General features: G+C 38.5%; 4 protein-coding genes and 2 long non-coding RNA genes across 13 annotated transcripts in view; 1 reads left to right on the forward strand and 5 right to left on the reverse strand.

Moving 5' to 3' along the window:
• Positions 1 to 5358: 5358 nt before the first annotated feature.
• Positions 5359 to 11372, reverse strand: LOC119713929 (uncharacterized). Of its 2 annotated transcripts, none has more exons than XR_011806664.1 (3): positions 7131 to 8496; positions 5980 to 6031; positions 5359 to 5490 (listed from the first exon to the last, which is right to left on the reverse strand). It is a non-coding gene; the product is annotated as an uncharacterized lncRNA (long non-coding RNA). The 2 variants fall into 2 exon arrangements; XR_005261066.2 differs by lacking the exons at positions 5980 to 6031; positions 7131 to 8496 and adding exons at positions 8593 to 8727; positions 9098 to 11372 and having other exon boundaries at positions 5360 to 5490.
• Positions 11373 to 16640: 5268 nt separating this feature from the next.
• On the reverse strand, positions 16641 to 43371 carry CIP2A (cellular inhibitor of PP2A). 2 transcript variants are annotated; one of them, XM_027449462.3, is made up of 21 exons: positions 43122 to 43371; positions 41459 to 41606; positions 40015 to 40127; positions 38327 to 38421; positions 37691 to 37787; positions 36594 to 36716; positions 36309 to 36454; positions 35526 to 35601; positions 34182 to 34409; positions 33523 to 33682; positions 32350 to 32491; positions 31506 to 31605; positions 30553 to 30671; positions 25893 to 26085; positions 23985 to 24059; positions 23791 to 23901; positions 23316 to 23512; positions 21707 to 21820; positions 19777 to 19859; positions 19137 to 19276; positions 16641 to 18086 (listed from the first exon to the last, which is right to left on the reverse strand). In XM_027449462.3, the coding sequence occupies exons 1-21, from the start codon at positions 43221 to 43223 to the stop codon at positions 17916 to 17918; spliced, it is 2733 nt and encodes a 910-aa protein (XP_027305263.1). In that variant the 5' UTR covers positions 43224 to 43371; the 3' UTR covers positions 16641 to 17915. The 2 variants fall into 2 exon arrangements, with proteins under 2 accessions (XP_027305263.1, XP_027305264.1); XM_027449463.3 differs by having other exon boundaries at positions 41407 to 41606; positions 43122 to 43330.
• Positions 43372 to 46101: 2730 nt separating this feature from the next.
• SH2D1B (SH2 domain containing 1B) lies at positions 46102 to 69786 on the reverse strand. The gene is made up of 7 exons (XM_072024326.1): positions 69634 to 69786; positions 69463 to 69511; positions 69196 to 69333; positions 58747 to 58971; positions 53291 to 53354; positions 50444 to 50612; positions 46102 to 49866 (listed from the first exon to the last, which is right to left on the reverse strand). Exons 4-7 carry the CDS (start codon positions 58878 to 58880, stop codon positions 49829 to 49831), a joined length of 405 nt encoding a protein of 134 aa, XP_071880427.1. The 5' UTR covers positions 58881 to 58971; positions 69196 to 69333; positions 69463 to 69511; positions 69634 to 69786; the 3' UTR covers positions 46102 to 49828.
• Positions 69787 to 82452: 12666 nt separating this feature from the next.
• On the reverse strand, positions 82453 to 112337 carry LOC113842384 (uncharacterized). 6 transcript variants are annotated; one of them, XR_003494816.3, is made up of 4 exons: positions 87151 to 87281; positions 86540 to 86612; positions 85855 to 85954; positions 82453 to 84565 (listed from the first exon to the last, which is right to left on the reverse strand). It is a non-coding gene; the product is annotated as an uncharacterized lncRNA (long non-coding RNA). The 6 variants fall into 6 exon arrangements; XR_003494815.3 differs by having other exon boundaries at positions 87063 to 87269; XR_005269768.2 differs by lacking the exons at positions 86540 to 86612; positions 87151 to 87281 and adding an exon at positions 112240 to 112337.
• On the forward strand, positions 110715 to 124655 carry TRAT1 (T cell receptor associated transmembrane adaptor 1). The gene is made up of 6 exons (XM_005024107.6): positions 110715 to 110922; positions 115544 to 115657; positions 117297 to 117333; positions 119230 to 119291; positions 119834 to 119892; positions 121101 to 124655. The coding sequence occupies exons 2-6, from the start codon at positions 115552 to 115554 to the stop codon at positions 121359 to 121361; spliced, it is 525 nt and encodes a 174-aa protein (XP_005024164.1). The 5' UTR covers positions 110715 to 110922; positions 115544 to 115551; the 3' UTR covers positions 121362 to 124655.
• Positions 124656 to 125424: 769 nt separating this feature from the next.
• The window catches only part of HJURP (Holliday junction recognition protein), a 21081-nt gene continuing 2326 nt past the window's right edge, over positions 125425 to 144179 (reverse strand). Inside the window, exons 3-13 of the mRNA XM_027449460.3 lie at positions 144034 to 144098; positions 143053 to 143080; positions 138880 to 138935; positions 137453 to 137492; positions 134587 to 134648; positions 133607 to 133705; positions 132781 to 132841; positions 130222 to 131822; positions 129619 to 129682; positions 128355 to 128439; positions 125425 to 126185 (exon numbers count right to left, since the gene is read on the reverse strand). Of these exons, the coding sequence (XP_027305261.3) occupies positions 126059 to 126185; positions 128355 to 128439; positions 129619 to 129682; positions 130222 to 131822; positions 132781 to 132841; positions 133607 to 133705; positions 134587 to 134648; positions 137453 to 137492; positions 138880 to 138935; positions 143053 to 143080; positions 144034 to 144098 (2288 nt within the window). The 3' untranslated portion in view covers positions 125425 to 126058. The remainder of the gene's footprint in view (positions 126186 to 128354; positions 128440 to 129618; positions 129683 to 130221; positions 131823 to 132780; positions 132842 to 133606; positions 133706 to 134586; positions 134649 to 137452; positions 137493 to 138879; positions 138936 to 143052; positions 143081 to 144033; positions 144099 to 144179) is intronic.

Raw genomic sequence — 144179 nt, forward strand, 5'->3', positions numbered from 1 at the left:
TGTTATGCCAGCGTGCCAAGGGAGATAATTTCTAAGCCAGAAAAAAAAAAAAAACAAAGCTCAAGTGCCTTTTGAACCACTGAAATCCATGATCTATTGCTCTCGGTATGCAGACTCCTGCACCAGAATATCTTCTCCTGCATGAGCAGCCTGAAACCACCACCGGTGGTGGCAGAAGCCAAACGCACAAAAACGCAGGAGGTGAGAAGCCAGACTCGGGAGCATTGCCAGGCTTCCCGCAGGGCTCTGCTCCCACCCCTGCCAAGATGAGCAACCTCTGAGAGCTGTCACTGGTGCCTCTGCCCCGCTGACACATGGTCATTATGCTATCTTCAGGGCGTTTGAATAGGTCAGGGCTCTAATGGGGGAGTGCAGCTTCTGGGAGTGAGACTGACAGTGCTTGGAGAGCGGATTACTGGCGCTGATAAATCAACCTTGGGTTGACTTGCACACCCCAAGAAAAGTAAAAGGGTGAAAACAGTAAGGAGCGAGCCTAAGTGAATAAATGGCCTAAGATATCTGGCTGTGGAGAGGTGCGGGGAAAGGGAACAAAGGTTTTTGTCATGTGCTTTCTTATACCTGTCTCTAAAAGCTGGCATTCCTCACCCCGCCACACAAAGTTTTCAGTCTTCACCAACCTCGAGCGTCCCACACTGCCAGTTGGGTCGGAAACTAAGCAACGGCGCATTTGCAGAACTGCTCTGCATCCTTTGCCCAACTTCCACATATCTCAAAAGCCTTTCGAGAGTTCCCCTCCCCACCACTCTGCGTTATCTGTAACCACTGGGGAAAAGCAGAGAGTTAAATGCCTTAATAATGTATGTAAGTAGTTCAGGTTAATCTTTTCAGTACTCATTAACCAAGCATTTATTTGCACAGCACTTCATTAGAATTACCGGAGCCCATTCACCAGATTGTGTGCTTCTGAAGTTTCTAGTCAGAAGTGCTTTAGCCTTGATGAAGGCAGAAAAGAAAAAAAATAATCCATAAACTTCTCTCTAAAGTTTGTATTACGCAACCTGGCTTGGAAGATAGGGTGCAGCCAGCCCGTGACTACGATGTAATCTCTCTGCTCAAACAGTCCGAAAGCACGTCAACATGCAGCATTGCCCTAAAAATACCTGAAGGCCTTCAGACAACATATTCCAGCTCTCAGTGCCAAGCTCCTGTAAGACAACTTGCCTTTGTTTGTCCTTTTCTACATTTCAGCCTCAAGCATTTAAAGCCTGCCTTTTCGAGATTGGCAAAGATAGGCACAGACCTGTTTTTGCTGCTGCAGAGGTTGATTTTTCAGAGGTGAGGGGGAAAGAAAGGGAAATATTCATGCCTTTCCAGATTCAAGCAACTTTTCAATTTTTTGCTTCTGTAACTCTAAGCCTTAGCTTGACTCCTTGTCAAGGATTGTTTGCTATCTTGTGTTTGTTATCTTGTAGCTGTGTTTACCTTATGCCAATTGCAAACTATACCAAAAAAATGCACAGACGGTTTAATCAGAAAAATTATTGCCTTGCAGAGATACTTACTTAACATTGCAAGAGCAGAGAAAACAGACCCTGTGTGATTGACATGACACTAAATAGCTGGGAGCCACTGCAGGAAGCCAACTGTGTGATTTTTCACTATTTACATTCATGTAAGCAGAGACAAGACACTGCCTCTTGCCAAGTACAGCTACGCTGAGCTGATCACCTCAGCCAAGAAACTCAGTCAGCAAAGCTTGAAAAAACAATCCCAGTCCTTAAAAATCTATTTCCAGAGATATTACTTTCTGCCACAAGCTTGAAAAAGCACAAGTCTGTGCTTTTGACGTGGTCTAATGACTTAAAAACTTGATTGACAAGAAGCTTCAACACCTCCCAAAACGGACACGCCATCCTTCTCTCTAGTGGCACTGCTCTGAAGCAACTGGTTGGGGTGTGCATAGAGATGTACATACGTTTATATGCCTGTTTATATGTAAATGTATATATACACAGACGTGTATATGTTTTTATAATATGAAAGCAATTTTGTCTCTCCTCTCAGCTATGGTGTTCCACACTTGCAGCTTAATAGGGGACAAAAGGGACTTTTCCTCTGCAGACCCCGCAGAACTAATCCTAGGAACTGATGCTGTACCACAGCCAACTCTGCCCCTGCCATGCTCCCCCTCCTTTCACTGCACCCAGCTCCCCCAAATAGCTCATTCTTGCTGCCCAGGTTCAGCCCCAGCAAGACAAGGGCTGTTCCTGAAGGAGCACATCACATCTAAAACCAAAGTAATTTCTGAAAAGGCACAGCAGGGCATGACTGGAAAAGGGGAAGAATCGCCAGGCTGCAGCACGCCAGGCTGCTGCAAACTCTTGCTGCTACTTGGGTAAAAGGCAGGGGTGGGAATGCAGAGATGCCAGAAGCAATGAGAGGAGGGGTCAGGAAGGGCTACAGTGAGAAAGAGCTGTGCTGGACCAGCCAGAATAATCCAGAGCATTTGGAGACAGGCTGTGCTATGTGCCCAGACCAAAACCACAGCCAAGATCACAGCCAAGACGGGCCGGGCGTTGCCTTTGCAGAGGACTGCCTCTGCCACAGGAGCCAGCAGCAGCTGGGATTTCCAGCGAGGTTACATGCTTAGCTCCCTTTAGAGTCATAGCAGCTCCCCAGCAGCAGCTAATCATATCGTAACAGAACTGATTTTAAATGCCCTTTTTGTAATTGAAATATGTATTGTGTCTTTATAGAGGAGGGAAGAATGAGGGAGATGAAGAAAGTCAAATTACATGCTTGGAAATTATTGCACAAAGCCAAAATGCACAGTATACATCCACAGTTTTAGGCACTTCAGTCTCACACAATGGTCTAGAAGAAAGAAGAAAAGAAACAACACATCTGGTAGGATGAGGTAAATGAGGGAAAGACAGATTACTGGAAAAAACACAGAGCAAGAATAGGAAATACACCCTGCCTGCATCAGTAGGGGCCTCAGAAACTTCACTTTAAATATCAGTAGCTCAGCAGCCTGGAAACACCAAGCAATTCATTTGACAGGACCACCAGCCTGGTTGAGTAATTTGTTAAATTTTCATCAAAACTCACCCAACAGGAAGCCTCAGGCTTCGATCCAGCACGTCCCACAGAAACGTCTCACCAGCAGCTCAATCTATTCAAACCTATTCACCAAAAGAGCACTTGGGAATAGTCCTGGTTCAAGGGCTGCTGCTGCCCCGTGGGTACACAGGGCTGTACACAAGGTCTCACCTCTCCTAGTGCTGTCCTGCAGGTCGGTCACCTGTGCTGTGCCTCTGCCTAGGGAGACCGTGGGTTCCTAACAATGGTTTCTGCACAACAACAACATAGCATTTTTATTTATATAACATAGGAAGATGTACATTTTTAAAATCATCAGTGACATTTTTCAGAGAAGACAAACTCACAGCAGCAGGCTTAACTGAAAAATTTGACACAGAATTTTTAACAAAAATACAGGTTATTTTGGGGTATGAAAATATGCTATGGAAAAAAAAAAGGAAACTCTGTAAAATAGATTATTCTGCCTCTTGCCTGTCAGGATATATTGATCCTGGTGGAAACTCTGGTCCTTCTTGTCATACTGAAGTTGATGAACAGGTATTTTTCAGAGCAGAAATATCTCTGCTCCCATTGCCACCCAGGTGTGCACCAGAAGAACCTCAGAGTAGGAACTGCAGAACTTGAGGGCAGATGATTTCCATTGTGTTTTTTTTTTTGGTTTTTTTTTTTTCAGCATGGTCACAGGACCTACATTCAGCCATTACTGATGCACCTCCACCCTACAAGACCTGCAATGTGTCTATCCTCATTTAAAAAAAAAAAAAGTCAGTGAAGCAGATATTATTTCTAGGAAAGAGGAACTGATCGAGGCCAAGGTAAGGGCTACGTCCACATATGCAGTGAGGCAGACAATTCATGCTGATTTATTGTCGCAGAGTTACAAGGCTGATTACCTTTCAAAGAAAAGGGACTAAGCAGTCTGGTCATGGCCATGGTGGACCTGGAAAAACCTGGTGGACCAGGAAAAACCACCAGGCAAAATAGTCTGACAGCCTACTCAGACAGTTTCAGCCTCCATGGGGAGACGAGCTTCTAGCCCATCAGGTCATCTCTTTTAATGCTTACTTGGTCTAAAGAGTAGCAATTTTATCCATGTAAAAGCTAATGGCATGTCATTCTTGTCAGATCGGTTTATTTTGAATCTAGGAGAAAATTAAGATGTGCGAGAATCAGATTTTAGATGTTGAAAGCATAAGGAAAGCACTAAGTGGCACTGCTGTTCAAAACAGAACAGGCAAACGTAGTCAAAAGATAACAAACCCATTATATTTCAAGTTACAGCTCTAGAAGAAAATTTGGCTTACTCTACATTGGACACAGATTGGAGTTTCAGCTACTTGCAGCTAGAAACCATAAAACCATCATGAACAGACTTGAGCTACTTACAGCTTTCTATTGCTACATGGGGTGCGCAGCTGGGGTGATGAAAGAAACATGCAAATTGGGTTATGGGTCGAATTTATTTCAAGAAGAGAAGGAATAGAAAGGGAATCAGGAGGCGGATGTATGGATCCTTTCCCATAAATAATAAAACACTCAGAGTCCACCAGTGGGCACCAGCGCTGCCCCGTAGCCACAACATGCAGGCGGGTCTTACTGATTTGATCACAGGATATGCATGTAGGGTTCAAAGAGAGTAATTACTCCCTTAACCAGAAGGGTTGCAGTCCTTTGAACTACAGCTTCAAGATGCTTTTTGGTGAGCATTACGGACTATAAAACAAGTATGGACATGCACTTTCATATGGGTTATAAAAGGGAGGCTGCAAAAGGGCAAATGATAGAAAATCCTCCACTCTCTTCCCGTTCCTCATCTCACAGCCTGTTTGCTAGTAGTAACAACGTGTGACATGTCACACAAGGCTCTGCTGAGCTGAGCTCCAGACGTCTGACACTAAACCACTGATAAAGTCATAACATGTGGAGAAAAAAAAAAGCTGTTCAGGGCCATAACCACGCTTTGGTAGCCAGCAACGTGTGACTTAATCCAGCTGTCTCCATTAAATGTCTCCCACCACTGTTATCACAACCAGAAGCAAAAAGGGCGTTAGCAAGGGGGAGAGATTTATGCACAGTGCTCTTTAATTGAACTGGGTTTGTGTCTGCCTTACACTTTCCAGCTGAGCAACAATGGGATGAGGAGAGAGTGCCTGTGCACCAGGGCACACATGAGGACTGTCAGGCAGCTGTGAGGGTAGCTCCTAACCACACGCATTCAAAGAGGGGACCGAATAATAATCATCCAGCTCTGCTTTAACTATGAATATCATTTATTTTTCCTTAGCTTCACCTCCTTTTTCTCCCTGCCTCAGCTGAGGACAAGATGATCGAGGGGACAGCTCCTGAAATCCCTCCTCTTCTTTTCAGACTCTGTGGAAGTGCACAGCAGAAGGAAAACACCAGGAGAGGTTGTCACTTTTGGCTCTGCATTTACAAAATAAGAAGCAGACACATAGGGGCAAGGAAAAAAAAAAATAAAATGAGTGGATGTTGTTTCATTCTCATTCCTCTTTTATTCATTAATGTCTGCAAAGACCCCTACTTCCTCACCCCCCAAATAAAACCTTCCTTGAAACAGCAGACTGAACACATCACCTCGGATGTTTTTACAACCTGACAAAACGTATTAAGCACTAGCATCCAGTTCATTTTTCTCAAGATTCAGTGCTCATTGTGTCTATTGGAATTTCTTTAGAGGTCTAAAATAAAATAAAAAAAAAAAAAAAAAAAAAAAGAATCCAGCAGCTGCTGAGGTGCTGAGAGAGTGAGAGAGTATATTCCTAGCCTTAAAGGATTAGGGGCTTTCAAAAATAATAGTAAGAAAATTAAAAACAAAAAACAAACCTGAAAATTCTTCATGATGGGAACAGATCATTAATATTAAAATATTATGGGATATTAAAAATAACGTACCATCCTACTGCATTCACAGTATCTCTGATGAGGCAGTCTAAGTAAATCCAGCCTGGGACATACGCATTCAAGTTAGAGAAAAACATGTCTTAGGGGTGGAATTACAATTAGGAATGTGAAGAGGAACACGACAAGAATAATCACTGACCCAAGAAGCTAAGAGATTAGATGAAAAGGAAACCCGACTAAATTAAAGTAAGAAACACGCACAGCTTGGGGTGCTCACATGCAGGGTACTAACACAGGGTCTTAATACTGCTGTATAGCGAGGCCAGACCACGCGTAAGGCATCTGCGTGTTTCTATTCCTACTAGCTTTTATAAGCCAATTCCACCTTTCTGAAGTCATTGAATGAACAATTGCTATCATTCAATCACTTTTATCAGGCTTCAAATTAAAAAAAGGGAGAACTTGTACAGAGAAGTGGTACGAAGATCCTACTCTGAGCTCTGCTAGCACAGAACTTGTGCTGCTCTCTGTGGCTCTGCCTCATTCCCAGCAGCAGCCAAGGTTTCAGCAGCACAGGGGGTGTTTCATGCAGCAATATGCAAGCCACTCAACCATTAAGGCATTAAACTTTTAAAGACAAAAGCAGAGTGGCATGGTTAATCCACCAGTGAAAATGTATGCATGCCTTGTCTCCCCCATAAGATTGGCATTTCAGGCAGTACAGTGCTTGCCTGCAAATTAACCTGCAGAAGCCTGGTAAGACTTTACATTCTCTCTGATGCCACAGTGGACCAATCTAAGATTTTTTAGCTTGTTTGTATGCTATACATAACATTAAGTACAGCCATTACTAAAAGCTTAGCTTAATTATTAGCTGATTCCTTCATATGCATGCAGACATAAAACTTCAATTATTTTTAATTATATGGAAAGTTTCAAGTGTCTGCTTTATTCCATTAAGATCATTCAGGACTCAGTAAAAGCGACAAATGCTTAATTTTTAAATGACAGTTCCTAATTAATTTGAACTCTGACTAATTAAAAGATTTGCAGATTCCAACAATCTAGCCCATTTTCAAAAGGCAAATCTTTAAGCCTGAAGAAAAAAATGCTCTACTTTCCATCGAGATTAAAGATTCAGCCCCTACTTGAAGTGCAAAACCCTCTTCAGCTCCAAGGTACAAACAGCCTCTCGAGGATACCCAAGTCCATCGCTCCCACTCACATAAAAATCTAGGCTCTGGAGACAGGAACGAGAGCTTCAGCCAGAGCCCATGGTGGTGACAGCCTGGGGTAATCCCACTCACCTATCCAGCTTTTATCTTTGTGCAGCACCGTATAAAAGGGGAAAGCAGTGCCCAGCTCTGACAGCTGCTGACAGACAGCCTGCAACATTAAAAAGGAAAATGCATTTGCTAGGTACCCCCACAGAAATGCTAGCTTCAGGGGATAGCTTCAGCAAGAGAAGAAAAGTATTTATATCTGTAGTCAATGAAAACAAGGCTTCTGGCTGTGCTGTGGATCTCTCAGCACCCACAGCTACGCTTACCCTCGCTGATCAATTCTGATGACGTTCAACGAGGTGAAACTCAGTGACAGCCCTACAAGTCAGCATCTGGTGAGAAGCTGGACTCCAAAGCCAATGTGGACAGAAGGTGGTCTTCTTGTATCGTGTATACCAGAGCCCAAATGGCCAACGAGTCCAACCAAGCCAACACCATTACATGTTTCTTCCACCCCATCAGGAACATCAGTAGTGGCACAGATGCAAGGAAGCTGAGGTCACTTTTTTGTGGAACAAAGCAGGGCTTAAGGAGGACCCAGTCCCATACTGTATGAGTTTTGCTGCTTTCATCATGCACTGCTTTTAAATGCCTGAAAACCAGGTTGTTGACTGGTGTGAATAAAGTTGGATTTTCAGCACAGCAGCTTCACACAGCTGCTGGCAACGAGCTTCCTTCATGCACAAACAGAGCTAATATACACAGAGATGGCTGGCTAGATTTCTCCAAGTAGAGTGAGTAATGCATATAGCCATAGTAACCAGCTCCTGCCTCCGAGCTTTCCTTTACTCTGAGGTTGATCTGCGTGTGCATGGATCTGTGGAGAGGAGGTTACATTTCTCCTGGCTGGAGGACCAAGTGCAGGAGACCTGGCTCTGCGATTCTGCCACACGCTGCAGCAATGACACGGAGCGACCTTGCCTATTGGTCTCTAAGTGGTTTTCCAGCACGTCACATGCATCTGTTACCCACTTATCGACCCACTTGAGTCACATAAACCAGCCAATACTCTCTGCTACACGAGGTTATTTACTGCACATCAATGTTGCATTTTTAATATCTCCAAACAAAATTATGGTGTTAGATATGGTGTTAGAAAACCATTTTCAATGAGTTCATGGAGTTTCATGGTAAGACAGGTTTATAGTTAGCTTTTTCACTAGCATTTTGTCTGCCTAAGCCATCTTGCATCTGAGGACATTGAGCATTTAGTGTTTTAATGATACAGGCGTGCCAGAGCCTTTAACACAAGATAAAATCCAGTCTCACTTGCACACATCAGCATTTGGAAGTGTTGGCACCTGAGTTATGAGCTCAGAACCCAGAGCCACTAGCTTTTATTCCTTTGTAAACAGGTAAAAATAAACACATCCTTTCTTACCCTTTATGGGGATGAAAACATTGCAAAGAAGGAGGGATGTGTATACTGTGAAGAGCAGAGTGAGCTGCAAAGATTACCGCAACAGGGCATACAGCAAGCTTCAGCTGGGGAGCTCTTCATTGTACATTGCAGTGCCTATATAGAAAATTAATGAATCAGATCATAGCTTAGACTGCAGAGCTGTGCCTGGAAGAAGGAAAAATCCCACCTTCTTACCTCAGAAAACACTAAGGTTTACAGAGATCTTCATACAGAGCAATAATATGCAGAGTAAGAAAAATCTCAAAGCTATTGTGATTTCCTACTGATACACAGTGCCTTACTGAGTGAAAGGGAAGCTGGCTGTGCATGGATTGTGGAAAGCAACTAATTTCATCCAGCAGTAAAGAAGATCTGACCTGAATTGCTGAGCTTAACTTTACCTTGGGCTATGAACAAGTGCAGAAGATGTTAATTACCACCACAGAGCCAGCGCTTTGTACCCCCACTGAATTCCTTCACTTACCTCTAGGTTGTGAGGCACCCTTGTAACTGGCTAACAAAAAAATATTAGTGGCTCATGTCTGTGGCACGAACGATCGCTGCTTAATATTTCAGTCCAGCAGAGTTCTCTTCCAACAAGCCCTTGTTAGATTTGCCTGTGACTGATGACGTTTAATGAGTCTGGGAGAAATCCAGGAAAATGTTATCACCGAACAACAGACAGAGACTAATGCCAGGCTTCGGCTACCTGCTTTAAAATTTTAATCACACTTCAGCACTACAATGAATGGAAAATACTTACCAAAAAGATTAGCACCATTCCTTCTACCTCTCCTCTAATCACTTTCAACCTTAAGGTCTAGGAAATGGAAGAATATGGGGGAAGCAATGGTAGAGGGGATATTCCAGTTTCTGTAATGCAACCACCTCATGCTTTTGCTCATGGGGCAAAAGATGCTCCTACACCATGCCTATCCAAGGCTGTAGCACAAAACTTATTAAACTTGTATGCATCATGCAGGATAGTAAAGTTCTTACAGAACTTAAGACAGGTATTTTAAATTTTTTCCCTCTTACCTGAGATTTATTGACATAGTATATAATTTTCTTAAAATAGTCAACATGATATTAAGATAAAGGAGATGTAACAAGTATCACCCTCCTATAAACAGGAGTTTCCTGGAGGACTCTGTACCTCTGAACAGCTCTCCCTTGGGCTCAGCCAAAGGTTTTTCACCCTTTAGCATCATTTACATGCCTCCTTGTGTGCACACTTGGTAAGCTAATCAAATCGTATCTGCAGTTTAGGACTAGCTTCCACATTTCCTCCTCCCCAACTCATGAATAAACATGACAGGATCGGGCACTGAGTAGTTAGATTTCTAATCAACAAGGCTTAGGAGCAGGAGGGAAAGGGGGAAGGAAAATCGCCATTTGAGTACTCCAGGCTTCAGAAATAGAACTAAAATTGGAGGCTGCGCAACCTCGCTCTGGTACCTTTGTGCGTAAGCGCTGTGCCTCCAGTGATGTGATTAGATGCTATTTTTCCCCTGGGGGCTCTGCCTCATTCTGCGAATGAGAGAGGCCTGCGTGGGGAGGAAGGCAAAAATCAGGTGGCAAGGGAGACACTGCTGTCTGCATGCCCCTTTTTGCTCGGTTGCTGAAGCTGCCTTCTGTATGAGTCAGAAGTGAGAAAAGATGATTTTAAGATTCAAGTAATTGCTGGCTGCATTAGTATGCCAGGATGCTTCGCCTCAAAGCACCTGGGTGACATATCAGCAAGCAAGGCAGTTACTCCAGCCTTTAGGCAACCATTATACCTGGTTTTATTTTCAATGCGACTAGGTTGAGATGCCCTAGGTTTGCAAAAACTTACTGGTTTGTATGGGAACGCTGAGTAGAAGTGCATGAAAGCATTGTATGCACAAGCTGCTGCCAAAGACATGAAGAACTATGTTTTGAGCTACAGATACTTGTATAGAAACCATACCTGTGCAGGCATGTATGTATTAACTGTTATGGGCCAGGCTGGATGGGGCCTTGGCCAGCCTGATCTGGGGGGTGGTATTCCTTTCTATAGCAGGGGGGTTGGAGATGCATGATCTTTAAGATCCCTTCCAACCTGAGCCATTCTGTGACTAACAAATGGAGGCTTTTGGCATTTCATAAAAGGAATCAGAAACTGGCAGCTTACCTCTATTTGCTTCGTGGTTCTCTGTTGGTAACATGAAGGAAAATGAACACAGATATACTTAATAAATGTCATATAGAAATTAAGATAGAAGGGAGCTACACACTAGATATATCTTCATTTATTAAATAGCTACAGGTCAGCAAAGCTCCTTCACGCATACATAGGTGTTTGGACACAGTCTAAACAGCAGCAGGTGTCTGAGCAGTTAGATCTGCAGCTCACACAGAGAGGCAGGAGCAGTTTTTAATTCTGGCATTGCCCACAGCCCATAGCCTGTTACCTCTCTGTTGGGGACAAGTCACCTCAGAGGGCAGCATGCATCAGCCAGCCCAAAGATGGCACTCCTTAAGCGCACCATGCCTAAAAATAAATGGCACTTCAGCCACGGGCATCAAGCAGGTCAAGGGGTGGCAACAGCCTCGTGTACAGAGGGTGCTGCTCCCCAGGGTAGTAACGGTTCCCCCAGGAAAAATTACTTCTGCTCTTGCTAATGAAAGGCAAAAGAGGAACTTACTTGGCCTCTGCAGAACACAAGCAAGGCAACAGCTCAGTACCTTCAAGAATATCTTGAGGAACTTCACAGCGTCAAAGCAAACCGTTAAACTCATCCTGCAATGAACACAATAGCTCTCAAAGTTCTTACTGCCTTTGAAAGCCGCAAAGAAATTGTCTTAATTCATCTCACCCTGAATACAAGAAAGAAAATTAAAGGCTTCTTTTAAAACCTAGATTCAAATCCAATTGCTAGATATGCGATAAAAATAAACCAGAAGATATTTCGCTAAGCTTTATCCTCAAGAGATAAAAAGAGAAACAATTAAGGCACTTGATATGACACACAAGCAAGCAGAAATGGCTCCTGACTTTGGCACTCAGCCCCCATCAAGATTAAACAAAATATATTGTAACTGAGCAGCTCTAGATTTTATTTTATTTTTTTTTCCTGGGGCTTAACATAAGCCTCTGGATTTTTAAATTACAATAGCCTTTTACTTCCTTCAAAGGTTATAGGACTTCTTGGCTGTACTGTAAAACACTGACTGAAATGCAACACTTGAGTATCAATATAAACAAATACATTCAGATAGATTATTCTGAGGTAAAACTGAGCCAAAACAACAGCTGCTTACTCACAAAATTAGTTTTTAATAACTTAATACAGTGCAAAACCTTAAAACACATTGTTAGCTCAGTTGCTCAGAAGAAAAATGTAACTAATACAGTATTTACTGGTGCACAAAGGCTCCGTTACATATGGGGAAAACGAGGTCTAGCCATCCTTGCTATGTGGGGGATCTCAGCGTTGTGAAGTGTTTGTTTTCCACGCAGAGATAACCTTTTCAGAGATGTACTTTGGCTCAAAGGGAAGGGATCCTACAGAATTCAATCAGCACGTATTAAGTGACAACCCACAGGCTGGAGTTAGAACAAAGGCTCTGTATCATGAGCCATCCACATTAAAGGAGAACTGCAGCCAATTATACTACAGTAGCTTAGCCAAGGAAATCTGGGCTTTATCCACTCCTGTGTTTCTTTAGGACAATATTCTCCCTTCCCCTACACTCTGCTTTCTTATACCAAAAGATTGGCAATGCTGGAAACATCCCACAAAGAAAACAGTTGCACTCACCATCTACCTGGGCTCTGCATCTCACGAGGGGCGTGTAGGCCATCTGCACACTTCTCAAACACCAAAGAGTTCGTTTCTGACACAGAGCTTTAAAAGGAGATGATGTTTTCAAGCCCAGCAAGCATATAAGCAGTGCTTTCAAAATCCATCTAAGCATCAAAAGATGCAATGCCCCCTCTTGAGTTATGTATGCTGTCCTTGGTACAGCACAGCTTTTGTATGTCCTTAAAGAGCCTCAGAGGTCTGTATAAAAGTAATAAAAAAGGTGCTGTGTTCACAACTGAATTACATACTGCCTGAAAGGATACTTCTGATCATTCCCAAATATGAAAGAAAATGGAAGTCATTGCCTGCTTTCCTCAAGGTTATGCAAAACAAAAAACAAACAAAAAAAACCCTCATCTGACAGCCTAAGAGCCTCAGATTCAATTTTTAAGTATGGCAACGTTGGTGTTTGGCACCAGATCAACTGCTTCCAAATGATATTAAAAATTCTTGCTAGACTCCGACCAATGTTGTCCTTGCAGGACGTTTTTCAAGCTAAGCCAGAGCCTGCACTGCAAGACTGAAGTTCTGTGCTCCCTGCTCTGTGCATCTCTATTCGACCTCTTCTGATATTCAGACAAAGTTTTGAGCAGAGATATATTAGTATACTTTCCTATTTACGTTTTCAAGGACATGCTCGGTAATAAAAGATCTATTGTTATGAGCACAGTGAATGCAATGTTAGCTCAAAAAGCAGCAGAGCCCAACAATAATGGATTAGGAAGACAGACAATAAACACATTACTGGTAGCAACACATTATATCAGCGCTCCCAGAATTCCTCAGCTTCCATTTTAGACAAAAGCTAATGCCATAAATGCAAACAAAGCAGAAATAAACAAAACCCACCACCAGAAACAACACAAAAACAACCAACACACCCCAAAACTCACCTTATAGACTCAAACTTGCATTTACAGTTCAATTAGGAAGTCACGCAGGCTTAAAAGGAGGCATGGAGTGCACACAGTACTAATGCGAAGCCTGAAACACATCCGTGGATGCAGCTAGCTGCTCTTACTAATTCCCCTTTAAAAGAATCCCCGATAAGACAAGGTGCTACCAACTGACTACCTGCTCTTCAGCCAAGGCGGCCAATTAATCCAGATTAAAGGGCAATGTGTCAAAATGGACACAAGGCTGCTCCTTAGGAAGGAGAGCTTCACAGATTGCCGGTGTCAGAACCTTAGGCATGGCAGACTTGAGCAGAAGGTGGACATAAAATTAAGGATCCATAGTACCTTGTTATTTCTCTTCAAGAATTAATACCCTCTTTAATTAATGAACACCCTCTTTGATTAAGATACTTTTTTTTCCCCCACTGCAGTCTTCGAGCAATCCACACTTGCCATTCTGGAGATGGAGACACCCTTTGCCCTAGGTGTCAGGCATGGTCAAGGTCTACCAGGATACTTACATGAATAGCTATATGGTTTTCAGCGTGACATAATTCAACCTAATTCCCATTTCTACATACTCCTAGGAAAATATCCAGTTTAGACTGGGATGGGATGAGATACACAAATGTGTTACTGTGATCTAAAGCCAGCAGACTTTCCAGCTTCATCACCCTGCAGGAGGAAAATTGGTGAGAAAGTCGAAAAGGACACGTTTCAGACAGTGAACAAAACTGAGATTTCACAAGTAACCAGACTGAAATGCATGGAGGAGTTTGTTTATATACAAACCAACTTTGTAAGGTTGAAAGCATTTCTTGTGAAACAAGTACTTGCCTAAAAGCACTCGATCTTTGGTTGCTAACTAACTCTTTTACTTAAAAAGGAGCAGAGAACATCTTACATCTTTACAAGAACACTTAAACTAAATCCATAAAACTGTGTGTCTGTTTCAATGGAGTTTGTTCCATTTTTTTTGGGAGAACAAGTATAAGTCAAGTGCATTGTTAAAGAATTCCTGGAAAATTATACGCTCACCTCCAAATCAAGACAACTGCAAGCACAAACAATACATAATTTCTAGCCCACATTTAACATATCTGACACTGATAAATCAGTACCATAAGAAGTAAATTTTAGACTTCTTCACTCTGAATTTTGTATTCTGTTTACACAGCCTTTAAATACATCTTACTACTCACAATCAGAAGTAAACACTGCCTGAACATCTATCAAAGAGCACACCATCTGTTCATTACTTTGCTTATTCTAAACAGGCTTACTTACCACCACAGCTCTTAGGATTAATTCCTAAAGCAATGCTTTGTTTTCAGTTTGTAAAGCTCAGAAGTTGTACTATTTGTGCAGGATATTAAACTACAGGATGAAGTTCAGAAGAAAGGCAGCCAATATTCCACGTGCCTGGGAGGAAGGATTCCCCCATGTTAAGTTGGGCATGATAGCACAACATACCTGTTTTGACCATACCAATAAAACTATGCTGTCTTGGTAATAAGAGTAAGCATAGGGGGAGGACAGTGACAACATAGGAATTGGTTCAGGAAAATCTTTCTTTTCCATCGTATGCGCTGGCAGGGATGACCAACTGCACTTCAGAAGTTTGAGGTCAATGACACTGCCTGTTTTATCCAAAGGTTGGAAAGACTCCACTACTAGAACCGACCAGCACTGAGAAGCTTCCCAGTTTATGTACAAGACAGACTTCCCCAGGTGAGAGCAAGCAGTAGGCACTGTCGCTTGGAATCAGCTCTGAAAGGAGTGGAGATGAAGTATGGGAAAGGGAAAGTCTAGAAAAAAAAGATCAATATCAGGGAAGTAGTAGAGATCAGAGAATCCAGAATTGACACCAAAGATGAAGACAACATGACAAGTCATATCATATGACAAATCATATATTGAAGGGCAAGAGCTCCAAACATTTGACTCATAGCAAAGAGGTACACCAAAAGAGCTAACGAGTACAGCAAACAAACACCACAGATTTTCCCCACCTTTCTCCTACCCCAGCATGATTGAAGTGATGTACAAAGCTACACAGAACCACATAAATGAAAACTTTCTCCAGGATATAGGATAAAAGACATCTACTCTCAGATATAAAGGGTTAGAGTGCCCAATAACGAGACTTGGTGGTGCTCTGAATTAAGACAGCTCAAGTCTCTGTGCTTGTAAAATCGGCAACTGACAACCTGACATAATGCACAGATAATTAAAAATCGACTCTATTGAAGAGCTGTTCATTGTACCGGTTACTCTGCACTAAGTGAAGGAGCCTGTGGGGAAAATAGTCCAATAGCATATTATGTGCAACAAGAATATTAAAAGTGCACAGGGAACTTTATTACAGAACTGCTTTCAATGTTGATATTACCAAAAGGCCTAAAAGCAAACTCCTAGAACATAATTCATGTAGAAGAAGAGTTAAGTGTAAAAAGCTAGAGATTTTCTCTACAGTGAGAGGAGGTATGTATTTCAAATAAACATTTTAAACAGAAATGAATTCATTTTCTATTTCCATTAGCCACTATTACAGATTTACTTCATTGCTGTTTAGAAAAAACACTGCCAAGAAGGAACACAGAACTGTTGTCAGAGGGGCTTGATGGGTCCATGCATTTGTTTGATGTGTATCCCAAAGGAGTTCAGCAACACTTGGCTTAGAACAACATCATACTGACATAGCACATTTTTCCAAGGGGTAAAACCAAGCCCAATCAATATTTATATACCATGCCTAGTACTGTGGATTTTATAATGTAAACTCCGAAGATTCATTTAGCATTTTCCAGGGCCATGAACCTTATTAAAATATAACCTTACTCCGGTGAGTAGCATGACATTTTTGCCTTTGCATTCATTCTGCCATCTGAAAACAAAGTCAAACCAGCATTTATCAGTTTAATTAGTAACATGCTTGACATTTCCTACTTGAATTTCTTCTCTGGCAGAAAGCGAGCAGAAAATGTTTACTTGCCCTTGCACCATGACCAAGAGACTTAAACAGAACTGAATCCATGTCTGCAAACTTATTCTGACACTCAAATTTATTAATTTATTAACTATAAATTTCTACTTCAGTGTAATGAGGCTTTATTTCCCAAATCAGTTTGCAAAACTAACAGAAACCCTCAACTCAGCAATTTTGCTGACACTTTCTGACCTTCTTAAGCAATAACTACATTTTATGCAAACAGGCAGCCAAACTGCATGTATTCTGTACCTAGCTGGCAGTTATCCCTGTAATATCCCACACTTAACAAAATACAAAAGACACAGAAGATAGAGCAATTTGGTTTTTATTCCCCTAGTCTTCACAGAGACCAGAAAAACATCTGTAAATCTTACTTAGGCTTAATTCATAAAATATATATGTTATAGGAACAGGTTAAAAAAGATACAATTCATCTGATGTATAATTGCAACTGAATGTACAAGGCTATACATGAGTAGACATTTATTATACAACTGAAAACCTAAGGAAAGTCAGGTGTTTTAAGATCTAGCCATTACAAATGAGACAGAAATAAAATCAGTAATGCTACAGATAACCCAAAACTCTGGTAGTTGTACCAAAAAATATGTATATTAAGGAAGTAATTCTGCCAACTGCTAAAAGACATGTTATTCATGTCATATGTAAACTAATGAGAGGAAAGTGTTCTGCCACTCAAAAACTTCAGTTCTAGTCTTTTATATTAAAGGATACTTAACAATTACCTAAATATTTATACTATGAACAGTATATGAAATCCCATTGGTGTACAGCAAAAAATGGCAATGTTGACATGAGTTGCATATACAAGATAGGACTGTTAAAAAAGTGGAGATCTTTTTAAAGAATGAATAAAATGATGTGGGCTTAGGAAAGTATTATCTAGTATTTACAAAGTATTTGTAGGTCCATATATTTCATTATGAGCATGCTTTCCTTAATTGATGCTCCTTTTTGAAAAAACACTCTTCTACTCACTCAGATTATCTCCTCAAAATTAGAAACACCTCCACATATTTACTACATGAAGTATTCACAATAATATGCTGATAAATACAGCTTGCAGTGTAATATGTTCTAATTGATATAATTCATTTTATTTCTGTGTTTGTGCCTTATACAGCAGGAAGCATCACTGCACAAAAAACAGATGGTATTCAGAAGAGTTGAAGTGAACAAGATTAAATGATAAAAGTGCTTAACATGTGAAGCGTACTTACCTGACTGCCAATAACAGAATAAACAGACAAAAAATTTTAGTGACTCTCATTTTTCTATACATATTTTGGAAGCTTAGTCACCAACAAGAAGTTGCGTTCAGCTCCCAATACAGATGGACAGATGGATAGTAGTTCTGCCAAGACCACTAGAAGACCTTTTTGGTATACAGCAGTTCAGTATTTTCAAACAAAAGCCTTCACAATTATTTTTTTTGTTCTCAATTGATTGTTAAGCTACTTTAGTTTTAGATGATTTTAAGACAGATAGCATGCTAGCTTCATTTTTTTTATTTTACATATTTATTTATATGTATTTTATACTAAAACCTTAAAAGACAGAGGCCTATAAACTGAGGTTCACTGTTTCTGCACTTAGCTTGCCACCACTTAGACTGTGAATCATTGCAATCATAGTGGAATGTTTGTTCAGTTCTTCCTTCTGTAATTTTACAAGTGCTTCTTTTTCTTCCAAGCGTACTTCCAATTGAGATTTTTGAACTTCCAGAGAAGATGCCTGCAAAAAAAAAAAAAAAAGTTACTATTTCCTCCATTGTTAACTGAAAAAAACATATACAGTATACAGCAAAAGCTAAGTGACCTAGTGGTGAATTTAAGTAAGCAACTAAGAAACACAGTTTTAAAATTATAAGCTCGTTTTAGAAATTCTTTTCTCAGCTATACATTTGGCACACATGAAAAGTTACAGCTACTGTTGCAATTTAAACATTAAATACCAAGTGGAAGAACCCACCCCCACATTACCATTGTTCTTTTTAACCAAGAGAAGTGGAGAAGTGCTCCCGGTTAAACCATCCATGTTTCATTTCAATCCACACACTGGTAAATATTAATTAAGAACAAGAGAAATATTTGCTATATACAGAATATCATCGTCCTAGAGATTAGACTTTGCTTCCAGCACTTAACTGGGAGCCTTACCTATAGGCAAGGATATATCAGCTCTGCTGAGGTTTCTGGGATTTTAATTTATGTATTTAAAAAATATTACCCTGTTAACTTTGTGGTATAGCCAAACCGGTCTCTCTCTCATGTTTTGAGAGAAGACATTGTTTTTAGAGATGAAAAATATATACTTCATTAGAATGTCAAAGACCAAGAAAAACAGATGTATTTTGTTGTATGCATACATACACAGTATCTTAATACAGGGTACAAGAAACAGGAGGGGGGGGGAGCAAAACAAGGAACTCCCCCCTGCATTTTACAGTAGCCCAAACTAGAAACTGAAAGGAGCATTCTATGTTCATTTATTTAATATTGCACCACAGTTTTTCTTCCAAGTATTACATACTCACCCACCTTGCCTTATACAGCCCTATTAAACCCTGACTGTGACTGTTCTCTTGAATTCGATTTCTTTTCTCAGCAATTCAAAACTCAAAAGGTACATAATTAAATCTGAGAGTTTGTTCTTCTCCACCACAGGGACTGGTCTACTTTATTTGGTCACTTTACCAGTCGAATATTGATTATCCAGCTTTATCAGTTATCTAGGTATCTAATACTCCAGTCTCCAGAGTGCAGACTGCAAATAATTCCTTACCTTGATACTCAGCTCTTTCCTTGCTTGTTCTGTTTTACCTAATTCCTTTCTAAGAACATCTACAGTTTCTTCCATGTTGTTTTTTTCTTTCTGTTGAGCTCTCAGTTTTTCTTCCAGAACTTTTATTTTCTGTTGCAAGCCTTAAAAAAAATCAACACATTAAAAGAGGGGTTGTCAGAGAAAACATACTGTATTACCTAGGAAACAAGAATATACGTTTATTTTTAATATTCAACATTGCTGCTAATAAGTGAAATACTGAGTAACGCCACCTATTGCTAAGTTCTAGCAGCTGCTTTCCAGCGTTTGCTGAAGAATTGAACTGAACTGTTGCATTTTGCAGTTCCTACAGAAAATAGGTCTAGTGGACATGCTGTGAAGAGATCCTGTAAGAACATATGATGCTGTGCACAGATTCAGTGAAATTCATATAGTCTGGGAAATCACATTTTTGTATCCTTTCAAAGATATATAGGTATATACATACATTTGTTTAATTCAACAGTTAAATTGCATGTCCCCAGCTACATTTAAGAACTACAAGTTACTAAGAAAAATATAGCTGCTTATCTACAGCACAGAACATCTATTTACACCGGTTAGTTCTTTAGGTTCAGTGATCTTTAGGTAAGTGACTTACTTGCAATTTTGCCATCTTTATCCTGTAGCTGTTGCTGTAATTCTTTTCTGTGATCTTCAGCTTCAACCAACTGTGCAGCAGTCCTAAAATTACAGAGAAATTTTACTTATCAAAGTGATATATATTACCATTTCTTTGTTCTAAGAAGCTAGAATGATTTTTGTCTAACTTCTAACTGCTGTCAGGAGCTTCAAATCAAATCAACCAAATTACGAAGGGTGTTAGCACAAGTTTTCTCTCCTTTTTTTCCCCTCATGAAACCATTATTTCCCTCCTTTGATCAAAGACAGAGTGGAAGCTACTGAAAGCGTTCATTCCAAAAGCCTAGACACCAGAAATTGGTGATCTTGATTACAGCCACAAGGCGTCCAAGGTACCTTGAACAGATGGAACTGAAGATAATAGAACTGAAATTGTCTTTCAGACAGAGTCAGAATTCTCTGACATTAGTGATTGAGATGGGGCTTTTAGCCCTTAGTATGCTCCTGAATTGACAATGTCATTGCTAACACCCATTTCATGCAAGTGTTATCATCTATGCAAACACATCTATGCACAAAGTTTTTCTAATACCATTCTGAACGTCTCCAGACTGTCATGTAACACTCAGCAAAAACTGATTTTCATATGACTTCACAGTAATCCATATATAGGTTATCTGCAGTCCTCACTAGTTAAGACTGAGGGAACTACATGTTATCCTAATATATAGGCGCTCTCATCCATCCGTTACAGCTGTAACCCAAGCACTTCCAACTCCACAAAGTCAATTTCCTTTCACCATTACTAACACACATCATCTCTCATTTGCCTCACCTACATGACACCTATTGTCACTCTTGCTTACTTTATCCGCTTACTATCTGACAATTTCTAAACTGCAGCCTCTGGCAATAAAGGGGGAAGAAGGATATTTCCATAGTCTGCTTTATTTGTGGTAGTTCAAGAATATCTATGCAGTAACCAGTAACTGATCACCACATTAGCCTTTAAAAAAGAGCAGCTTTCTCAGAATACACTCCCAATCATACTGAGCTGCATACTGCACCAGTAAGAGTTAGCGTCCACGTTTATTCAGAAGCAAATAAATCCATCTGTATGAAAAATTTTCCATTTGAATCAGAACTCAAGGCAGTAATCAGAGCAGTCCGAGTCACTGAGAAGGCAAGAGCCTGGAAGGATGAAGTGAACTTCGCAAGTCAAACCAAAAATGGCATTTTATTTCTAAAGTGAATTTAAGGCTTGCCTGTCAGCATATTTTAGGGATACCTTCTGCAAAATTAAGTATTAAATAAAACTTCTCCAATAGAAGCCCTATTCTTTAGTTACATGGGTGAAAGTTACATCAGACCTCTAATCTTAAACCATTAAAAATAGAAGAACTTATAATTTGTCCTCAAGAGAGAAGAAGTGAGTTTTATGGTCAAGGAATAAAGTTCCGCACCAGGGACAGAATACCAAATCAACACTCTTCCTAATATAACTTTTAATTTTGTAGGTTCCCCCCACCGCCCTTAAGGAAGCACTTAAAACCTGAAGTACTTCTGCTGATATAAAATTACAGAGAAATTCTGCAGGCTAAAAGGGAATACGTGGAAACCTTGGGTGATAGTAGCATTCAACAATTCAGCAACCACCAAAAAGAACCCCTATCCCTCCAAAGAAAATCCACCCCCAAATTGGGTTGTTATCATGAGTGCTTTTAAATTACTACTATTGCTGTAGGGTTTCCCTCCTGCCCCCAACGAATATAGTAGAAAAAACTGAAGTCCCTGCTACAGATTTTCATACACATACAACACAACTCTGAAGGATCTTTTACTTCTAGCTCTACTTCTCAGATGTTACTTAAAGCATAGACAATTACAAAATTGAATGCTAAAGCACTACTTCGCTTTACTGTCTACTTAAAGGACTGAATCAAACTTACCTGTCATTCTGCTGCTTGAGTGATTCATTTAGTTTTTTCATTGCTTCAATTTCTTTATTTAGGGAATTGCATGTAATCTGTAGATCTTTATGTTGTCTTTCAGTTGTTTCATACCTACAAATAAATTAGAGGATTATGGTTGAAGAGGATAAATGCTTTTGAAGAGCTTTTACTTTAATAGTTTGTCAAAAAACTTGACATCTGTGCCATCATCCCACACAAGCTGGAAGATACGTATTTTAAAGGACCATACGTGAAAAAACAAGTTTCCCTAATTATTAACGAACCTCTCTCCAGCAGAAAACTCTTAGTGACTGACAAAACACCAGATATCTGTGTTTAGGTATCTGACATACATAAACTGTTATAAATAAGGTTTTTCCAGTCATCTTTGAAGGGACCCTTTGAGACAGTTTATGACCTCCTGCTATACAGCGATACTGAAAAATGAAAATAATGGAGACAGTGCAAAGTGTAATTAATAACAGTTTGAAGCAGATCTCACATTTGAAGCAAATTGCTCTGCTCTCCTACCAAAAAGAAAATTCTCACCCCCTATGGTAGTTATCTCATTATTTTTAAGGAACAGCATTTAAAGTCTACAGATGGTTTAGAAAGTATGTTTTTTACTTTATAAAAACAGTATAACAATCAGTAAGTTATTTTATTCCTACTTTGGGGAATTTATAGCTGTTACATAACAGACTGAAGATGCTTTATTCTACACAGATTAGTCAAATGCACACTCATAAAGGATATAGCTACATACAACTCAAGCAAAAAAGTAGGTACTTCCACACTGGCCACAGATGTTTACTCAAGGAAAGTCATAATTGAGAAATCGTGTACATTTTTCCTCCTTCAATTACTTCCCTTATTGGCGGCGATATACCTTCAAAATTTCTGATATAACTTCTGAGTCTGTTATTAAACAACCAACTTGCTCTCAATTTTATCAGCTTCTTTGCCTTGCTGACACCTAGTGACAAAACTGATGCATGTGAGTTTGTAACACCATGAGTATTTTAAGCCTTTATTCTTCCAAAGCACATTTGTTTTCTTCCATAACTAATTTCTATCCCTATGTACTTTTTCTCTCACGTGTCCTATGTGGTTTTTGGTTTTATTTCAGCCTTAAGAGCCTAAAGGAATAATGTCTGTAAATAATTTGGAACACACAAGGTACTGCCTCTCTCTCTACATTGCTTTAACCTCATTTCAGTTATTTGCTACACAAGTGATCAAAGATGCAAGCTCAAAATAGACAGTATATAAGATCAAAGAAAGAAGCTGAGAGTATGGTGTAACACCGTCACAAATTAAGCATTGTCAGTTTGTTTTAGACGACAATGCCCAAAGTTTCCCACCATTTCCTGAGCTGGGGCCTTCAACAACTACGTTTTCACTTCTCACTCCGTTTAGCATATTAACTTCTTGAATGACATACTGTAACCTGATCTGCGGGCATACAAAGAGAAAAGTACTTTTTACTTAAAACCATGAAGTATCATGTAATGTTGCCCTTCTAACATGCTTAGCTAACCCAGAACAGGGTTTTGTCACATCGATTGACTATGAAGTATTTGCTTAGAAATCCTAAGCATCTTACCTCTGAAGAAGATCAACAGAAGATTTTTTCAGTATTTCATGTTCCTCAGCAACTGTTTGCAGTTTCCTGTTGTGTTGAAAAAGCTGCTCGATATCAGTCTGTGCCTTTTCAGATTCTATCTGCTGAGCTTTCAGCAAAGCATTAAGTTCTTCATTTTTTCGTTCTGCATCCTTCAACATTGCAGCAAGAGTTCTTGCCTTTGAGGAGAAAACCCCACCAAAAAAAATGCAGTTACAAGCAATTCTGTTTTATAAGTCATGTTTTAGTAGGAATATTAAAAGACATTACAGAAACTGGTCCAAAGAAACATCCTGTTTTCTTCTGGATTGTTATCATGAAAATTAATACTGTCCTCATTTGTAAGCATAGGTTAACTAAGCAAGATAAAGTTTCCGCATGTGCAAATACAGTTAAAGCTGCCCAGACAATTATTACTCCACCCCACCCCAAAGTCCCAGAGACTCCTGTTACTCACCTCGGACTCAGCCTGGGCCCTCTGGCATCGGTACTGGGCCATCAGCCGATCAGCCTGAGCCAGAGCCTGAGCTTTTGCTTCCAAAAGGTCTTGCAGCCTAGATTCTTTAGACTGTGCAAAGATGAACATTCATGTATTAACATTCCCTGAATCTACAGACAGCATTTTACCCCTACACATTAGGTTGTACTCACAGCTAACGATGCCAGCTTCTGTTCATAGACATCCATTAGTTCAGATATCCTCATATCAGTGATTGGCTCCTTCATCTGTGGAAATGTTTTGCAATTACTGCTACTGTAAATTTGTATTTACTTCAACAGATAATGTGTCTAAAAGAGCTTGGTAGTTTTGTGAGCTTTCTCTCCTTTTTCTGTTTACTAAGCACATATGGCCCTACAGATCTTAATTGTTCATTAAACTATGTTTGAGTCAAGTAAGAATGTTACTTGACGATTTTAGGATACATTTCTTAGGCAGTTCTGCTACTATACTGCCAATTTTGAACAGGTGTTCATATATGCTGATGCATGACTAAGTGCAAGTTCCTTCTGCTGTTCGTGCAAAAAACAATTACTAAAAAGGTATAATCTCTGCACCATTTTGAACCATTACATACATTTTTTTTGGCATATTAACAACCCCCACATAGCTAGCACCAGTTCCCAGCTTGCTTTCCTGTCCTTAAAACAGGAAACCAGTAGTTCCTTTTCCTGCTTGCAAAGCTGTAGTAATATCTAGAAGGACACAAACTCTAAGAAAAGCTTCTGTAAGCTCCATTTGCTTTCTCTGTACAGCAGTACTATTAAAAGTGTTCAAAATGTTTCCGCACACAGTTGAGCTTCACACAACATACGGAACACACAGAGATGAACTACCAGGTGTTTTAGGCGATTGTGTATACAGATTTTTAACTAATGCACTTTTAAAGGAAAATTCTACTTACTAGAAGGTCTAACAAAAGATTCACTGAATATTAGTAATGTTTTCCCTCCCTCAAAAATCAGAGCTGCACCAACTGTCACATTACTGGAAGCTGCTACACTAGTGCTGTTAGGCACTGCTGCTGCTCTGACTTACATTACTAGATACTCAGCAGCACACTCACAGACCGTCACATGCAGTCCTGAAGAGGATGATCAACAGGAATATCCAGTGGCAGAGTAAGAATGAAACCAATGAAGTGTCACTTGACTTTTTTTTCATACAATATTATTCCAGCAGCTGATTGGTGGCTTGCTGAATTTTATTCTTTTCAGTTGTGACAGAGAGGAGGGTTGCAAAGCTAAGGCTGGAGGCAATGCCACTAATACAGCTGGCGAGCCATTATCAGGCACATTCTGTTCAGTTTTTTGCTGTTTGCATACTGTTCTTTTGAGTCAAAGGAAAACATAGGCAACAATCCTTCACTCAGTCTAAAGTGGCTACAGAACAACTACTACCTTGCATTGAACAGAAAAGAGAAAAAGGAAATACGTTCAGTATATACCCAAAGATGTGCACCATACATGGTGCCTGTTTGAGTGTCTCCTTTACAATGCACGCTGCTGCACAGAAGTAAAAAGCTTCCTTCTGAAGTAATAATGCTGCCTTTCCAAGGAGGCCACAAAAATTCAACTTGAAATGCTCAAGATACAGCTACAGGCAAGAAAATGTAAATGCTTGTGTGCCTGTTTAGACGTACAAGACACGCACCATATTCTTATAAAGCAACATAATCATCTTTATTTCATCACAGGTTACTTCTTATAAAGGGGTAAGGAAACTCCGGGTAAGGCAGCTCCTTGTACGTCTCAGCAAGTCTAGTAATTCACAACTATATCTGAGATCTGTGTCCACCTCTGACAGAGGGAAGAGCATGGGAAACCGAACCAGAAGAATGGATTTAAACAAGCAGCCCAGCTTCTGATACTGCTCAAAGCATCATCATTGAATTTCACTCAGGAACTCAGTAAAAGGAGCAGATTTTTACAAGGTAGGAAAGTAAATTGAGCTCAGCTGATACAAGCACTGTAACCTGACACATGGAGGTTAAGGTTTTTATTTTTCCTTAGTAATTGAAAAAGTCAATTATTTAGGAAAAGTACGCAAATTTTACTAACCTCTAGTCCCGAATGAAGTTTCTGAATTAATTCCTGAATATTTGAAGTCGTGGATTCATCATCACCTTTAGAACAAGACAAAGAACTTCTCGGTGTAACGCTGGTCACGGGTGACTGCATTTGGATTCTTTTTGATGCGTGCTCTGTTTCTTGCTGTCTGTAAGCATTATTTGCAGCAATACTTTCACCGAGTCTGTATAAACATAAATGATATTAATGAAACAAGCTGCTACAAGTACTGCTGCAAGGACTGAAGAAGAAAACAATTTCACAGCCTAATTAACTTTTTTCATTGAAAAGACAGACTACTGGAACAGTTACATTTGCATTATCACCCAACATTAAGATGTGGTTCCAGATATGTGCCCACACTGTCTAGAGATACTGAAAGTAGAAGGAAAAACTTAAAAGCCTATTAAGGTTAACTGTTAGAAACAAGTACAGTACCTCACCAGAAAATGCATGTTGTTCAGCTCTCTTGAGCAAAACAGATCATCTGTGTCTTATTAGCCCAAGAAACAAGTTGAATAATGACATGCAAAACAGCATAACTGTGCCACTGTTTGTCAGTAGGAAGATCGAGAAGGTATTTAGTAAGAATGATTTTGTTTTTATCAGGAATGAAAATAAGATTGAATCATCAAAAGGCAAGAGTGTTAACAGTAAATTTTAGTTTTTCTCCTCTGTGATGGTATTTCACAATATTATATTGAATCACAGAATCACAGAATCTCTAGGTTGGAAGAGACCTCAAGATCATCGAGTCCAACCTCTGACCTAACACTAACAGTCCCCACTAAACCATATCCCTAAGTTCTACATCTAAACGTCTTTTGAAGACTTCCAGGGATGGTGACTCAACCACCTCCCTGGGCAGCCTGTTCCAATGTCTAACAACCCTTTCAGTAAAGAAATTCTTCCTAACATCTAACCTAAAACTCCCCTGGCGCAACTTTAGCCCATTCCCCCTCGTCCTGTCACCAGGCACATGGGAGAACAGGCCAACCCCCATCTCGCTAGAGCCTCCTTTAATATACTTATACAGAGTGATAAGGTCACCCCTGAGCCTCCTTTTCTCTAGGCTGAACAAGCCCAGCTCCTTCAGCCGCTCCTCATAGGACTTGCTCTCCAGGCCCCTCACCAGCTTCGTCGCCCTTCTCTGGACCCGCTCAAGCACCTCGATGTCCTTCTTGTAGCGAGGGGCCCAGAACTGAACACAGTACTCGAGGTGCGGCCTCACCAGAGCCGAGTACAGGGGGACGATCACCTCCCTAGCCCTGCTGGTCACAGTGTTTCTGATACAAGCCAGGATGCCGTTGGCCTTCTTGGCCACCTGAGCACACTGCTGGCTCATATTCAGCCGACTGTCCACCATCACTCCCAGGTCCTTCTCTGCCTGGCAGCTCTCCAGCCATTCCTCTCCCAGCCTGTAGCTCTTCTTGGGGTTATTGCGCCCCAGGTGCAGGACCCGGCACTTGGCCTTGTTAAACTTCATACAGTTGACCTCAGCCCATCGGTGCAGCCTATCCAGATCCTCCTGCAGAGCCTTCCTACCCTCAAGCAGATCGACACACGCACCTAGCTTGGTGTCATCTGCAAACTTACTGAGGGTGCACTCAATGCCCTCATCCAGATCATTGATGAAGATGTTAAAGAGGACCGGCCCCAGCACCGAGCCCTGGGGGACGCCACTAGTGACTGGCCTCCAACTGGACTTGGCTCCATTTACCACAACTCTCTGGGCCCGGCTATCCAGCCAGTTTCTAACCCAACGAAGCGTGCGCCAGTCCAAGCCAAGAGCAGCCAGTTTCTTGAGGAGAATGCTGTGGGAAACGGTGTCAAAAGCCTTGCTGAAGTCAAGGTAGACCACATCCACAGCCTTTCCCTCGTCCACCCAGCGCGTCACTTTGTCGTAGAAGGAGATCAGGTTCGTCAAGCAGGATCTGCCTTCCATAAACCCATGCTGACTGGGCCTGATCGCCTGCTTGCCCTTCAAGTGTCGCATGATGACTCCCAAGAGGATCTGCTCCATGAGCTTCCCTGGTACTGAGGTCAAACTGACCGGCCTGTAGTTCCCCGGGTCTGCCCTCCGGCCCTTCTTGTAGATGGGCGTCACGTTTGCTAGCCGCCAGTCAGCTGGGACCTCCCCCGATAGCCAGGACTGCTGATAAATGATGGATAGGGGCTTGGCCAGCTCCTCTGCCAGTTCTCTCAGTACTCTTGGGTGGATCCCATCCGGCCCCATCGACTTGTGCACATCCAAGTGCCGTAGCAGGTCACCAACCAGTTCTTCGTGGATGGTGAGGGCCACATCCTGCTCCCCGTCCCCTTGCACCAGTTCTGGGTACTGGGTATCCAGAGAGCAACCGGTTTTACCACTAAAGACTGAGGCAAAGAAGGCATTGAGCACCTCCGCCTTTTCCTCATCTCTTGTAACTAAGTTTCCCCCCGCATCCAGTAAAGGATGGAGATTCTCCTTAGTCCTCCTTTTTGTGTTGATGTATTTATAAAAGCGTTTTTTGTTATCTTTAACGGCAGTAGCCAGCTTGAGCTCCAGATGAGCTTTGGCCTTCCTAATTTTGTCCCTGCACAGCCTCGCTACATCCTTATAGTCCTCCCTAGTGGCCTGCCCAATTTTCCAAAGATTATAAACCCTCTTTTTCCTCCTAAGCTCAAGCCACAATTCTCTGTTGAGCCAGGCTGGTCGTCTTCCCCGCTGGCTCATCTTTGGGCACATGGGGATAGACCGTTCCTGTGCCATTAGGATTTGCCTCTTGAATAGCACCCAGCCTTCCTGAACCCCTCTGCCCTTCAGAACCGCCTCCCATGGGACTCCACCAACCAGTGTCCTGAGCAGCCTAAAGTCAGCCCTCCGAAAGTCCAATACAGTGGTTTTACTGGTTCCCTTCCTGGCCCCGCCAAGAATAGAGAACTCCACCATTTCGTGGTCACTCTGCCCAAGCATCATTACATCTGCAGCAGACTCCAGGGTGCTTGGACACCATGAGGACCACAGATCAGAGCCCTGTAACTGCAAGCAGACAGCAGACCCCCTGTTTCTTCTTCTGCTTCCTAGGACTGCATACAGGCACTTCACAGGAGCACCCTGTATTGCTGATTTCCCAGAAAAAGTACAAGGGCTTTTCCCCCCTTGGTATCTTGCTGCAGACAATCGCTTACTTACATGCACATTAAGGTGACCCTGCTTTAGCACTGCTGTTTTTATGGCTGTAAGGTGCCTCCTGTTCACATATACCCACACCCTTTGCCTTCCAACCCAGTATACCACTTCTTCACTTGATTGGCTGTGGTTATCCCTTCCCCTGTTGTTTTTAATTTAAAGCTTTCCTCATCATGTTCGCTAGTCCTTGATCCTTAATCAAGGAAACCACGCCTGTTTGACAGGGGTTACACAAACAATTGTTGACCAACAAGATCTGTCCGCTCCTCCTCAACCCCTTCCACTCTCACCCACAGGAAGAAGCGGAACACCGCCAGTGTTCCCCATACCCTTGTCCATCACCACGGGAGCCATGTAACCATGCTTGATAATATTCAAGTCTCCCCTGCCATAACATTTTTGCCCTTGTGGAAGGCTAGCAGGTGGTAATAGCCTGAGGGCTAGAGAATCCTCTGTATTTTTTCCCCCAAAACTTCCCAAATCTGATCTCCCGGAAAGTAGCAAGCCTCCTTAACTGGTAAGTCAGGTTGCCACGTTTTTAAGCTGTGAGGCCTTGAAGGAGGATCTGGTCTCTCTCTTTTTCATCATTTCTGATGCTAAGTCCGCTAACTTTCTCCTTACGGCTCCTTCACTTGGCACCACAGCTCCTCAGCAACCGCACACCTTCTGCAGGTTAGAAGACCACCTCCTGCTGCCCCATCTTAGGGAGAGGTCCAGGACACTCCCTGCAGCCTGAGCCCATCAGAGCTGCGTACCTGTTCTGAAATTTTATTAGAGTTGCTGCCTCAGCTTTCAAAATTTATTTTGTATCTGTTTTGATGGCATTACAGACCTTCTTCTACTTAGAAAATTACAACCCCTCACCCAGATTGCCCTTCTGAAGGCTATATCTAATTAGATATAGGGATTTTATTGATAAATAGTACTATCATAATCATAAAAACAGCATTTATTTTTTCAGGATGAACAGTTTTAAGCTGTTATCACCATATTTTTATTTAAAAAATGGAGCAACTTCCTGTACATGCCACCTCCGCCATTTTTTTTTTCCTCAGAAAAAAAGCAAAACACACAATGACGCAAGTTACCATGATTAGGCTATTTGATCATCCTTCTTCCTCAAATAAAAAGCAATTCAGACACGGTTCCAAGTTAAACTTCCGTCAGAGCACTCTGACAGAACATCGGCTGCAGTCCAAGTATAAAACTCTAAGCACAGACTTCAGAAAAGTGAACCCTGAGGGATGGAAGTCACTATTAGGCTCTCTAGAATCTAACATTAATTAACTGTCAGCATTTCAACTATTTCCTCTGTCCTCTAAAACCACTTCTGTCTCTTAAGTGCAGATTGAGAGGAAATGACAATTTTTCTAAAGTTACTAGCTCAGATGAACTGAAAGTAATATGTCAAGAAACACAAGCATCACTAAGGCCATAAAAATTTCAAATCCTGCCAGACTACCACAAAAATAAACTTACACAATGGCAGGAAAATCGGGTAAGGGTGCAGCCTCAAACAGTATTCTAAGTCCCATTTGGACTTGTTCTCTGTAGTCTGATGTTAAAGCAAACGTAAGAGGTGCAATCAGGCGTTGATCCTAAAAAAGAAACTACTTGAGTCAGGATATATAAGAGTAAAAAAAAAAAAACAAAAACAAAAAAAACACAAACATAATACCAATGCCCATGAGCACAGAAAATTTTTATCCAAAGCTGCCTTTTTAAGTTCTGCCCTTCTAAATTTCTGAACCCCAAAGTTAATGAAACAGAATGAATTTGAAAAACAGTTCACACGTGCATGTATTTAAAATTTTGTTTTTCCAATTAGAATTGACATAACAGGTAAAGTAATTACTTAATTCCTTCAAGTTTTTAAGTGCTTGATTTCCATCATAAAGGATCATAAGTGTTAAGTTTTATTAGGATTTCCTGATAGCTGTGGGACTACGATTGCTACCTATTAAGTTACACAATTCCCATTCTTCAAAGAAAACCCTCCAAAACAGTATGAAGTGGTTGACTGCCTGGTTTATTTTCCATCTGCAAGTAAGCAGCTAATGTACTATCCAGCCAGACTGTTTTGTCTATGTATATCACAGATGTATTCATTTAATAGTAAATAACCTTGCAAACTACGTGATTACATAGTTGTGATAACTTTTTGGTTTGCTACTTCCAAACTGTAATCCTAATAGTCTTAAAAGGATAATCCTTACCATGTATGATTGAAATAAGAAGTATGAAAGCAAACTGCTCTTATTTAAGAAGAACTAACAGTGAAACAACATTTAAGAACTGTACCCAGGGGACTATTCCCTATCAGTTTTACCACCTCAGAGACAAGCATGCAAAAGCATTTAGAACTGAAACTGCTGCAGTGCTATTAGACTTTTCTTCACACATACACTTTATAAGACATTTTAAATTCATACCTGCAGAATTTTGTAGAAGCTCACTTCCATACTAGCTACTTCTTTCTTCAGTGTGCTCATAAGATCAAGTGTTTTCAAAATAGTATCAGCAGCAAGTTTGCTTTTCAACATACAAATGCAAAAGCAAAGTGGAAAAAAGGCAGGGAGATCTGTCAAACCAGTACTGATAAATTCACAGAGTGAATAAATACATTTACAGAGTGAATAAATACATTCATAAAGATGTTAAACATCTAGCAAGGCATCAATGCCAACACTACAAAAAGTCACTCAAGAAGTCACTCAAGAAATCACTCAAGAAATCAGTTCCATGGACATGCTGTTGATTTTTTCCAGCGTACCAAGGACAGCAGTGAAACTCAAAAAGCACTTTCAACTTGAAAGTGAAATGGGTTTAATCACTGGCCAATTTTATCGGGCATATAACTCAGTTATATTGATATTCAAGTCAGTGACACTGAGTTGAAGGAATGTACATTCTTTTTTAGTACCATCATTGGCTCCCCTGTTTCCCTAGTATTGAGTATTGGGTGATATCACTTCTGGTAAGCTTCACCTCAGATGAGCCTAAATTAATGGATGCTTAAAATCATTGTCCCACATCAATGGAACTCTGGCTTACACACAAAACAGCACCAGAACGTTTAAGCCAGGTTTTATATATTGAGATGACCAATGTTACATTCTATTGCCACAGAAATATTAAATCTGATTTAAAAACAGTACTGACTTACTTTCATTTAAATGGCAATTTCAACTACAGTATATTTTCTGTTGTAACAATATTAAAACTCACACAGGTCTAGCTAAAGTAGATTGCAGGAAAAAAAAATTGTGTGCTTACCACATTTTAGAGTCCACTACCTTTGCCCCAAAACCAGCATCAATTCCGCTGTAGGTAAATTGGTGTTCAATCAGAGACACACATTGGCTGGCAGTCAGTACCTTTGAGGCATGCATTTTCAGTATGTCATCTCTACAGAGCAGTAGATTGAGTTAAGTTTTATTCTTAACATACCTATGCTTAGGTGTTTGCACCATAAGGAAATATTTTTAATAAGACAGTACATCCAAGCATGACATACTCCAAAAATAATTTTTAAGACCAACTATATAAACCACTTAAGTCACACTTAACAGACAATCCAAAAAAACCTCTGCTGTTCAACTAAAAACCAAACATACTTGGAAACAGACAGCTACAGGAAACCACAATAAAATAAGGCAACTTAAAGGAAGAAGATGAACAAAGGGGATTGCACAACCAGTGCCTAACACAAGAACTAGTTAGCTAGGGGAGAACTAGCCAAAAAAACTTCAGACTTCAGCTGAGATGCTGGACTACATCCTGCTGTCACATTCTCCTTACTTCAGGACACCAAGTTCAAAAAGGCAACAAGACAAAAATCAGAAGCAGAAGAATGCAAGCTTCAAGTACTTTAGAGCTGTATACTTGAAGATGACATGATAGATTTGCCTTCTCACCAAATCTGTCCCAAATCCTGTCAGAGACAAGATGTTACACTAGGTGACTAAAAAAGCTGTTCTGAAATTCTAGGAAACCCCTTAAAAAAAAGTTTAAATGATATCATTCTGCATTATTTTTACTCTTATTTCACAAGTCTAAGTTTTTACCATATTTGGCTGGGCACTGCATTAGATTTAGCTAGGCCACAATACTCCAATGATTAAGAAGATGGCCACCCACCTTCTTCCTTACAGTTTCACCAGAAACACTAATCATTTTTGATCTGTAAGGTGCTTCTGTACTGCTGAACAGCCACAACATTTTATTCTGAATCCCTCTACTACAAAATAATCTCGTAACAATTAGAAAGCTACTTAAGATCTTTCAAACTGACAATATTAAGTAAAATTAGTGCAGTTATCGCCATTAAATGCTATCAGTGTGACCCAAAATGGACATTTCTTCTAATACCTTGGAACAGATCATAGTGAAAAAGTCCATAGTGGAAAAGTCATAAATTAACTGCCAATAGGCACATAAAAAGGATATCTATGAGGACATTAATAGCCTTGACCATTCTTTCACACTTTTTCTTCACTAACAGCTCATCCACAATCTGTTCTGGCATCTGAAGATGATCAAGAAGAACAGGCAGCAAAAGATCCACAAAGTGTTCAGCTGAGGCACTGTTCCCACTATTAATAGCATCCTGTAATAAATTTTATGTCAATGTTTAGAACTACAGAGAAAGGAAGACAAGTCTACTCTACTTCTTCCTCCACCAGCTTGTAATCAAGCGTTCCTAGGCTCTTGCTATTTTAGGTTTAAGACTGTTGATCAGTATCACACTGGAGAAGGAAGTTTAACAAATAACAGTGAAAGAGTAGAAACTCTCACTTGTAGAAGTCCTTGAAAACAAGTCTTGTATAGCTTTGTATCTATCTGCCATCTGGCCATATGGCAGGTAGATATGGATAGATAGATATGGAACTGCCATATCTTCCATTTTACTTTCAGAACAGATATATTTTTGAAATACACGTCTTTAAAAGAAAAGCTGAGTGTTAAAGTATGAAGTTTTAGAACAAAAAAAATCAGGTATATTTTTACATGCTACTTTTCAAGTAAAATGTTATTAGATGTTTAAAAATCAAAACAAAAATATAGCTGCTATGAAGCACTTCAAACTCAGTTATCAGCTCTGGTACCTCAAAAATCTCTTTGAATAGCTGCAACGCTAGAACTGAACAGTCTTCAGAACTTTCCAATGGTTGGTTTGACAAGTGTACCAATGCAACAGATGGTTCAAAAGTCTTTGAGCGAGTCACAAATCTGGTATTTCCAGAGACTGGCAAGCCAGATGGTTCCAGTATTGCCTGCCGCAGGGTATGACGCAGTTCAACCACAGAACAGAAGGCGAGCAGCAGCTCTAAGATCTGTATGAAGTGAATGAAAGAGTTCAAACACTTTTAAACCAATTACTCATACAGCAATTGCAATTCCCATAGCACAAATCTGAAGAGATATTTAGGTTCTAATCAACTATTCTCGGCATTTTAAAGTGTTATGAATGATATTTTTCCCTCCATAAAGTCAAGTGAGCAGCAGCAATACAGTCCACTAGACTAAAGAAAACCATTGAGTGGTGAAGGCTTGCAACAGTTGATATTCAGTGTACTGCTTTCCTTTCTTAAACAAGAAAAGAAAAAAAGACAACTGCTGTCTAGTGATCTACCAGCAGTAGAAATGCTTTGGTATGCACTAAATTAAAAAAAACTATGGAAGGGAAAAATATTCTGAGATATTAATGAATGCCCATGTACAAACTCAGACGAAAATGAAAACGCCCCAAAAGGCACTATGTCCACACATTTCTAAGTAATAACCAATAAACAATGAAAGTCACATACATGGAAACATGAGCATTTATTTACTATGATGTGAAATGCACTCTTAGCAAATGTTTTAAGATTTATTTCACAGATATACTTTGCCCAAGCATTTTCATGACATATCGTATTTTAGTCTTTAGCACCAGATAGCCAACGTGTCATTTATTTAAGGTGGTAGTGAGACACAGCTGAATGGAATAGTGAACCCAAGTAATTTGTTCAATTACTGTGCAAGAACATACTCCCTAATTTGAAACTAGTGTCGTGGTTCCCTGACCATCAGTTCTAGATCTGAGTAGTATTAATTCAAGTCTTGGTATGTGAAGTGGGGCACACACTGCATTTCTGGTGCTGTGACCCACATTTCTTATTAGCCAAAGTATGAAAGGTATTTATATTTGCTTTTTGCTTTTTCATCTGTTGCCTGAAAACAGGCACACAAAACCTAACAAACAAAACCCAACAAAAACAACACACCAAGCAAATACAACCTGAGAGGCTTTTGAATGACTTAAACTGATAAACACTAAGTCACTAAAGAGTCTTGAAATCAATTTCTTTAATCAACCCTCATACACAAGGAACCTATTTATGGCTACAGAAATGGAATCAGGTTATGAGTTGTACCCTCTTAACCTTAAGATAAGAGAGCATAAATACCTTCGATGATGAGTTGGGATCCTTTCCGTGAAGGAGTTCTAATACTTGACCAAGGCACGAGGTGAAGTGTTCATACCTATAGCATACATGAGGGGAAAGAGGGTGCAGAAAAAAAGCATTTGAAATTTGAACTTTGAGATTTATACCAAGAAATGAAACGTGATCTATTTCCTTTTTACCCACAAACATTTCAAGTACAGTGATAGCTTTGATGGTGTAATTTTGCTAAAACAGAAGCTCGACTTCAAAAATATTCCAAGAATTAAAAAAAAAATATTTAAAATACACCAAGACTTTCTAGCTATTCTTATTGCTGAAGATTCAGATGGGATTTCAGAACTAAATTCTACTAGCTGAATTTGCAGAAGCAATAGACAAGCACTCTGCACATTTAATCTGTAGTGCACTACAGTAAAATTATTCTAACTTTGTCAATACTATTCTACCTCAAATTAATGTAGACCTGCAAAAAGGCACAATAGCTGTTCATGAAATTGTCCAACCACTGACACTGTTGAGACAAAGAATTACTGAAAAGAAGCATTAAGTAGTTCTTAAGCAACAAGGAAAGGACGTGTTTTGATTTACACTTCTGTGTGAAGCAGGTAACACAAGAATCCTTTAGTTTCAGGCAGCATAGTTATAATCAACTAGTAACACACAAGAAGCATCTACAGATTTTTTCCCAGTGTGTGGTTCAGAAAACAAATGGTATATAGCAAAAGAATTGAACAAAAGCTTATAAAAAATATCTTAAGTACTTTTTATAAAGTCAAACCATACCTAGTAAGATAATCTGCAACTTTGGGGTTTTTCAGAAGATCCATGAGTAGATCAACAGAGTATTTTCTTGTTAGAGTGCCATCTCCATTTACAACAATATTGAATATTAACTGAAAAGTCTGATGGATATTCCGAGCATGAAAGAGCTAAAAGAAAAAGGAAAACTATGTTCGAGAACATACTTAACTTGCTCAGGTCTCTTGCACATTAAAGTTAGATGGAATTAGAACTTGATTTTCCCAGTGTGGCCAATAGATTTATCAGCAACTTCAAAGTATCACTTACTTTTTCTCCTACTTCTTCATTTAAAGTAAGGCTTGATAATATTGAAAGAGCAAACACAACCACAGTCAAACTACTGTGGGCCAGGAAACTTATCAAGGTACGATAAAAACTCTTCACATTATTCTAAAACAAAAAAGAAACAGGTATTATAAGTTTCGTTTTGTTCTGTAAGAGCACCATACTTACAGATTGCTCATATTTTAAAATAAGAAACAAATCATTAATGATACAAAAATGTTAGAATGACAGACTTCCTCCAGGAAATCTATTTTAGCATTCTTCTACTGCACAACTACTGGAGTTGACATCAACGACTAAATTTTCTGTTGAATTTGCATAGGGTAGAACAATAAAAGGAGGGCAAGGATTTCCATCGCTATTTTAAAGACAGATAGACAGATAAAGTCATTTTGCTAAGACTTCAAAGAAGAAAAAAAAACACACTGAAAATTGAACCTCTCTCCTCTTTGATCAATTTGAAAATAGTTCATCCTTCCACCCCCCCTTCCTTTCAAGGTAAGCAGTACAACATTTACTATCACATAAATGAAATTTTATGCCTCTATCAAGAAATAAGTTACATTTGTACAGATTGATAAAGAGACATGGACTGGAACTGTTTGGATACTGATGTGCATTGGAAGATTCAAAGGCCCTGACCTGACATCACTGTATTTTATTTTTTTTTAAGGATTTATCTTTTGAAAATTAAGTCTTTTTTGGCAAACTGCAGTAAGTTTTGCCTGAAATCCAACTACAGTCTTTATATTTTAACATTTAGTTTTTCTACCAAAGATATATAAATTCAATTAGAATACATTCAAGTTTTAAATTCTCTTTGCAGAGAACAGTTGCAATAACTGAATGTGTAATGCAAGCCTGTGCAACAGCAAAGAAAACCCAGCTTCCAGTTGTACTGATTGTTTCTGAAATTGGAGAAAACAACCACCAACACTGGACACAACACTGAACAAAAAGGTCACGATTATTTCTTATGCATGGAAAAACATGCATAATAAATAGAAAGGTAATTCCTCATAGTCAAATAACTCTTGTCCTCAAGCCAGAGAGCCATGCCACAAAACCAAAACACTTACCAAAGATTTTATCTGAGTTTGAATAGATAAGTTGTGACGACAGAGATTCGCCAGAAGTCCTAAACATGGTATCGTTAACTCATCTTCAGTGGATTGACTGGAAAGAGAAGTCCAGAAGTTTAATCAAAGATGTTTTCATTAAAGCATCCTGAATGTAGTTACTTTTTTGAGTAAGATACCATTCGTGCAAGCAAAGCAAAACTAAGATCTGCAGGCAGCTTTTAACTGAGCTAAACAGCGATAACAAGAATTGGAGATGAACATTATCAAAGGTCCTTTATTTCAGGTGTTTTTAATAGTCATTAGACCTGCACAAAATTCATATTTTTCTAAAGCAAGTCTGCTTATAGGAGCAGGCATGAATATTTCCCATGGCTTCTGTGTTTGTTAGCTTCCCCTTCCTGGGGATGGGCTAAGAGGCCAATTAGCATTCAGCCACCCACAACACCACATTTGACAAACTTTAAAAACATGTTTTTTAAGTAAAAATCTCTGGTAACTTCACAGCAAAAACATCACAGCTTACTCTGAAGACCAGAAAGCTAGTACAATACTTCACATCATCTTCAGAAAGTTTACATGTAGAAACCTAGCTAGGGACTTCTCATGAGGAAAGACAAGTGAGTACACACTTACACGTGGTGCATTAGAAATGAAATCAATTCATCGAGGTTGGCACCAGCGCAAAAGACTGGAACATTGTAGGTTAGCCTCTGAAGCAGCTGAATACTCTGAGGAAATAAAAAGCTATTCACATATGTCTTCCTTATAGCATCTCACTGAAGAACATTACAAGTACAAAAGGCTTTTCCTACAGCTGAAACTTAAAGAAGAAATAACCAAACGCTACAAATGAATTCATTTTCCAACTGTAATGTTAACATAATAGTTATACAAGCTGCTGCAAGTACTTGGAATAAAATATCCTACCACACTGACTACTGTGTACTTATTAAAAGCCCAGACAGGTTAGTAAAGTTTTATTTTAACAGAGGAGTTCACTTTTTAGCCCACCAATTCTCCCCTTTTTCCTCATCAGCCATTCTGTCACTGAGAAAGGGGTTCTGTACCAAAAGTTTCACCAAAATCTAAAAGCACTGTGTAACCTCTTGCAGAAAGCATGTTTACAGTAAAACATACCTGCTGTAAAAACCACCAACAGACCTAGTGATACTACTTTGTCATACAACATTCTTCTGGCATATAACTGAGTTAACGTGACATGAATACACTTGGATGTGACAAGAATTGCAGCATGGCTACGGAAAGCAGACGAAATGAAATCTCACCCTGTAGAACACCTAACATAAGAGCTTAAAAATATAACTGTATCTATTTGATGATTACAAAACCTTTTCCATTGACTGATAAGTCACCTGGATCCCCAAGTCATCTTGTACTCCCTAGTATTTTGAGAAATATGCAAAACGTTAGAAAAGTGTTTGTACTTGCCACTTGATTAATTTCCAACAGATCAAGGGCAACATAACTGCTAGTAAATTCGTTTTTCTGTTTTCCCTCTTCTGAAAAGAAAATTGTGATCACAAATAGCCAGCAAGTGTATGCTGAAAGCTCAAAACCACATATGAGAAATCCTGCACATATTTTTATTTATTTATTTATTTTTAAAAGCCCAACATTACTGTTCAGTGCACAGAACGGACAGGTGTAAGCTGGTGTAGTCAGGCAGATATGTCAAGTGTTCACTAAAAATAACTAAAGCAATAATGTCATGATGTCTGCACTTAGCTCCTAAAAATGCGATTCCATTAGTACAGCCCCTTACATTCACTAGTAAACAGCAATGATCAGAGGAAAGGAGGCATACATGCCCTGGAAACCTTCAGTGAGAAACAGGAACCACAGCTTTCCCTTCACTCATTCCCATTTACCTGTCAAAGTACTGATTAGACAAAACAAAATCTAGGTTTTGGTTAGGAACATTAGAATAAATTAACAAGTTTACCTCAGCTGAAAAATAAGCTTCCATTCCCTCATACAGTGATTTCATGCAGTAGAAATTTCCAGTTTCAAAAAGGGTGGTTTTTTTATTTTTATTTTTTGTAAATTAGAGAAGGTGAGAAGCACAAGCAATCTTAAAGAGAACATGCAGAAATTTATGTAGTGCTAAAATCTCGCCATGTTAGACTCACACAGCAAATAAAGTAGGAAAAGCTTATATCAACTTATATGAGGGAAAGCTTATATCAACTTTCCCTCAACACATACTGTAGATGTATGTAACAATTCTTAAAAAGCTCTACCTGAAATAATGTATACTTCACAAAAGTAACTAATCATTATTAAGCATTAGATCCTGTTACCTGTAGTAATACTGGATCGTTAAGATTAGTAGAGCTTCGATGAACCACTCCTGCCAGGACACTGGTCAGATTGTAGGTATCCTGAAGAGCTTCTCTAGTGTCATTGTCTAAAGCTAGAATTCAGGTATTATTAACAAAAACACCCTATGTAACAGCAAAAGCAATCATTGTATTAGCAACTTATCTAAGCATAAGCCCTAGTCTTTGACTATTTTTTCCAAGCAGATTTCACAAAAACAAACAAACAAAAAAAACCAAACAAACAAAAAAACACCAAATCATCACAGCTCCTACACACTTTACTCTCTACCTAAGCTCTGAGCTTACAGTGAATTGAAATGCTATTTTTCTTTAGGATGTTTCAACACTGAAGAAACTGCCTACCTCCAAAGTGTAAGCTCCATCTGAGATTTTATATCCTGCAGTTAAAAAGTTTACAGCTTAGAATCAATGACCTTAGTTTCTTGCTTCATGCAAGGGTGGCAAGTAGACTAAAACTGATACCTTGATAAGGTTATCTAGCAACAGTAGTACAAAAATCCAATTCTGCTTAGGCAGTCCTGGAAAAAACATCGTGAGCAAGGATGACGGGTAAAGCAACAGATCAGCTGGAGGAGGACTGACTCTTAAAATTTTCCAGACTGCACAGGTTGGGAAAAATAATTATGACCCCCAGCAACAATTTTTACAATATTTTACAACATTTTACAATAACCATTAAAAAAAATAAAAAATAAAGACGAGTAAGGGGTCATCCTAAAGGTCTCAGAACACCAAGAACCACCCACACTTAAGGGAAAACTCTAAGCAGAGAGCAAAGGGATAATTTTTCCCTCTATATGTAACCTACATATGTAGGTTATGGTGAACACATAGCTCCCTAGACAGTTAAGTCCCACTTTTTGTGGGAAAAGGGAAAAAAAATCCATCCCTACAAACAGGAGGCTCCAGAACCTGTTTTCTAATCCGGAAACAGGAAGTACCTGGGCTCAGGATATTGTAGAATCCACACTGCTGCCTAGCAAGCACTCCGATAGGAGAACTAAACTGAGACAAGGACAATCATTGTTATAACATTTTTTTCCCTCCTTTCACATCCCCATGGCAGGTTTCTTAACTTAGGAAATATTTTCAAGCTCTCAAATCAATGCCCCTAAAAGAAAATAATTTCTCACGTAGCCCAGTGGGGAAAAAAAAAAAAATCTGACAAGCACGATTATTGTCATTTCACACTAGTGACTTGAACTCTGTTTCTAACAGTGATTTAAAATCTTATTTGGCCTTGTATATACAATTGGGTAGCTCAGCCAAGCACTCCATCGTGATGAAAAATACTTAGAACATAAGGTGTGAAAAATTAAGTTCAACACATGTGCCACAATCAGCACCCACCTTGTCTCTCCTTTCTCAGACACAAAATTAGGAATTCAAATGTAAACTTTACCTAGCTGTGATAGCAAGGTAACCAAAGCCAAGGTTAGAGAAGGGTCTATATTAGCATCCTCAAGGAGTTCTACTAGGCAATTAAGACATTCACTTGGTAGAATCTGGTTTGAAACAAATAATCGTGTAAGCTTCAGTCCTGAGATAACCTGGAGATGAAAAGAGAAAAACAACCTCAATTACTTAACTGCTGCAAAACATTTAATAAAGAAGACAAAGCACAGTGTTACATTAACTACATTTTGCCATGTTTGACAAACTGAGAATGTATCCGCCACTCTAATAAGAACATCCATATTTGAATTTGCTGCACACACACAAAAAAAAAACCTGCGGAAAAAAAAAAAGCTTTTTTTTTTTTTATTATTCCTCTGTACATACCTCCTTTACGCTTTGAAAATACCAAGTTCATATTGCCATCAGTTTTGGGACTTGTTTTGTTTGATTGCCTTTTGACAGCATTCATTGTAATAACACATTCTGGTTAAAATGCAGAAGAATGCTTATTACTTCTGTGCATATTGAAAAGAATTAATGCCAGGTTGTTCCTCATACAGATTTTAGCATAAATAAAAGACAGGATTTATTTACTTTTAAAGAACAATCATACATACTGCTCATTACAAACGTTTATTGATTAGCCTTCAGCTCAACCCAATAACCTACTTTCTGAAGAAGCGGACAAAAATACAAAGGTATTACTCTGCTTGAAGGTAAAAGGTAACAGTGCTATTTTGTGAGTACTCTATGCTTAAGATGAAAAAGAAAACTTGCTTTCAGGAAAGCCGATATAATAGTATGTTGTAAATGATATATTTGCACATCAGTATGGGTAGACATGAGTTATATGTGGATAATGCAGCAATGCAGCATTGATTTTGCACATCCCCTGTGCGCCTCTCTACAGTGGATATGGAGAAGGAAGTTAAGCTGAGTACCAGTTTTTTTGTTTATGTTTTAGTATTAGCAATAAAACCAATGTATTTGGAAAAGATACTTCGCAGTGTAAGCAATTAAGCCAGGGTGTCTCTCTCATCTCACCAAACAAGCCCCTGACAAGGCTGTAGACAGGTCAGGGAAATAAGCAAGACTACCCCTTAGGGACAAACACCTCTGTTCACAAGTTGCATGAAAAAGGCAGAGGTCAGACACAAGAGCAGTCTGTCATTTAGACTGTATTCTTAAGTCACAAAATGATTTTTGTTGGGAAGAATTTAGGCGATCTGGAAAAACATCCCTTATATGCTTAGCATATGTACATATAAGCATACAGCATGCAACTGTAGGAATATACACACAGAAAAAGCATACGATTGTACAAAAAAAAAAAAAAAAAAAAAGGCGAAGTAAGAGCAGAGGAACAGAACTAAACACTGAACCGTTTCTTTTCCCTGGGAACTGGGAACCGGGCCCCGGGCGGGTTTCCCCTTCCCCTTCGGACACCTGGTGCCGCTGCGGGGCCGGGCCGGCCGAGCCCACGGTGGCCGCAGAGCCCAAGGCGATCGCGGCGGAGCGGGGCCAGCCGCTGCCCGGCACCGTGGCGGTGCGAGAGGAGCCGCCCAGCTCCCCGATCCCAAAGGAACCCCAGTGCCTCCCCCTCAGCCCGAGCTGCGCCGCTCCTCCGCCTCTCCCCCCGCGGCCTGCAGCCCCGGCGCCATCCTCACCTCCAGGCTGCGCTGGACGAGCGCCGCGTTGCACGGCGTCTTAGCAGCCTTATACTGCGTGGCTGCCAGCAGCAGCGACTTCATGCAGCCCGAGACATCCATGGCACCCCCCGGCTTCCCCCTCAGGGCAGGGAACGACACAGCCCGTTCGTATTTCCCGCCGCCGCCGCCATTTTGACGGCAGCGCCCACTGAGCGGGAGCGCCCGCCTCCCCCGCGGGGCAGGGCGGGAGGAGCCGCCGCCGCCGCCATTTTGGTGCTGGGGGTGGTAGCGCTGAGGGGAAAGGGGGAGGCTGCTGCGTTGGGGCGAAACTTCTGATCGTGCCTTTTGGAAGCATTCACACGGATTTCTTCCCCGTGTACTAGGAGTGCTGATCATTGGGGGATGTGCATATTAACCACTTCCCCTCGTGCTGTTAACAGAATAATTTATTCTTACAGAATACGGCTGTGTATTGTACACTGTTTTCAGTTTCCTCGGGGCCTTTGCTCCAAACTTTAAGCAGTTGATCTGTCACAGGGTCAGTGCTTCAGCTGCCTGGCACAGAGCCTTATGCATTGGAGGGAAGTTGTGGCTGTATGGGTGTGGATGTACCACTGGATATAGGTGCAGTGTCCAGAGCCTCAGCCACTGTAGCACTCTAATACAGAGCCGGAAGCACTGTGTGGTAGCAGTCTAGCATGTGAAACAGCACTTGCCAGCTAAAAAGTACCACAGACCACTGTTATTCATGGTCAGCTCTTCAGCCATCAGGAGTCACACCGTCAGGGTCATGGCGGGGAAGAAGACCAGCCTGGCTGAACAGAGAATTGTGGCTTGAGCTTAGGAAAAAAAGAGGGTTTATAATCTTTGGAAAAGTGGACAGGCCACTAGGGAGGGCTATAAGGATGTTGCAAGGCTGTGCAGGGACAAAATTAGAAAGGCCAAAGCTCATCTGGAGCTCAATCTGGCTACTGCCGTTAAAGATAACAAAAAACGTTTTTATAAATACATCAACACAAAAAGGAGGACTAAGGAGAATCTCCATCCTTTACTGGATGCGGGGGGAAACCTAGTTACAAGAGATGAGGAAAAGGCGGAGGTGCTGAATGCCTTCTTTGCCTCAGTCTTTAGCAGCAATACCGGTTGTTCTCTGGATACCCAGTACCCTGAGCTGGTGGAAGGGGATGGGGAGCAGGATGTGGCCCTCACCATCCACGAAGAACTGGTTGGTGACCTGCTACGGCACTTGGATGTGCACAAGTCGATGGGGCCGGATGGGATCCACCCAAGGGTACTGAGAGAACTGGCAGAGGAGCTGGCCAAGCCACTATCCATCATTTATCAGCAGTCCTGGCTATCGGGGGAGGTCCCAGCTGACTGGTGGCTAGCAAACGTGACGCCCATCTACAAGAAGGGCCGGAGGGCAGACCCGGGGAACTACAGGCCTGTCAGTTTGACCTCAGTGCCAGGGAAGCTCATGGAGCAGATCCTCTTGGGAGTCATCACGCAGCACTTGCAGGGCAAGCAGGCGATCAGGCCCAGTCAGCATGGGTTTATGAAAGGCAGGTCCTGCCTGACGAACCTGATCTCCTTCTATGACAAAGTGATGCGCTGGGTGGACGAGGGAAAGGCTGTGGATGTGGTCTACCTTGACTTCAGCAAGGCTTTTGACACCGTCTCCCACAGCATTCTCCTCAAGAAACTGGCTGCTCTTGGCTTGGACTGGCGCACGCTTCGTTGGGTTAGAAACTGGCTGGATAGCCGGGCCCAAAGAGTCGTGGTGAATGGAGTCAAGTCCAGTTGGAGGCTGGTCACTAGTGGCGTTCCCCAGGGCTCGGTGCTGGGGCCGGTCCTCTTTAATATCTTCATCAATGATCTGGATGAGGGGATTGAGTGCACCCTCAGTAAGTTTGCAGATGACACCAAGCTAGGTGCGTGTGTCGATCTGCTTGAAGGTAGGAAAGCTCTGCAGGAGGATCTGGATAGGCTGCACCGATGGGCTGAGGTCAGCTGCATGAAGTTTAACAAGGCCAAGTGCTGGGTCCTGCACCTGAGGTGCAATAACCCCAAGCAGAGCTACAGGCTGGGAGATGAGTGGTTGGAGAGCTGCCAGGCAGAGAAGGACCTGGGAGTGATGGTGGACAGTCGGCTGAATATGAGCCAGCAGTGTGCTCAGGTGGCCAAGAAGGCCAACGGCATCCTGGCTTGTATCAGAAATAGTGTGACCAGCAGGGCTAGGGAGGTGATCGTCCCCCTGTACTCGGCTCTGGTGAGGCCGCACCTCGAGTACTGTGTTCAGTTTTGGGCCCCTCGCTACAAGAAGGACATCGAGGTGCTTGAGCGGGTCCACAGAAGGGCGACGAAGCTGGTGAGGGGCCTGGAGAACAAGTCCTCCGAGGAGCGGCTGAGGGAGCTGGGCTTGTTCAGCCTGGAGAAAAGGAGGCTCGGGGCGACCTTATTGCTCTCTACAGATACCTTAAAGGAGGCTGTAGTGAGGTGGGGGTTGGCCTGTTCTCTCACGTGCCTGGTGACAGGACGAGGGGGAATGGGCTTAAGTTGCGCCAGGGGAGTTTTAGGTTAGATGTTAGGAAGAACTTCTTTACTGAAAGGGTTGTTAGGCATTGGAACAGGCTTCCCAGGGAAGTGGTGGAGTCACCATCCCTGGAAGTCTTTAAAAGTCGTTTAGATGTAGAGCTTAGGGTTATGGTTTAGTGGGGACTGTTAGTGTTAGGTCAGAGGTTGTACTCGATGATCTTGAGGTCTTTTCCAACCTGGAAAATTCTGTGATTCTGTGATGAGGCACAGTCCTAGATGTGGTGTCACTTGGCCTTTTCCTAAGGCTGATCATAAATCCAACTAATACAACCCATGGAGGACTCCTGAGAGTCTCATTGCAGAAAAACTGGAGTGTTTATACAGTTGAAGATCAAGATGCGCTAATTTGGATATCAGCATGGCAGCTGCTCAGTCTTGTTATACATGAAGTAACAATTCAATGTGAATTTAGTAATATTTATAAAAGAATATTTATAAAAGGTATAAAAGGCAAGTAAACAGCGCTGGGTGTGCAGGGAGCCTACATTCCACCACCACGCGCACACAAACATCATTCTAAATACACAGAACATGGCTTTTACATACTAAACCCAGGTATGCCTATACGATCAGAAAAGGTAACAAACAATCCTTTAAGTTCTATGACTTACTAAACACGAGTACACCTATACATATGTACAATCAGAAAAGGTAACAATCGTCCATGTTCCATGACTTAACAGTCTCCATTTTCCACTCCTTTTCTTGATTACATACAAGTCTCCATTTTCCATTCCCTTTGAACAATATGTCTCGCTTTAAGTTGTCAAGCAACTCGGTCTTCAGGCCTTAGTATCCCGTCCTTCCCAGATTGAAGAAAAACATAGCCATCTCCTTTTCAAGGCCAAAAGACCTGGGTCAAAAGGCACGTTCCGGTCAACAAGGGGCGTAACAGCAAAAGCCTTCGATGGCTGTAGCAGTAGAGGGGCCCATGGCGATGACGTAGCAGTCGGATCAGTAAAAGAGCCCACAGCTCCCTCACTATCTGGCAAGCCACACATTTGTGATTGTGGCACCACATGGCTCTTTAAGGCCTCAGAGATTGCTCGCCAGGTGCCGAGCAATCCCACTGCAACCTTGTCGGTTTTAGTTGCAGAGTCCCACACCTTGACCTCAGTTTGGTCCCATATTTCAGGTTCATAAACTGTCCAATTGTTATTAAGGAGAATAAGCTGTAAGGTTACCAGGACAGTCTTTGTTCCTAAGGACATATGATTCCCCATAATGTTGTGAGGAATGTGTTAACAATTCGTGTCCATAAAGAACAATTCTGTTTGAATCCTGTCTGCCTCTGGGTCCTGCACTGGCAATTTAATTCTTGAACCACAGATGCAGTGTGTCCCGGTCTCCCCCTCAGTCTAGTCAATTTATCACGTCTTCAGAAAACACTCCCTAAATTTATGAACCTGTTTGCTTTTGTTATTCCGGACTTCAGTTTCTAACAGTTACAGCCTTTTTTCCTGTCTTCTTCGAGATTAACTTAACACTGCTATAGATGTGTCTTGTGAATGGCTGGGGAAGAATGTTTTAATTACTCGTGAAGCATCAAATAAGAAAGCTGTTTGTGTTTGATGTCTGGGAGTTTCAGAACAACTGATAACAACTAGTGACTGTTATGGGATACTATGAGGATCCTTGGTATCTGGTCAGGGGGCCAAGAGATTAAGAGGAAGAAAAAAGAAGCAGAGGGACGGTTGGGAGACAAGAACTGCAGGAAGTGTTCCATAAACTTGGAATGGTGCCAAGCGAGTACAAAGGGGGAGAGGAAGACTACGAGCCTTCAGCATGAAAGACCCCTAGAGACCCCCAGAGGAGACTGATGCACATGCCCCAGTAGGAGGAACTGGACCCCGGAAGCTAATTATAATAATCTATTTTTTTTTAGAAGTAGTAATGAATATGTATTAGTCTAGGTGCATAAAAATCAGCTGCTTGATGTAACTGGTGTGCGTCCTGCTGGAGCGAAGACTCCCGGTGCACCCAGCGCTGTTTGCTTACCTTTATTCCTTTATATTCTTTTAATAAATCCTATTTTTTTATTTAATCCTATTTTGAATCCTGAGCCATTTATAACAATGTGCAGCTGCTTACCAGCGAGGGGCAGTTGTGTTCGCGGCTCTGCTTCTCTCAGCTCGAGCTTCTCTCCAGCTCCAGTGCGCCCATTTCCAGCGACTTTCTGGATGAGCTTCTCTGAGCGGTTTGCTGAGTTTGGCTGAACCTATCTTCATGAGGTGATCAATGTGCCTGTTCCTGTCCTGGTCTCTGTTCTGCTAGCCTGGTCCTTTTCATTCCTTATTTCTGCTTCTTTATCGATGACATAACTTCATCGTGTTGCCTTTTTTTTTTTTTTTTTAATCTTGAGGGCAGGCTCCTCTCTTATACCCTTCTCTCCACAGCAGTTCTTTTCAAAACAACTTTTCGTTGGTCAAACAACATTGAATGTAACAACAGCAGCAAACACCCAGAAACATCCATGCCTTAATGGCTAGAGAACAAGAAACCAGAGACTGCGTGGAGTCTCCTGAATCACCCTTCTTTGTTCCCTTTACATTCCCGATGGCCTCATCGTTAGGAGCCTGATGTTATCATCAACCATGGGGTTTGCCAACCCCCATGGCCACATTCCCAGATCTACCCCTTCTTTATTAATATCAACAATTTTCTTGACATGAATTACCACTCCATATATAACAGTCTGATACATGTGATAACCAAGTACTGGGCAAGTTGTTGAATTCTCCAAGCAGGGAAGACCCACCAGTGTACGTGCTTCGAGAGAGGGAAGGATTTCCCCATCCCGCTAGTACTTTTTTTTTTTTTTTTTAAATGAACAACTGCTTTATTTTCAGTTCCTTTTTGGGGACACATATTAGCACTTCTCATACGAGAATTAGTTTATCTTCTTAGTTTTTGTTTCCTTCATGCAACAAATAACCCCTTTATCCTGGCATCAAAAAAACATTAGTAAGGTCACAATGAAGTCCAAAGCACTGAAAGGTCTAAAAGTCTTTCAACAAACAGTGGTGGAAAAGATGTATAATAAGAAACAAGTCTACTAAAACAAATGCATAAATCATTTGTGAAAGATCTTAAACATACAGAAAATATAAACGTCTTCCGCAGGATTACTGACCGAGGGGGAGGTGGTGCTAGCAAGAGGAAGAATCAGAACATACAGCTGTGACTTTATCTGGTTGTTACAGGCCGCCTTCAGAACAAACACATACATTAAATATTTAAAATGAGGGGTTAAAAAATAAAGCAAGTTCTTACATTAAAAAATAACAAAACCCATACACATAACAGTAATGGCAGCTGTAAATGAAATGTAAGCATTCTCCTGTATGCAGTACCAATTTTTTTCCAATAGGAAAAAAAAAACAACACAGAATATGTGCATAACTGCACAGATGTTGAACTTGCACTCCTCTAATTATAAACCAGAACCGCTCATTAATATGAAAAATATTTCAAATCATTTCCATGTTACTGATTAATTGTGTATGGCATGAATTTATAACAGTCTTCTTGGTTTAATTTAGATTTTTCCAAACTGCAGAATAATACTGGTATTCCTTAACACAGCTAAACTACTACCCACATATCCAACAATGAGGTAACATGAATCACAAACAAAAAAACAGTTTTTAAGCATCATATGATACAAATAGAATTTTTAGCATGTATCATTTTTATCAACATATATAATTTTTGCCATAAACTAGGGCTTCAAGCACATTCATGTATTGTCTTCACATTGCTGGCTTTCTAACAGATGATTAATTTCAGCAGTTGATACCTTGGAGAGTTTGCTAAAAAAAAACCAAACCACAAACAAAAAAACACAAAATGTACAAACACACATGACCCCCTTTCCCCTCATATATATATATATAGGTGTGCATGCGTCAAAAAAATAATTCTCTTAATAATGCACAAAAATATACAGTATTTTATACGGGATCTACTGAGGCAGAATACAGCTGCTCTGACAGTCTCCAAAGGGCACTAATTCCATAGGTGTAGATCCACTGCTGTGAATGTCCAAACATTAGCTCTCCCCAGCTGTCCTGTTTTGCTGTGGTGCTGCCTAGAAAGGTGGCTTTCCAAATCATCAGATCACAGATAATTCAGGGTAAGACATCAACATAGTCACTTTCATCAATTTCTGTAAAGAAGTCAATAAAAATGTTAAAAAAAAAACAAACAAAATTTGTGGTTGCAAACTGCTCTTTTGAAATTCCCCTCTAAGCAGGAAGGCATGTTGCCATGTTGATAGACAGATATCATTAATTCAGTTTGATTTCTGAGTATTCTGTCTGCTATTGCAGGGCCAACTTTTTGAGCTTAGTGTCTTATGGACTGGGTCATCCAGTCCCTAAATCCATGGATTGCCTTTTCTGAATCAGCAAGCTCTGTTATTAAACAGTTGTATCCAGAAGACCTCCTCTTCCTGAGAAAGTCAAGTGCAGTGAATAACTGATAGCCAATAAATCAGTAAATCAGGTCAATAGCACAGGTATTGATCTGATTGGAACTCTCTGGTACCAAGGCTGTGATCCTTGGCACAAGGCTATGTATTTCTTATTTTCAACGTGCTAACTAAATATAAGTTGTGTTTTAACACCTTTCACAAGAAGCCACAAATTAGATGGCTTTTTTTTTTCCCCTCCAATGTCTCCAACATCAGACCTGTCAATGCAGTTATCTTAATAAAAAGACAGAGACTGAACTAAATGTCTCACCATCATAAATATCATCCTTTCCTAACTTGAGCCTCCGGCTTCTTTGTAGGGGCCTTGTTTTCTTGACTGGGTAGCGAAGATTTGTTACTAGTCCTTGATTTGGTTTCTCATAGTTGTATATTAAATCCTTTAATGTTCTGAATACCTTTTCTGGAATACCTTCAGAAGTCTGCAAGGAAAGGAAAATAAAGTTAGTTAGCAAGCCTATTTCACATCAGGTACCTTAAGCAAGAGGAACTGTGCCTAGCTTATCGTTCACCAAGAGACTGTTTTGTAAAGCTGTTTGGTGACAGAATATTGTTATATCACAGAGGTACCTGCGTGGTGGTGTGGTGATGGTGCTGAGCACAACCTCCCTCACCATCCCTGCTTGAGTGCACTTCAGCCTAGGGGAAGCTGTTCAGTGCTGTCTGTCTGGGTTCAGATCACAGGCTTCCCATCCTAGTACAAATAAATTTTACCTCCTTCAGTCCAATACTGAGTGCTTCTAACCAAACGCTGCACAAGTCTGCATGCCTGGCTACATCTCTCTCAGTTCCTCCCTGCTGGAATCCCTGACCGGAGGTAAAGGACCAGCCAGCTACTGAGAACAAAATTCACATAGTTTCACGTTCATATTTAGCTGTTTAAACAAAACATTCAAAGGGATTTCAGTCAACAACAGTCCATGTGCTACTGATTTTCACTTTTTTTCATGAAACAGATGTTGTTTTCTTACATTACAAAAGAACAGATCCAGTTGCTGTCTTCCCAGTCAAATGTTTCACTCCCTGAATCTGCCCTCCAAGACTTGCAAAGGCAGCTAACATGTCTGGGGACTCATATGAATGTTTCAGGCACAAGCTTTTGCTTTTAGGTAGGAGTTTATTATTTGTCTCAGATTTGTCCAAGTTTACAGCCAGCATCAGAGACTCCTGAGGCCTAACATGGATGACACTCTATATGTAGGAGAACAGGGTTCTCACAACTGCCTTTAAACACATGGACTGGATTGCTTCCACAGCACAACCCCTAAGTAATCTATACAGAGACTTCTGCAACGCTGGCAGTTCAAGGATAGTAATGTCAGGGAGTAAGCACGTTCATTATCTCTATCAACGTGAAGATCCCACTCCCTCTACTAGTCATTGAAAGAGAATGGGGCTTTGGATTCACTTCATCACTATCTGGCAGATATACTTTTTTTTTCTTTTTTTTTTTTTTTTTTTTCATCTTCTATCTTTTCTTCAGTTCACTATGGCCTGGATGCCTCCGCCTCTGTGTACTGGTTTTGGCTGGGATGGAGTTATCTTTCTTCATAGCAGCCTGTATAGTGTGTTGTGATTTTGTATGTTGATAACACATTAGAGTTTTGTCTGTTGCTAAGAGCAGTGCTTGCAGAGCATTGACGCTATCTCTTTTTACTACTCTGCTCCCACATCAAATAGGCTGGGGGTGTACAAGAAGCTGGGAGGGGACATGGCCAGAAGAGCTCACTTGAATTGACCAGAGGGGTATCCTGACATTATGCTCAGCATTAAAAGCTTCAGGAAAGCGGGGGTGCTTGTGGTTACAGGATTTGTCTTCCCAAATAATCATTATGTCTGCTGAGACCCTGCTTTTCAGGAAGCAGCTAACCATCTGGCTACTGATGGGAAGTAGTGACTAAATTCCTTCGTTGCTTTGCTTGCACACATGACTTCACTTCGCCTAATAAATTGTCTTTTGTCTTCATCAAAGTTTTCTCACTTCTGCTTTTCTCTTCCCTACCACCAACTTGTGCTGCTGTGGCGAAGCTTAGCTGTTGGTCAGGGTCAACCTACTACACTCCAGAAAGGTCATGGCTGGACCTGGCCTTCCCCATCACCATCAACATATTATTTCAATATATTATTTTAGTAATCCAAAACAGTCTGACTTAAAAAGTAGAAGATCAGAAGTCTTATTTCATATTTGTGACAAAACCCTGTAAGGAAAATTGGGTTTGAAAAAACATAGTGTTTATTATCTGCTGATAGGCAAAACCTAGAAGAGTAGCTGTAATCTATCTCTCTCTATATTATATATATGTTATATATATAAATTTGTCAACAAACCATTCAATTCCACATGGGAAACTGTATTTTTCATACTCAGCCCAAATCACTGATAAGCAAGAGTGACCAGCATACGACAGCTTGGTGTGTCCTTCATGAAGTGAGTTCTGTTGCTTCATTCCAATTAAATGCTACCTAAATGCTGTCAGTCCTGTTGTCTATCCTATTACAAGCAAAAGGTTGAGCCATCTTTTTAAGTGTCCTCTCTACTTGCCTATAAATTGAATCTTCCTTAGTGTAGGGTTCTGATTCACAGAATCCCAGAATCATCTCCAGAATCGCACAGAATTGTAGGTCGGGTGGTGGTTTCACACTGATGGGCAGGTATTTTAAGATCAAAAAGATCATTCTGTTATTCAAAACCCTACAAGATTCTGGCTGCCATGGCAGAGCTTTCAAACAGAAAAAGCTAATTAGGAACAGGAGTAAGTAATGAAAATGAGATTTTTCCTCAGTACTATGAAAAAGAACTAGTCAAATCAGGCAGTAGCTGGTCAACAAAAAACAGATTCACTTAGGTTATTAGGGATTTCTGTGAAGATAATAACTACTTGTAAGCTCATACGTAATAAGTGTAACATTAAAAAGTCAAGAATTGAATAGCATTGAAAAGAAACTTGGAAATATATTCACAGAATCATAGAATATCTGAGTTGGAAGGGACCCACAGGATTGAGTCCAACTCCTGGGTCCCATGCATTTTAATTATTTATTTTTTTTCAGGAAAATTGTCTTTAGTGCAATCTGTACTGATGCAATGAGGGTTACTTACCTGTATTTTATAATACCCCCGCTTTTCCCTGAAGATGCGGTAAGTGTAGATGAGTTCTTCAAAGCTGTGAAAAACATTGTACACATTATGCTTTTCATCAACTGTCAGACTACGGCAAATTGCTTAGACTGCCACAGCTGAACTTGACACTAAGGTTTTGGTTTTGTTGGCTTGTTTTTAAAGTAAACTGCAATGCCATGAAAGACTAAACCCAAAGAGAATGTTTGATGCTAAATACCATCGATTACATATATATGCACTCACTTTTCCATTTCATTCATATATGACAGTCTTCAAAATACTTCAGATTCTCTAAGTCCTGTTTATTCATCTATTAGAGAAAATTAATCATGCATGTTGTTTTCGTATGCCTCAGAAACCCAAATATTACTTTCTCCCACCTTGTCATTTCAGATTCAACCGTCTGTACGTGACAATGCAGAGCTGTTTGATTTTTGGAACAAATGTATCGCTGTCTTTTTTTGCCCTGTGGAGTTATGCCAGGTATGGTAAACATACCTTAGAGTGCTGTGTCCAATCTGCACTCGTTGCACTTTCCCTAGGATAGACTTTGACCAAGCATGGCCAGTTAGCTCATAGACCTCCACATCAGCTAGCTGCCTGAGCTCTCCTCCAGCTTCTTAGGTCCATTTTCTGTGCTGTGTTTTGTACTACTACAGCTCTGTTAGAATGGATCTGGTAAGTCAAAGCAACGAAAATGCTTAAGGTTTACACACCCAGACAGAGCTGGATGTCACTGCTACTTGTTCTTGGGCAGTAAAACACAAAATAGAGCCTAGAACTCCATGCTGAGGTGCTATGCATTTAAAATAAATCTTTGCTTCTGTAGGATGCCCGATTCGGTACTCACCATTAGCAGAATTGCTTCACTGCACTAGAAACCATTTTGTGCAAATGTCAACATGGGAATAAAATGGAGGCAAAGAGCAGACACATGCATCACTGGTAATTGCAGTATCTCTATTAGCAGTGAGGAGAAGGGGGAGCTGTGGCCTTGCTGACTCTCAGACTCCAACGATGTTGGTCTTAGAGTCAGACCGGAAATTTCACCTCAGAAAGACGGTGGTAACACGTACCCCTGCTTCAAAAATGGAGCTACAGCGAAGACACAAATAGCTACAGAGAAAAGTGAGGTGCTGCCTTTCTTTCCCTGAAGTCATACACCAGGGGAAAACAGGCTACCTTCAAACTAATTAGCAACACCACAGGAGAAACCATCACCTTTCAAAAGGCTGATCAGCACCATAAAACATAGCTGAGAGAACTACCAGGTTATGACACAAGACGACAATGTTGTATGGAAAACACACACATTGGCCTAAAACAACACTAGAAGGCTGTCTTGGGAAATGTATCCTATTGAACTGATGGAAGTTGGGAAGTATGGGAGAGGACAAAGAGAAGGAAAACCACATTAATCAAAGTAAGGGTAAAGAATGGTTCTGCAGAAAACTTGCAGTTCACCTTTCACACAAGATCTACTGGTATTCCTCTGAAGAAAGCGGATATAGAAGTCTCCATGGCATACACAGAAGTGTGAAGTTGTAGAATACGTTTCATGTGAACTGCTTTCCCTGTGAGAGCCCTCAAGTAACTGTAGCAGCATAAATTCATACTCTCAATTTCCCCACAGTGACCCCTTGAGCTGTTCATACTTCCATGTATACCAGATGTGATCGTGTACCAGGCTACTTCAACTTCAAATGTGTTTGATTTGACCAGATGTGTACAATACTGGATATTTAACAGGGAGCACATAAAAAAGAGCACACATGATATTTGCGGCTCAACACCGAGCTGAGTCTCTGACCCACAATATTGAAAGCAGACAGAATGGAGGAAGGAACGGAAACCCTATTTTTAACACACATTGAGACTGGAAATATCTGCCAGTAGCAGGTGATATTAGAGACACAAGAGGATGTACAGTAAGACTGACCGAGACTAAGTTAGAAAAGCAAGACAATGGGGAGTCCAGAGTTCAAAAAGTGAGAGAAGGTTTTAAATTTTGAAATATGTTTGGCCCAACTAAGGGTTTCAAAGAACTCATGAACTAAACCTGACGCGTGCCTTTACATGAGAATAGTTTGATACCATAGGCTTCCCATGCTCCCGTCTATCCTCTTCTCCCCATGTGATACCTCCCTAAACTTCACTTTGCAGTTGTATTACAAGTCGAATGTTGAATTCTTGGAGAAATGTTAGTAGGAAATGGCCTCCAGTCACCAACACGCAGAAAATGTCTGCACAAGTTCTACTTCTAGAAAATTATTTGTCCTTTGGATTTCCCATGGTTTTGCTTACTATTTTTTTTTTAATAAAAACACTTTAAAAAAAACAATAAACATAGTTTGAACACTCAGGGTACTGATGGCTTTGGGTATCTTTTATCAACTGAAACAAAAGCTTTATCAAATACAGCAATGGAAGCTGTTCAGAAGATGAACTGCAGATCATGATCAAAAAAGGCAGTAAAGCTGCAGAGAGACGTAAACCACAACACAGCAGCAACAACAAAAAACAATATCTGAAGACAAGTTCTCTTAATTGGCACGTATGTTCAGTGGAAGGATTTCAGCTATAGTTAAATCTATTAATCTGTCCTGAAACGGAGAATCTTAGGGCAAAAACCTAGTTCAGGGTACTTGCATGTAAAAGGCTGGTTACTCTGAAGAAGTTACTATGGATGGTTACACAGTAACTGAAGAAGTTACTATGGACTGGGACCAGTAAAAAACTTCCAGTTAGAATAGATTTACTTTGATTCAAAGCATTGCATCCCAGGGCTACATCTTATTTATTTATTTATTTATTTATTTCCCCTTCTTGAGACACCAGTGGAAATTCATGGGTATCTATCTGGTTTATGATTTTTTTTTTTTTTTTATAATGTTAGCATTCATTCTTTAAACATAATTTGCAAGTAAAAGTAAGGCATAAAGGTGAAGAATAATAACCTAAACTGATTTTTCTGAAACTCATTCTTTACCTGTCAAACATTGGAAGGTTAGTGCCTGTATTTTACTTTGGCTTTGTTGTTATGGCAAAATAAACATGAAATTGCCATTACAATGAAAACTTCTTATTCCAAATCAACTACTAAATGCATTTCAACAGCTGCATATTATATTTCAAATTAACAAATGGCTGGTGTGGGCTCGAGGAAGATCCAGAGGCAGAAGAACAGGATGAGAAGAGTTTGTTTTGGTAGGCTGACATGTTGAACCATGAGAACTGCAGCAGGTGCAATAGGTCCGGACCAAGGGACCTGTGAAAGCTTGGGATGAGAACAGCAGTACACCATGGAGGAAGAGCTGTGTGTTGTGCCTGATTGGAGATGAGATGTTTTTCAGCTGCTACCACCATTCTGACTCTCAGGTCCTCTGTGGGCATGTCATCTTCCCTCAGTCAGTGGGGAGGACCAAAAGTTTTGGTTGTTCTGTGTAGCATGTGAACTGCTATCTATGCCCATTGAGCAGCTAAGTTGAGAACAACCAAATTATTTATTTATTTTTGACACAGGTGAGCATCAGTTTGTTCATCAAACCTGTTAGGTGCTAAGCAGTGCTTTACGATGTAATTCTAACCCAAAGGTTGTTTTGAAACAGCACTGAAAGTTTTAGTGTTGATGCCTCGAATTTCAGAACAAATGCATTCCCCTCGAACAGTTTGTCTCCCTAAGTCAGTCACTGACAGTCTCTCAGTTTCTAAGTCAATCTTCTACCACCCTCCTGATTTGATACCTGTAGACAATCCTTTCATCTCTACGAGCCCAGTATCTGTTATACCATTGCTGCCACTCCTGCAGTTTAACTATTATTTTTGTTAATACACAAACTTAATTCAAATACGCTGCCTTCTTTTGGCATTAAAAATCCCGAGGCTAGCTGGAAGCCACATGCTTTTGTGTATGCTTGCCCAGAACACTGTAGATAGACAAATGCACATCTGCAGACTATCACAAAGTGGATCTGCTTTGCTGTTAGCAAAATAAAAAAAGAACCCCCTCGTCCGTCCGTCCGTCCGTCCCCCCCCCTCCCCCCCAAAAAAAGGAAGAAAATAACAAGAAAAAAGAGAGGGAACACAACTGTGCTAGTGCAGCACTGCACTTAACCTTCATGTCAGCTTGCATCTGCCACGATGTACTCAGTAGGTGTGCACTCTTATTTCAGTAGTTCAAACTCATTACACACACAAGTATATCACCGCTTTCTTATCTACCTCTACTGCATAAAAAGCCATGTCCCAAAAAAGCCATCTCCAAAGCCATCCTCCCAAGTCAGAGACTAATATCATCATTCCTCAACTGTGCTAGGACCTCCATTTGTCTCTTCTGACAGGGTATACATATCCTTTCCCTCTTATGCTCCCTCTGCTCCCATTGTCTCCTTCCACATCACACTGCAGGCAGGTTCCTGCAGTTCCCTCCCCAAGTACTCTGCTCCTCACTTGCCATTTCACTTCTTACTCCACTTCTCTGTCATTTCCCGATCCTTCGTTCTTTTACCCAACAACGCAATACTCCATTTCCCCCACCTTTTTCTCCCTTCTTCTTTTATTTGTTTCAAAAGCAACAAGGTTTTATTTATTGACAAAAAATATGTCCTGACATTTCTGAATTAATTAATTGTGTTGATTTTTCCCCCCCTCCACATCACACTCAAATACATCCCCAAAGAGAGCGTAAATTCTTTTAGGTTCAAACAGAAAAGACTCAGAGTTATTAACTTCTAAATTGTGAGCGCATTAGGAACAAATCAATTATATATGAAAAAATGTAAAATGGGCTTCATGAACGGGAAATGAAAGTACCATTCCCTACAGGAAAAGAAAATCATAAGATTTTAATTGTGGTGAGTTATGGACTAGTGGTAGTAATTTTCTATGTTTGTCTTGTTCATGGGTTTGCCATACGAATTTGAACAAGACATTACAGCTTTCAGTCTCAGCTTGTACTGTTACATCAGATACTGTGTAAGAAACACAAGGCTAAGGTTTCACCAAATAGTCAGAAAGCATGTGAGGAAGGACATGCTTTATATCATACTATGAGACAATTTTCCGAGTCTCGATAGTGCTAAAATGCTATTTACTCATCATTACAGAGGCAGTAACTTTGAATGACTTTCTTCTCACCATGTTTTGGCAGGCTGAGATATTTCCTCTGGGCTTCCTCTATTGTCTGTAGAGAGAGACCAGCATCAGCAGAGGACAATTAATCACTCCTGTGTTGTATGAATTGTCTTTTGCTAATGCCACCCTCTCACCACTCACTACAAAGGAAGCTCAAGTCAACCAGCAATACTTGAGTACATCTACACCAATCCTTTGAATTTGTTAACATTAGGGAAAGAACCAGTAACATTAGAGAACATGAACTCTTGGTTTTGAATCTACTTGAAAACTCTTAAGAAATTTAGTATCAAAGTACTTACAAAACACACAGACACAAGGCTCCTTCCACGCTTTCACTTTCTCGTATTAAATAGCTGCCATTCTTTCCATTCTTGCACAGCAGTTCTTCACAGGCTTTCCTTGTTATCTTTCCATGAAAAAATGGGAACTCCATGGACAAACAGGAACGGGCTTCCTTGTCCTTCAGGCCAATTCCAGGACCAGTCAGAAGACTGGCATTAAAAGAAGACTTACTCCAAATGCAGCTGTTGAGAAACAATTGAAACTGGAAGTTTGAAGTACATAGATGAGTTCATCTGTGTTTCTGCCACCAGTCTGTCTGTAACGCAGTTGAGCATTAGTTACCAACCTAATGCTTGTGACAGCAGGCAGGAAATGGGAAACAGTTTGTCTACACTGGTCACGCAGCCCACATCAGAAGATTAGATTGTTCTGTCATGACACAGAGTTGACATTTGAGTCGTGTATCATGCTCTAAGCAATACAATAGCTAACTACAGTACAATAGCTAAGACACCTTAGCATAGTTATAAAGTCAACATTTACCTTTAAAGTTGCTCAAAGCCTTTCCAGACTCACCTTATAACACAATTGTTGGTTGTTGTTATTTTTATGGTTTAATCAAATTTTCAAGTTTCATTGAAAGATGATCAGCAATATTTGAGATATTAGATTTTTCAAAACAGGCCCTGCCCCCTTCTTAATTTTAAAGTGTAATAACTTTGAAAGGTATAATACCTTTATCAAGAAGTTCCACTGTGCCTATGCCATGATTTAGAAAACATGTCAGGAAGGAGATGGGGGTCAGACAGTGTCTTTAGGCACCCCAGGAAGCTGCTGTCAGATCCACCAGGACAGGATACAGCCACGTGTAGAACTGCTGCTCCCTGACTTAGGAAATGCTGCCCAGCTCCATGGCAGATGCTCTCCCAGGCATTTCATAGTTTCCCTGCTAGAAGGCAAGGACTTGGGGTTGGGGGGACAACCCAGACCTGCAGAAGCAGGAGGTAGGAACTACGCTGGACCGTGTTTCTGAAAGAAAGGAAGTTGAGGGAGGACCTAATGATGTGAGGGAAGATAGATTCAGAAGGTGAGACTGAAAAGAAAACAAGCACTAATTGTGCAGGTAGAGTGAGGCTGGGTTTCCAGGGGAGAGGGATGGAACAGAAAAAGCAGGGGAGACAGAGTCCTCCAAGCTGGGGAGGAGGATCTGGGTCTGCTGCAACACAGCCTGCTGTCGAGGTCAAAACAGAGTCCAGATCCATGAGTGCTGGCAGTGGCAGAGGCCTTCTCAATTTTAAAGCACACCATTTGCATGTTCACCTCCCAGCTCTGTCACCTGAGGACAACTCTGAAGTCATCTCATAAATGTGAAATTTCCATGGGGCAGCAAGGTGTGGATAACTCACTCAGAAGGCCAGCTCTGAACAGGAACAAGAGCAGCTGCTTATCGCTGCCCGGATTGAGGCACTTTCTTTTTCCTCTGCAGTGATAGGAAAACTAATATTCAACAACAGCAAATTTCTCTTTCAGGAGCATAATGACTGTTCTTCACATTTTTATTTATTTATTTATTTATTTTCCCCGTAAAGACTTCATTAGCTAGAAACAGAAGACAGTAAATTCAGTAGATCTTGCAGGTCTGCCTCTAGACAGTTATTTAAATGGAAATGGCAGCTACACATAATACTATGTCTAATATTATACCAGTATAACGTCTAAGGATTATCAGAAAATTAATGTTTGTTTGTTTTTTTTTTTTTTTTTCATTTCTGAAATGAAGAGTCAGAACTGGAAGAAGGCCTTAAGTATGTAAAAGGGGCTGGAGTAACACCAAACTTTAACAGATTTGATAATAAATAACTGAATATAACTAAAGACAGTAACAATTAGCTGTGTTCTTTATCATATGTATCCTCATTCCTTGTTTCAAGGTCTGGGCAGTTACTGAACTCAGGTAGTATCAGAGCAATGGTACTTACACGGGTGAAAATGGCAGACTTTGAGCTTGGTATTCAACTCAAGTGGCATCAGATGTTGACGAACTGTTCCTGTTGTGTCTAAGGAAGCCAACTCCTCTACCTGCTTTTTAAAGAATTACTTCTGATCCGGACACAGAAAAATTAAGGTGAAACCAACAGCTTCTTTTCAAAAGAAAGTGCAATGGGCTCAGAGGCTTCCCCATTCCAAGAAAGGCAGCAATCTCCCCTTATCAAAACAAGTGTTGGCTCCACTTCTTTTTAGAAACACTTCTGTTTTGTTTTTCAGGAGAAAAATATGGCAGTTTCCCATCAGTTACAGATCTGGGTGAGAACATGGGACCATGTATTTCAGTTATGTGCAGCTGTCTAGCCAGCTTTTTTAAGCTTTAAAAAAAAAATTAAAATTTTCAGCCATCACAGTAAGTTTCTGTAAGGAAGCGAACAAATTTGTTGTACCACTGGCCAGGTGTGTAACACCCTTCACGTGTTTGTGAGCACAGTCCCATTTCCAATTTATTTCTTTCAGATGGGGATGGGGCCAATGACGTACTTGATGCAGCAAGATTGGAACTGCCCTCTAGTCAGATCATTGTTTGGAAAACCTCTTTCCTTTTAGGGTTTCCCATTTTATTTATTTATTTATTTTTATTTTTTTATTTTTTAAATTCAAACAATGAAGTAATAATCCGAGACAGAAGTTCTCACTGAAATGTGAAATGAAAACTTCAAACACACAATCTTCCTGTGGTTCAGTGTGCATGTTGCAAGTTTGGTAGAGCTCAGAATTTAAAGAATACATCAAGACAATATGTTTCTGCAGCTCCTTGACAGCATTCAATAGAAGAGGGTTACCCACAGATTGATGTGATCCTTCTACCTTACCCAGCTGTAGTATTCATGTGGAGTTGAAAACAGGAATTTGATTTAAAAGCAAAAACCAGAAAAATACAATAGAAGAAAGTCTGGGAGGATAAGAGAAGAGAGAGGCTGTAAATACCATCTGGTCTATCACTAAACCACAAACATGATTCACGAAACATGACCGGACACAAACCCATTGCTGTCTCTTGCATGCATATGTACGTTGCTCTGGCACTGGTGGGCTAGTCCATGGTGAAAATGCAAAGCACTGACAAAGACAAAACAGGACTTTCAGGTCACAGTTGGGTATAACCGTTGACAGACACTGTATAAATACTTGGAAGGTGGTGGGAGGTGCCCTTATTAGCCACCTCAGAGCTGTGCCACAAGCCTCTACCTCACTGAATTTCCACCATGTAGCTTTGGGTCACATAATGACATACTTCCATGGGCCAAATTTGCCAATAAATTTAGACCAAATGTTTCCTAACAAGTATTTCTGGCTTAACAAATTTAGCGAGTATTTTTGGCTTACACAAGCCTGCATATCCAGACTGCTCTCTCTGCTTAGATTGAGGAGTGGTCAAAAATATGAGCTGATGGTCTTGACTGCAATGAAACCTGAAAATATTTCATGTTATGGGCCAGGGAAGTTCACAGAGAGCACAATATTTGGGCTTCTTCGTAATTGTTCACTGACAGAAATTCTTAGCTGGTGTGACGTCTGAGAAAGTCTCACCTGAAATCTGAAAGGGGTGTTGCCTGCGTGACAGTGAGGAGCAGAGTTTTTCTTGGTGAATTCAGGATAGTAATAATTCAGGATTCATAATAATTTTTGTGCATCCAGACTTGAGCCTGGGCTTCTGATCAGTGCAGGGGAGCTGCTGTAAGCTATAGTAGATAAAGTTGTTCCTGTTTCTCAGCTGCAGCTAGTTCTTGAACTACCTGTGATCACAGTGGTGGTGGAGCTTGAAGCCGTGCTAGCTCATGCTAAGGGCAGTTTGTGGCAACAGTGGCTTTTTGTTTCAGTTGAAAAGTCTGAGAACTGCTCAGTGCTGGGTAATTCGTGACAAGATGCCTGGGAAAGTAATGGAAATGATGCCACAGCACAATCTGCTGAGGAATTCATTGCACAAACTTACCTGGCTCAGAGGGAAGGGAAAGGTGCAAGAACGGCACCATGCACCAGCTGCATCCCTCCAAGCCTGCTATGGGGCTTGCACGATGGAGGCAGTCATGCTGAAATGAATCTCTGGGCATTATGATTCACATTTTAGTAACAATAAACCAGGCTGTGGCTGGTATGAATCTGCTCTTAAGATCATTTTGCTCTACTCCAAAATAGGACTGTGTTGCATTATTTTTTTTTCCGTTGTCCACTGAAGGATGGAAAGTTCCTAGCATGACATTCTACAGTGATTAGCTGGCCTTTTAAATGTTAGAGAAAAAAAATAAATCTTTTTCCAAAGAGAGAGACTGCTTACTCTCAACCTTACATGGAAAATCACTCCATAAATATCTCATATGTCAGAATAATTGTTGTTCTATATTCTCAAATAGATGCAACCACTTCCTTCAGTCTTTCCCCAGAGGTTTTCTAACCCTGCAATAGTTGCGTTTTTCTCTGACACCACTTTGGCCACTACTTCTATAAAATTTGATGCCTCTGGCTGAACAAAGTCTTTTGAGTAGAGGAGCAAGATAGGTAGCTACTATGCCTCGCACAGAACGGCTGGTACTGAAACAAGACCTGCAACGATTTTTGCAGCAGTGCCAAGCCCTAGTTGCCTTTAACTTCAGTTTTCTTTCTGCTGTATTGCTGCCTTCATCCATTTTCAGCTTTTCCTTCTGTTCACGTAAAACCTAAAACTTACTTTTCATAGTAACACCTCATATTAGCATGCACATTTGGCATTTGGGTTCTGCTCCAAATATACAGGCTGCAGCTTTAACACAGCAAAGCTCTTAATAATGGCTCTGGAAAGAGAAGGAAAGCTAAGGGAAAACTAGGTTGCTTGACATGAAGAGTTGTTTTCAGTAAATAATTGTAGGGCACAGGTCGGAGTTAAATTGAAAGCTGTGGTCAAAAGATGCTAAAGGCAAAGTCAGTGTGCTTGAAAACTGCTAAAGTTGTGAATGAGACAGGAAGCTGAAGGATCATTTGTAATTTGACCAGGTAGCAAAAAGCACAACACATGAAAACAGAAAGAAAGATGACTTCTAGCTAAATCTCCTGAAAATTTGACACGTTCTTGGGCTGTGGTAGCAGACAGTTGTGTTACACGGGCTTAACTTTACAACCGAACCAATAAAGGGTTTTATGAGTGCTTAATATTCTATAGTAACAAATTACATTTAATTTTGCAAACTTCACAACTGTTGCAAAATTGGAGACTGATGTAAAAATCACGCTATGTATTGCACCAGAGCAAAAAGCTTTTTGTGATGTCGATATCAAGATTTCCTTCAGATTGAAAGAAGTAGTTATGGTGTAAATTCAGGAAGAAAATTTCTCTTGTGTCTATTACTTATGGTTTGCTGTTACATTTAATTGTGAAATGTTAGAATATTTCCATAAGGCTCCAGAGTTTTTTTTTTCCATTAGCATTCTAATCAAATGTAAACCTAGGAGGAAAAGCCTGATTTATAATCCTCTTAGCAGATTGACTATTTTTCAAAATACAAGTAAATTCCAAACTTCTCTGTGCTAAATTAGAATTAAACAGTCATAGAACCCAATAATTAAAACACTGTACATCTATAAAACACATATATATGTGTAAGCAGGGGGTTTGCTTATAATTCAGTAGCATGATAGAATACAAAAAAAATTATTCCTTTTCAGTGGCAACCCTGTCACCAGGGTTGTCAGAAACCCATATTCAATTATTCCCTGAAGCTACGCTATTTCTGATTTTTGTATTTCAGCTAACATATTTCTTGCAGAAAATGTCAGAAAAAAATGAGAGATGAGCTTTTTCATTACATAAGCGTCTTCAATATTTTTAAATTGAGGAAGTTGGTGACATGAAGTGATCTCTCCAAGAGACCATGATGCCTTCTGAAAGACTTCAGCCAGCCAGAGGGTTTTTGTGGGCTATAGACTCCTACTTGCACCAGAGCATTTCAGTTGCTGAACAGATGCAGAGAAACAATTCGGCCTGACCTGAAACACAGTCCAAGTATTAGATTCCAACAAAATTCCTCTTACAATTTAGTGAAATTATTTGAAATGAAATCACCATTTCCACAAAGAAAAGGATTCTCTTTAAGCTTGTTAAATCCATTCTAAATGGTACAGATTTTCATAAAATGTACACTACTATGGTTATGGAGCCTTCAAGACCTAAGAGGCAGCATCTCCAGATTCATTTTCACAAAAGCTTGTGCCTCCAGCTTGCCAGCCCTTATTCATGTTAATTGTTAAGCACCTAGAAAAATCAGCTCCTTAGGTATAATTGGTTCCAAACCTTGCATAAAACAATTCATGAAATGCAATAAGAACTTAGTTCTTATCACAATGTCTCCACTTAACTGCTTTCCTCTTAAGAAATGTGTAAATAAAACTGTGAGAGATAACAAAACCCACTTACGTTTAATCACATCTCTATACTTCTGCTGCAGAGTACATCCAATATAACTTCACTGTATAAAACTCTTTTGTAGCTTTTGTCTTTAACAATGAGAATCTGACTAGTGTGGTCATCTGCCCTTCACATCTAGAGTAATATCAACAGTGACTTTTTTTTTCCTCAACCAACCAAACAAAAAAATCCTCCTCCCTTCTCTCTTACATTCTCCTAGCAAACATGTTTCCACCCTCCTGTCCAGTTCACTGCACACCTGATGACCATAGCTTGCCACGTTGGAAGAATGGCTTGTCCTCATGCTGTTAGTTTCTCATCTTTGCATAAACTTGAAAACAACACTTTTCCTCATAGTAATTTGGCAAAACATTGTTCAAAGAAAAACAAACTAGGTGACAATGTGCAAATTCCAGAGGGTTTTTCCTAAATTTTCGGAACTATTTTCATGCCAAAGTTCTTTGGTTATTTCTCAGCTACCAAACATGCTTCACATCTTCCTATTCCATTACTGGGCGGCACTACAAAGAGGTGATCTAAAAAGCAAGCTCTCACTGCATACAGTGAAGGGCATGCACAGGACAAAACGATGGTCTGTATCCCAAAAGCTTGCAAGACAAGTTCACATCTCAAGGCAGTTAGCTATGAATCTCCAAACAGATGTTTTGCTTGAGTGTGTCAGCTGGTTTACCTCACTCAAGTGAGAACAACAGTCACAGACAGAAAATGGTGTCAAAAGAGTAGGCTTGGAGGACTGTTTAAATCTAAATTTGGGGAGGATAACAGAAGAACAATATTGCACTCATCAAAAGCAAAGAAAGCATGAAAACTGCTCATCTAGGTTGAACCAAAAGCCATCTATATACCTCACCTTCAACACTGGTCACCAACAGTTATCTATAAAGTGTAAGAAATACTTTTTTTTTTTTTTGTACCAAAGTGATTTATTATTATTATTATTGTGCAGCAAGGTAAAAATTATGGACAGGTGATGGCTAAAATAAGAATGTAATCTGTAAAGATGAGTAGTAAAGGAAATATCCTGGGGTTAGTAGACAGAATAAGCAAAATTTAGGTAACGACTGAACACTGAAGCTTAAAGATGCCCCACTGAAGGTTACATGCAGCTTTCTGACCATTTTGTTGCTTTACATGAGAAAAATTATGAGGGTTGGTTGTAAGGAAGGAAAGAAAGGATGGACTGGTAGCTGGAGATTCCATCCAAAGAATGTGTCAGATGCTTGACTTTTGAAAAAAGGATTTAAACAATAAGTATCCGTCAGCAACTTGTTAACAACTTGTAGACACAGTTTTAACTGCAGCAAAAGGAAGCTGGAGAAAGATTTCAGTCAGAATCTGCTAGGATTCCTCAGGAAAGAAAAAAAAGTTGAAAAAGAGAGAGAAAAGGAACTCCTGAAGGAGAATGCTACAGAAGACTCTTGAGGAGCAAAAAGAAATCTGGGTGATGTGGAGTCACTGCAACTGAAGGAAAAGAATCCTTCAGAATTGTGCTTTAGGGCACTGAAAGGGTTCAGCAGATTTTTGCTCCTGGGCTCTTATAAGCAAGAATAGTTTTAACAGAGCAAACAGCAGGGTAGATGTGATAGAAAAAAAAATGGAGCACAAACTGAGAAGGTAATAGGAATCATAAGTGAGATCATGGGAATAGTCCTTAAAATGGTGGAGTCTAACATGGGAAGAACATCACAGTACTCAAAGGTAATTTACAATCCTATAACAGGTCAGCAGATGAGGTAAACCACAGGTGGAGGCACACTGCCAGAAAAAAAGAAGGGAAGGCAACAAGGAAAAAAGGGTGGGTGAGTGAAACAGAACCCAAATCTTCCTCAAAAACAGAGTAAAAGGTCTTGGAGAATGATATGAAGGGAAATAACACAGAAAGACCATTTAAGCTTCTCTTTAAAAAAAGACCTATGTGCAAGCATTGATCATACAACAAGTAATTCATTAGAGCAGTGTGAACTGCATTTGAATCACTGAAGCAGGCAGAAACATTTTTTCTCATTCCCCCTTGCTCATAGAGTTCTCACTTCTGGATCATTTTGACTCCCTTTGGCAGATAAAGCCTCCTGCTGCTGCTGTTGCTGCTATCAAATTCATATTCAAACCCAAATGCTCCATCTCACAGCATGCAAGCTGTGTGAAACGATTCTCTGACTTTTTGCATCTTTTGGTGGTTTTGCCCTGATGGGCAGCCAAGGTCCACCGCAACCACTCTCTTACTCCCCCGCCTCAAAAGGAGAGGGAGAGAACAAAGTATGCCGGAAAGAAAAAGGCTCACGGCTTGAGGTAAGGATGATTCCATCAAAGCAGAAAGAATGAGGCAAACAAACAAACAAGCAAGCAAAGGCCATGCAGAAGCAAAAAGGGTAGGAAAAGAACAATCATGCTGTACTTCCCATCAATGAGCAACGCTTTCACAAGAACTGATTTTCTCACCCGTGAAGAAAAAACTTGTCATAAGATAACACTTAAAGTATATGCAAAACAACAACAACAACAAATGAATCTGTCCCTGGGAGCTGCTTTCAGTCATGGACCAGCAGGAGCTCTGGCTACTGCTGGATCACAGCCCTGCCTGGTCCCAGCCCATCACCAGCACCAGGGTGAAAGCCCTGAACACGGCTCCAAAAAATTACAGGAAGAGAGCTGGATTTACAGAAAAAAAAAATAAGCTTTTACCAATGGGCTTCCTTGCAAATTTGAAGACAAAGGAGATATCAATTTTTAGTATGGCTTTCAGCAAGCTATCAAACAGACCTGGTTTGCTGTGTGCCCTCTGGGGGAGCCCAATTAGACCCCTCTGCTCCACAGCTCTAGCTCTTTACTACATGCTGGGCATTTTGTGTTAGCTCAGAGTTATTTCCTGACTGCCAAAAAATAAGGAAGGCCTGTCATGCTGATTTGTCACATTGAAGCGATTCAACAAATTGCCCTGTCAAACTTAAAGGAGCTCTGTTGACTTCCTCAAGGTCTCTCATAAAATAACAGCTCACTTGGCTTGTTACAGACAAATATGCTATGGTTACATTTAATATTGGGCAACCAGCAGGTAGACTTCTGCTGTTTGAGTGGCTTTAGAAAGGTACTCAAACATTAAAAACTTTAAAAAAAAATCAAAAAAAATTCCTGTCACAGCCAAAATGTTTTCATTTTTTCAGGAATGAAAACAGATTTCTGGATAACGTTTCAGAATTGCTCCAGTTCTTTGTTTTAAACTATGACTAAATTATGTACAGAAACTAAGAAGGAACCAGCAAGGTAACTGACAGAAAACAACGAAACAAAAAGATCTCCTGCCTGCATTACTCTATTGCAATAAAGCAATACACATCCATCTATCTGGAGAAAGACAGAGGGTGAGCTTTCTGCCATTCTGAGCCTAATCCTACGAAGGGATATGAAGGAATGACATCTGCAATTGAGACCAAGCTCAAGAGACTACCTAATGGCTCTCTTGCCTAAATATTTTTGATGGATTAGGATGTGCTGCCATTTTTTCCCTTTTTTCATGTTCCACTTAGCTAAGTGAAAAGAAAGCGAAGGCTACAGATCCTGGGGAGGCCTCTCTCTTTTTCCTCATGATAGAAAACAGCGAGGCTGGTGGGAGCGTGGCACCTTTTTTGTTTTGATGCTACCCCTGGACAGTGGACTACAGCAGGATGCTTATGTCAGCCCCCAAATTTTCATATATACCTTATTTTAATGGACCCATTCCTTTCTTATTTAAGGCAGAAAAAATATAATTTTTAGTTGTCAAGGAACAGAAACAGAAAACAATAAGGAAGGATTTTGCATACCCACCTCAGCATGGATCTACACTGATTTTTTTTTTTTTAAGAGACATCGCTATGAAGGTGCAGGAGGAGTATATTGGAGCTGTATTCCAATGGTTGCACAGCAACTGCACGAGCAAAAAGTAGTGGTGTGTCCTTTAATAAGGACTTGCTTTGGCCTCCAAATTCTACATGACCCCAACACAGACACTCTATCAGTTGTCTCAGGAAACGTCAGGACTTACTTAATGTGAAGATCACCTGAAAACCCTTGATAAAAATATGCACAGTTGCTCTTCCTGCAGAACAGTACTCCTGGTTGTAGTAGTCATTAAGCTCAGTGTAGCATTCCTCCTTCATCTCCAGTAGACAAAACCCATTCACTAGACAAAAACACAGTGAGATCAGAATGTACTAGCTAAAAGCCCTCATACTCTCATTGCAGGAGCAATAAAAAGCATGGTCTCCCTGTGTCAGGGGAGAAGCATTTTCTTCAACATGTAGAGACATACCTTTGGAAGACTCAAGGGTCCAGCATAGACCTGCCTGCCAGTGACTCTTCTGCAACCCACACAGTATTTATTATTATTACTGAGATACACAGTTTCCGTTTACACTCTATTAAAGAGAAAGTAGAGCTTAAACTTGCGTGGTATACAAACAAGACATGCATCTTCAAGCACCTAGTATTAAGGAAGTGGGATGGGGCCCAGGGAGGCACCATCTCAGTTTTTAAACAGTTTTACTCGGACTAAGAAGGGCTGAGGAAGCAGGACTGCAAGTCCAGTGGAATTGCTGGTCTTCCTTAAATAATTTTTACAACACCCCAAGCCTCCAAATTTTCCTCTTCCTTCTCCTTCAAATCACCAAGGATGTGAAGTGCAAGCACAAATGGCAGCACCTGTGTGTCCTGACTCACCTGTTTAACCCCAAAAAGGATTAAGTGAATGATTGTAACTTCTTCCACAGAGAGAATATACACATAATCCTCCCCCCCCCCCCCCCTTTTTTTGTGTGTGGGTGTGGGTGTTTGTGTGGGTGTGTGTCTGACTGGATTTAACAAACTGGAGCTGTGGAAAATACATGGGGACCTGTTGCCCAGCTCCTGATGGTGATTCTTCACCCTGAGGCCACTTCAATCCCAAGCTTTCCAACACAGCTGCAGGTGGCTGTTTACAAGGGCAGTTCTCAATTTACGCTTCAAGTCTCAGGAAAATACAGACTGGCTTCTTGGATGTTAATTAAATCTCCCGTGTTTAATTAAAAAATTAATATGTATTAATTCTTAACATTTCTCATCCCAGATTGTTTACCTCGATCCTTCTGGTAAGTGCCTTTTACCAAACATTTGTTCCCTGCAGGTTATAGAGTGGGGCAGAAGTAACGCTCTCCAGACACTTGCTCAGCTTGAAAGTGGCACATTGACCAACACCAAGCAGACACAATTCCCAACATAACTAGTACCAGGAAGGCTAGAAAAACAAAACAGTTCCTATCTGTGCCTTAACCTGCCCCTCCTTTCCATAAACAAAGCGGGGGAAAACATATGCTACCACAATTAACTTAGAAGTTCACAGGGATGATCCTACAAGTGCTTGGTGCCTTCTGCAACCGGGCTGAAGTTTTTAACAGCTGCAGTTCAGGCTGCAATTACTTCAGGGGCTGAGCTTGATTGTAAGGTTAGTTTTGCTTAAGCCTGCTTCCCCTCCAGTCCCTAGTCTTCTTTGCATTATATGTACCATCAGGTCTCAAAAAGAAATAAGGGAAGCAATACTAACTGAAACAGCAGCAAAGAAAGTCACTGCTTTAGTGACAAGCAGTATTCTCAGGGAGTAATGTACTGAACCTAAGAACGACAAAGGCCCTCTGTTCCTCTAAAAACTGATCTAATAGCTGGACAAAATTTCTGTGTGGCCTCTAGATGGCACTGTGACTCTAAATAAAGGTTAATCTAAAATGAACAGCCCTCTTAAAAAAGTGTTTGCATTGCCAGTTGGGCAAGAATTCACAGCTGTCAAGTGACTAGCTTCCACTTCTTTATCCATCAGAAGTGTAGTAATAGCTTTATTTATAGAGCTCAATTACTACTTGGGTCACAACACAAGCTTGTGCTTCACAAGATGCCCTCCTGAATTTGTTCACAGCTAATACTGCAAATGTAGCCGGCTGGGTACTGTTGCATGTTCTTTCTTAAGTAAAGAAAACAAGCTAATTAGGGACTCAGTTGATTGCCTTTCAGTCCCTGTAGTCCCAAGGTGTGTTATCAATAGCCAGGCTGCTAGAAACACTTAATGGAAGGGTTAATTGGCTCTTCACAGCTGCTGGGGATTTGTGTGATCAGCATTAGTGAATTCGCTGCTGGCCATCATCTTGCTAAAGGCATGAAAGGACATATTATCCAATGTCTGAAATCAGTAGAAATAGTATTTTTTTTCCATGCTTTTGAGTGGAAAGTAACATTTTGAAAGTGTTAAAATAAAAATCAACTTTCCAGTCTATGTTGCTGTTCAGAATTGCTACTTGCAGAAACACTAGTGTAGGTAATTGCTGAAGCACAAACCAAAAGCAAGTTCAAGATCCCAGGAGTCTTTTGTATCATGTATCAGAGAGACTTGTATTTAGTCACCTGCTGATGAACAATAAGAAAAAACAGTAACAGTTTTTCCTTGGTGGAAAGCAGAGTGACACATTTTATGATGAAAGTTCAGGCTTAACATCTGGGATAATTAGTCTGTGTGTTTGGGCTGCAATGGGATCACAGCTCTAAAAAGAGTAGAATGAGTGAAGAGCACATTTTTCCACAGACAAGCTTTATCTGTTCTACTCTCAGATAGAATTTGGAATTAAAGCCGATCTGAAGTAATCTGATTGATATTTTGCAAAATGAATCCCACCCTTTACTATTCACATCCAGAAAAAATTAAAGCGAAATCACTTCTTGTTTATGGAACAGCAGTTGTGTTTTTTTAGTCCCAGCTCCCCTTCGCCACTATTCCCCCCTTTGCCACTATTCCCCACTTTATGCAAAGACAAGAATAAACTGGTGTTGTATGTGTATGATAAAAATGACACTTCAATAACTCTGCTTCTCATTTGACAACATACATTGTGTTTCCTTGGAAAAATGCAGATTCATTGGTTTTAATGAGCTATACTATACCAATAAGCTATGGCAAATAACTTATCAGTAAGGCCTACCTGCTTCTTGTTCTTATATGCCATTTACTTACAAAGATAATTTCAGCGTTATGTCTACAGTATAACACTCCAGATTCCAGAACAGAAACACACATTTTGGCTTGTTGCTAAATTACAGAAACTGTGCATTACATTACAAAAGCTTGCTCTTTACTAAGATAGTAAGCCTATTTTATCTAGGGAACTGAAATAACATCCAAAGACAATTCACAAACCAGGCTTACAACTCAGTGGAAAATGCTAGAGGTCATTACAAACCCTAAAAGCTGTATAGATAAGGACTTTTTTTTCCTCAAATCTTTAATGCATTCAAGACATCTTAAATGTCTTGAAGCTCAGATTTTAATCACATTTAAAGGGGTCCAAGATTTTGATCCAAATCCATTTATTTAAGGGTCCAGATTTTCTTTTACTTTTATGAGTCTGATAGAAGAAATAATCAACTGAAAACACTGTCTTTCAGTTCAAAGATATCAAAGGATTATTTTATTTTAAGATTTGTGATTTGAGATTTTTCAGAGCTTTGATCTGAGAAGCAATGATGTTTAACTGTCACCCTACTTCCCGTTATATATGTACCATTTCACAGGCATCTAGATTTTAAGTAAGATTTTCTTCTCTTTGGTTAAACAAACTCTGCTTGAGCTTGTTAGTAAGTAATTATTGAAAAACATTAACTTGTTAAATAAGTGGGAACTGATATAAGTATTCTTCATTTAAGAAGATGATAAAAAAAACATTGCAACATAAACAGAGTCCTTAGATATGATTAGACTGTAAATTTCCCAATGAAATAGGGGAAGAAATAATTAGAAAATCTGGGGAACAGTTCAATGGGAACTTGCATCACAGAAGGGTTATTTTGAGCTTGTGGTGGATACGCTCAGCTTTTTCTCAGGATCCTCAGGATTAATTCTGGGTCAGCTTTAACCACGGTCTTTTCCTACAAGTTTTGGTGAGCACACAGACAAGCAGAGGTCCTTCAGGTTGCACCAGCAGTACCAGCTGATGTGCTGCCATCTTAAATGAAATGTGACAAAATGTGTTGCTTGCCTGCAAGCAGCCCACAGGAGCAGTGAGCAGCTGCTGTGTGATGTACGCTTCTCAGCAGATATCACAGGGTCTGGTTCTTGGTGGGGAAACCATCAAATACCTTCTTTGGGATGCTGCTCTGGTATCTTCCTGGTTTTTGACATTACACTTATTTGCACTTTGCCTGCCCTGGAAAAGTTATGTGTGTAGCAAGTTGGCTTTCTACACCAAAAATAGGAGTGTGGGAGCTTGCACAGAGGGCACCAGCTACGATCAGATACACAGCAGAACAGCAATCCTGCCCAGCTGGCCATGGAGAGCTGTTAATGTTTGTCCCAGCCATCTGATTAAGCACTGCCATGCTTCTGAACAAGTGACATGAATATTTTCCTCTCTTTTCTGATCATTCAGATTCAGGTTGTTGAGACTTTTTACAGCTTAACATTTACTATACATTATTTCATTTTACTATTATTATTTTCTAAAAGGAAAACACACATTTTATTTTGTTTCACCAGGACACTTTGTAGTCCCAAGCTTTGCTGAACTTCTGTAATCAAAGGGATTCATTACAAGCCTTGAGCATTTTAACACAGAATTTTCCATGTGGCTTTCCCTAGCTTTCATTTGAATTTAATTTTTTCATTCTTTTTCTCTCATTATGATGTGATGGGGTTAGTTAAGTGCAAGTAGTTACTGAAAGGCAAGTTTTTGAGACCAGCCTGCTTATCATGCCTTTAGAACCTCAGCTATTGTTTTTGGTTTTCTGTCCATGTTTCTCCTTGTTTAAGCAGAAGTGCTGTACCCGTGCAAATTTACAGCCCGGTTACTGTGGTGAGTTCTATTGAATCATTAATGTCTTTTGTTACACATCCTTTAGCAACAGCCTCAGTTGTCCTGATGTCACCCATGCTCTTCTATTTCTTGTTTTGTGCTTCATTTTACAGCAATCTTTTTTTTTTTTTTTTTTTTTTTTTTTTTTTTTTTTTGCAGGTGTTTATGGAACAATCAAGGTTTGCATTTGCTTCTTTACCTTGTTAACATGCTTAACAAGGACTTTTCTTGTACTTATTAATTAAAAACAAATAAATGAAAACCCCTACCAAACACAAAAACACCTGAGCTGTTAGTTTACATCACAGCTTAAAAGGGGATCAAGAATTTGCTTGTGCAAGTCCATCTTTTCCAAACTGGAGCTCTGCTTTCTAGTACCATTTGCAATTGTTGTAATTTCTTTTTTATTGTCTATTAGCTGTCTCAGGACTGTCTGGCATTTTGTTCCTTAAATGGACTTTTGTGTTGCAGCTGTACAGCACGTATGGTTGCATTTGATGTCACATAATCAAACGTTGACCTTTGCTCTCTGGTATTACAAGCATAAGCCTCGGTCTGCTGGCCACATCCAGATCACACGTGACTCACCGAACCTCAGTGTGCACTGTGCTTCACGTACTGGATGGGCATATTCCCGACTGGTTGCAAGCATCCTGCCCACTTCTTGATCCAGAAAGTAGTCATATTCCACATGTAAACCCCACGTAGGGGTTAGGAATGATCCCTTCACCTTCAAGAGGGAATAGACTTGCATGTTTTAGCATGACAGAGATTTAACTAAGAGGACTTATGTGGGATCTCAGTAATCAATTTCCCAAGAAAGAAGCTGTGAGATGGCCATCAAGCGATCAGAGCCTGTCAGAAATTTCTTTTGCAGTTCCATCTTATTGTGGCTCACAGATCTTAGCGTGCCTTTCTAAAAGTTAATAAACAAATGATAAACTTCATTGCCAAGTTGGATGCATGCACAAATTCCTGTCAGCCAGCTCGCCACCCCTTTGTACATTTGGCAAAACTGCCAGTAAGGCATATGCTGTAGCTCCCAAACACTGAAACCCCACAACCCCCACAAGAGAAATATTGTTCCTGTCCTTACCACAGACAAACAGCCAAAAGCAGCACTGACACCTCCTCCCTGACTGCCAGAGAGAGGGGATCCCAGGACAAAAGACTTGTTTTCTCCTTCCCAAAGGCACCCCAGCCTCTGAGAGTGCTTTGGAGGAGGCAGGCATGGCTGGAGAAGCAGGGGGTGTGATGGCCTTCACCCGTACCCCACCCACGGATAACGAAGCTCTGGTGAAAATGGCTCCAGCATGTCCACTGCTCCTGCCTTCTGCCTTCTTCCCAGCCACAGGTGGCTTTTGGGGGTGCACAAGGTCAGCAGTCCTCCACATTCCCACTGAGATTTTACCACCCTCCTTCCTCCTGTTTCTCACGCTTAGCTTGGAGCAACTTGTCTGCTGCAGGAGCATAAAGATGCCATGAGACACAACGAATGCTCACACTGCCACTTAGCTGGTTGCTTTCCTCTTGGAAGAGCTTTTCTCAGTTCCTGGCCTGTGCTTCAGGACTTCTGAGACTTGCAGAAATGCAGGGAATTCCTATCTGATCAAACACTACATCCTGCTCTTACAGACGGAGCCATCAGAACAAGTTTGCTCTGACTGTACGCCGCTACCTACAGCACAGCTTAAGAGGCAGCTGGGCACCGCTTGTTTTCCAGCCCGTTACTTCCATCACAAGCAGAGGAAATATCAACTTCAATTACAGCAGCAAAAAGAAGAAAGGCTTTGTGACTGCTCCAGTTGGCAATCCATAATTTAGTCATTAGATTTCTGCCAGTACAGAAATTCAGCCATAATGTGAGTCATTGCTAAGTGCAGAGAGGGATTCAATTTTCCTTTTATTCCACTGTAAGTCAGGAGGGAATCTGGGAGAATGGTGCAAAGCTGTAATAGGTGAAGGGACTCATGTTCAAAAACATTTGTTCTCAGTAATTTTATGCAATAACAAGGTAATTATTATTTTACAATTAACATATTTCATACTTCTAAGCTTGGTATAGACATCCACAATTGAGTGCCACCTATATGACAGTCAGTCCCACACATTTTATGGAATAGTAATTAATTATAAATCTCTATTTCTGGAGAATATTTACCGTGGAATCAAAGTTTGGAAACTGGGTAATAGCATTGCTTTTCATTGCAGTAAGGACAAAGATCAAAGGCTCCATTTAAAAAAAGTCGTTCAATTTGCAGCGAATCCAGGTATGTTATAGTGCGATATTCAGGGAACAAACCCCCCCCCCCCCCTTTTTTTTTTTTTTTTGTGTGCGTGCAGAGAGAACTTCTGTCTTGAATGTTAAATGAAGTTCTGTAATGAATTAAAAGGTCCACTTTCAAGCAATCATGATATTTTCTTCGAGAAATACAAACACGCATCAAACCAAGGATGCTGGGTAAAAAGCTGGATAGCTATTCTTAAACCACTTTGAGCAAAGTACTTGGTGCTAATTTTATTTTGTAAGTACATAATTCAACAGCACACAATTAAAAATAAGGAGCTAAAACATTTTGGGTCTCTTCCCCAATTTCTCAAGCTAAGTATTATTTCAAATTTGAGTGTCTCTGTGACACTCTCAAGGCCATGGGGGCCTTTCATAATGTCTTTGGCCTTTATGTATGGCCTACCAGCCTTTGAAATACATTCTTTGTACTTGAATTGCCCTACATAGCCTCTGTTACATCACCAAGGTCAGAATAACTCTGACTCTTGAATACTATACTGGTACTACCACCATATACTTTGAGACAAAGGAAGGGTCTTAACTAGTAAGCAACAAACTACTAAAGCTAAATGGGTTTAAGTCAGCTGATAAATTCATCCCTTTCAGGCCTTACCCAAGGCCATCTTGCTATACACTGTGAATACAAAACATTGACTTGAAAAATAGGCACAGCTACTTCATGGAAATTTCTCAGACATGCTTGGGGCACAAAGACACTGCATTCAAAAGATTTCTTCTTTAAATCAGTGTATTAGCGCAACACTGTCTTAACGATCTTGCTCTGCCGGAGTCAGAAGTATGTTCCCCATTTTATATCCTAACCTTTCTACAGTTACCCCGAATGGCTTCATAGGCTGGCTATAGTTGTAAGCTCCAGATTTACAGGGAAGTGCAGATACTTTCTGGTCTGATAAGCACCATTTACTCTTCATGTAGCCTACCAGGCTGCCCATTTTATCAGTATATCTGTAGAAATGAACATGGACCACAAAATGAAATATAATTTCATATAGAGCAAAGAAGAGTAATAGAGCAGAAAACAATTTGTACAGTCACAAAACAGCTAAGGGTTCTCAATATCTTTTCATGTCTTATCCTTGCTTTTTAAAAAACGATGTTCAATTATACTACAAAAAGTAATGCAGGTAAGCATTAGGGCACACATTAAAGAGGACATGCACATCCATGGCTTGAAATTGTCCCGTACTTTTGCTTTTGGAAAATAAACCTAAACCATTGGTCTCGTAAGACCATTCAGGAGAAGACTTAAACTTCTGCTTATATTTCATACATATGCACTGGTTGGAGGAAGAACTCTGTGACACCGAATGTGGTGGGTAGCTCTTCACACATTGTTAGAGAACTCCTAAATTTAGAACTCCTAAAATTTAGCACTTTATTGTGCTATATCTTTCTTCTTAGGCCCCCAGAAGCCACTGAAGCAACTACTGAATACTGAGCTAATTGCTTTAGCTCAGTTCAGCATAGACAAGTCAAACATTTAAATGTTCTAAATAAGCAGGATCATTTGAACACTTGTTCCTTGGCTTTGGGCTTATTCTGACAACAAATATTACAATTATTGGCAAAGCATAGAGTCTCAAAGAGTCTCTCAGAGGTCTCATAAATTCCAAGTAGTCAGCACAGAAATGGGGTGCAGAATTAAAACATCACTCACACTGTTCATGAGGTAAAATACTTACAACTCAATTCTAGATCTTCCCCCCATTCCCCCCACCTCCCCCCCCCCCCCCCCCCCCAAGGAGTACAAGAGGTCAAACAGAGACAACATACAGTATTAACTAAGTTGAAGACAGTACCTCTTACATTTGGTGAACACTTCATTTTTTTTAAAATTATTTTTTATTTTTTGGTCACCGGTCCACTGTAATTCCAAGCATTTCAATTTTCAGACGGAACAGCTTCCAACAAATAAGTGGTCTTGGGGATTAATGAGGTTTAGATGACTTGCACTAGTTCTTCTCTTCTCAACTTGCACTGGTTGCAAAGGGTTGTGTGTGATGCCCTGAACTGGAGGATTTTCCATGTTTAATATGCTAGTATAGGGTGTCTTCCTTAGAAACATGCTGTATTCTTACTGCAGCCATGCCAACCATCACACAGGTACTGCTTACAGGTAACTCTTCTGGATTGCTAAAACCTGGAAACAAATGGAAAAAGTTCTATAGTCTAAGCTCTTGAAGGAAAACAAAACAAGAAACAAGCAAATCATTAGAGCATGGTACTCAGTTATGTACTGGACCATAAAATCTTGTTTCAACAGGAAGGACAGAGTTACTTAGCGAGTTGCAATTGAAACAGAAAGTTTCACAAACAACAAAACCAGAACCTTTATATCACTTATGTTTTTCCTCACACCAAGACGCATCAGCTATACTTCACTGTGGTTTATCACACCCGTGCAAACATTTTAAAAACACAAGTTTTGATCAGCAGATTTTCTTTGCCTGCAGACTATTTTATGGAATCCATCTGAGAGACGGATTTGCTGATGCAGCTAGCTCATTCAATGTCTAAATGAAACATGATCTCCCTCAGGCTAGAGGTTGGTTGAAAATTATTTACCTACAGATGGGTTATATCCGTGGGCTTATTTCATTACTCTGCCGTTGTTCATTACAGTCCTCCCATCTCCTGTTCAATGTGGTATATGTAAACATTAAGAATAATAGGTTGTCTGGAAAGACTTCTTGATTTTTCACAGGATCTATAACATTAAAAAATAGGTATTAAATCTAAACAAGATTTTAAAGAATGGAGAAAGAATGTAATAGCTGATTAAAAAAACTTGCCTAATGTTTTGTCTGAAAAGCATTTCGCCTTTCACTTCCTTTCAAGGAAGAGAACAATTTTAGAATGAAGGAAATAATTTGCTATGAAACGAATGCAAGTCAGGAATAAAAGATCTAGAAATAAGCTTCACTGATTCCCCAACAAAGGCTATCGAATGATTTCTTTAGGAGAAATGTGATTGGTGGTGGCAGGAGAGAATCTATCAACATTTACGTAAAGTGGCTTGATGGTATCTGCATTTGTGTGCGACCTGTTAATCTCAAGAAACTAGGGATTGTCAGTAGGTGGAAGTCTTTCTTTTGAAATGAGCCTTTATCCTAGTGGTGTTTGAGACAGAATTAATGAGTTAGTCACATTGCACTATTCTGCACATACACAATCTTCTTTTTGTTAGTTACATATTTATAGCCCATCAGGAGAACTCATAACATGTAGGCAGGTAGATTTGGTGATTTCTGGAGAGTAAAGCACTGCTTTCCAGTGTGAGCGGGGTGTTTCTTCCTGGAAGACCTGCCGTGTTTTTCACAGTAAGCAGGATCTTGACAGGTGAGGACTGGTATGAATCTCATCTGGCAGAGCGCTGTAATACATCCTTACCTTCAACGATGCAAATACCCTTGCTGAGTTCACTATATACATGCAAGACAAAACATATGCAAAACTAAGTGCCTTGCTGAATCCTAACCAGAATGCACAAAAACTGCAGGATTACCTCAGGCAAGATTATTATTTTTTTTTTCCCCTCTCCATTGTATTCAGTGCTTCTACTGATGTTTATGGGAGTATCATTTTTAGGGTCATTACAGGCTGCAAAGTGTAACCCTTTACTCCAAGAAGTTAAGCAATTTAAAATTTCAACAGATGGTATATTGCATGTTTTGTCACTATGGGATGTATATAGAACCTGTGTTTAAAGAAAGGAGAATTTTACATTTTACAGCAAGGATCCTGGAAATAAAACTGTTTTACATGACCTGGATACTATTCTAACTTTGCTGGGTAGAGGCGAATGTCAGTTTAAAAGAGACAGTGCAGATTAGATTAAGCAAATAGCGTGCTGATGGAATCTAACCCACATAGAGTCATCTCTTCCCTACCACATAACCCTAACAAATCTTAAAAAAGGGAGGGAGATCAGCTAAAGAAGAGTCAATATACTGCAGGACATAATTTACAATTAGAATAAATCTTTGTTCTTTAGGAAGCCAGAGAAGTCTGCCCCAAATGATGACTGGAATTCATATCATAAATGCCATAGCCATCTATGAGAAGGCCCAAATGAGGAGCCAGGAGCCCCTTAGTCTTACTTCAGTCTCTGGGAACACCCCCATCCCTGGAAGCGTTCGAAGCCAGGTTGGATGGGGCTTTAAGCAACCTGGCTGGTGGAAGGTGTGCCTGCTTATGGCAGGGGGATTGGAATTAGATGATCTTTAAGATCCCTTCCAACACAATCTATTCTATGGTTCAGTGAAAGTAATCAAAAGAGTCCTCCTAGAAACCGTTCTAAACCAAATCAAGCAGGTGACTGAGTGAAGCCAACGTGGGTTTACCAAAGGCACATCATGCCTGATTCACCTGATCACCCCTTCTACAACAAAATAACATTTTCTGTTGACTTGGGAAAGTAGTGGATATTTTTATCTGAACTTCAGCAAAGTGCTTGATGTTGTTTCCCACAACCTTCTCCTAGGTGAACAGGCAAGGTACAGGTTGGATAACTGGTCTTGCAAGATGGATAGGCTGGTTATTTCAAGCCCACAATCCTCAAAACATACTCTCATATCTCACTGAACCTATAAAGGTCTGAGGTTTCTCCCACAGCATTTCTTGAAAACAAAAAAGACAAACAAAAAACAACTTGAAAAATCTAAATTCACCCCCATCTTCTCATACACTCGCTGTATTGAGATGTGAGGTATAGGAAGGATGAACTCAGGCTTTGAAGGCATTTGTTAATGGTGGGATGAGCAGACGACTATTCTTTGTTTCAGTTTCTGTCTATAAAATGGAAGTACTGGCTCTTCTCTGTGTCGTAGGAATACATGTAACTATATATGCACTTTAAGATCTGGATACCACAGTGCAAGTAGACCACGCAGAGTCCTTGGTATGTGTAAAACCACAGGAATTGTGAGGTAACCTGCTTCATGCATGTACTGTATCCTGTCCTTTTTACCCAGTTTGAAGAGCAGCTCCTGCCCTGGCTCTGAGCCATCTCCTTCACTTTCAGGAGTGGGACAGGACCCATTTCCAGTTAAGTCATACTTTCATAGCAGTTTATATAAAAGCAACATGTGAAACATAAAACACACGTCTTCTGATCAGCTTGCCTGTATATAGTAGGCAGAGGCTGCTCAAAGTCCGTACCAGCTTATTACTTTTTCTCCTTGATTTAGTAAAATGTGGGATGTATTAGTCTTCAGCTGGTTATGTTTCACTTGCTCTTACCTACACTCCCAAATCATCTTTCTACTTATCATGCATATAAAATAGAGCAAACTGATCTCTTCTGAATTAGAAATAACCTCTCTGTTAGCCTCACTTTTAAAAAAGCTATTATTTTCAACAACAGCTTTTTATGGCCTCAACCAGCCTGATACTGCATTTCAGTCTTCAGGGAATGTGCATATTTTTTCCTGTTGCATAGCTATGAGTCTATGCTTTCTCCATTTCCAGACTTCAGATAAATAAATATAGATATATATTTAATAGGAAACACTGACATTTTCTTCATGATCTTGACCAGACATTCAGGTTTGTAAGAGAGATGTGAAAATTTGGAATCTTTCCATAGTTTCACATACTAAAACAAGACTTCTTAGGGGCTTTGGGGTCTGTTTAATAGTGTTCAGCTGGACTTTTGGTCTGTCTGCCTCTGAGGTAGAAGAAATACTTATTAAAACTGAATTCTGGATAAGAGTGCCTCCTTCAGGTCACTGCAGATGATAGTTTTGCTTGGTGAACCTCCAAGCTATTTCAGAGAATCTTAACAAGCTTCAAGAATTCTGACCACTTTGAAACACATTTTTCATAGTGTTTAACAGCTGCCCTTCCCACTTGTCATTTACTGTTCTCTAGTTCAGGAGAGCATTGTTATTCCGTATCGGACTGATGCAGTGCAGTAGAGGAAGCCAAACACCAGAAATAGTAAATGATTTACAGACTACCAATGGGATGCAGATTCTTTCTTAACACCTAGGAAAATAAATGTTGACTTTTTTTTTTTCTTTTACAAGCTGTTTGCAACACCAGAGAAAATCCATGGCTTATAAGTCACAGAAAATGTTTATCAGCTCTTGGAACATCAAGTATTAGCTGTCTTCAGACACAACACTTCAGTAATTAAAAACTTCATTTACTGGTTCAAAAGGTAACAAGGCATCACAAACAACTTCTATGATATAATTGCATAATGTATCCTTAACTGCTATGACAGGCCATACATTGTGTCAAATCTTTTAAGAACTCCGTTTACACCCTATTCCAATACTGAGAATAAAATACATTCAGATTTAAACCTGAGAGTCCAAGAGCTGGGAATCTTGGGCTAGATCTAAAGCTTTTATACTTCATTTCCTTCCCTGGAAGCAAGGCAATTTCTGTACACTTCAAATACTCACCAAGTACATCGTTTCTAGGGCACTGATTCAGTTCTGTCATAACATCTAAAATTATAGTTACAAGTTACATTCCAGATTTCATGTGAGAGTTTTTAAATTTGTGATGAATGCTTAACTCTATTTCACCAGCTTGTTTTTCAGAAAGAAAGGGAAGCAAAACCTTCTGCAACACTCCTCCTCAGGCACTCACAACAAAGTAGTTTTCAGACATCTATAATAAGGGAGCATGGAAACAAAAAGCAATTGCAAACCAGCTGCTTTCCATAGAAGCCGAAACATTCAGACCCCTAACTTAAAAATCATTTTTCATTCATTGCAGTGATTACTCCAGATACTTCTGCAAAAAGACTTATTTCAGTCCCTTTATTTGGTTTTACATTCTCCCAACACACCCAAATTAGTCACCTCTAAGAGGAGGGACATCAGACACTTTTGTTGTCTCTCAACCTCTGGTGAAGAAATCTTTAGTTAGTTTTGACTAAAAAATATGCAGAAAAGGCACAGTTTTCTTGAATCAAGCAACTAGTAAGTATAGGACAGTTTTCAGCTGTAATATTTGAGCAGTTGAATGTGAATTTAAATTTTCAAAAATATTCAGGAGCTTAAGGAGCACAAGGATGTTTTCCTGATATAAAGTATCTCACAATACCTCAGGTGGCAAAAACCTCTCTGAACTAGTACTTGGAAGCACCCTTTGCAGCTCCACATTACATTTGGGAAACCATTAACTTACTTTGAAAATAATTCACTATAAAACCTCCTAGCCCTCGGATAGCTTGGAAAAATGCAATACTTCCCTCAGCATCCAGAGAAGCCAGGAAACATTCAAAGGACTTTCCCACAAAGATGCTCACTTGGAGTGAGGTCTCTCAAATCCTTCTCTAATATTAATCCAAACAGAGTAGTAATTTGTAATTTTATTATCTCATTATGATGTGCACATGTGTAACCTCCCTCTGAGGCGTGACCATGAAGGTGGCAGCTGCTGCTTTGCCTGCAATTGTCAGTGCTAGTGGAAGTACTCCAAAAACCATCAAGTACTACTGCACTTGACTCTATGAAAAGGCATGTTACACAATCTTCCTTCAACGGATGGAGTACAGAAAATGACTTTGAGTATCCAGCTCTGGTGTTTAATCTATATCAACTTCAATCCATTTCTGAATGTGGAAGGTTTAGTTTTTGTTATACTAGTTGTTGCTGTACAACAGTTGGACAACTATTTAACCTCAGTCTGCTCTCAGGTGGCTCTTGAGGCAGACAAGTGCTACACAATATTAATAGTGCTGCTTCCCCCATCCTAACAAGCAGGCTTCTAATCACAGCTATTTTAAAGCCACTAGAGAGTAACACTAGTGAGTGATGACACCAGGATATAAATGATGCTCTAACCTACTGTGAAAACTTAGGACCATGAAACAGTATCTGAAGAGCTATAAAATCAGCATAACAACAAACCTGGACCTTTTAAGTGATATGTGCTTTGTATTTCTACAGACTATATGACAACACAGGCATTTCCCAGCACAGCCTATGTTAAATATGGTACATCTGCAATGCTTGCTTTACGTTTGATTTCATGTCTCCCTTTAAGGTCGAATTTGACATCTACTGGAACATGTTAAACATGTTCCAGTAGGAGAAACTAACCTTGTCACCTGAGCACATGCAGGCTGGCACTAAACACAACATATCCAATAGTAATGGGAAGTAAAGTCTGAAAGCAATCTTCTGAGTGGTGGAGTCTTCTTGGAAGTGAAGAATCTTCAGCCAAGGAAAAGGGGACTTCATGCTTGCCAGGTAGCATACCTAAAACCACCTTCATATCTGGAAGCAAACCACAATTAGATATATGATAGGATTTTGCTAACCTCCATTTACAAGCTTTTCTCCTCAATATACAGTTAAAAAACAGGATGTTTACACAAGAGGAAAAAAAATACAATTATTTGGCATCCAACGAATAAAAGCTAAATTCACCATAATATTAAATCTTCAAACTTGCAGGAGTAGCCATGCAAGTTTGAAAACCTGAAATACTGAAAACCTGTTTATCCACAGGCTGACACTCAGTGCAACCATGAATAATTCCCGAGTTTGCCCACATTCTCATACAACTTTCCTGTTTTGGCACAAAGGTGTCCTCTAGTCATGGGTTTATAGCAGGTAGAAACTTTGCAGCTGCTGGAAGTTTTGCCACTGGCAGAGTTGTGAATAGACCATGTATTTCACATATCAGTTCACTGAAAGTGACTTCTTATTTACCAAAATAGCATAAGTTTGCGTCTTGGAAAAAAAGTCTTATATTCCCTGCCACACTTGTGCTATACAACTGGCAGTCAATGGTTGTACATGTACGGCTATGGGCTTAGAGTTTGCAAAGGTGTCCTAAGCCCTGGCAACGCCTTTCCTTTTTAGTACTCTTAGATTTTAGCAAGGTGCTCTGAAACAAAAACAAAAAACAAACAAAAAGACTTACAAAGAAAAAGTGCTTACAGTTGCTGCTTAGAGGTGTTGATTTTTTTTGTAACATTTTTAACAAAGATGTGCATTTTCACTTCCTTCCCAAACTGTGGATCTGATTTGCCACAAAGAAACCTTCCAACTGCTCTTTCCCTTTCCTCTCTGGTAACCTGGGTTTGTGTTCTGCTTGTAACTGGAGTCATAGCCTTAAGCTGCATCTGAATTTTCAGAAGTTCAGTTAGTTCACACTAGAATCTTTATTGTGGAAAATCTCTTAATACAGGTGTGATTTACAGGTATAGGTTTGCTGGTTTGGAGTTAGACAGCTAGGAAACTCTGTATAGTTTGCATCTGAAAGGAACATTGTATTGCTTCAATGTGTTTCCCTCCACTAAAGGACAATTGACCTAGTCAGCTGGAAAAGAAGAGGATGGAACAAGTCACTAGACAGAAAAGATGTGGACTCAAATATAAATCATATTCCTATGCTGACATTGTTGTCTTGAGTGCAACTCATTTTTCTCTGTCTCAGTTTCCTATGTGGAATGGGAGGCAAATGCTATGTAGATACTTTGAGCTACACAAATATAGTCATTAGAATAAAAAGAAAAACGGCAAAACCCCAAAAGTTATTGGATGCACAGGATGCTTACCAGAAAATTCTGCTGCAAAGGAGTTCCGAGGAGGAGGGGCTCTGAGGTAACAGAAGTACCCCACAACCTCCTTGTTCTTAATAATTAAGTTGTAGGACACCTTGAAAAAGAGAGATATGCAATCAGAATCACATTATTTTAAAAAATATTCAAATTGCAGAGCCCAGATAGACACCTTTCTTAGTTTAGCTGAGAAAGAAAGATCAAAATACTGAGAAAAGCAGAAATTCATAAGAACTTTCATGCAAGATGATACTGAAATCAAAGTCTCCGGTGGATTTAATACCACTGGGAGAATCTTCCCAAGTCTAAAACGGACACATCTGAGTGATGGCCATTATGAAGATAACTAGAGGCATTACATTCCTGGCTTCTTGTCAGACTTCCAGTGCTTTATACTTCTCTTCACCTCCGCTCCCCCCCACCTCCCTCATACTTCCAACAGTTCAAAAGCATTTATTTGGCTTTTGTTATTGTGCCAGCTACTTATTCATGGTGTTATCTAATAGGATTAGGAGGACACGAAAGGTGGAGATGCACTGCTCCTGTAATACTCTGTGAGAATCAATATTTTCTGTGTAACACCTTAGTGTTTTATTTCATTTTTACACCAATTTATAATGGAATGATTCCTCCTCTCCTTTCCTTCCTCACTTCCCCCTATGTCTAAAGAGCTGCATGTCACCTTGAAAAACAGCGTGTGGGATCTGACTGAGACAAGCAGGAGAGAAAAGCTTTCAGGAGCAGATTTGTGGTCACTGTGGGAATCAAAAGCATAAATCTGAAAAGCACAGGATTAACTACAGTCTCAGATTCTAATGTGAGAACTAATACAACTGTATGCTTTTCTAAATTCTTGTTAAAAGTAAAGCTAATTTTCTTCTTCAAAGTGGCAAAAATATCAGGTATTTATCATCGCATCTCAGAAAAAATTTAAAACGAGCCTGGTATCTTTGCAAGAATCTTGCAGTTCAAGTAGCTACTTCATTAATTCTAACAGTAAATAGTTCCTAAAAAGTTGAGTAGTCAGATACTTAAAAAAAAAAAAAGCAAAAAAAACAAAAACAAAACACAAAACAATGAAGCAACAACTAACAACAACACACAACACAAAAGACTGCACTGCCTTCTAGTTCATTAGAAACATCCCATGACAGAAACATACAGATCTATCTACACAACCCCCTAAAGAAATTAAGTCGTATTACCTAATAATGCTGTGACAGCCTTATTGATGTTCCCAAATGCAAACAAAATGACAACAGATATAAACTAGTGTTCTGGCTGAGTACACACCTTTACAACAGATAGGTCTGAAAGCCTTCATTTCCCCTCCCCCCCCAAGAGGATTTGGACACAGAACATTTGGAGGACAAGAAAAAGCAGGGAGTGTAATATTTTAAGAGATGCAAAGGTAATGGCAGGTGTGCTTCACAGGAGGCATTGCTTACTTGATTTTTTTCTCAGCTGCTTTCAGATATAAAGCAGAGTACATTGACTTAGGCAAGTGGCCAGGATTCAGTTGGCTTTTGCTCAGAGTAGCAACTAAATAGGCTTGACCTGATGTACTCAGGAGTCTCTTCCTGTCATACTTAACTACTCACACATGACACAAGTCAGTGCTATCAGGAGGCAGCCTTAGTCCCATGCTGCAGATATGTGCCAAGAGCTCTTAGAGAAATGAAACCAAACTCCAGGTGCTCAGTCAGGGGAGCTCCAGCTTCAGGCTGTGGTTGAGAAGGCTTAACTCACTAATTCACTGGGTCTGTTAACGTGCACATGGATTACCATGAGACAGAAAGAGCAGCTTTCACTTATATTGGCTGGTTTGCATCTTAGCTTTAAATGTATCCTGAGGCTTTTATGAATTCTGGCTTTTTCACCCTTTCCCATTCTCTACTCTGTTTTAAATCTCTTTTCACAGGTGCATGTTGCTGGATTTTCATCTCCTACTTTCCCAGCTATAATTTTGACCTACATACAGGGAAATGCAATGGTCAAGATGAGCAGCTAGTGAAATGCACAAGCTGCTAGAATAAGCTGAATTACGCAAACTGAGTTAGGTAAGAAACCTGCCTTTTGCCTACTTAGTCTGGCAGCTCCCACATCAAACAGCTCAATTTTCTATCTGTAGTAAGATGCTTAGCATTGTTCTGAAGTAGATATTCCCATCCATCCTCCTCCCCCATTCTTTGGGAACAGTCGGCTTGAAAGAGTGATAACATCCTGCATCCATCTCCCTCAGCCTCTCCATTATGCCATTTTATTAGCATCTGTGATGTGACTGAAACATTCAGGGTTTCATTCATAACCTGTACAAAACCCAACTACAGACGTTGCTGATAAATGAAGCTCCAAGTTCTACTTGAAACATTATTACATAATACATCAGTTTTATGTCAAAGGTACTGATGTTTTTATGGCCTCTCCATTCAGAGTAATGGGTCTGTACTCACAAGGGCTTCATAATTTGAAATGCAAGCATCTCTTAGATTGACAAAGTCATTTATAAAACCTGCACCATGAGTCAAGGCTAGTTATGCAAATTGGAAGTTTTTCTTGAAGTGAGAATTGTTGTCGCTTTCCTTTGACAATTTGTGGTCTGTATGTTCTCTGGAGATACTCCTAATCCCTAACAGTATCATCAAAACAAAATTATGCTAACTATGGCATTTTTGATTTGTAATCCTGCCAATTAAATTTGAGCAATGGCTTTTTGCATATGGACACATGTAGCTTAATTTCCTGAGCATTTCCTTTCTCATGTCTTAGCCAATATGAGATCCCACAAATTCTGAGGCACAGCACCTGCAACAGCTGTTCTGGGTTGTGCTTTAATGCAAGTTCCTTACTTGGCCCAAAATATTCTGAGAAAAAAGGATGAAATTATGTGAAGAGTCTTCAAAGAGTATTTTTAAACCCCTCTAGTGCACCTCAACAACACTTTCTTAAGCTAAAGAAAATAAGTTAAATACTACTAAGGAGTAGTGTTTTTTTTTGTTTTGTTTGTGTTTTTTTTTTTTTTTGTTGTTGTTGTTGTTTTTTTTTTTTTGATCCAAAATGTGTTTTTAAATGTTTCTTATATAAATCTCTCTGGCAGGTGAAAAAATAAGGAACATTTTTCTAATTCATGAAGGTGACTGGTTGCAAGCAATGCAGGATTTGATGAATTAACTCAGACTCTGTATAAGTCCAGTTCCTTCTTAAGGTTCCTTCTTTTCTTCTGAAATTCTTGTCCTGTTGCTTTGCCAAAGTCCTAATAATCTGAACAAAGAGGCACCCTTGCAATGTTTATACCAGACATAATGCTGCTTTTTCTATTTCTGTCCTTGTTACCTAAATAATATAGAAGTACACTACAAAATTAAAGTTGTGTCTTAAAAATTCAGTGTGAAAAAAGTGTTTTGCAACGCCGTTCTGATCCTGAAAATGGGGAAAAACAGTTCAGACAGTTTATCAATATAAAACGCTTGACCCTAAACCATTGGGCAGTACATTGCCTCCGGTTTCTCTATGATTCAGTTTTATCTTGTTAATTCTGTTATTCCAGTGTGCCACCAAAAGATGAAATAGAATTTTAAGACATTTCTAGAAAAATGGTTGGAAAGCTCTGAGTCCATCTGAAATCTTAAAATATCTGAATAGGAATGTTTCTGCTAATGATGAAAATAGGGAATAGATTCTCTTTTGACATGAAACTACTTGGAATGGCTCCAAATCAGCCTTTCCTTCCTATCACTGAAGCGTGGAGGATCTTACTAACAACACCTACAAAACTCAGCGTACTCCCCTCCAAGTCTACTGCAATTTCTGGTCTATTAATGAGAGGAGCAACTTTCCATTATTTAAGGTTTTACCCTATTAAGTAGTATGTTTTGATCTTCTTTTACATGCAAAGGGAAGGAAGGTGAGCTTTCAAAATGCTTAGAGCTTTTATATTATCAGAAGATATTATCTAAGAAAAGTGGTTATAAGATTCAAATAATATCAAATGGTCATTCAGAGATTTAAGCACTTTTAGTGTTTTAATATTATTTGACTGTTGTAGAACTTGTTCAGTAGCCATGAGAATCCAGAAGACACGGTAAGAAGGTTATTAAGAGAATTCTAGTAGGCTGATGGAGATAAACTACTTACAACTTTCATTTGAGCATTTGAGTGTTTTATCTTGAGCTGATAGTTGCTTGCTAATGACACTATTCCACAGCATTTGCATTTTAAGTACTGGAAAGGGAAAGGAAAAGAAACCCACATCACCTTAAATGAAAAGGTTTTGACATTAGTATTTTCAAACTTTAAGAAAGGGTTAAAAGAGAAAAAAAACAAATAAACAAACAAAACCCCTTTAACAAATTTTAAAGAGGGGGAGGGGGGGGGGAGGAGGGAAGGTACCATTTATAGTCTAGGTAGCTGTGCTGCTGAAGAAGACAATGATAACTAAAGATACTTTAGCTTAGTGTTTTCCCAAAGAAGATGACCTGAAAATGGCTTAATAGATATTGTTTATGATCTCCACAATCCCCAAACCTTTACATACTAGAGGAACACAACACACAGGACCTATCAATTTTCAGTTTATTTTGAGCTCTACCTACCCTGTGTCTGACACTTTGCAACCACAGATAAGTAAACCTTCCTCCTCCAAGATGCTGTCTACCTTCAGACAAAGGAGACTACTGGGCAGGAAAAGCAATCAAATGTAACAAAGATCTTACTTAAATATAACAGTAGTTGTACATGTAAACAACTGAGTTACTTTGGGAGCTTGACAGGGAGAATCACAGTGCAAAGTATGTGTGTATATACATATATATATATGTATGTATGCATACACACTGTATGTATGCATTTCCTTATATATGCATATAAGGAAATGTATACCAGTCCAAAACACTAAATGAAAAATAGTCACATAGGTACACTGTGTAATATTTAGACTACTCAAGATTCTTGTCCTTTATTCTTATTTCCATGCTTTTGGACTAATGTTTGGCAAACACTCTAATACTTAGATACAGCATCTATTTTTTAAAACAGCACTCCTATTTCTGGTGTCCTGGAAAATTCAACACCCTTGCCTAAACTTTGTATGTAATGACTTAGTTACAATAAAATCTTATTTCAGTTCTTTTAAGGTGTATCTTTGCCACTGCAAGTACAAGATTACACCCTAAATAACTTGATGTTTCCTAAAAATTATTTCCAGCTTCAAATAAAATCTCCATCTGGTAGATCACATTCACAGCCATCAAGAGATTTCTTGATATATGTGGAAATGAATTTTGCAGGACTGAGTAACATGAAGGAAAGATAAATGACCTTGAACTATAAAAGTCATAATATTCTCCTACTTTTCTTGTTCCTTACCAGGAAAGTTACAGATCTACTGCACTTTGTATGGAAAAACAAAACAAAACAACCCCCCCTTAATGATTTAACATTGCATACAAGTAGTGTAAGAAAAAAAAAAGAGTCTTAGAATTTAATTTTGTATAGCAAGTTGCAAGCCAGGCTCAGAGTCAGCAACACAGTTCAGTTTCCTAGAATTAAGCTGGTGCCCAGGTCTTACAGATATAAAGGGAACAGTTATTTAACTGCAAAGGTTGACCTCCTTAAAAATATTATGTAGATTTCAGGCTGCTTTTGTTCTTTGTCCTCAACAAAGAAGTTGCCTTTCCTTTTAATTTTTCTAATGCTAAATAATCTTAACAAGCCATCAACATTTTTTTATATATTTTTTGTTTGTTTCAATCAAAATAACAAAATTCCAAGATGAACCCCCCAAACAACGCAAATGCAAATATGGCCTGCACACTGCACTGACCAGCCAGTTGACCCTGGCAGTAATTTTCAGAGCAGCATATATTTTTTTGACCTACCATCCAGGTCAAGTACTAGCTGGAGTTTTGCCTTCAAGTATGCCTCCATTCCTTAACATGTTTGATTAGATGCCCCATTCTTTTCCATTTGACTTCCAACAATATATAGTAGCTTTTTGAATTATTACTGCTGTTAGAGAGAGCTAAAAAGCAAGAGAAATACTCAGCAGTTACAGACCAAACTTAGCTCCTCTCAGGACAACCTATTAATATGTAACAGTCACTGAGCACCACAAATCACTGCTTTTCCTTTCCCCTTCTCTTAATAGAATGTGTTGTTATTTACTTGCATCAGAAATAACTACCAACTCCTATAATTCCTATTAGTTTCACATCAACCAGCATTCATAAAAGTAGTCAGGAACCGGTGTAATTTACCTGGACTCAGTGGATTTACTCTGCATATTCCAAGGTACACGGGCTGTGCTTTGAACTATCATCTTCCATGCAAGTTTGCATTTGGATGTGACAGTACAATCGTCATTTCTCAGTCACTTGACTGGAGTCTTGACAGGCTAGACACGTTGCACACCATCTAGCATGATAACAGCTAATTGACCAAGAAATTGAAAATTCTTGTGGATCTGTTTAATTTCTGTTCCTAAAATGAAGCAGAAATTGTGTCCCCTTTGGAAGGATTTAAAGTTAACACATAAAACAATTTACTGTTGCTAGCATGAGCAACCTACTGAAAAGTTAGCTGCAAATGGAATTTTTACTGCATTCTAAAAATTTGTTATTCAGGATAGGAAGACCTTCAGAAAACTCAAGGAGAACCAAAAACTCTAAGCAAATAAGAGAAAAAGTTTTTGTTTGTTAGTCCACAGAAGCTTCCCCAAAAACATTAATAAACTTCTAGTCCAAGGTAACAAAAACTTTGAAATAAATCAGTTTTGCACCAAGCTTTAAAACTTGAGTAAGAGTATGGATGTTGCTGGTATCTCCTCAACCATTAGTTAAGATTAGTACCCACCAGTCAACTCCCTAAATTTATGGAGCTCCTTGGTAACAAGTCTGAGCTTGCTTTACTCAGAGCTCTCACAGTTTTCTTCCTGACCTTCAGAGGTGGGTGGACTGCTCAGTTTCTTCCCTGGCTTAAATTACTCTTAGAAAGACTAAAGTGCAAGATAGTGGCTAAAGAGTTCTTAATGTGGGGCCTGTTCCACACAGGAACCATGCTGCCAAGATGGTTATTTTTCCAATACACTCTTATCTTCAGCCACACACTGCTTTCAGCATCAAAAGGACAGCTCAGGTAGTGTTACAAGCAGTCTGCACAACACGGATAGCTAGCTTTTAATTTGTGCAGGAAACTTATAGTCTTCAGCCTCACTCATGTCTAATAGGCATTAAATAGGGGAGAGGTGTACAGGATCAAATTAAGATTTGAAGAGGGTATGGTGAATCATACGAGCTAGAAGTACGATGGTTTAAATGGGTTTATGAGCTGGTCAGGCAACCAGGATCAAGAGACTAAATTATTCACTGTATAGCAGTGCTGTGAACAAGGGTTGGATATCTTGAAAGGCCAATGACCTTTCCTCATTCTTTTAGCATTTATCTTCTTAACCATCGTCTAAATCCTCCAAATTGCCTAGCTGTATTCAACACATTGCACAAACTCCAGGCTCACAGATCTCTGCCACACTTCTGAGACACTGCTTTCACCACTGGGAGCCCCAGAGCTGATCTTGGGAAGCTGACCACCAGTCCCATTATCTAGTGCCTTAGTAAAGGTGCTTTCCACCAGAGTACTCCAACACTTGTTAGGAAATATGAACAGGCAGAGATAGGCAGCATTTTAACCATATTTTATGAGGGAGGAGGAGAAAACTGACACCAGTTCACTGAAGTCTTCAGCAAATTCATTAATATCTCAGCAGGGGCTGACCAGCTATTTCTACAGCACATGCTACCTACATGCAGAAGTTAAGAAAAGGAGATGGTCCAGCCCCTTGAGAGCTAAGCCTGCTAAAAGCAACACCAGAATATTTATTTTTTATTTCTTCCACCCTCCACCTTCATTTTCTGTTTAATTCACCAGACTTCTCTTTTTCCATATCTCTTCACATCTCATTTCAATAGCAATATGTATATGAATCTGTTTCCCTTATTTCAACAGCAATACGAATCTGTTTCCCTTTAGCTTTGAGTACTCCTCTTTTTTTTTTTTTTTTTTTTAAATAGAAGTGTCCCCTTTCATCCAGGTGACTTTGGTGCTATTGACTCTTCCGCTACATATCTTTCATTACCTAATTACTGACCATTGCCACATATTTTCCTACTTAGCTTACATTTATTTAGCATCTCAATTTCATAGCCTCCTGTCTCTTAAGTCCTTGTTCCACTTAGCTTATTCATTTTTCCCTGGAGTTCCACTCCAAGCAATAAATACCTGTTTTTAGTCAATCAGAAAAATACTTGTTTCCTTTGTGCCCGTCCTTCTGCTAAAACCAGATTAAACAACTGTGGCAGTAGCAGCCAGAGGGCGCCACTGAAACGTGGGTTTCTGTTGTGCTCAGCATTGTAAAGACGTATCAGCCTGACTAGTTGTACTTCCAACACACTTCGTCCTTTGAAGAAAAAAGCACAGACCAAAAAGGTGGCAAAAAGTCAACCATTTAAAATGAGTTTCTGCAGAGTAAAATTTATCCACAGCAGTTGAGGGAAGAAATATTTCCAAATGGTGTTGCAACAAGGGAATCTTCAATAACTATTTGATCAAGCGTTTCCAAAAACAAAATATCAAAGCCGTTTTTAATGAAAAGTTTAGTTTTTATTTGAAGTGACCTTTTGATGAAAAACTCTTACAGTAAATGTTGTTACAGACTCTAATTGTGAGCTTTCAAGGCAGGTTACTCAAACAGAAAAAGTGTGTTATTTTCTTTCGCATTGTCATTGTGTAAATACTGAATTGAGAGAAAGAAGTGCCAAGGTCAGCTGGGCAACCCTACACCAGAGCCCGGTGCTGAACAGTATTTATCCTGAGTCTGATAATGATCAGCAGCTAACTTCAGATGCAGACATTTCATCTCTTCTTCTTGTGCCGGGGCCTCTGCCATTTCTGTCACCACCTCCTTTATGCCTGTGTATACAGAGCAGGGATACAAATAAAGAGTCAGGTCTTCCACAAACTTCATGCATGTCAGCAACCAGGAATTCTTAAAGAAAGTGCTCATGTTATCTGGATTGATTTTTTTGACCATAGATATAAATGCAAATATCCATAAAAGTTGCCAATAAATAAGTGAGTAACATTCAAACCAAGTCAACACATGAAGTCTCGCTATCTTACTTGTGCCCATAGCTTGGCAGGACCAGACTTACAATACAACAGAAGCATTTTTTTTTCGGACAACTCATGTTTCAAGACACCGTTTTTAAGATTTGTAGGCTGATGCGTGTAGAACAGAAGAAAAATACACAGCTACACTTTTGTATTTCTGATTAACTTTGTGTTATATCTTCTGTTTCAGTTCAAGAACAAACCCCAAAATTCTACCAAAAAAAGTGTCACGAAGCAGACTATTTTGCACTGCTGTGCCTAAAGCATAATCTCTGCTGTGAGACCTGCTTGAGCTTCACATTTAAAGAAGAAAGACAACCTTCAAACAGAGAGCAGAAAACCCCAAACATGTCTTTTTTTTTTTTTTAAATCTACCCACATTTGTTAGAATAATGAAAAAGTATTTAAATTAAACCATATAATGATTTTCTGCCAGTCACTGTGCAAAGACACAATAGTCACATTATTCATTGCAAAAAAAAAAATACAATACTAATCAGAAACTTTTCTATCTAATGTATAGAAAAGTTTCTAATCCTAAAAATATTTTATTGTAAAATGTTGAGCTTTTCTAGCAACGGAGTTTCTCACTAATTCTCTACTTGATTTCCTTTACTGGACAATATAGTTACTATGATCAAATTGTTTAGTATGAAAGAAAGAAGCAACAATGCCTTCTTTCAATACACTTACTAAATGGAGAGGAAATTGAAATGAAGTCTTTAAATGAAATAAGAAAATAGCCTAGATAGAGCATAGAAAAAAGAACAGAGGTCTTTGTCCGGCAGACTTTGCCACTGTCAGATAACTGACAACCTTGGACATTTTACACAGTTCTATCTCTGCACTTCCCCAGTACTGGATAAAAACCAAAGGATGTGATGATAGCCAAAAACAGGTCCAAAGAGAGAACTATATAACCCTAAAGGCTGTTCCATAATAAGCTTTTAACTATCTTTTGGACATCCTTCCATTCACCCTGCAGTAAAAAGAGTCAGTGTTTTCATCAGCTTGATAGGTTGCTATTACTAGGCTCAAGGTACATGTATGTAGGCCCTAGTCCCTCACTGACATGTGACTGCTCTGCATGCAAGTGAGATGAGCCTTTGTTTTCCCTCTGCCCAATCCCAAAGATTTTGTTGTCTTTCTGCAGCTGCCACCCCTCTACACTGCTGTTTTCTACTGTACACAGGTACCAGGGCAAGGAGGGTTTTGGAGAGGACAATGAAGATCATTCATGCTCATTTGCAATCAAAATTTTTGGACATAGGCCAAATATCTAGAACCTTGTGTGCCACAAGGACCACTTTCCACTTCCTAGCTTTATATAGCAGAGCTCCATTAAGGTGATCTGTGCACAGTGTTTCAGTCTTGCTTTGGGGGACAGCTCTTTGCAAGGAAGCATTAGCAGATCAGTATTTGGACAAGAAGCAACCACCAAATGCTATCTGTGACAATGAAGGAAACATCTTGAGCGTGTATTCAAAGTGTCATTTTTAAATATGTAAGGCAACAGAGTTGTTGCCTGGTATAAGGTTATGATGCACAAAAATCTTGCAAGCTTCCTTCTGCTCATGTTTGGTTTTGAGAACCAGTAAGGAGTAGTTTCATTTGTTTCTTACATTCCCCTGACATCCAAAAGAACGTATTGAGAATAGCTGAATGGTTCAGACTAGCTTTATTTCTGTCTTTTCCCCCTTTCCTCCTAGGAAAGGAGGAGCTTGATATTGTTATGATTCTAGATCTAGATTTTTTCCCTAGTTAAGGGAATCACAAATAAATATAAGCAGTAAAAAAAAAAAAAAGAAAACAAAACAGTTTCTCTCTCCAAGTTCCTCTCTTGTGAAACATCTGCACTAAACTGAACCCAAAAGACTGGCCTTGTTCTGTAAAACAGGGTTTGTAAGAGGAAAATCCCCATGACTAAATGAGCTAACTGGTAGAGGGGAAAAAACTACAAGCATGTAGCATTTTACTATCTAAAAGTTGAAGAAAAGAAGTTAACTCCCCCTCTCCCCCCCTAATATTTTCTTTTCCTTGATCATCTTCTGACTTTATTCAGCCTGTGCATATGAATTAGAGTTCACAGAAACGTAGAGAACACCCAGAATCCTTAAATTTTAACTGTGACATTTGCTGAATCCATAACTTTGGTAGTTACTGGCTGATGGCTGGCAAAAGGTGGCCAAGAAATGATTCTTATCCTGGATTCCAGTGCATAAACTGCGCACTTGACAGATGTACTACTACAGTAGGAATTGCTGCTGCAAGCTGTATAAGTTCAAGAGAAAAAAAAAAAAAGGAGAGAAGAAAAAAATAGTTGGGAGATCCCACAAACTAACGTGTAACAGAAATACTTAAACAAACAAACAATCAAAAACCTTGGGCTTCACTTAGAAATTGAATACCATGATGTATAAACTTATTTTTCCATTAGTGACCTCTGACACATCTCAGCACTAAGTGGTGCTGGTGTACAACTAAAGAGGCAGACTTGTATTTCTGTAAAATTGGAAGCTAGGCAAAGCTCCTCGTTCACATATCATCAGGCAGTAACAGGATAGAGAAGTTACAATGGATGAGACCCATGTAGTTGTGAAGGTCTCATTGTTAGTCTCCAAACTGACTTAAGGTAAGCTTCTAAATCAGAAAGATTAAGGAAGCATCTAGCATCTTCAAATGTGATTTTTTTTTTTAATTATTTAAAGATCAAAGGTGATGTGCTCACCCTTATCCCCTCCAAAAAGAGTACTCAAGCAAATGCTTTTAATTCACTAATTATGGATTCTGAAGAATTCCATTTCATGCCTATTCTGGCACTGAACAAGAAGCACTTATGATAGAGAATCTGAGATGGAGACCCAATGCTGAAAATACTTCTCCAAATACAGATACTCCTTCAAAACAGAGGGTGTCAGGTCAGGCTGACCTACAGCCAGCAAAGTGAAGAGTACCCTAAGAACACTTTCCTCCTTTTAAGACAATGCTAAATTTCTAAGATGAACACAGTGTGGTCTGTCTGGGAGCTGACAAGAATACCCTCGTGATCCATTCCCACACACAGCAAACCATGTCAGTATTAAGTCCCGGAGGTTTGTGGAGTGTTTCCAGCATGAAGCACATAAAGCTGTTGGGTAAGGTTATTACAAACCACTCAGCTTTCAGTCAGGGGGCTGAGTGGAGCTGGCACTGGAAAGGACCCGTGACAGTCCATGGAAGCTTGACAGCCTGTTCTAAGCTGGTACTGAAATAAACTACTATATTCAGCAGGCATATCAATGCACATTATGGATGTTACCTATGCCCCTTCTTCGCTGGCATCACTGAGGGGAGGGACAGAATAGACTGATAAACTGATAAAACACACAATATTATCTATCAGCGTCTTTAGCAAGGGTAGTTAATAAATAAACCATATTGTTACTGACAAGCAAAATCCAGATTAAGACCCGCATTCAGAAAACCAGCAATGGTTTTACTATGGAGAAGGAAAAGAAAGAAAAAAGTATTACAATCGTTCATTTTCTTCTGCATCAGTAGATGGTGCTCTTTATATTAGGTATCACAGGCTACTTCTGAGAAACAGTGCTTGCTTGCCTTAGGGAGAAAACTCTAAGTGCTTTTTCCATAGGCCCCTCTTAATCTCCTTAAATTGCCAGACCTTCTTCCCTCTAAAATGGCTAGACAATAATTATATTAGCTCTCAGTGTGTTCAACCAGGATCTTCAGATTAATCTCTTCCAGTAAATAACCAAACAAGCCAAAAACCATGCAGGATTTCTACGCCTCCCTGGAAGGCTACCACTCAGTAAATACTAAAGTGATCCTTCCTTTGAAAGCGCCACAAAAGCCATCTCACCATACTTCTGTCTATGGTTGCCTTGGTAGGAATGTGCTGAGCAGCAGAGTGACACCAGATCTGACAACGCCCAAACACAGTACATGTTGGTGAAGACCATGTTTAGAGTCAGTGTGTAAGTTTGACACATCTCAGACACAGCAAAAACACCTTGCATGTTCCTGTAACATCACTTTCTCCTATTAGACTACCAGAATCCCAAACACCCCAATCACGTTTACATTGAGATAAAATGTCTAAGTGAAGAAAGCTGAGAAACCCACACAAATACCAGCCTCTTTTACTGATTCCAGAACAGAGGAATTCATGGTCCAGACTGTGGCAGAACCAGATGTCCTCACATCCACAGCCAGGCACATAAGTCCTTGTCCTCTGGAAATGGAGCGTTTGGACATCTGTTCCAGCGTAACTCAGGAAGGTAACAGAATATCATGCAACCTTTAAACAGCCTCAGAGCCACCACAAAACAGAACCTGATTCTGGGATAATAGGAGGAAAATAAGTCTAAGTATACACACACACACACATAAATCAAGCCAGTTGGCACACTTACATAAAAGCGACGCAGTACTGTGCAGGACTCTTTGTCCTTTCCTAGTTGCCTTTTAAGTCTATAGATTTGTACAACTGGCATTAATTTTTTCATGTCTTCTTACTAAGTCTGGCACTACAGGCTGCTTTGAAGTTAATGTGTTATATGAAGTGACCTGGATTTATAAAAAAAAGAAATTAACCCATACCACAAAATGCATCCAACCCACGACAATAACGGCAAGCCCACAAACCGCAAACAGTGCCACTGACAGCACTAAAACAGCAAAAAAAAAAAAAAAAAAAAAGAATAAAAGAAGAAAAAAAAGAGTGCTTTTCAAGCTATGTCTGCCATCAGAAAATAAAAATAACAAGGTTATGCCTTTTGCACTACTGACTTCTTAATTCCTTACCAAACTTTGTTGGGGCCTTATTCTCCAGAGGTCAGAGATCAAGTTCCTTCATCTCTGGTGGGGGAGTTAACCCACAACGAATGGGGGGAGAACAAAGGCTTCCTCAAGAATTGGCTCCTGCACAGCTGATACCTATTTAAACTTAGAAAAACTCCCCTATTTCTTTTGTTCTGAGTCTTCTGCTCATGTGTACAGACTCTTTGCCCTTCTCAGGAGGTGGAGTATTTCCCCAGAGCAGGCGAGGGAGAGAAGCAAGTAGCTGGATGTGAGGCTATTTAAGCTTCAACACTTTCATAGATTTTTCCAGATAAATGGACAGGCCTTATTTGTCCATTGTCCACTTCCAAGTCCCTGGTCCCCCAGCAGGCCCCCTAGAGATTTTGAGGAGGACATATTAGCTCCACCATCCAAAGCTGTATCCCTCTGGCTATTTTAAAGAAGCATACCACACTTTAGGAACCTTCACTATCTGTCCTTTATAGAAACAATTTCAGTTCTGCCCTATGTCTTTCTCCCATATCTCTTCTTTATTTCTTATCTTTTCTTCATCTTAAATCTTCCCTCTGTTTGCCCAGCAGTATCCCCCAGTTGCCCTTTCTAGCAAGGCCTATGCTCCCATTCAACTTTTGATGTAGTAGGCTCATTGTTAAACTCAAACACCAATAACCTGAGGAATTTCTTGAGAGCAAAGGAATTCATCTCCAAAATGTCCTGTTGAAAAGCATACATAGAGACTTACAAACTCACTGTCTCTGTCTATATTTTCACCAATTCTTTCTTAGTGGGAATATTCACCTTAAGATAGCACCTAATACTGCATAAATAAACAGCTTTGACACCCAGTCCTTTCAACTTCTTTTGTTTGTCATTCTAATGAAAAAACATAACCCCCCAGTACTTTTCTTCCAACATAAACCATGTTTCTGAATGGTGTTTAAGGTACAGAAAAGGATATTACATTTGTGCTGTCTTGGAAATGCCACTCTGCTGTGGTAAACTGAATTATATATCTTGACCTGACATTTTTGAAATGTGTATATGGACTTGTTTTCACTCTGTGCTCTGTTCTCTCAACATAAGCCACCCTTTGAACATAGGAGGAGGAAAGGGAGACAAAAGAGGATGAGAAAAATTCATTGGCACTGCGACAAGCCTCTAGCTCCTGCTGACTGCACAGTGCTTAGTTCTGTGCTTAAAGCAGAAAGATGAGAACAGCAAAACAGAGTTGGCCCCAAAAGAAAGCATCACTTGAAGAGCTCTCCAAATTAATACAGGTGTCTGCTGAAAGGATCTGAAGTTCTGGCTACTGAGCTTATCATTACAAGAAAGTCTTCACACACAACAGATGGATGCATCGACTGTTTTAAAATCCTCTAATTAAATAGTAGTTTGGGTTAAAATAGCAGAAAAGTCCTAATGTTTGCCAGAAACCAGACATTGGAAGAAAAGCAGCAGCTATTGATCCCCCTCCAGGATAACAAACATCTTCATCTCTGAGCTGCAGCAAGGCAGCTGCCAATTAACTGGCAGCCTTGGTGAGAGGAATATGGCTGATCTGTAAAAATAAACCCCACAGCTCAGTAATATGGGATCACAGGACCTCTCTGACCACTGAAGAAGCCAATTTGCTCTAAGGAGGGTTAATGGCATAGGTAACATCTCAATACTTGCATTTTCTAAGTCTTAAGGATTTGCATACCCTTCCCTTCACCTCCTAAAAGGAGGCATCGGTGACATGCTACTAAAGTCTGGTGTGCTTGGACAAGCCTCTGGTTTTAGCCTTGGTGCTGTCAGGTCTCTCACATAGAGAAGAACAACCTGACCCAACTTTCCCCCATCACTTGCTGCACAGCTTATACCTTGTGAGCTTAACCTCATGAAGTAATGCAGAAGAGAGGCTCCAGGCCCACACAGGAGGCAGGACAGACCAGGGAAGACAGTGCTCAGGACATAGGCTGCCAGTAGCAAACTACTAACTGTGTGTAAGCCCAGGGCAGGAATCCTTCACTCACCTCACAGCCAGGATGGTGGAAACAGGAGGAGTCACATCAGGAAAGCAGAGATGTAGAAGGATGGTACTGTAAGTACTGCATGGGATGCATCAGTTAAGTTCATGTTGATAGTTTTCTGCTCCCATCCTTTGCTGTTTCAAACTTGAAATGAAACTTCTTCTACTATAAAAATACTGGCATCAAAGGGACTAGCACAGGTAGTATCTCATACTTTGTCAGGCTCTCCACAAACATGGGGTAGTGTTGCTGAGTTGGTACATTAGTCATGTTATAAAACACAAGCCTGATAGGTAGGGTAGAAACTCCCTTGCTCCAGGAATTTTGGAAATACTAGTACAATGCCCCTTCCTGAAAACCTGGACACATTTAGCTTTTAAATGCATTAAATTACCAGATTTCTCCTGTGCTTAAATTAGATGTGAATTAGTGCTTTCAGCAAGTCATTTAGGGCCTGAACTTGCAAATATAGTAAAGCTCAGGGGAAATACAGGCCCAAGACTCTGAGCATACAACACTTCAAAGGTAGTATAGGTTCACAAAAAGAGAAAAAATTACTCCAGCATATGGAGGAAATTGTGTGTTATTACCCTCTAATCAGGAGTAGCTAGTCTGCATTTCTCATTTGATGGCATCCTTCCATCATGGCCTTAAACAATCTCACAGGGCTGCTGCTGAATAAGAGAGAGATTCTATATCAGAACTGACTGCAGTTCTGAGTTGGGTGTACAATCGTGTTGTTCACGATGCACACAGCATTCATTGATTTCAGTTTATGAAGTATTTTTATTGGTTTCAAGGATAGACACTACAGTCCTGCAAGAGGTCTTCTATATGATGCCTTAAAAAGGAGTTGAGTACAGATTCCATTCTGTATAGCTTCCGTCTGGATTTCAGCATTGCCTAAGCTGAAAGCATGGGCACATTAAAATACAGAATTCCATTATATTATAGCAGCAAAAAAAAGTTAGTACCAAGTCACAGCATTAGTGTATGAATCATGCATGCAATTATACATGCTTAAGCAGTGAAATAAAAATCTTCTGTGAGCTACAAATGACCTCAGAGGTTCTTTTCTCTCAATTAAAAAAAAAAAGAAAAAAAAAGAAAAAAAATATCAACAGCTTCTTTAAAAGAACTTCCTTAGCCTCTAGCTATAGAGAAAAAAAACTCTGGTGTTTGCATGTCAATCAAATGCTGCACTTTTGTTCATAAGCATATTCAGTGCAAACTTTTGATGTACTCTGAAAGTCAATAATTTTAAAAGACAAGCAGTCTTCCATACATATGAAGAAAAGTCCAGCTTTTCTTCAGACTCCTCAGTCTTGTTACTGCTAATGAGTTGTAGCAGAACTCCAGGAAAGCTGCTTGTCGGGAAAATCAGAACCTGACACCTCTGTCTCACAAAAAATGACCCTCTGTAACTGTTCCACGATGTAAAGCCATGATGTGCACATTTCAAACACTAAATAAAAGCACTCAGTAGGAGAAAGCCACAAACCAGAATGGTCAGCCTTTACCACATTTTTTTTTTCTTTCACCACGTAGCTGCATCACCCAGATTGTGACTGTTCAGCTGAAATAGGTAAGTGTTTCCAAGGATTACAGAAAACTATTTGTGCCCTCCTCTCCATTTTAGCGTGGTGCCATCCTCCTAAAATACTGCTTCACTTCAGGTAGAGTGAGGTATAAAACTGATGCTTTATCCAAGATGCTATAGCTCACAGCAAAGATGAACTTTTTCAAGAATATATTTAGTCTTCTATTAAGAAGGAAATAAAGCTTAGTGCACAAAGATCAAATAGTAATACCATTTCCTTGCTTGCCTCACTTCATTTTTAAGCTTCAGGGGTGCTTTTTTTCCCCCACTGTCATGTGTATTTCAGGTGTACAGCATATAAACTACCTCAGTATACCTCTCCATCCCCTGTACTACTTAATAATATGCCCGCTCTGCATCAGGGAGGTTCAGGTAAGGTTAGAAAATGGCTTGCTCTACCTGCCTCCTTGTCTTGTAGGAAATGTTGTCAAGTTTCTGAATTCTATTTATGAGTGCCTTTCTTTCCAGCAGCTGCAGAGCATGGCCTAAAGCATTATTCTATGAGTTACTTAGTTTTAAAACACTTTTTGCTAAAATCTCACAGAGTTTTAAAGACAGAAATGTTATATATTTCTGCAGTGCTCATACAGAGGTATAGTGTGTTTGGCTGAAACTGAGCCCAGTCACAGTATCTTTGCTCTATATGGTCACATCAGCTCTCTGATAGAGAGCTGAACCTAAATATATACATCAATGGTGAAGTAGAAGGATGTGAGGTTTTTATTTATCAGTTAAATCAGCATCTGAACAGAAGTTTCTAAATAGCAATAAAATCATATGTTGCCTGTCACCTTTAAATACTATGCAATTTTGTTCTTTAGATTACAGAAGGAGAAGAGCAACTCATACAAACATTTCCTACATCCTTGAACAGTACTACAAATAAAGTACTAAGCCACACAAAATAAGTTGTTGGCATCAATAATCGCCCATAGGGTAAGTCTTTCCTAAGCATCAACTATGGAAAAAGGAGCAGCACACATACAAAAAGTTGGAAAAATACTTATAAGTAGCATCTTTTCAAGAAAGAGAAAAGCACTTAACTAGTCAAATAGATTCAACAGAAGAGATACTAAGCACTAAACATGAATAGAAAGACTGCAGTACCCTAGATTAGAAACTAAGCCAAAACCAAAATCATAGGATTATTCTTGATTGATAGGATATAAATCTGAATTGAAAAGCACAGAGCTTGCTTAAAGCTGATCAGTTTTCCAGCAATGCCATACTTCTGAAATGCAATTACCTTGTTAGACATGGACCTTAGTGGAATGCGTCATGACACTTTTCTTGGGATAGTTTGCTTCCACTGAGGACACAACCTTTGTTTGTGACAGGACAAGGCTGCCAACACCACCTAACTAGTGCCCATGACTACACTTTTCAGTTGTCACATAGAGACATGCTCAAGTCCACATCCTGACTACTTCATCCAAGAACTTTAACCCAAGACTCAAAGAAAACACCTTAAACATATAATACTTTCTCTGGCCTCTGAGAAACGTCAAAACGTGTGTGTCAAATATAGAACAATCACTCTACAGCCTTACAACGCTTTGTGGGATGAGAGAAACATTTTCTGCACACCTGTGCACTTGCTTTCTGCAAACGCTAACAAGTCCCTAGCAGTTTTTGCTATGAGAAAACTAGCACGCATTACTCTGTAGCCAAATCCACTGCTGAGCAGGAAGTAGTAAGAAAACAATGTTTTTAACAGGCGTGTACATGGTGAGACAAGTGGTTTTATCTGCTTACCAGATACTACTTTAAACAGAAAGATGGAACCACAACGTTGTTAAGCTGAAAGCTTTAGAAGTTAAGTGATTCAGACCAAGCTCACTACTCCAATGCATCACTGACCACTTTTAAAGAATTATCTTTATAACCACTATTTCAGGTCTTCATCAGAATTTACACGCACATGGGTTGGATCTAAGATATCTAAGATGTCTCACAAGTGCTCAGCTGCACTGCAGAGAAGTTGGCTTATTGGCAAACGTGTAACCACAAAGATTAAGTTGAGGCAGGCTCATGCTTTTTTTTTTTTTTTTTTTTCTTCTTTTAAATTATTTCCTCCTTAATGCCTCTGACTTTACAGACTTAGGTCCATGAACATGCCCCTTGACTCCCAATGCTGTAGTACTCCTACTGCCCTCCAGCAACTGTGTCATAACAGGGGAACAGCATCTCTCAAGGATAAAAAGCAGGTAGGATATTAGAGGAGAAAACAAAGGGGCTCAAATGCTTTTACCTGCATTGTCATGGCAAGGAGAGGTGGGAGAAGCAGCGTATACAGTGGAGTCTGAATTCTAAAACATACCCCCAACCAGACAGCCTACCTTAGGTCTACAGCAGCTTTTAAAGAGCTCAGAAGTTTTGCTGTGTCCAAAAGAGGGATTAGGCCAAAGCCCAGTTAAGAGCCAACATTAGTCATGCTGTGATAACAAAAGGTTGTATGTCAAGGGAGAATTACAAAAATCCTAAAACCAGGTAAGTGGATTATAGCAACTTTACTAGGAAATTCGTTCTTCTTGTGCCTATTGAAAGAAACACCACCAGAGATTACATCTCTCTCAGAATAGAGCAGCTGTCTGAGCAGAAAATAAAATCCATTGAATTCAGTGAAAAGGCCACACTTCTGCAGGTTTTGGATGAAGGGGCATCTGTTCTATTTGCTCTGAGCTAGTCATGCAGAGACTCTGCTCAGCAATTTCACATCACGCAACACAAAAAACCCCACCCAAAGCTGCACAAGTGTGCAGTGTTAGCTTTCAATGGAAATTTTGACAGTGCAGGATTACCAAGATAAGAAGTTTTCTCTTGCTACCTCTCTTAACAGTCTTTGATAATAAGGTTTTGTAACATTCGGAAAAAATAACCTGTGGTTTCCCCACAGGAAACCCATGATATTGCTCGTAATAGGAGCCATAATTTCAGGGGCTATTAATGGGGTAACATTGAGCTTAACATTGGTTTAAGATAAAACAACGAAATTCACAACACAATCTACAATGCACAAAAGACAGTGATTAACTTTACCATAAGTACAAAATTCACAGTATTAGTCAGAATCACTCTCTGAAGCATTTGAGGGTGGATTCAAAATTCTCCCTCTCCTCTCTCACGTTGTTGCTATTTTATATTTACTACAGATGCAGCACCAGGTCTGCACCTGCAACCTAAGCAAAGGGCCACGTGCTAAGGTTAAAAGAATAGTTCTACTTCCTTGATGTGTTCATGAGATTAGTGTTGGAGTAGACACCACTTTAGCATGAGATCATCTCAAAGCATTTGCTATAGTTGCTTTCCCCAGCGAGTCAGACAAGACTTACGATTAACAACATATTCCCACTTCAAACAGAAAGGTCATTTACATCTTGCATTTTTTAAGACTACAACCAGTCTCTCTGTCTTCTCTTCCTTACAAAGGGGTTTTCCACGATACCATCTAGGATCATAAATGACATAATTTCTAAAAGAAAGGCTTTAATATGAGTAGCGATAGAGAAAGTAGGTATTTGAGGCCTGATTCTATTGTCAGCTGTGCAGTTTATCTTGTCTTCAGGAAGCTAGAATAAGTATGCATTCTGAGGTCTTAGAAAAGTACAACTTGCTGGTGACATGCATATATTGCAAAAATGTACTGAACTGAATGAGTTCTTAAGTAAATAAGAGATGTTGATTTATCAAGTCAAATACATTAGAACCTTGTGCTAACTGCGTTTTAAATTCTTGTTTTCTCTGACTACACTTGAAAAATTTTATATTCTTTTTTAACACCCATTTTCTAAGAAACTGGTAAGGCAGTCCCCAGAAGTCTTATTTTAGAGGCAGAGCAAAGACTTTTTCACTTGAAAACAAGGAGGAAAGAATCAAGGTGGCTTTTTGATTTCTTGGGGAAGAGGAAAGGGGAAATACAGACTGTGAAATGACTTTCAGATTGGTAAGGCTGAAAACTCTTTTTCTTTGAAGCTTTCAGTTGCAATGAGCAAATTCCAGGCTTGGAAGAGACTGCTAGGAACTACTATGGGTTTCAGCCACAGTAAAAAGTTCCATCCTGCCACAGTTCATCCAGAATCAGAAAAGCACTTTAAACATATATATTCCAGTAATGGTCTTGCTTTTGGAAACTTGCTGACATCCGCTGGGTCTCTGCAGTCTTTCCTTGGTCAGCCATTGCCTTAGCTCCAATGTTTGTGGCAACATACAGTGACCTCATCATAGAAATTGGATATATATATATATATCTACCATGTTTAGCAGCTGTCCCATATCTCCTTCTCCAAAACTGTTTACTATACAAGTTAAACAATCTTCACAGTAAGTGTGTTACCATTCCCTATAACATGAGTACTTAAAAGACAGGTACTGCAATGACTTCTAATTATTCCATTCTGTAGATTGCACCACATATTTTCAAGACAAAAATGAACAAAGAAAAAGATTTGTAACATATTACTTACTGTATTGTTTTGTTTCTACACTACTGTCAAACTTAGAAAGACTCAGTTAAGCCCAAAGAAAGAAATTTAAGATCAACCCTCTCCCTTCCCAAGTATGGCTTCCCTTCCAAACATCATCTTTCATAGCTACTTTGGGATTCTCCTGCCTGCCTTTCCCTAAAATAGCCAACAAAATAATATTTTGTAAGCTTTTCATTTTCAGTTTTTTTTCAACTGCTCTATCACTCTGATTCACTTGATCATTCAAATCTTCTGCCAAACTGTACTGTTTGTCTGCCTCTATTTGAGCACAGATTTACTCCTTCTTATACGCCTGTGCATAACCGCATTTAATAGTACTGTATTTACCATTTCCAAGAACTTGTATAGCAAGAACCATTCCCAAACTAGTCAGTTGTCTATGTGATATAGAATTGTATCTTGGAGACACCAGCAGCATATGCTTACCAAAGATCAAATAAGTATGTAAGTGGTCAGAGATACTTCCCCAGAATATGCCCCCAGCAGTTTACAACTCAGGGACTTTCAAAAACAGAGGAAACATCTTTGTACACAATAAATGTGCATAGAGTGACATTACTTTATGTCATGTCTTTCTAAAATTAGGCACAATTTATCCTTATCTTTATTATCCTGAATAACAAAAATTTAAGCAGACGGCTAGTTCTCTCACTCTCTCTCTCTCTTTTTTTTTTTTTTTTTTATTTAAACCTTAACACAGGTATAAAAGACAGGAAAGAGAAGTAAGAAGTCATATTCACAATGGATTTTAAGGTCTGCAATGAAGAATTTCTTGCTGTTTAACAGATCTTGCAGTCTGTTGCAGGCTGTCCAGAAGAGCACATCAAACTCGTGTCTAATCCAATAGACTTCACTCCTGTGACCAAAGATGCTACTGCACAACAATGATTTGCTCTTGGAGAACAGATGTATTAACATGCTACCAGGGCTACGAACCTAGAAATTCCCTACTGTATTCTCACTGTTCACCTACCCATTATGGCTCTAATTATCTCCAAAGGATTTTATTACTTGTAAGCTTCTTGTTCAGGCTGGTAAACATTTTATTCTGAATCCTCAGCAGATCTCAGTTTTACTCCTCACACTCAGCTGAGAAATTAAGCAACTGTCTCCATTTATTAGATATGTATTTCCCACTCTCATCAGCTTGTTCCTCAAATAAAGATTTTCTTTCATCACAAGAGGTCTCTTTCTGAGTTGCATACTCAGATCATGTGGCTTCACAGCACTTCTGTTCACTTGAGCCTACGACATGGAACTACTAAATGCAGTTGTTATAACTAGTTCAGTTCTTTTACTTCCCTAAGCTCGTGACAAACCCTTTACTTTCAAAGGTATCAATTGTGGTCACCATTTCATAAAAAATGTATCTTTTTCCCTGCTGAAAGCCAAGGTTTAAACCACAGATCATAGGATGTTTCACTTTCTGAACGGAACTTTCACTGAAAAATGGAATATAGAACTAAATGGGATGGACCTATGCTTTTTGCTTTAGCACTGATAAAATATATATCTGTGATTTTGATTCTACCAACATTTATAAGTAAGGTGTCTAAACTCAGTTGCTGGCAAACTCCAAAGCTATAACCATTTAAAAATATCTTGATGAAAAATTGCATGAAAAATGACAATTATAACCTCAAAAAACATTTTAATCATTTCTATATATTAGTGTCTCATAATCAATGCACCTCATTCTGATAAAGCTCTGAGTAGATACGGGTCTTTCTTGCCTTCGGATTAAAATGGAAGAGTATGTCATATTAATTACGGCTAACCTGCACCTACCTGCACATTCAAAGAACATGCTAAACCAGTAAATTATTTCTTAAGCATTAATCTAAGGCAGTTAATAGAAAAATAATATCCTGAAGTAATAACATCCCAAATAAACGTATACAGCCAAGATTGTTTCCTCCTATAAGAGCCTTTCTCAAAGAGAAACATTCTACATTGCTCCTTAGATTATTATAGTGAGGACATTTTCAATTTGTGTATTCCAAAAACACAGTCACGTAATTCACCTCTTTTTCTTAACCAACGCTACCCACTTCTACATTATGCGTAATTGGAGATAAAACCATTTGCTCTGAAAACAAAGAATAAAGCACGCAAACCCTCAAAAGTTAAAAGAAAGCCTCTTCAACAGTGATCTACATACATGCTTCCTCTGGTAGAAGCTATGGCAATTCTGAGAATAAAATGTCTTTTCTAGCCAAACACAGGCATGTTTTGCTAAATTAAAAGAAAGAAAAAAAAGACAAAACACACACAGTAAGACACATGCTGATTTACCCTATTTTTCCACAACTGTTTTGAGTTGTAAGCCCAGATTCACAGACTTTAAAGAACAGAGGGAGCATATTATAATATCTTAACCTGACCTTCCAAATCTGGCAATGGTGTAATTTCTGTATCATGCCTCTGTGTCGTCTTACTGACTAAACTGTACGCTCTCTCGGCGATGGACTTCCAGACTTGGTTTAGAAACCTCAAGAAGGAAAGAGTCAAATAGCACTCCTATGTAAAACATCTCTGTAATTGAGTTTAACAGGCATCCAAAATACTTTTGTTAAAAAAAAACAAAACAAAACAAAACAAAACATAGCACAAATAGGAAGCCTTACAGTATGGGTCTCATATGAATATTACCATAGTAGGTTTGTATCATATAAAATTGAACTAATAGTCCTGTACATGCTTTTCTGTTGCAAGACAAGTGGTTATTGTATGCAAGTGCACATATGAATATTTTATTCCCTCTCAGAGGCGTACACTCAAGGAGACCGTCAGTTTGCTAGTAAAAAAAAGCCTGAACCACATTTCCTGTCTGTAAGAATGCAGGGGAAGAAAAAACTAGAGACTTTTAAGACTGATGGCAACTCTGGAGATAGATTTATGCTGTCAGATCTGAAATAAAAGCACTTCCAAGGTCTGCCAACATAACGTAACTTGATTTCCAGTTGGATAAAGAGGTGGGGAGTGTTCCTAAAAACAACAAAACGAGGTGAGTCTTTTCTTTTAAGTATTATAAATTTTGAAAAAAAAACAAAACAAAACAAAAACAAAAAACGAAACAGTAGAAGTGTACTTTGGTTGATTACCAGTCCTTCAAGAAGGTTGCCCTTTGTGCTGAAGTCAAATTATTAATAATAAACATAATGATGAGGATGAGTCACCATCAACAGCTTAAACCTTCATTAATCTTCAGCTAAGTAGGCAAAAGCACTAAGGCTTGTTAATCAAGACTAAGCATTGACATCAATTTTATTCTGAAAATATTTACTGAGCTAGGGACTTCTTATTTTATGGTGTGCTTCTTTCCTTCTGAATTATGAAGTTGATATCTTACAAAGCAATTAGTTATATATTAATTAATTACATCTTAACAAATCCTTTCCAGAGAATTAATCCTGTCTTAAAAGCTCACACAGGTGGAAGCATTATTAATGTTAATTTAACATTCATCAGTCTCTTAATGGGTTTCTTTTGGGTAGGGGTCATTGGTACAAAATAATATTTACCTCACCATTTAATATGAGAGGGAAAAAATAATTTTGTTTAATCTTTGACAAATTTACAGACAGAAACAATGAGAAAAAGTGTTTTGTGCTCCAGCTTATCTTCTAAAATTTGGTAGCGATCAAAGTAATTAATCTGCTTACATGAATAATGAGTTGATATAATAGATGGCAAGACAGCTCTTGCTAGATAGGTATCTATAATCTCCACCTCTTGTTCCTTTTCTGTAGGAAAGTATAGTAGAAGGATGATATACTCCTGTTACGCTTAGTGACAGATTCTCTGAATAAAATACATTAGAACAGGAAGGAACAGAGCTTAATACTTCTACCATTTACACACACGCTACTAGGAGAAAACAAATCTCTTTCTAGCCCCAAATTGCTGAATCTGGCCCATTCCACCAAAAGGTAAGTACACAATTAGGAGAGGATGATTATGTTAATTCCTTCAAGTTGCAGTAATTGCAGAATTCATCCAGGAAAGGCTAGGGTGTTTTAATTTTGACTGTTCTTTTTTGTCATTTATCCCCACCGTAATTACAGTAGAATGGACTCTGCAAACCTAGGAAAAAGTTAACAAATGTTTATTTAGTCCCGTGTCCTGTATTTTTTGGTGCAGAAAGTCATCAAGAGATTTAAAAGGGAGAAAAAGCACAAATAACTATGTATTTGGAAATAGTTTTGCTTCCCTGTATTTTGTTGTGTGAATTTACTAAAAAGAGTTGGGTAACCCCATCCCTAAAGTCACAAAAGTAGAAATAAATAAATAAATAAATAATCCAGGCAGAGTAAATAATTACCTGAGGCAGATACTCTGCTTGGATGGACATCCAAGTTTGATGCCGTTTCCAAACTAGAATGAAAGAACAGCAGAATAAGAATGCACCAATAATACTAGAGAGATTCTGGTATTAGGTATTTGAAATACTGGCATCTTTGTAATGATTAACTGTAGTACCGCCTCCCAAGTACCACCTCCCAAATGATTAAATGTAGTACCCACCTCCCAAGTTCTCCTGAATTAAAACTAGAATTGTCGTCCTCATGAAACCTTTGGCTATACGATGAACTCTTCTTTCAATGGAGCACATCACTTTTAGAACAGCTTCAGTATGAGCAAGTTACTATTGCTCTTAGGCTTAGACAATTACAGAAAACTCTGATGGAAATTAGGCTTATCCTATTAGAATAGTAGTGTACTGTTCCTAGGGATCTATTTTTTCCCCAGGATATTTTTCCGAAAGATATATATATTATATATATAAAATCTATATATAATATATATATATATATAATATATATATATAATACATATATATATATTTTTAAATCAGTTTAAAGGTAGTTGAGTGGAAACGTTCTGAAAACTCTTCTAAGGGTTCTTAAAAATAAATATATAATTTCAAAACGGTAAATCTAGTTTTGCTACATTTGACAATAGATGATTTAGAATTAAAATTAGAGAATAGAATAAAACTATTTCAGAACACTCTAAACTATAATTAAACTTATCTTGCTGTCTATCTCTGTCTCCATCCGCACTTGCCTTACCTTTTTTTGCCAGTTAGCTGTCACAGATTGCATCTGCTATCATAATGTAAAGAGAGAGCAGCATAGTTACCTGAGGAGACAAACTGCTCTTCAAAAAAGTATTAGCTTTCCTTCTACCACTGCAGTTGTCAAAGTAGTAAATATTTAAATAATGCAATTATAAATGTAAATAGCTAGCATATTGGCAACAAATATAAGAGTAGCAAAAGAACAGCTGGGGGAAAGTTGGGAGTTGTATATCTGTAAATCTGAGATATAAAAACAAAATCTCTTATATTTTGTATTTGAAAATTAAAATTAACTTGAAACTGACGTTAGAAAACCATCGGCCAAACACAGAGACACTCCTGAGTGTCTGATCAAGGCCTTTACTATGGTTTTATGGGGTAACTGAAGATTGATTTTATTTCTGAAATATAAATAGGGTTGTCTGAAAAACAAGTAGCTCATATTGCAAAGGTAAGAGAAAAAAAAAAAAAAAAAGACGTTTACGTCACATACATGTTTGTGTATGTATATAGGTTAAGTCACATATATTCTACTGAAATACAACAGATGTTTAAATCGGCATTTTGGGCAATCAACTTTAAAATAAATTAAATAATGATAATTTAAACTGTTATTTCCTATCTTTCCCCAAACCTATGTAAGTTTCCAAAGTAAGTATAAGAAAGACCTGTAGTTTGTAAGATTTAAAACATTGGTACATTTAATTAGAAATAAAAGTTGTTTTGCTAGAGTATTTCAAAAGTTCTAGAGAAGTGGAATTGCCCAAATACTGTAGATTTTAAACTTAAAACTGAAAAGGAAAACAACTTTTTTTTTTTTTTTTCCAACATCAACTATTTTCCAGTCAGTGATTCAAATATAACTCAGAAGTTGAAATATGAAAAAAAAGCTTTTCCACAAAAATTTGGTTACCTCTTCCACATCAATTAAGAATTCTCCGTTTTCTCTAGAAACACCAAGGGAAAATAGAATTCCTGAAACAGACAAATAAATGATAGCCTTCAATACCTAGAAAAAGGTACACACTCAGATCCAAGCTGTATATTTGTTATCTACTCCCTGTTTTTATTCCAATGAATCACAGGGTTTTTGTTACTATCACAGGTACACGTGTCCTTCTCTCAGGCTACAATACTGTTTTTGCTCGCTGAACAAAATACAGTCTTAGGAAAAGCAGTAATAAATAAACATAAGAAAAATGGAAGGCAATCACTTCACAAGAGATAGAACAGAAGAAGAAGGAAGGATGATTATTGAGTTAGACTACATTGAGACTTAAAATTTCCTGTCTTTGGCATAGACTTCTTATAGTTTTGGGCAGGCTGCATAGGATGCAATTTTTTTCTAGTGACTCATTATAGAGTAACCCGGTTCCAAATACTGGTTACTCATGATGTTATTACATATTCTTGGGGTGAAATCTCCCTTTTTCTTAATTCCTCCTCTGGAAAATTATATATAGTTATCTCATGGGGTTTTCTCTCTTGTAATGAATACCTCAATCATGTATCTCATTGCAAAAAAGTGTCTTTCAACATGAAAAGCGTAATTGCGGTAAAGGAGAGCCCTCAAATAACTTTTCTAGAACTAAACTAGGAGAAAATAAAGGAATGGGAATGGGATATTTAGTTTGAAAGAATGGAATAAATGGCCACTGGAAGGACTATGTGGAATAAACAGTTACAAAGCTGTCAGGAATTCACAGGTTATTTGTTCTGCTTTGTTCCTTAAAAAAAGAGAGAGAAGGTAAGTGCTTCATAGTGCTTCAAGAGAGGAAGGAAAAGTGCTACAGAAGTCTACGTGACACAGTTTCTTACTAACAAGGATTATCTTATCTTGTTTAATCATCATAACATCTGTGGATTGGAATTAAACAAAATTAAAAGAGCTTTTCAACATTCAACTCTTTATGTAATCAGGGAACAAAAACCAGAAGGGGCAATTTTGAAGGTGAGCTGATGTCAGTGAGCCAAGGAACAACGCTTTGTCTTCTCAATAGGATTAAATGCACTGTTGCCCCTGCAACATGTGAATGTATAGTGATGCATTCCTTTACTCAGCTTTCCTTTAAAAAGTAGGCAAAACATTAAGCCCCTGAAGGAATTCAGCTATGTCAAAGCCAAATAAGGATATTATGGACCTGATTGAATCTCACTCTGCCAGTGTCATCTAACCTCTGCTCCAGCTACTTTTTTTTTTTAATTTATTTGTTTTAAAGGCAATTAGAAAAACACTTTCAAAGCTATTCATTTTATTTTATTTTATTTTATTTTATTTAAAGCAATTTGTGATTTTTACTCCATTTTACAGGCAAACTAGTACCCCAGCCTTTGGCTGATTTACTGAAACCACAGCTCTGTTAACAGTTTATGGATGTTGTCTTTTTCGCATCTGGTTTTGATATTAATTATATAGCTCATAAAGCAATGGCTGCCACAGAATAAACAACAAAAGGCTTGAATTACAGAAAGCAAATATCAACCAAACACAAAGAATACAGTGTAATTGTTAGACAATACGTAATATAAAATGATTTTCCTTCAGTTACAGAAATGGAATGCCACCCTTCTGTCTGGGGAGTTTTGGTCTTTCTGAGTCTGGCTCTGATTGTTTCATTGATACTGAATATTTCACACTATATGAAAAAGAAGCAAGAAAGTAAGTAATGTTGTCTCTGTAAGGAAAGGAATTTGACTGTTTAAAAGCACCTTGAGAGAAACCCATCATTTCTGGGAGATGTCAAGCCAAAAGATTTATTCTTTTGAGTCTTAAAGTTATTCTTTGACAAGAACGATTCTAGCTGTCAGGATGTAACTTTTAAAATTTTTAGGAGAATCAGGTAAGATTACAGAGTGATTATTACCTGCCCAACCCACTGCTAAAAACCACTATGCAAACTTGTCCTCTGATGACAAATCAACAGAAAATATAGGGTGAAAATATACAGGGTGAAAAATTTATTTCTGCCTAATGTTTTATTTGTATAGTGTATTTTTAAAGTCATTAATTCATATTTTTTTTAAAGTACATTTAATGTAACTTATTTATCAACTGTACTTTAAATTAAAAATTATTTTAAGTAGCTGTACTAACACAAAATACATCTGAGAAAATTTTATCCTCCCCAAATTTCTGAATGCTTATTTGAATGTTGGATTTCATAATTAGATTAATATTGATATTAAGATTTAATATTAATATTTCATAATTAATCAGTTTAATCAGTTTACTTTCAAAACAAACCAACTTGCATTTCATCATGGGATTCTATCTCTTAAACCAAAGCATCACTGACAATAATGAACTCATTTGTTTTATTTTTGTTAGAGGATGACTACACTCATACTCTGTTTTTAGTTAAAATTAAAAAAAAAAAAAGTTAATGTGATCGACTATGACAGTACAACCAATCTTCTGCATATAATTCTATAATCAGTTGTACAATCCTACTACAACCCTTCAGGAAAACCTGTCTTTACAGGGGAAAATTGTACCTTGTGCTGTATGAATATGAACGGGCAGGCAAACACTTATATCAAACTACTTTAAACACTTACATGCATACGTAATCCACATAAGCAGAAGGCTCATATTTATAAATTGTAATCACCAATAAGAGAATTGGTATGACTACAGGTTATTAAAAGAGGTGCTGGAGTGTTCTGGGAGGGGAAGGAGGGTGTCACTTCTTTGTTTTGTCTTGATTTTTAGTGTTATTAGGTAGATATGATGAAAAATCACAGTCATTTACGAAACTAACCTTGAGCAAGGTTGCAGTCAGATTGGCTGACGCTATAGTGTTCTGGTATCAAAGCCTTACCATGGTAAATTCTGGAGTCCTGGAGCACGAGATAGAAAATCAGGCGTTCCTAAGTTATTAATCAAGCTCTAGCAATAAATCTCTTAGTGGCTATTGCCTCTCTGCTTCAGTTTCTTCATCTGTGGATCACAGGATATCTCTCTTTCAGAGACAGAAGCAACTAGTAAAAAAAACAAACGAACCCTCCATCTTCTGATATAAACACGATGCACCTCCCTAGGCATAGAAAAAGATATGTTAGAAGTAGGAGGAGGAGGAAAAAAGAAATGAATCCCATGCGTTATAATACATTTTTGGGAGAAGGGATTATATATAATACACATATATGTTGCTTAAAAAAATAGAGCCTGGAAGACCTACTTCTGTACAGTGAAATCAAAATCGTGTCAGTTAGGACAATTATCTGAAGCACTCTTAAATAACATATTTCATTCATTCTTTTTTTTTTTTTTTTTTTTTTGTTAAAAAAAATTCTAGCTAAAATGTATAAAGACTATGAAGACAACAGTCCAAGGTAAGTTGGATAAAAAATTTCTTTCTGAGAAGGGCAAAATAAGCAATAAATTATGGCAGATGGCTTTAGACGGAAGACATGGGGGAAATCCATTATCTCACATGGCCTGCCTGGCACTACTGGAGAGCAGGAGAGTTACGGGAAAAAAAAAAAAAGTTCTGTAAAGGGAGAGGGAAATAATTTCACACAGGAGGGACGTACTCCAGTCATTTTATCAACAATAAATAACTGCATGCTGATATGATTATTTTATGTATTGAAGTAAGTGCAAGACATTGAGTCAAAACACTATCACTCCAGTTCAATGAATCTACTATAATTAAAGAGAACTCAGAAAATAATGAGAAATTACAGTCTGATATTTAATACTTGGGGAACAGTAACTTGTGTGTATTTACTTTTCATAACCTCCTTTCGCACATTGCACTCAAAAACCCTAAATCAGTCTGTTTGCATCGGTTCCAGATGCTGGACAGCTCCTGATCTCTCCCCAGTTTATTCCATATCAATGAAATTACTTTAGAAAACAGAGATAGAAGGCACCTCAACACAAATATAAGATGCCTTTGAAACAAAAATACAAAAGCTGTTGTCCTTCTCCTCAAACCAATCCTCAATGACGTGCTTACTTGAAATTGGGAAGTCCCTCTGTTCATTACTGTCTGTTCAGCTGATTATAACACTGAAAAAAGCAGTCTAAGATTGCATCACTACATCCTCTTTACAAGTGACAGTATAGGGATGCAATGGGAACAGGATCACACTGTGCTTCACTCTAATGATTCTCGTTTTTACAAACATGCTTAAAAACATTCTCAAGAAACACCAGGTAATGGAATACAGAATACCATTAAATAGCCAAAGCTGAACTTTGTTCTGGTCTTGTCTAGGTGCATTGACATAAGAATTTTAGTTCAATCAGGAGTGCACTTTTTTAAGAACATCCTCCCCAAAAGCACCATTTAGTTCCTTAGATTGTACTGCAAAGTGGTCTTGGAGGATGTGAATAGGGTTCCCTTCAGATAGAACCAAACTAAGAGCCATGCTCCAGGATTGTACCTCATACTCTAATTGTTAATTGGATTTCAGTGAATCAAACCAGGCTTGAGCTAAATAGAATTTATCCCTCCTTCCCAACCACATGCAGGTTTATCTACTCCTTAGAAACAATTGTTTGACTCTAAAGGTGCACTCCTGTTGTGCCACACTACTATATTGGGCCTCTTTGACCTTCACCTGCTTTCCCCAGACTTGTCAAATTTAGCTTGCAAAGTAGAGGTTCAGACGGATTAAGCAACCTCTGCACATGAAGTTATCATCTGAAAGGGAGCACATTTCTGTAGGTTAAAGAACTTTAGCTTGAGGATGAAGGCGTGTAACTCAACAGCGAATGAATTTTATTTTGGTCTTTATCACAGCAGTCTCTATAAATATGAGTAGCAGAATTAGAAAAGTTTGACATAGTTCTCAAATGATTATATGGTATGTGAGCCAATAAAGCAAGAGATTGGTTACATTTACCCATGAAGTCCTTTTTGGGCCATTTCTCACAGTTATCTCACTGTTACTAAGAGATCATTAATATTTTTAGAACTCCATCAACCAGTAGCTTAGTAGTCTTGAGACTGCCTTTATACTTACTTAAGTTACAAGAAAGAAGAGTTCTATCCTTGGCTAGATGATAAATTTCTCTTCAGAATATTGACAGTGCCTTTTCTTCCCCTCCTGCAAATACAGTGTTATTACCTCCCATCGCCCCAGATATTCTTCGTGTTGTTTTTTAGGTCATATACAATCTTTTACTGTAGATTTGTGTAAAATGTTCGAAGTAGAATAGCGCGGTCTTAAATAAAGCTTATTATGTGATTTTAAAATATCTTTTCATTCCCATTCTAGCTATGATGACCATTACACAGAAGATGACCCAGTTTACGGCAATCTCAGTCAAGAAGTTTTAGGTAAGCCTCACGTTAAAAACGTGTCTATTTGGTGGTTATAAGAAATGTGAAATTGAAAGCAAAATGACCAACACATTCTGTGTCTCTCAGAAAACCTGGGAATCCTTTCCTCTTTTAATTGCTGTACTGATATCTACTTGGGGTAGAACAGCAAACCAAAATACTGCACTGTTTATAAGACCAGGTCATCTACTGAACAGATGACCTCTACTGCCAAACACTTTGATATATGAAGTTACCCTCATATGTTCTAGCAGTCTAAAATGATGTCCCTTTAGTGAATAAATAGAAGCTTACTATCCACATGAATAGAACATTATTTTCCATTTTAGAGTATCTGTGCCTGAATTTCTAAGCTACTCTGTAAGCAGAGTAAGAGACTTGTATGTCACTTCAAAACAAGATAAGCTTCTATCAAAGTAAATTGGTGGGGGTAAAGGGGTGGGGTTACTTCTGTCAGGGGGATTTGTTAATTGGATTTTTTAATCCTCAGTAGGATGTCTTTAATAACTAAAACATTTTTCTACTTTGGTAAATTACAGAGGAATGTTGTTATGAGCAGATGAAGTCCCAGCCTCAAATGCCAGTTAACCAGCTACAGGTATCTTCATTTTTAAATTTGGATATCCAAATGAGGGTAACAAGGTCTGTTTCAGACTTTTTGTGGTAATCCCATGACAATAATGAACTCAAATTCTTACACTGCTCATCACAAAAGTTACCATGCTTGAGTGTTTCAGTTCATCAGGAAATTTAAGCACTGACTTGACACTTAGTTCAGTCTAGGCCATTAGTAAAGGAAGCAGGAGAATTATGGACTGCTCATTTCTATCCATATGGCATAATAAAGCTCAGTCACAGGAATGTAGATCAGGCTCAATTAAGCATGCATCTACTGCCATGGTTTATATGAAGAATTGTATTTGTTTTGGACATCAACCAAATGAAAACATAAACTGCATCACATGATAATCGTGAGTTTGGCTGACTCACTCCTGCCCAGCACAAAAATCTATGCCTTAACAAATGAAAGACAACTGATTTTCTATTGATTTTTATCTTGTTGTTACTTGGATACCTAAAAGCATACAAGCTTCTATTGAAATTTTTCTGTAATTGAAGCATTCCTAGTATCAATTTTTGAATTGATTTCCAGGTATTTCATAAGGAGTTATTTCCAGCCTCTCTCTCTCTCAGGATGCTTCCAGGGGGAAGACACATCCTTTCTTATCTAAAGATCTGTTAACATAAACTTCACAGAAACAGAATCATCTATGAAAATTCCAATGCCAAAAGCACTTAACAATTTGACTTGAAAAACATATAGAAAGTAACAGTGGATACACACAACATACATTTTGCACTGGATATCAGATGAGGTATAGAACAAAGAATCGCCCAGCTTTTGTTTTCCACACAAAGCCTGCAAAAACCGTTGTCGCGAACAGTGGCATTCTAACAGATCAAATGGGGGAAGAAAAACAGATCCAACAATGCCTTGCATCCCAAAGAACTTGGGCTGATTATATAAGCTATCCTTATTCCCATAGAGGAAAAAATACCTTAATTATTTTTTTCCTTACTGCCATTATTTCAAGAACATGAGTCGTTTACCATTAGGTTCTGTTGGTCTGTTTTCTGTGCTGCCATAGCTTAATCATCTGTACTTTCAATTAGTTCATTTACAGCTAGTTTGTGTAAGCTTCAGCCCCAACCACAATAACAATACAGACATACTGGAAGCCTTAGACATAATTCTAAATCAAGCATGACTACAGAAGGTTAAATGCAAAGTGAATTTCCTTCTAGGTGGAGCCTGACCATCAGATGTGTTATGCCTCACTCGATCACAGTGTCAAGGGAAAACGCAGAAAACCAAGGAGAAAAAAAGACCCTTCAGTAGAGGATGAAGAAAGATCATCCAAACCCACCATTATCACTTCAAAAGTTAGCATTTACCTCAACAGTGATCAGCTGGCTGCTGAAAACACAGTAAACGTAGAAGCCATTCATGACGATCCCATAAGACTAATGGGTTTGATTCATACATCAGATGGAGAGGACATTTGAAGTAGCTTCATGAACCAAATATGCAATCACAAAGTGAGATCTGCTTTGGTCGTTCTGGAGGAACGGTGAACAATTAAAGATTGTATCCTGTCAAACTGACATACCAAATATAGGTGTAAAACAGGTAAGTGAAATGTTCCAAATTGTCTTCCAAGCAAATCCACGGACTAAGCAAGAACTAACTATAGGTCCAGACTGCCATTTTAAAGGGCCTGTCCTCCTGAAGAAGTTTTGAAAGGGAATTGTAGGAGCAGTATCACAGCATTCACATGGTATTCAAGTCAAAATTAAACCTTCGTTTAAAACAACCATCAACCTTCAAACAGTAACAAAAGACCTACTCATTTCTGTCTAAGAACTCCTGCACAGTATGACTGTTCTTCTGTATAGGTTTTCACAATACTTTTGGAAAGAAATGGTGTTTTGCACAAGTACACTTAACGATTTAGTTGTTTTCCCAGTTAAACGCTGATCTGCTATTCAACATTGTGTACTTCCCCACTGTCAGTAGCCTACGGTATTAAAATATACTTAAAGCTAATTGCAGAATAATTTAACAACTTGTTTTAAGTAGTACCTGTACATCTAGGCAGATTTAAAAAAAAAACAACTGATATCTTCAGTTTCCTTCTGTGAACAATATTAACATACGTATCAAATCTTCATTCCTCTATTAACAGTATTTTATTCACCTGTATTCAAGAATAAGATATTGACAAATGATCTGTACCAATAAATCTCCTGTAGAGGATTTTTTCCTTCTAAAATTATATTTGATATTTAAATTCCTACAGGGTTTTACAGTGCATTTATCTTTTTTTTTTTTTTATAGAAAGTTTTTTATTTCCTAAGTTATTTACATACTGGTTGCACTCATAAGATAGCAAGAATTTATAGTAAGGATTTCTTTTTGTAGCACATTCTGGGAGCCATTAAATAGTAGTAGCAGAAAACGAGACATGCTGATGTACCATGCCTACCTCTAGATGTCAGAAAGTTCTGCCTTCTCAAAAAAAATATTAGTGCCTTTAAAATCTATACTTGAAATGTATACTTGAAGGACTTGAAATGCTCAAGGACATCAGAAGCCTGACAGCATCTCAGGTCCTGAAGGAGACAGCAGCCTTGAAAGCAGTTAGAAAAAACAAACAACTTATAGTATTAAGAGCCAACACCTCTGGAAAAAGCAGAAGTGGCTGCCTCTGTCAAGAGATGCAACAAATTTATGAAGAACAACAAATGTAAAAGTTGTTTGACAGCCTGGCCCACATTTAGTTTAGTTTAGTTAACAGATCTCTCTCACATGCCTTAACTTCTATGCTAGACCAAGATGAATGACCCAACCCCTGCAGACCAAGCTGCTCAGTGTCTTGTACTAGCATGGAGTTTTATGTGCAGAGATCAAATCAATATGTTTGACCATTAGATCCCAGAAACAAGGCAGACTCAGTAGCATTAAACTGATTGTTATCATGGCCATTGACCGATTAACATTGGAGAAACAGGAATAAATATTTGTGAAGAATCAATTAAAAACACACGTACACCATCACTGTAATGGAGCATCATATTAAATGATGATGCTGACTGAAATCCCAAGGAGGGGAAAAAAACACAACAAAAGTCAAATCCAAAATCCAAAGCTAAACAGTAAGATTATAGAGCGCAAAGTACTACCTTAATTTGATCGGGTTGGAAAGAGCACCTTGTTTTTTAGCAGGAGCAAAGGAAGAATAAACAAGCTATTTACAAGCTCTTGCATAGCTTCAAAATAGTTTGACATATATCAAAATAGTTTGACTAGCATTAATGATATGTAAAATATTTCAATTTAACTGACACCAATCAGACGCAATACTCAGCCCTGCGAAGCAATTAGAAGTGAAAACTTTCTTAAACAGCCTTCTTAACAAGCTTTCTTAAACAGTATATAAGGAGAGTCCCATGGAGCTTACTGTCATTGTTTTTCCAACACATATATGAAAAAAGGGATGCTATTATTTTCAGTTAATACAATTTGTGTAAACTTTGTACAAGAGTTGCTATTTCCCAATTTTCTCTCAGTGTTTTCACTCTTGATTACATGTATGCCTTCACTCTCAAAATTCCAAGATCAAAGAACTTCTGAGACTGATCATTAGAAAAAATATCAATAGAAATGAAGCATACACTTCTCATTGAGTATACACATAATAAGCCCACTGCATAATGTTTTGGTACATTTAGTTTCCTCTGTATACTTAGCTTTCATTGTTCAGTCCAGCTATTTATTTACTAAAATATTCATCTGCTGTTTTTCCCTACAACTTTGTTTCCTAAAAGAACGGAGTTCTTTTGTAAATATCCTCCTTCAATATACACTTTCTTTCCGATTTAATCACTGTTATCAATAAATTATTCATTGCTGCTCTCACAGCATCAACTTCAGGATCATCTTTTGTCAGGCTTATCAATCCAAGGCATTACTACTGCTGCTACATGTCCAGATTCAGTTTTATTCCCCCAGATCTCTACCTTCTGTTTGCTTAAATAAGGCACTAACCCTTCCCCTCCCCCCCTTTTTTTTTTGCATGGATTGTTTTTAAGTGACTACTAATTTTTAAATGAAAGAGCATGTTCAATATTGCTCCATCTTCAAGCCATTGACAAAGACTTATGTAAGCTACCATGCATTTCTTAAATTCATTCTGTATAGTTTCTTTAAATCCATTCTGTATAAAGAGTTTCAGAAGTAATTAAAGCAAAATCAGAAAAGGAGATCCTAGGTCTTGTTTTGTACTATCTCAGTACCTTAACCTGTTTTTATAGCATTCTTTACAAATATTTTGAAGCAGACAGATGCAGTTTGAAGCTGTCGTTATAACAGTAAGCTTAGCATTTGACTCAAGTATCAGTTTGGTAGAAATGTGAAAAAATAAGCCTAATAGGAATACGGTGGCAGAAGAAGACTGCTTGGAATTCAAGAATAGATATGAAAACAGAGTATCAAGTAGCACCATTAAATTTTCAGAGGTCTAGAACAGGTATCCTTCAGCAGTCATGACAGACCCTTGGTGAAATCACACTTTTAAGAATCAGAAGACAAACAAGTGGATGTGTTCAAATTCCAAAAATAGTTGTGTAACTTTCTCCCATTCCTTGCTACTGCTGGAACCAAAAAAGTTGCACTGGGATGAGCTTATCTTCCAACACCAGGAGTTTTTCCAAGAACTACCTCTTAAAATTCTAAGCCATTTCCATAGGTGGAATGAATTATTGCTAAGTTCTTTAAAATAAACTTTTTTTCCTACCCTGGTTCCCTGTTTTTTTTTTTCCTACCTGTGTAGAAATCATATTTAGACATGTCCAGAAGTGATTCCAGTTTAGAGTTACTTCAGAACAGAAAACATTAGTGCAATTTTGCAGTCTTTTTGCAGTGGTATCTCAAGAAATACTGGGAAATAATTACCTCAATAAATCTCCCCCCCCAAAAAAAGAGGTAGTTAATAATGCGTTTCCCTAGTGTCCGTTCATACCTGGGGCCAGAAGTGAGCCACCACAAAAGCATAAAGCATCTCTAAAAGACTGTTGTTGAAGACCCTAACATAGGAACAATGAGGGAGAGAACGTGTGCATATGCGTTGCAGAAGCCACCCACTGAAGTTTATTGTCTTACCCTAGAGTAAGCATTACTGAAGTTGACTTCTTGTTCCATTCAACACCACTTAAAAGTAACAAAAAATCTGGTTTTAAGTGCTATAATAATGTAAAAACAAAGAAATAAGCAAGCAAAACACAAACAGCAGAACACCAAAACACAATAAAAAAAAAAAAAAACATGCCCAGAAAGGAAGTCAAGGAAAACTATTTTTCCTTTTCTGAAGCCTGGAAAGCTGACATTGGGCAATGCTGATAAAAGAGTGCATTTGACCTAACGCTTACCACTAAAAAAACACCCCCTTGCCAAGAAGGAGCACAGCAATGAAAGCCTGTGGGATCCTGCCACATCGTTGTCATGTATTTGTTGTAGGGTTTGTAAACTTGTCCTGAGAATTTATACCTAAAATAAAATTCTGAAAACAGGTATTAGTTCAGAGTATGTATTTATTTAAAATATATGGTATGTCAGGTAGAGCTTGGTCAGAACATAGAGATCAAATCTAATATTGTATGAAATTATATTGTACAATCAAATCTGGTGAGCTACTTAGAAGATTACACAGTAAAACTGCATAGAAGGCACATGAAAAGTTACAGTGTATAATACTGCATTTGGACCACCCAGCCCAGTTTAGATTTCTTTCATGCATCTAGTACTGACACATCAATAAAGCAGGAAGGGGGTGGGTGGGAATTAAGCAGACACAAAACTTAAAATTGCAGTATTAATAGATCAAAAAGCAAAGTTCCTCAGCAGATAAAAAGATAATACAAATCATGTTCTACTATTAAAAACAATACCATATATAAAATTTAAATTAACTGAGACATAGAAAGGAATATTGATTCTTTGCAATACCTGATGAAGCCCAAGGAGTAGGGCGTACACTGTCAAAAGGGAGGAACCAGCTTCTGAGAATTTATATTACGGGGAAGTACAAATCAGGACTAATTGTATATTACAATAATGTTCTTCCATAGTATGGATCTTGTACTTAAAATATTTAAATTATTAATAGATCTGTGATTCTTGGAAAAAAATAAACACAAATCAAAGATTATAAAACAATATTTTCTCTGTAACAGTCCATGAAGGTTCCTTGATGACTTTTGACCAGGACATCATCCAAAGGATTACTAGGATTTCGGTCTTTTCCATTGGTGTAACTTAGTTTTCTTGATACCCTGTAAAAAATATTTGTTTAGAGCATAAAATAAATTACACAAAAATACTGTATTTGCTGACTATCTGATGAACAGAATGAAAGTGAAACAACACACTAATGCAAGATACATGAACACCTTGATTGTGAACAGTAGCAGGACTCCTTGCCTGCATTCCTATGCGTGTTCAGCTGAAGAGGAAGCTTTTCATCCTATGTCAATTTCAATATCTCAGTAAAGCTATGATATTAACCTAAATTACGTTAATGTAACTATGTATTAAATTTTCAGATGCAAACACTGAATGTATTCAGAAGTAGCTAAAAATTAAAGATACAAGTAAGAATACAATCATTTCTTTGCTAGTTACTTAAGAAATGGCATTTAATTTTTTAAGATCTATTTTAAACTAATTTGGTGTACATTTACAATTAAGTATAGCAGTGTAGTTGTAGAACAGCATACCCATATATTTCCTTTTCTGAAAAAGGTATTTTCCATAATCAGCTTCTAGATACAGGCAGTAGAGTTCTAGACAGGAAAAGTCTCCTTTCCTTTTCCTTTCCCAGAAGTGTGTCTTCCTCTCCTCTCCACAAATAGTTATTACAACAAACAGCATTTTGCCACCTGGCTTAGGCATAAAACTTTTGAGGGTTCTGAAGCCATTAAAGAGCTTCAGTCCTGGCAAGTGTATTTCAACCATAGAAGGCTAAGAATATCACACCACAGGCCTAAGGAATCTCGCCAGCTGACAGACCATTTTGGCTACATATCAGCAAACGTGTGTTTGTGTAATTAAGGAACAGAGCAATAGATTTTCTTCCAGATGGCTTGGCAAGAAAGCACACAGTGACATTCTGATTTCCTACACTTTCTCAAACTTCTCTTCTTGCATGCATTAATGAAAGGAAAACCTTTTCCTTCTTGAGAACAATTACTAATTGAATAGGGAGGGCAATTTAGTGTGGACTTGGGGAAAAAAGTAAGGAAATAAAGGAATTAAAAACGGAGCAGAAATGCACTCAGCTAAGTGGGTATATTCAAGATCACTTCAACATCCTTTTATAGTCACCAACACACCTCCATCTGTATCAGAAATAATGCCAATAATGCTCATTCCTCCACTGTATCAGAAATAATGCCAATAAAGATTGTATTTGGATTATCATATACTCGTAATGCAAGCTTTTAGGTTTTAATACCATCTTTGCTTAAATGGAGACTTTTTTGATATACAATACAGCCTCTTTCAGATTAAGTTCTCCATACAAATAGTTCAAAAGCGCACTCAGGCTTCCTTAGAAAATCAAAATTTTAATTTGAGCACTGTCATTTTTATTCTATTTATTTATTTATTTTTAGTATTAGCTGTATGACCACCTTAAGCGTAGTGAAAGCATTTATTGACTTTAAGTTCGGGAAGGCAGTGTATCTGATGGTGCCAAAACAGACTTTTTGGCAAAAAGAATGTCAGAAATGTTTCATAAAATAAAACTGTTTAAAGAACTTGTAATATTTTTTAATCCTGCTATCTATTGAATTAGTTACTAATTGAAAACCGAAGAGATCAGAAACTTTTGCAGAAGTCATATTTTCTAAGGAAAATGGGTGTAGTAGGCAATTTTCCAGGGTGCTGAAAGGAGTTTTCTCCATCCAGAGATGTCAATACATTGCCAATAGTAATAACAGAACAGGAGGCAAGGATCTCTGATACCTTCCAAACATACCCATTGCTTGTTTACACAGAGCCAAAATGCACATAGCCATGACCAACTGCACAGAAGCTGGCTTTTGGAAGTCCATCTAAATGGCAATATACTACGCTCTCCAGAGCTTAAGGATCTGAGAAAACTTGTCAGCTCAAGCACACAGCCAGAATCAAAACAACTATATAGTCACATAGTGGCTGAAATAATAAATATCCCTATAATGAAAACAAAATAAGAACTGGAGTAGCTGATCCCTTAGGCCCATCTTGTATTCAGTGCCACTCACGGTGGTCTCTGGCTAGTTTTGTCCACACTTGCCTCCTAAAGTTCAAGCGTGCAGTCTTAAGCTTGCGTTCTCTCAAGCATCCATGCTCATTTTCATTATAGATGCACTCATTTAAGCAACAAACCCCCTACATTTAATATAAATGTAGCACAGTATGAATTTCCTCTGAAATTTCTTTTCTCCAAAGGCACTTACTTTTGATGATGTTTCTGTGCACTTCCAGGACAGCTGTAATTGTGTGTTGTCCTATGCCAGCTAGAGGCATCAGCAGTCCCAGATTCTGGTGATGAAAGACAGTATCAAAGGGGTAAGAATGATGCTAAGTAGCACAAAGAATACAATACACTGTAAAAATACTAGCCTGTTAAGACACTGGTAATAATCACTACTTCAGTCAGAAAATTCTCTTCTGGCAAAACTTAATTTCAAAAACAGTTTATACCCTTTATTCAAAAGCCTCAAACATATTTACATACAAGCTAACTTTTTTCCAAATACTTATTATTTAATGACCATTAGAAAAAGGTACGAGGAGGAGAAATAGTTATTTCCAGAAAGAAAATGTGACAGAGTATGAGGAATTAAAATTTGAGTAAGGCAAAATAAGACAGATCAGATGCATCTCAAATAATATGTCACCTCAAATAATCAAATTCTTTGTAAAAATTATTTATTGGTAATGAAAATGCAGCAAGGCAAGAACCATACAAACAAGTTCATTTCTTTTGCCATTTTCTCTTTGTATGTCAGTTAACAACTTTTTAAGTAATCTTCTTCAGTATTTTCCATTGCATGTTAATTAGTCATTTGATGACCCAACTCATAAAAATGAGGTATAGAAAAGAAATATAATCAATTTTGACTAAGCTGGAAAAAAAGTTACATCATGTTAAAAACATACTTTAACCAAAATCAGATTATTGAAGGAAAATTATAAAATTAGCATCTAGAATCTTAAACTAATTTTACTGGTCTTTCAGTCCAGAGTTAATAAAGTGATACTGTCCTGACTCAGCAAAAGTGGTCTTTTTCAGATCAACAATCTGATTCACTAAGCAAGTAACAATAGGCGTGCAACAATGCAATTGCACATTTTTGTAAAGCTTAAGAATCCATGCATTTGATTATTCAAGTGCAGGATTAACAAACTATCCATTTCTTACAGAACATTTATATATGGAAAAGTAAAGTTAGAAAAAAAAGGAAAGAAAACTAACAGATAATAAGCAATAGTTTAGTAGGAAAATTCCTACAGAAAAAGCTTCTTAAATTACTGTTGTGAGATTCAGGAAACCATTTTCTACTTAGACTCCTTACTTATTAAAGAAAAACAAACATCTAATTATTAAAGAGGAAAAAGATCTGTCACCTAGACAGGGGTCTATAGAGAAGATCTATAGATCTACCCTTTAAAGAAATGACTGGTAAAATAATAATTCACAAAGCTTCTGAAACTAACCTTTCAGGGAAATAACAGGACTAACAAGAAAAGTTCTATCTGAAGAAGCGTGAAAACCAGAGTCCTGAAAATAAAGCATAAACATACCACATCAACGAAAACACTCTATTATTATTTCTCAGCTTGCCTTAGAAGAAACAACTTGAAACTTGGAAATAAGGGCCTGATTTAAACAAGTCTGGTAATTCCAAAAGAGTTTTTTTTTTGGGTCTCACCTTGCTAGTGTATATAATGAATAAAAAAAAAAAATAAGTTTCAGAAGGATAATCTGTTAATTAACAGTCACTGTATGAGAGTATTTTAACCAGTGACTGAGTATTAAAAGTAAGAAAAAATCCTTTGCTGAGCATTTTAAAACCACTTTCTGTGTCAATAAATTCAGCGAGCTTCCTCACAGGATCCGGGAGACCTGACACAACTTGTATTTTGTTTAGCAAATAAAATCCTCCCAAGCTCACAAAACAACTCCACCCAAATAGCACAGGAAATAAATACGTGGTCACTAAAGACCGAATCCGTCTAAAGGCTTGAATCCATTTCTAAAGCATTTCTCTAAATATCAGCAAACAGTACACAATCACTTTTTATAATGTCCCACAATACCTGATTCTGACAGTTGCGACTGTTAAAAAAACTGGTGCTACTGCCATTGTATGGGCTCAAAAAACCCACATCAACTGTTTGAAGATTTGCGTTTTTCCTGTGAGAAATTTGCTGATGTTTTGTTGGAAAAAAATAAGGTTCAGGTATATTTTTCAGTCTCTTTACTGGTGAACAAAGAAGATCATTTTGAAAATTTCCTAGTCTTTTAACTCTGGGAATTGCAGATAAAGATCGAACAGGTGAGTTAACAAGAGCATTTACAGTTTCAGACACCTGTATTCCTTCATATTTCCTTAAATTTGAAGCTCTCTGAAAACCAGGAAGTTTTGAAACTGCCTCACTAGACAATTGCTCATAAATCTTCTCAAATGCTCTGTCATACTGTATATTGGACCTCACAGACCCACTGAAATTATACTTCATTAATCGTCCTCTCTCTTCAGGCTTCTGTGAGTTTGAAAGTGGTTTTGTCATTGTCAAAGGCTTTTGGATTTCTTTGGAACACATTTTGTAGTAGAGTTTTTCAAATGCATCTTCATATTTCTTGGGCATCTTGGAAGGACTGTGCTTCATAGACAACGAGGAAAATGAGTGTCTGCGCTGCAAAGAAATCTCTCTTTCAGAAATTTTTATCTGAGGATTTATGACAAATGTATTTGATGCTCTTGCAAGAGAATGATTTGTGACAGGTGCAAAAGTGCTACTATTGTCATTGAAACAGCAAGTAGATGAACAAAATCCTGAAGTATTACCAGAAGGACAATCAATTTTCCGAGTTTCACTCTCTTTTACCAGAGTAAGCGCTGTTGAGTCTGAACTGGCAGTAGATGTTAAAAAAGGGTATTCCAAAGAACATTTGTAAGCCAAGTTACCACTTGGGTTGCATTTCAAATTATTCAGTGAGACAGTAGTCGGTAATGGATCTTCAACTACAAATGTCTCTCCCATTCTAGCCAAAACATTAGGAAAAACAGTCCATTCAGGAACGTTTTGTCCCTTTCCAAATAACAAATGATGATCTACACTTGAATTAGAGCAGTCCGTTTCCATTCCACTACTGTCTAGGTAAGAATATGGTACCAGACCAGATAAATTATTAATAGAACAGTGATCATCACAAGGTCCACTATTCACATTTACATTATTTCCTGAAGTTTGATTCTGGATGTCTTTACTACCACTGCATATGCCGGGTAGTGCTTTCTTCAGTTTAAGTGGTCTGAACCTCCTTATTTTGTCTACAGTGACATTGAGCTTTGATCTTCTAGGACACCATCTTTTGTTCCTACAGTGTCCAAACATGTATTTAAATGCTTTTCTCTGAATCTGCTTTGTCATGAGCTTTATCAGTGTCTCTACCATTGCAGGGTACAAGTCTGCAAGAGTTATATTGCTCCAGGAACATTCCTCATCTGCAGACTGGTATTCTTCCAAGACACTGTCATAGCAAGTTTTATTAATTTCTTGAAAAGGTTGAAGTCTGGGTACAGTTATTGTATCTGGTGAAATGGGGACACCAGCAAATTGGAACTGGTAAGGCCTGGATGAAGAACATGCATTTCTCAGCTCTACTTTCTTTCCAAAAACACTGGCTTGGTTGCCTATCCAAAAAACAAACAAACAAACAGAAAACTTAAATCGCAAAAGAAAAATCAGAAAAAAAAAATTAGGACATTTCAGTAACATGTTACATGACAAACAATTGCAAGTGGTACGTATATTCTTTATGTGCTAACAGATTTCATTAAACTTTTCTGCCAAGCTAAACGGATGATAACATACAATTAAGGAAAATTAAAATATCTTTTTAACCACATTGAATTAACAGATTAAAGATGATGGAAATTAAGTATTTCTATGGAATTTCTGTGGAAATTAAACATTTCCAAATATTGAAAAAATATTTTAAAATAATATAAAGATAGAAAACATCTTAATTGTAGAGGCAGATTGTTTCACCCTCTAATTCCTAACCAGGAGGAACAGATTCTACAGATTTTGTTAATCTATTTCCATATTACTTGAAAGCTTGGTACTTAATTAGTACCAGTGCAGCTTCCCTTGAAGTAAAGCATGAGGAGGGTAATGTTTTTTGTAGTCTTTAGGCTTAAAATATTTACACCAAAATTCTATCTAAGGTTTGCTGGGGCATGTTTGGAGATTTGAAGAAAGAAAGCTTGCTAGTGAAGTAGTTCTTCGTCTACCAGAAAACAGCAGACCCAAAGCAATTCCTCAAATTTAAAGTAAATAGTACCAAAAAGTCATGCTTCCATTTAACTGAACTTAATTCTGCTGAATTTTGTAACTACGCATTTTTCTGGGGTTGTTTAACAAAAGCTGCTTTTATGCATACACGCTATTTATTTTCTGTTTTTCAATTACAGTTTGCCATAAGCAAAATCATATCTAACTTCTTGGCAAGAAATATGCCTATAGAACTGGTCTGTTGGTTAACTAGTCCCTGTGTCTTCAATAAATTAAATACTTATTTCTAATCGATTTCAATTAAAAAAATCATAACTATCATATTCGACCCACAGACAAGAGATTTAGTTGTACCTGTCATTACTTGCATTGGTGAAACTAAGTGAAGATCTTCTGACAGTCCTTGAGGTGCTGCCTGAATAATAAGTGAAATAAAAACCAAAATACATGAATCCTGAATTCATCCTCGATTTTCGCATGTCAAAGGTAATATAAAAATCTTATTTGTGAATCCTTCTACCCTCTCTTTACTATGCTTGGTCCTGTGAAGTAAAATTAAAAAGAAGTAAAAAAAAAAAAAAAAACCTAGTCTAAGATTCCAGTAAGAATTCTTGAGAATGACAAGTTTAGTCTTGGAAAGCTATTATAATCTTTGCAAATTCTACATTGTATATAATATTTTATTCATTTTTCTTAAATATTCGATTGTATGCATATGTATATTTATGTATATATAAAAAACTATATTATATATATATATATATATATAATATGAATAATTCACGTATCTCTGGCAACTTGAGTAGGAAATAGATGCTGTAGTATGTAATGTAAAGAAAATAAATTTAAAAGCTCAATTATTTCCCCCCCCTCTACAAACCTCAATATTTAGGCATTTCAGAAGACTTACTGAAATGAAACCCAACTCACACATCAGGGTAAAAAGAACAAAGCATAGAACTTGAAAAAGAAGCATTTGCATATTGTCTGCTCCTTTTCTTATAATTGTTGCTGCCATAGATCTGAAATACTGTGATATTTATGTAGACAGCAAACAGAAGAATTGCAATAATGAGAGCAGCAAGTTATATTATGATTCATTGTGCTGCGCATAGTTAGAGAGTCATTATGTTGTTCTAATTAGCAAATAACTTCTAACAGAACAGGAGAAGTATGTTACCGTAATCCACTTGGGAATTCTTCTTGAATCCTCCTGTACTATCACATCCACTTGAACTTTAACTTCTTCTGGTGTTTTCACATTATCTACATCCAGATTCTTGGGGCGGGAGGGAAGGATTAAAACACATAAAAGGTATTGATACAAAAGAACACAGACGCATTACTTAGATATGCTTCAAACTGGTGTTATTTGATAAAGATTTCCTGCCTGCATAAAATTTATTTATTTAATGTACATTTCACATCCAAACAAAAAAACACTCAAGAAGGAACTATGGCAGAAAACAGAAAGATAACTAGCTAGTTAATTGATCCAAGGAAAAGCACATGCTACCTCTTTAAGGTCAAAGACATGAAAACGCCTGGAACTAACTTTTGTTTTTTGCTAAACAAAACAGGAAAGTAAATATTTTTACAAACTGAATACAGGATTAGAATGGCTTCACACACAAAGCATATATTGTACTTTTCTTCACCACTGTAACCTGTTTGGGTAGTCCTAATACCCATAGTCTAGCTTTGGCAAACAACAGCAGAATATTCCATTCTGCTTTTGTTATGATGGTCATTATTTAAGGTTTGCTTTTTAAAATCATGTTGCTCTGTTCTCCTGAGAGAATCTACGATAAAGAATCATATTTAAAGTGTCTTCACATTGTGATTATTTCTGGTTATTCTTTTTGCATACCCATAATAAATTTTATCAGAAGTGCCTGTTCTGTACAATAAATTGATGTTTTGGGATTATAAGTATACTAGAGAAAACCATACATAATTACTTCATATCATTCTTCATGACATTATTTATTGAATGTCTCATTTGCTATATTGACAATAAACGTGCATTAAGATGCAGACTGCAGAGTCTTATACTGTCAGTGCATTAACTCTTCAGGCACATATACGCTGTTCGAATAGTTCAATTATTTCTATTGAACATGAACTTATTCCATTATATTAAACACCAGAAATTTTTACCTGGAAGTGGATGTCTTCAAATCTTTTTCTTACTGTAACTAGATCAGCATCACTTTCTACATCTGCAATTTGAACATAAACACTAAAAACGTAGTTTAACTCAAACAAAACCAAAATCAGTTTTTTTGGAAATGCTTCGAAACAACTAGTAACTCAAGTGGTTTCATTTCAGAAAAGTGTTTTCTACTATAAGGCTTTTTATCTGTATTGCATTCCTTTTAAAATCAAATTGAAAAAACATGATTTATTGACTCATAAATAATTTTGTGAGGGCAACAAAGAAAAATTAAGATAACTTGTCTGTAACCAGTTCAAGACATATGCTAGCCATTTCAGAAAGTAAAATATTTTCAAAGCACTGCTCTTCAGGAGTATTCACGCATCATTCCCACTTTCATCCTTCTACATTTCTACTTATTCCAGCAACAACAATAAGTTACAACAGTGTTACATGCTTGCACCCATGGATCCTTTTCTTAGTTTCTTATTATCAAGACAGCCTTAGAATTGTCTAAAACTTCTAACTCACTTTTTAGATATTCTACAAGTATTTTTGGAAACGATTTTGCTAGAGGTAGCCAGATGTTTCCATTAATTACTAGCCTCAGTCTTCCATGATAACAGAACATTTGACTGTATTGTAAGCCCTGATTTCTCAATTTCCTTGGCTGTTATGTATTTGTCCCATGATTATGTTTACTTCAGGAAAAGAAAGAAGAGGGAAGAATAACCCTGAAAGGGAAAATAATTACTGAAAAAAAAAGTCTTGTTTATAATATTGAGCACATAATTGGCCCTTCATACTTTTTTTAAACCACTTAAACCAAAATGAAAATCTTTTCCATATAATCCCATAATCCTTTTACATTCCCTGTCATTGCAGTCATCACCTAAAGCTCTGTGGGCTGCTGCCATCATAAAGCTAGGATAAAGATTCATACGAAATAAACTGTTTTTAGAGGAGCTACATGATTTTGTATCCACTGGTGTAAATGTTGATCGGTTAGAGGGCTGGCTTTGACAGTCTAACCTGAGTTGAACTATTTCATTAGAATGGAAACCCATACCTGCCAGGTTGCCAGTTTCTACCCACATGACTAATAGAAGACACAGTTGTGGGCATTTTATCCACAGTAAATCAGTTACTAAGCATCCATTTTAGAGAAATTAGTAAGAACTTTAATATTTTAGTTTGGAAAAGTTTTGCCCACCTATTCCTTTGTAACAGATGATACTCTTTTTCTGCTATATAGTTTTCTTCCCCAGTAGTTAAGCACAAAATTGGCAGACTGCTCTCTAAACAGTCACTGAAATGACCAGACTAGACTACTACAAGTATAGAATAATCTGTGAGATAAAGGTAACAGTTCCAGTGTCCAAGAATGTTTCATTCCTTCATGCCAATCACTGAACATTAGAAAAGAGTTTGCATCATAGAATGAGCTGGTCTGTAAACTAATTCAATACTCTACTAGAAACGAAATCTCAAAAAAATGTGATTTTGGTACATCTTCACTGTATTCGCAATCAAATCAAAAAAGTCAAAGCACTGGAACATTATCAGTAGAGAACCACGGTACAGCACAGAATGGAAGGAAGTGAAATATTTGCTCCAGGGCATCTGAAGGTGTTTAAGGGCCAAGAGGGGGCCAAGAGGGAAGTCAGGCAACACCTTTGTTCCTCAAATGCAGAAGCAAATTAAAACAAAAACGCCCATTTCTCTCTGGAAAATTTGTCTTATAATACAGGAACTTATTTCACTGTAAATGCACATGTAATATATTAATATTACCTAAAAGATCTACCATACTGAAGAGATGAACATTTCAGTGAGGGGCTTACTGCCAAATTTAAGTTTTGACTTTGATATGATCCTCTGTTTATCTGGGTGTATTATAGCTTAGATAATTCGGATTCAACTTCCCCCTTTCTCTCCAAATAATGATTTTTCTGTGATCCTAACAGATGCAACAGGTTTTTCAAGTATCACTATGCTTTGCTATGCTACTTCCTGTGAAACCAAAGGAGGTAGGTCCTAATCATTTTCCCTATCAAGGGTAGACCAATACTTACAGGTGTAGGTGAGAGCTGTTTTACTTTGTTTGTACTTGCTGCTGTTGACAGCTTTTGTAAACTTTTAGAATAAGAATAACGTATAACATCAGAAGAATCACTACCTTTACTTAGGAGTGTGAAGCATCCCATAAGAATATTAAAGATGAAAAAAACAACACCAAAAAAGTTTTAGCTAAAGTAGCTAAACTGCTCTTTAAATCATTAAATGCAGGGTACACCTAGTCCTAATTTAATTTATGGAAAACAGTATGTTTTTACACGAATGAGAATCAAAAAGTTATTGTGCAGTAAAATATTGAAGTATTTTTAAAACTGTTGAAGATTATTATTACAATCAAGTAATTATTTGGGAATACAAGATTAAAAACACTAAAGCTTTGCAGACAGGCCACAAGACTGTTACTGAAACTTACAAATGTTAAATAAAATATAGCCAGCCTCCTGAAGACATAGTGGCAGTTGAATTTAGTATTCTTGTTAACTGGGCCAGTAGAAACTAATGTCCTGTTTCCACTCATGCAAAACTCCTGATGTCACCGTTCCTTTCAATTTATTAAGAAAATGCAATTGAACATCTTCTACATTGGATTTTCAGCATATCAGGGATTCAGGACTGAGATTTAAAGAGAAATGTGGACATTCATAGCATTAGAAGTACTTCAGTCTCCTGTTATTCTCTACTTTGTGAACATGGATGAAAATTACTTTTACTGTATCATAGAATTATACAGAGTAATTATTTATAATCTTTTGTTCAAAAAGCTATTAAAAAGTAAATTACAAAACTTACCTGCGTCGGATACATCCACAGAAGAATTCTCAGGAAAATCCTTAAAAGCAGATGAAAACAATTTTAAGACTAAGCAGTTAAGCATAAGCTATATTAACTAGCCTGTAGAATTCCCTGCTTGTTACCTGGGAAAAAAAAACAAAACAGTTGCATTCCAGAAACTATGTCCAAATGACACTATCTTTATCAACGAACCTATACACAAATCTGTCTTACTTCACATCTGATTATACAATGGGGAAAACTACTTTCTTATCAGCCCTTCTATATTCAGATGAGTAATGTAAAAAAATAAGAAGCTATTATGCAACAAGAACAAAGAAGAATTGACAAATTAATTTTACTTACCAAAACTTTACCAGGAAGTCAGGAAGTACTCAGGGTTTTCTCTGTTTCCATGTAATTTGCCCACTCAAAGCAGTTCTCTATATAATGATTCTTTTTTTTTTTTTTTTTTGCATAAATACTTATTTAGAATGGAAAAAACTTTTTCAAAATGCTTACAACCCACATCTCAACAGAATTCGCCAGAATTTCTTTTTAAAAAAAGTGAATGACCAATCAGTCTCTTTATAACACTCTTCAAATCCTGACTATTTTCTCCTTAAAATCACGCATCTGAAGAAGTTACTCTAGACACTTAGAGTTTACAAGTACTAACAAAAAAAGCTAGCCACGCACTGCCTAACTAAGAAGGCATCTGATAGCTTAAAGCTTATGTCTAAATGCTATCTTCTACTTTAAATAAACCTCAAACAGGAATTCAGCTAAAATCCATGGCTTATATCAGAGTTGATATTTGATACTCCTAATATCACAATGCGACATGTAATTCTATGAAACATACATAAAAACTACTAAAACCAACACGTGTTACTCATCAAAAATTGAACAAAAATAAAACTGTTAACTTTTAGTAGAAATAAAGAATGTTATTAGTGTACTACTACATGGATTCTGCTCAAAAACAAACTATCCTATGTCACTGCAGTTTTAGACAAGTACAAATACTGGTCTTTCAATCTTCTTTGAGACCTCCATCAAAACGAAAAGAAAAACTAATCACAAAACAGGCTATTTCTGTCCAACTATGGGCTCCTTCAAAATATTAGAGCTAGATTTTCTTCCTGCATCAACCACAAATAATAATTGAGGCACCCAAAATATTACTGGGGTAAGCATGGAAGGATTATATTCTGAACAAACAGGGACATAGGAAACAACAAAATGCAAATTCACCATCACAATATGTATTAATTCAGCAATTAGTAAGTCCTCTAAATATAGTTTCATAGACCAATAATTTTTTAGCTTTCTTCTAAACACAGTTTCATAGATCAATAATTTCTTAGCTTTTAGCTTGTGACTACGTAATTGTTTTTCCTAACAAGGCTTTAAAAAAAGTAGATGAAATAGAGCACCCATACTTGATGTACTGTCGAATGTCCATCTTCAAAATCACCAGCATGTTGCTTTGACATTTCTTAGTGTGCATATGGAAGAAAAAATACACACCCATTAGATAGTTGACAGATCAATGTTGCACATGAACTCATGAATTCTCCTTTTATACATAAAACACATATTTTGAACATATTTAACTCAAACATTTAACAAATGGAGAACCGAAGCAAAGAACAGACAAGTGACAGAACAACATTATCATCAAACAAAGTAGAGTAATTCTGATCACAGTCATACATCTAAAATGCTATCCATTTTCTTCTTAACCTATGAAGAGACACAGAAAAAGAAATTCGTCCCTTTTGGTATGACTTGCAAAAAAGAAAGACAACTACAACTTTTTTTGCGCACTTTCATGGAATATGTTGAGAAGAGAGAAAGAGACTAATTAGTCCTGAAAAATGGGGGTAGAATCCCCAGTCTTTTATTCTATGATTCTATTTCACCATCAAGGGAAGTTCAGATTGATATTAGGAAAAGATTCTTCACTGAGAGGGTGGTCGGGCACTGGAACAGGCTCCCCAGCAAAGTGGTCACTGCACCAAGCCTGACAGAGTTTAAAAAGCATTTGGACAAAGCTCTCAGACACAGGGTCTGATTTTTAGGTGGTCCTGTGTGGAGCCAGGAGTTGGACTCAGTCATCCTTTTTGGCAAGTAAGCCTTCTAAAACTGTTATGCCTGCCTTCTGTTACAGATAGGCCCACCAGCGATCTATTTTTATTTTCTCCATTTATTTCATAAGAAGAAATATAAAGAACAGTCTAAGATGTTCCATATTTCACTAAAAATCATTAAGCTGATTTCCCCTTTTGACATTTCAATCTATATATTATTCTACATTAACTATAACAATACAAGTACTCAAGCTGATTTCAATAAAATCAAAACATTAGACCCACAGAGAAGCAGCTGTCTTCAAACAAATCTTACTTATGCATAAGCTAATTTTACAATTAGCCTCTAAGTCAGATATTGTTGTTACTAAAATTATTCAAGACTGAAAACTGTTTTGACAGTGCTGAAAAAAGTTACATTTCTAACTGTCATCTTGTTAGATTTAAAAAGGGGATCCACAAGCTACAATGCCGGAGTCTGTATACAGACCATATGATTATGACGTGCACCTAAGAATTACTGCCTACATCTAGTTAATGTTCATAACACACAAGTTACAGAAACGGGATCTTCCCCAAAAGACAGGATCTGTATCTTCAAGTACAAGACATGCTTATACTAAGACTGTAGCAGGGACTTATCATGGATGGACGTGATATATCATTTACATTAACTCTGAGCCTATGTGCTTTAGCAGATATGCTTATACTACTCAAGATGGTCATCAAAGAAATTTCTGCTCAATGTAGAATTTATTATTCTTGTTTCCTCTATATTTGTTTCCAGATGAATTGACGGCAAATAGCACAAGGAATTTACATTTTTTTCTACCCTCCCTCTCTAGGTGGTAATGAGATGTATCTAACATCTAACTGAAGCACATGGATATTATTTACTTTTGTAAATACTTCAATTTATTTAATAGTGTTAGGCAGATATCTAAAGATTTCCTGTTTCCTAAAAGCTTCAAGTGTATGAAGAGGAACCTAAACATGCCATCTACTCGTTCTGCCCTTCAGAAGAACAACTACAGCAGGAACAACTATGCCTAACTTGTCTCTAGAAGTTTAACCCATTAAGAGCAACTCCATAATCTCTAAGAAACATCTGTCATGGCTTTCTTTTATTTACGTTTGGAAAGCTTTTCTAATATGTTTAACCTAGGGATTCTCTTGTCTTTTTTTTTTTTTTTAATTCCTTTTTTTTTTTTTTCTTTTTCTGACTCCGTCCAGTTAGCCAAAACACTATGCAAACATAATGGGAAAAAAATTGATCTCCACTATTTTACACATAAAAACTCCAGTAAAGCATCCTTCATAATACATTAGCAATATGTTTTTAAAAGCTGAATAAAGCATTTTTCTGATGTGTCTGAGCCAGGAACACAGAAAATCAAGATAACACGATAATGACCCATTAAAATCCCTGCTGAGCAAGAAGTATGAAACGCCACAGAGGGTGTTCTGTTTTACAAAGTTCTCTGCTCAAGGAAAGAACGAGTTTTATATCAATAATACATTACCAAAATATTGCTTTTCCTGTACGTTGAAATTTAACAGAAGGTTCTCCCATACTCAGAACAGCCATACAAAAACCACTTAAAGGATTGTCACGCGAGCATGTAAAATTTCATAGGGCTACCAGGCTGTTTATCTGAATAGTGAAAATCAGTCTAGCAAAACTCAGAATTGAGAACTGAAGAAACAACACTAATAATTCAAAAAGGGCAGAGGGGGCATCATAAATATTTGGATACTATAACAATGCTTTATATGTCCACACTTCACATTTAGGTAACCTATTTGAAAACACATGGTCAGGAAAATCTAAGAATACAGAACAAGATGAGGTAAATTGTGCATGCTTAGCTTCAATAATCCATAGCCAGAACCTGTTGGTGGTATTTTTATTATTAACACCAACCACAACAAGCCAGTTCAAATGCTTACAGCATGTACTTCTGTGTTGAAATAGAAAGGTCAATGCAAGACATGGCTTGCATTAAGTAGAACAAAATCAACGAGATTCTTTAAGAGCATATAGAAATATGCATATATAAATAACAATGTGTAAGAAGAGGTTTTTCCGTATGCCAACCACTGCTAACACCTCTGTTATTTCTCCACCTTCAGTATTTATATATTTCTTCTCTATGACAACTAAAGCATAACTAATCACAGAATCGCAGAATTTCTAGGTTAATATATAACAACTAAATAATAAATACTGCTGAGTTGTATTGAAAGCTGTTAAAAGTATTTAGGCTATCAAACTTCTGTTCCTCTACCCCATATAGTGTTCTGTATTATAAATATACAATTAATTAGATCTGGTTTTTGTAGCACTAAGAATCCTCCAAGAGGTAAAGTGCTCTAATAAGAACTTCAACACCATTCAGACCTTAGGTCAAAAATGAAGACTAACAAACAGACAAAACAAACAAAAAAACTCTAGAAGAATTCAGGTACTTTTCTTTTAAAAAACTACCTGCTAGATGCTCTTGCTTTCTGAGAATGTAGTAAGAAAATGACTGGCACACATTTCCTAAAAATTTCAGTCAAAAGTCTGGACCGTGTTTTTGAAGCAGCACCTTATTTCCCAGCTCAACATTTAAATTCTGTAGGCTGATTCAAAATATACATACACGAACCCTGTATAGACAAATTTCTGGTAGGATTGTAGAGGAGAGAGGGAGGCACACATTGCATTTTGTTTTGTCTCCAACTATTTAGCATAAAAGACTCTTGGCTGAATACAATAAAATAAACAACAGATCCTTAACATCTTAATAAAACAAAGCCCAACATACTTTTACTGCACTATATATCATGTCTCCCCCATCATTTATCCCAGTAAAAAAACATTTATTTTGTTGGAACACAGAATTTCTTTTCAGAACAAAGGAAAAAGGGAGAAGCATAATCTTCAGATGTTAAGTAGTATCAGAACAATTCGTGTGCAATCTTGATTTAATTTCCATCATGACACTTGATCTGTAATTAAACATCTACTTTTTCTGCAGGTAGTCCGATTCATTCAGTGTACAGAACAATCTGCTAAATTTGTGATCACTCACCATGCAACTTCACGGGATTCTTTCAACACGTATTTTTGAATACGTCTACTTGCCTTGCCTAGTTATTTTCAGAAAGCTAGCAAATTATAAATTCTTCTGTATGCACACCCAGGTAACTCAGGGTAGGATTTTTAGATTCAAAGAACGTCTGACAAAAGCTAAAAATACAAGATAGAAAACTGTCTGTACAATTGATAAGGGGAGAAAATTTTAAAGCGAGTTGTGATGATATCAACACCAATTATAAATTACTCATTTTAAAGATTTTTGGCTACATTTCAGAATCCTTATGCACCTAAGTGTTGATGTGTTTATTTTTTTGCTTGTTGTTTGTTTTTTAAAACCAGTGAGTATCCTAAGGAATTTGACATAAAAACGTTATATTTTCTATGAAGTCAAGACTCTTTTGGATAATTCATAGCACTTGTTTTTTCAAACACTTTACCTGTATTCCTTTGACTTCCTGTTTGATTCTGCAATTATAAACAGAGGAAAAAAAAAACATCAGGAGAACCTTAGAATAATAACTGAAGCATTTTTCTTTGGTATATCTTACAAGTTGTCACTTTGTAAATAACCATTCAGTTTCCTTCAGTTTTTGCATCATCTGACCAGAGAAGCAACAAATACTTGGTAAAACATACCTGTCATTCAATTCTTGCCATGCTGTTACTATTAAAAGCACTACAAAAACATAAGCTGTAGTTGACTTCACACGCATGAGAGGCTACAACAGAATCCTTACAGTCCTTAATGGATTTAGACTGTAAAGTTGTGCAGCCACTTGTTGCAATGCTTAGAAGATGATGCACAAGATATTCCCAGAAGTTCAAAAGGAGAGAAACACAGCCACATTTGCCGCCATTAAATCCACTTACACCTCAAGACCGAATTTCACTCCTCACACCATGGGGTTCAGAACAGCCTCTGCATTAACTAGTAAGGCACACTACTCAGCTTTACTTTATTGACAGGTAACATAGGGAACAGAGCAGCTAGGTGACTTTTATATGGTTATTGAGAAACACAGTGCTTTTGACCAAATTCTCTGTTAAGCTCTTACAAAAGAGTTTAGGGAACAGATTAAGAAGTGACTGCTTGTTTAACATGAATTCTTAGAAAAAGAGCATACAATAAACAGGCCCACAACACTACATATGGGAAATACTTCTCCAGGTTAACAAGTGGTATTAACAAGTGGTATTAACCAGTAATAAATACATTATCTATTTCTATCTATCTCATTTGATGTTCTTAAGCAATCTACCCTAAAACCCTATTTTAAGGTACTTAGTGACTTCATTAATACCTCCTGCAAGTATTATATGGCATAGCAAGATTAGAATCTATTCCTATATAAAATACAGAATAAAAATTAAAGAAATATTACTATATTTTGACTGCATAGTAGGACTATATTAGATACCTGAAGTAGTTTCTTCTTCCATTTTTTAAGACTCTTGTTTGATACTTCCCCCCATTGTTTTGGTCCTATAAATAACAAGAGATGTTTATTTAAACAGCTTTTCTTGTAACACTATTTATCTATACTGAGTAGTACTCTAACAAACA

This window comes from Anas platyrhynchos, chromosome 1 (assembly GCF_047663525.1).
Source record: "Anas platyrhynchos isolate ZD024472 breed Pekin duck chromosome 1, IASCAAS_PekinDuck_T2T, whole genome shotgun sequence".
Classification (NCBI taxonomy): Eukaryota; Metazoa; Chordata; class Aves; order Anseriformes; family Anatidae; genus Anas; species Anas platyrhynchos.

Excerpts from the sequence above, each read along its gene's own strand:
- SH2D1B (XM_072024326.1), bottom strand. The coding sequence starts at position 58,880 with ATGGAGTTCCCATTTTTTCATGGAAAGATAACAAGGAAAGCCTGTGAA. Across the intron at positions 50,613-53,290 it reads GGGGGTATTATAAAATACAG|ACTTCTGAAGGTATTCCAGA; the intron begins GTAAGTAACCCT and ends CTTTCCTTGCAG. Across the intron at positions 49,867-50,443 it reads AAAGGATGATATTTATGATG|AAATTGATGAAAGTGACTAT; the intron begins GTGAGACATTTA and ends ACTTCTTTACAG.
- TRAT1 (XM_005024107.6), top strand. The coding sequence starts at position 115,552 with ATGGAATGCCACCCTTCTGTCTGGGGAGTTTTGGTCTTTCTGAGTCTG. Across the intron at positions 117,334-119,229 it reads TATGAAGACAACAGTCCAAG|CTATGATGACCATTACACAG; the intron begins GTAAGTTGGATA and ends TTCCCATTCTAG. Across the intron at positions 119,893-121,100 it reads TGCCAGTTAACCAGCTACAG|GTGGAGCCTGACCATCAGAT; the intron begins GTATCTTCATTT and ends ATTTCCTTCTAG.
- CIP2A (XM_027449462.3), bottom strand. The coding sequence starts at position 43,223 with ATGGATGTCTCGGGCTGCATGAAGTCGCTGCTGCTGGCAGCCACGCAG. Across the intron at positions 37,788-38,326 it reads TCATTTCTAATGCACCACGT|TCAATCCACTGAAGATGAGT; the intron begins GTAAGTGTGTAC and ends TTCTCTTTCCAG. Across the intron at positions 23,513-23,790 it reads GGGCCCAGGCTGAGTCCGAG|GCAAGAACTCTTGCTGCAAT; the intron begins GTGAGTAACAGG and ends TTCTCCTCAAAG.